General features: G+C 39.4%; 7 protein-coding genes and 1 long non-coding RNA gene across 11 annotated transcripts; 2 read left to right on the forward strand and 6 right to left on the reverse strand.

The window, feature by feature from the left end:
* Nucleotides 1–7792: 7792 nt before the first annotated feature.
* tacr2 (tachykinin receptor 2) lies at nt 7793–18710 on the forward strand. Its single transcript, XM_066678248.1, has 5 exons — nt 7793–8193; nt 14771–14965; nt 15427–15577; nt 16862–17058; nt 17452–18710. Exons 1-5 carry the CDS (start codon nt 7793–7795, stop codon nt 17642–17644), a joined length of 1137 nt encoding a protein of 378 aa, XP_066534345.1. The 3' UTR covers nt 17645–18710.
* A 132-nt stretch (nt 18711–18842) lies between these two features.
* Nucleotides 18843–36356, reverse strand: hk1 (hexokinase 1). Its single transcript, XM_066678244.1, has 18 exons — nt 36073–36356; nt 33003–33165; nt 28260–28408; nt 28013–28132; nt 27674–27769; nt 27412–27511; nt 27055–27238; nt 26628–26783; nt 26227–26460; nt 24157–24461; nt 23426–23574; nt 23168–23287; nt 22974–23069; nt 22602–22701; nt 22217–22400; nt 21543–21698; nt 21169–21402; nt 18843–20525 (listed from the first exon to the last, which is right to left on the reverse strand). Exons 1-18 carry the CDS (start codon nt 36133–36135, stop codon nt 20378–20380), a joined length of 2757 nt encoding a protein of 918 aa, XP_066534341.1. The 5' UTR covers nt 36136–36356; the 3' UTR covers nt 18843–20377.
* Nucleotides 36357–46573: 10217 nt separating this feature from the next.
* hkdc1 (hexokinase domain containing 1) lies at nt 46574–61932 on the reverse strand. Of its 2 annotated transcripts, none has more exons than XM_066678245.1 (18): nt 61690–61932; nt 59169–59331; nt 58794–58942; nt 58022–58141; nt 56594–56689; nt 56363–56462; nt 55185–55368; nt 54477–54632; nt 53928–54161; nt 52675–52979; nt 51881–52029; nt 51117–51236; nt 50754–50849; nt 50280–50379; nt 49719–49902; nt 49118–49273; nt 48156–48389; nt 46574–47915 (listed from the first exon to the last, which is right to left on the reverse strand). In XM_066678245.1, exons 1-18 carry the CDS (start codon nt 61750–61752, stop codon nt 47777–47779), a joined length of 2748 nt encoding a protein of 915 aa, XP_066534342.1. In that variant the 5' UTR covers nt 61753–61932; the 3' UTR covers nt 46574–47776. The 2 variants fall into 2 exon arrangements, with proteins under 2 accessions (XP_066534342.1, XP_066534343.1); XM_066678246.1 differs by lacking the exon at nt 61690–61932 and adding an exon at nt 59629–59660.
* Nucleotides 48315–55691, forward strand: LOC136705030 (uncharacterized). Of its 2 annotated transcripts, XR_010804000.1 has the most exons (5): nt 48315–48452; nt 51892–52010; nt 52664–52938; nt 53913–54700; nt 55198–55691. It is a non-coding gene; the product is annotated as an uncharacterized lncRNA (long non-coding RNA). The 2 variants fall into 2 exon arrangements; XR_010803999.1 differs by having other exon boundaries at nt 53913–55691.
* A 1729-nt stretch (nt 61933–63661) lies between the features above and the next one.
* Nucleotides 63662–71749, reverse strand: supv3l1 (SUV3-like helicase). The gene is made up of 15 exons (XM_066678247.1): nt 71175–71749; nt 69828–69905; nt 69559–69666; nt 69149–69263; nt 68887–69055; nt 67948–68059; nt 67781–67858; nt 67593–67684; nt 67146–67326; nt 66954–67047; nt 66619–66838; nt 65343–65423; nt 65065–65241; nt 64766–64914; nt 63662–64278 (listed from the first exon to the last, which is right to left on the reverse strand). Exons 1-15 carry the CDS (start codon nt 71419–71421, stop codon nt 63879–63881), a joined length of 2301 nt encoding a protein of 766 aa, XP_066534344.1. The 5' UTR covers nt 71422–71749; the 3' UTR covers nt 63662–63878.
* A 4926-nt stretch (nt 71750–76675) lies between these two features.
* Nucleotides 76676–84244, reverse strand: vps26a (VPS26, retromer complex component A). Of its 2 annotated transcripts, none has more exons than XM_066679925.1 (9): nt 84148–84244; nt 82145–82294; nt 81709–81784; nt 81181–81337; nt 80821–80985; nt 80607–80713; nt 80354–80422; nt 78551–78693; nt 76676–78134 (listed from the first exon to the last, which is right to left on the reverse strand). In XM_066679925.1, the coding sequence occupies exons 1-9, from the start codon at nt 84148–84150 to the stop codon at nt 78021–78023; spliced, it is 984 nt and encodes a 327-aa protein (XP_066536022.1). In that variant the 5' UTR covers nt 84151–84244; the 3' UTR covers nt 76676–78020. The 2 variants fall into 2 exon arrangements, with proteins under 2 accessions (XP_066536022.1, XP_066536021.1); XM_066679924.1 differs by lacking the exon at nt 84148–84244 and adding an exon at nt 83931–83954.
* Nucleotides 84245–86883: 2639 nt separating this feature from the next.
* srgn (serglycin) lies at nt 86884–90293 on the reverse strand. Its single transcript, XM_066679387.1, has 3 exons — nt 90137–90293; nt 89349–89487; nt 86884–87850 (listed from the first exon to the last, which is right to left on the reverse strand). Exons 1-3 carry the CDS (start codon nt 90201–90203, stop codon nt 87592–87594), a joined length of 465 nt encoding a protein of 154 aa, XP_066535484.1. The 5' UTR covers nt 90204–90293; the 3' UTR covers nt 86884–87591.
* Nucleotides 90294–104571: 14278 nt separating this feature from the next.
* kifbp (kinesin family binding protein) lies at nt 104572–110336 on the reverse strand. Its single transcript, XM_066679055.1, has 7 exons — nt 109711–110336; nt 109478–109576; nt 108904–108983; nt 108632–108815; nt 107302–107395; nt 107017–107129; nt 104572–106816 (listed from the first exon to the last, which is right to left on the reverse strand). Exons 1-7 carry the CDS (start codon nt 110164–110166, stop codon nt 105932–105934), a joined length of 1911 nt encoding a protein of 636 aa, XP_066535152.1. The 5' UTR covers nt 110167–110336; the 3' UTR covers nt 104572–105931.
* Nucleotides 110337–112857: the final 2521 nt, after the last annotated feature.

The raw sequence follows: 112857 nt of genomic DNA on the forward strand, positions 1-112857 counted from the left end.
AACGTAAATTAAATTGCAAGACAAGCATACCCTAATAAAATGTCTTGTGAAAATCAGGTTTATTAACTATGAAACGTGTCCCTGTAATTTTTTTTTACAGTTCCATGGCTGTGCTGAGCATACACGTTTGCAAGACTTAAGTGAATTCAGACAGCCCTGTCGTCTACAATCTAACAAATCAATCTCAGAAACATGTGGGGCAGGTTTTTCAAGCTGCAGACGAGCGGCAGAGGTGTGGGTATCGAGGCAGGGACTTATTGCATATTCATAAATCTAATATACGGAATGATCCTCAGATTAGGATCTCGGGCAGCCGCGGACAAATGGTTAGAGAAGATCAGTAATATCTCTACTGTAATATCCTTGGAGGTAGATAATTGAAACAAAACCATACTGCACATAGACACCACCAGAGGGGCACAAGTGTAGAAAGGAAATAAGGGAAGATAAGAGACACAATGCCATTTCCGAAAACAACACACACACACACACACACACACACACATTAACACCGTAAAACAACACCCCACCTATATAATACACTACAACAGTGTAACCTAATGCTAAATGCCCTGATCTGCTATTGAAGCTAACAGATGCCCATTTTGGACAGTATTGTGCTAAATGTATTGAAAAGGAGAAAGGTGATAGATCTCTCTTTGACATACAGCCATGGATGCCTAGGTTATTAAACCAGTGCTTTTTTAGATAGCTGCTTTATTTATTCCTACCTAGGGTGACCAGACATCCTATTTTACCCGGACATCCCAGTAAACAAGGAACGTCCCTGGACGTTCAAAATAGGTCTAAAAGTAGTCCTTCCGTCAAGGACATATTTTAAACGTCAATGGACGTCCAAAATCCGTCTTAATAAGTTAAGTGGTGACCAATTGATAACGTCAGTGGACGTCCAAAACGCGTCTAATAGTCGTCTTTTCAATGTCTGTGTTTGGACGTCTTTTCAACTTTCATTTTCAACCTCAAGAGAACGTTGATTAGACGGCAGTCATTACGTTATTTCAACGTTGAATCAACGGCTAATTGTTTACTGGGATGTCCAGTTTTTTTTTAGACATAAAAAATGTCCGGGCGGAATTTCACAAACGTCTGGGATTTTGTTTTTCTAGAGCTTACAAAGAATTTCGAGAAGCGTTTCGTTCACAAACTAGTCCCGCCCTCCTCTACTCCGTTTGGTTCGCTTGAGTGAGAAGGGGGCGTGGTCTGACTGCAGAGCTACCGTTATTGGTCGATAATCTTGTCTGTAAACATTTAATTGTAGGTTCCCAGAGTAGCAATGGCAGAGGCTTCTTTCTATTACAGGTTAGTAAAGCATCACAATGGTAATTTTAAAACATTTTAATTTTAAGGTAAAAAGTACTACATAGCGGTCCTTTAATGTTATCCAGCAAATAAGTAAAACTAAATCAAAACTAAAATATCTTAATGTTAAAAATAAACATGAATTTGTGTGGAAAGCTGTTTACATATACTCGTCTCATGAAATGTTGGTGAACACTAATTTATAGCCTTCTAAGCAAAAAACATTTCGAATATATTATAATGCTAATGGAGCAGATGTTGTTGGGTGCAATTTATTACTTATGAAGCTTCTGTCCCTGTTCTTAACAGCATAAAAGCTTTCAGGTTAATTCAGTCAGAGAAAAGCATTGATCAATCCTTTTAAATGTCCAGCACAGCACAAGTCAAGACAGTTTAAAGCAGAAAATCAAAGGCACATATAGTCCATGCACTTTGTCAGAAAGTGGCAATAATTTGAGGAGTGACACTCAATATTGTATTTGACTTTTCCCATGCTCAGAGGCTTTGAAAATGATTACCTTTGAATTGATTTTTCTTTTTAACCATTTGGCAGTTTCTCTGTAACAGTGCAGGCTAATTCTGTAATGAGTGCCAATCAATTGTCATCAGTTTTCTACATTTTGTCAATAAAGCCCTGAAAATAGTGATGAGATTTTAAAGAAACTTGTGGACATGATTGCGTATAGTACACACACACACACACATAGACAGAAGCAGATGGGCTAACTTTTAGGCCTTATTTTATATTCTTCATTCATTCAGTATATGTAACTGCTTATCCAGTTCAGGGCCGCGGTGGGTCCAGAGCCTACCTGGAATCATTGGGTGCAAGACAGAAATACACCCTGGAGGGGGCGCCAGACCTTCACAGGGCAACACACACTCACACATTCACTCACACTTACAGACACTTTTTTGAGTCGTCAATCCACCTACCAATGTGTGTTTTTGGACTGTGGAGGAAACCAGAGCAGGACACGGGGAGCAACACACCAACTCCCCATAGACAGTCACCCGGAGCAGGACTCGAACCCACAACCTCCAGGTCCCTGGAGCTGTGTGACTGGGACACTACCTGCTGCGCCACCATGCCGCCATTTTATTTTATATTCTGTTTTATTTTATTTTGTGAGCGATTGCTGCCCACCGCTATTTATGTGTTCACAGCCCCTAGTGCACTAGGGTCTGTGTGTTTTTACTGCCACACATGGTTAAATGCAGAAGGCATATTTCATTGTACGCTGTACACTGACATAATTGCACATTTTAAAGTGGTAGTAATTTTGGATCTTAGTTTATTCAGTTTGAATTTTGTTGTCAGTTTGTACTTTTCATTCAGATCAGCTCCATGCAAACATCTGACAGTTTTTTGTACTGTTCTCAGAATCACTGTCATACAATGTGCCTTGAAATCTGTATTGTACATGTAAACTCTGAAATGTGAATGTGAATGTGAAAGTAGAAAGGCAGATTTCAACACTAAACACAATCTTTGTGAAATACTCATTTCAAAGTTCACATGAAAGTTTTGAATGAGTTTTGATTATGTATTTCACCTGTATTTGAATTCGTTATCATGCAGCCCAGAGGAGTGTGTGAAACTGTGAGTTATAGTCACTTCTAGCTCATTATTGCCTGATGCTCTTCACAATAAAAGCCTTTTCCTTGTTCTAGCATCTGACCAAACCAGAACACGTGATCAAGTGGCAGTGTTTCTCAATACAAATTCCCTGATGAAACAAGGAAAAGTCTTTTCACAGTTATCACAATTTATAAATACTTTAAAAAAGAGACAATTTATTGTTATCAACAAGATTTGGAAAGTGATGCAGAGAACAATGCAAAATTTTTGTGTTACTCATAATGGATTAGTTCTTATAGGGATTGGCACAATACTAATAATCGAAATAAGCTGATATCTCCTATATACACACCCTCAAACTGTGATACTTCCTAGAACCACCATAAATTTACCTGCAGGATTAGTCAATTATATTGACACACAAAGACTTACTGAATTAAAAATAATAATAATAATTTTACACTGATTTCAGTTGAAGGAGTTGGTGTGTTCTCCCCGTGGGTTTCCTCTGGGTGCTCTGGTTTCCTCCCACAGTCCAAAAACACACATTGGTAGGTGGATTGGCGACTCAAAAGTGTCCGTAGGTGTGAGTGAATGTGTGTATGTGTCTGTGTTGCCCTGTGAAGCACTGGCGCCCCCTCCAGGGTGTATTCCTGCCTTGCGCCTGATGATTCCAGGTAGGCTCTGGACCCACCGCGACCCTGAACTTGATAAGCGGTTACAGATAATGAATGAATGAATTTCAATTGAGATTTAAGGTTTTTTTTGCCCTCTCCTATGAATTTATTTTTAACATATTGTCAGGATCGTGGGGCGGACTGACAGATGGACGCACTTGCTAAAACACAGTGACTTTTATTAAACAAAAGATAACAAAACAGATAGACAAACTAGGACAACATGACAGGAACCTTAGATAAAGAAAGACCTAGACACAGAGAGAGACTTTGAAAGAATGACCTAGACAGAGAGACAGGAACAGAAAGAGAGAGAACTGGACAGAGAGCTAAACAGACAGAGAGAGCTAAAGAGGCTAAACTAGAACACAGAGAGCTAAACAAACTAAACTAGAACACAGAGCTAAATGGAGTAATACAAATACACAAACCAAATGAGCTCACAAAGCACATGGAAGAAACAGACAGACAGACACGCAGGAAGAAACAGACAAGCAAACGTGGAACGTCCAATAAACACACACAGAGACAAGGGAACTAAAATGCACACCACAGACAAGGAACACCTGGGACAGATAACGAGAGGGCAGGATTACAAATGAGACACTGACGAGGAGGAGGAACAAAGGCGAGACTAGGGTGGAGACATGAACAAGGGACAAGGGCGTGACACATTTTATTATTATAAACATATTTATTGTATGTCTTTGCTATTAATAGAGCTTCCATATTTTTGGGGACATTTTCAGTGTTAGAAGTTGGTCTCATTTCCTACTCAAAGTCAAAGCAATCAATGTCAAAATTGTCCCCTCTTTAGATGTTCTGTTCTGGTGTTTCTATACAAATGACAGTTCCACACCCTATTAGACTCTTACAGTGGGAGGATGGACAGAACCACCTGTCGATTACATCAGATCATAAACTAGGAATAACATGAATTACATTGTTGTTAGGAAACTAATTTTCACTGGATTTCCACTTAAACTTGGCCAGCTTTGCACAAGTAGATTCTCTAATGAACCCTTCAAAAATACCTGCACTTTTTAAGGTGCACATAAGGCTCAATACCAGGACCTCTTCTCTTCCCTCTTTACACTGACTCTTTTAAAAATACAACAGTGGTTTTAGAGTCCAGCTTTGTTCCTTAAAGGAATATTACATTCTCTGAAGATGGAGAGATGAATATCTGGTGGGTGAAATAAAAGAAGAAAATATTAGTCATGGAGACAAAATGGTGTGTATGAAATCAACACAAACAACTTAAAAATCTACAATTATTATAGAAAACTGTACAATTCTGTTCCCTCACTGAAGGTACTGGTGTGACCCATCATGATCCAGAATGCAGCAGTGCTTCCCATTAATCTTCTTAATTCCCCCACGTAATTCCATTTCAAATTTCCCTTCTAACATTAGCACCATATTAAATCTGATCCGAATGAATGAATTCCTTCTCATTGTTGCATCCAAAATGTATGACTATGCTACTTATCCTTAAATGTTTATAATTGGCTTTGTAGGGTTACTATTTACTGCTGCTCTCCCCACCTCCACACACACACACACACACACACACACACACCAACAAACACAAATGCCTTAAGGAATACCTACCTGCAAGCAAAATCATTGCTAATGAACTAATGACTCAAGCTGTGGAAAAAAGCTACCAAACACTCCCATGGAATCTGGTCAGAATATTTCAAGTACTCTCTGTAGAACTGGAGTGGAACAGTATATATAGCATCTATCAGCAGGAGAACTGAAGTGTGGTAGGCTATGTATTTCTTGGTTTGTGTCCTTCAGTGATAAAACTCACAAATGCTAGGGTGAGTGACAGCAGAACAGTCCAGGAGCTGAAATGAACTGCAAAAAGCAGCAAAGGCAGGTTTAGAGCCCTGTGGGTTATATCACTTCTTATTAAAATCACTGTGTAGGGTGTAGATATGTCCTGACCACAATTTAGTATTAGGAATAATATATAAGGTAGATATAGCAAGGATTTATTAAAGTAAAGCAACAAAATTATACCTAAGGTGTGGGAATAACAGTTAAATCATGGCCAATTAATAAAGTGTGGGAATGAGATATTTATGTTAAATTAACCTTAGGCAAGAAGATATGTTGGTTGTGGACATAAGTCATGGCAATGGCTTAGTAAGATTTGATCATAGCTATGAGTTATTTATATCATTAGAATGTCATTCATTCATTGTCTGTAACCGCTTATCCAGCTCAGGGTCGCAGTGGGTCCAGAACCTACCTGGAATCACTGGGTGCATCACTGGGGACACACCCTGGAGGGGGCATGTCATTATAAATAATTACAATATAGTTAAGTCATTCCCACAAATCTGGGGTGTGAAAAAGGTAAGCGGGACTTCAAGCGCCAATGTAAGGGATCATCGTCAAAGTGCACGTCCTTAAGTCCTGTGCTGAGCTTCAAAATCTCAATAGTTACTGTAGTACGAACATTTTAGCATGTTACTGTTTTTACTTTGCTTTTAAAATTTTATGTCCTACATTAAAGATTTGTTAATATTTGAACGGATCATTGAAATTAAACAGTAAAATCTGCTCCCATTTGGCTTACAGGAGGCTGTAGTTACTCGTGATAATAAGGCAGGCTTTAATGCCATTGGTTTTACAGTTTTGGTCCTACAGTGACGATATGATGTTTTGAAATGTAACACTAAGGACGTGCACTTTGACGACGGTCCCTTACATTGGCGCTTTTAGACCCAATTAACTCACCATTCAGTTCGTAAAACTGTGTTCAGACTTTCTTTAAACGAAGAATAAAAATAGAACGAAAGTGTAGTCTTGAACTTGTGTTCTTTGGAGAAGGAATAAAAGTGGAAATCTTGTCATGAGCTCCCTTTTAACAACAATGCTAATGTATGTCCAATATTGAATATAAAAACGAGAGGCTGTGCTGTCAGTGGCATGGAGAGCGGTACTGTTGGATATTCTGAAGCCTTTTTTCTGATGGTGTTTTGTCTGAGGGAGTTTGGTCTGAAGCCTGATGTTTAATTACACGAGTTCTGAGACGTGACGATGGTTTCACCGAGACTTGAAGTCGTTTCGTATGATGCCGTTCTGTTCAATGCCTGAGCACCGATGCTGAGGTTTGAGAATGTCCTAAAATGTACACCGTACTGCGGAGCACTTTGGGGGTTAGGTGTCTTGCTCAAGGGCAGTTCAGTCGTGAATTATTTTTTTCCCTTGTTTTCAAGTTCACTTCTCTAACCTAAAGGCCACGGCTGCCCTCTTTTATAGAAAAGTGCTTTCATATTCTTATAAAATGTGATTGAAATCATAAACACCACCCTTAAATATGAGAAAGTGATGTTACAACGCACAATTTGCATATGTAAATTGTATTTTAATGTGCAGCTGGGAGAATGTAAGTAGGTCCTGCCCAGTTTTTGCACGCAGGCACAGACATACACACACACACCTTTGTTTTTAGGCATTGTGGGGACATTAAATAGATTTCAGTTCAGTTTGTGGAGATACCTCTATAAGTTCTACTAGCCTTATTTTGACCCATACACATACCCTAACTTTAAGCGTACATCTACACTAACATACACCCTATCCATATCACTAACCTTTATCTTACCCTAATCCTAATCCTAAATTTACCCTAACCCAACCCCCAAACCTCACTGCAACCACACAGTCCTTATTTCAGTTTAATTTGTAATGACTTACACTAGGGACCAGCCTGTGTTCTTCACAGCATGAGTGTGTGTAAACAGGTTTTGTGCCCCCTAACGTGATTAAATTCCGTTTCAGTAATTTTGTGGAGATTTACTCTTCCATGACCAAGAAGTACTATTAGTCTAACATTAACCCTATAACTACAAGCCTTGCCATAGCTTAATCCCTTCACTTTAAAACATCTTCACGTTTGAAATCGAATGATTTACTTTGTTGAGACCGAAAGTGTAGTCTTCCCGTTGCAGGTGTGAAAACGGTTTTTGGTCCCCACACCGTGTACTACACAGACCCACACACCTAGCGGCTGGGACACATTCCTGCAGTACTGGGGCGCACAGTTGCGCACCAGCAGCGGACAGACACACAGAGAGAGAGAGAGAGAGAGAGAGAGAGAGAGAGAGAGAGAGAGAGGAACGCTATCTCGACCATGTCAGAGATGAGCTCAAGGCGCTCAGAGCGCGCGGCAGTACTGGGCTTCTCCGTGGATATGGAGGGGACTCCGGAGCCGTTGTGGTCCTCCACCGTGGACCAGTACGAGGACGAGGGCAACGACACGGACATCAGCAACGTGTTCGCACAGCCGGACTGGCAGGTGGCCGTGTGGGCGCTAGCCTACAGCCTGGTGGTGCTGGTGTCAGTGGTGGGCAACGTGACGGTCATCTGGATCATTGCGGCGCACAAGCGCATGAGAACCGTCACCAACTACTTCATCGTCAACCTCGCCTTCTCCGACGCGTCCATGGCCGCCTTCAACACCGTCTTCAACTTTGTTTACGCGCTCCACAACGACTGGTACTTTGGCCTGGGCTACTGCAAGTTCCAGAACTTCTTCCCCATCACCGCCGTTTTCTCCAGCATCTATTCTATGGCCGCCATCGCCGTGGACAGGTGAGGGGTTTCCGTGGGGGAGGGGGGGTCTCCATGAAAAAGGCTCTCAACCCAATGCTCAACTACAGCTGTGAAACTGGGGGGTGTGTAAAAACTCCAGCAGCACTGCTTTGTCTGATCCACTTGACCAGCACATCACACTAACACATTCCACAGTAGTAATTAAAGTGTTAATTTAACACCTATAGAGTTGAATTAAACTCCATTTCAGATAATATTTGGTCCCACTCAAAAATAGGTTAATATAAATCAAAAATATTAAATTGTTATTAAATTGTAAGAGTAAATTCAACTAAAAATTGAGTTAATTTTAACACCAAAGTATGTAAATGTATTTAACACTACAGACGTTGCATTTAGTGTATTTTTTCCTCTCTAAAGTGTAATTCTTAAATATTAATTGCATTATACTGTAGAACTTGAATTACATGTGATGTAATTAATGTCATAGTCAGTCAAACAAAACCAATAACACAACAGTACCATCATTGATTGTAACCAATTTCCTGTAGCCAATCTTGTAGGAAATCTATATTTTAAGCATATGTATATAAACAAATGCTATACACCCTGTAGTTACAGAACTAGAAAGTGCTCCTCTAAGGAAAGTGAAGCTGATAAAATTAACAATGAGTGTTGTAGATACAAGGTATGGGGTACCTAATAATGTGTACGGTGAGTGTAGGTGCACTTTGTAGTTCTACAGTTGCAGACTCTAAACCACCTGTACACTCTGTACACTTTGTTCTTCCACTGTAAGGAGCCCCACTGGACCACCACTGGTGTTATTTGGGAGGTGGATCATTCTCATCACTGGAGTGACACTGACATATTGGTTGTGTGCTGTGAGCAGTGCCCTGTGACCACTGACGAAGGACTGTGCAGCAATAGATGAGCAGCTGTCTCTGACTTTGCATCTAAAAAATGAACCAAAATGGTAGGTATTTTTAATAATGTGGCCAGTGAATGGGCACTCCAGCAGCAATGTGGAGAATGATCCACTATCCGAATCACACCTGCTTTGTAGTGGTGTAGTTTGGGTCCTAACCACTGAAAAAAAGGGTGAAAGGTGCTAATAAAAGTATGCAGAGCAAAAGATGGACTACAGTTCCTAATTGTAGAACTACAAACATGTATCTATATTACAATGGAGCTGAATGAATAAACAGTGTAGAAACAAACAGGTCATTTTAATGCTATGATTGGTGTATACATCATAGAGAACTGTCTGATTAAGTAAAGAAACATTTAAGTCTTCAGCTGATTCTTTCGGGGATTCTGCACTGGGAGCACACAAAGAACCATTTTTAAGAATGTATTCTGCTTCTGTAGGTGGGCACTTGCCATCATGCCTTGGTAATCAGACACCCATTTATTCCATCTCAACTCAAGCTTAAGTTACCAGCAAGTCTTTCTGTATTAGCTAAATGAAATATTATAAATGAGCTACTCAAGCAATTTCGTATTTAATCAAGTTATAAGGGGGTGGCATGGTGGTGCAGCAGGTAGTGTCGCAGTCACACAGCTCCAGGGACCTGGAGGTTCTGGGTTTGATTCCCGCTTCAGGTGACTGTCTGTGAGGAGTTTGGTGTGTTCTCCCTGTGTCCGCGTGGGTTTCCTCCGGGTGCTCCCACAGTCTAAAAACACATTGGCAAGTGGATTGGTGACTCAAAAGTGTGTGTGTGTGAGACCCTGTGAAGGACTGGCACCCACTTCAGGGTGTGTTCTTGCCTTGTGCTCAATGATTCCGGGTAGGCTCCGGACCCACCGCGACCCTGAATTGGATAAGCGGTTACAGACAATGGATGGATGGATCAAGTTATAAGAACCACTTGTTTTTTCCAGTTCCAGCTGTTGTTTACAGGTACAGGGGTTGGACAATGAAACTGAAACACCTGTCATTTTAGTGTGGGAGGTTTCATGGCTAAATTGGAGCAGCCTGGTGGACAATCTTCATTAATTGCACATTGCACCAGTAAGACCATGTGCATCCAATGGTTCAAACATTGTATCCTGAAGACGGTGCCGTGTATCAGGACGACAATGCACCAATACACACATCAAGACTGGTGAAAGATTGGTTTGATGAACATGAAAGTGAAGTTGAACATCTCCCATGGCCTGCACAGTCACCAGATCTAAATATTATTGAGCCACTTTGGGGTGTTTTGGAAAAGCGAGTCAGGAAACGTTTTCCTCCAGCAGCATCACGTAGTGACCTGGCCACTATCCTGCAAGAAGAATGGCTTAAAATCCCTCTGACCACTGTGCAGGACTTGTACATGTCATTCCCAAGACGAATTTGATAAGGTTTATTTGTGTAGAGGTCAATAGACAAATAACACTTTGCTAATGCACATATACCCTCAGTACAAATTAAAACATGAATCAAAGTGCCTATGAAATACAAAGATATTTTGTTAACTACTAAGCCTTTGTCAAGGTCTGGTCCACATGCTTCACTGAGTAAATACACAAACTTCTGAAGAGTAAAGTGTACAATAAACGTCTATCTATAAGTCCAAATTGTATATAGACGACGGAACGAAGCTTGTTGATGCTCTGCTTGTTTTGACATTCAGAGACCCAATGCTCACCAGAGGACATGAGGGGGTAGTGTGGGAGGAGTGTGTGCATGTGGGGTCATTAGTTATCTGTTCAGCTTGTCCCTTCAGGTATAATGACACATCAGGTACTAAATTGCTCATATTTATTCTGTCTAAGCTCATGCAAAGGCTACTACTTTGACTATTTGAGTTCAAAAGCAGTCATCTTCAGAAGTGCTTTTATTATAGGAAATGAAAATACTGTAAATAAGTTCAATGCAGTTCTTTAGGTATTGGCACCTCAGTTATAAACAATTCATGTTTATTCCACATTGTGCTGATGTTTAAAAGGTGTGTTTTTCTTAAACACACATGGATAAATACTGTAAATTTGTTTGTTATATTACTAGTAAAGTCATTTTTGCAAGGGATTGGGTAAAAAAATTCTTTCTTTCATGCATCTTCATATATATATATAGGGAGCTTGAAAAAAGTGCTGTGCTATGTAAATGTAGTGCACTATTATTATTATTATTATTATTATTATTATTGAATTTGTGAGTGCTTGTCTGGACCCACCGCAACCCTGAACTGAACTGGATAAGCAGTTACAAACAATGAACTGGGGAGTGAACTGTAGGTTTTGATACGTTAACAATGCTCACATTTCATCATAATGAACAACATTATTTGAACATAACGAAAATGACATTTTATAAATTGCTTCATAGAGTCAGAGACTAATTTATATATTCATAGATCCACACATACTAAAAGCGCATACTTTATAATGTTTTATGCGGCCATATTTTAGGCAGGTGTAATCATTTCTGCTCTAAGGGCTTGGTTCAGTGTTTTTGCACTGTTCTGTCAGAAATAGCTGACTGCTGAAACTAAAACCCAGTAAGCTGATTGGCTGTTTGTTGGTATCCCAAAGTCAGAGACAAAGATATCTGATCAGAATTTTTTTTTTTTTTTTGCAGGTGATCTTTTTCACAATGAAACAGGCAAATAATTCACCATGTGGAAAATTGTGTTTTGTCTGAAAGGTACCATCAGTTATAAACAAAATTCCAAATGAATGTACTATTGTTCTATCACCCAGTGATTCTTGATAGGTTCTGGACCCACCACGATTCTGAATTATTGCTATTGTCCAAATATAACAAGCACAGACGGCCAGTGGGGGACTTGAATAGTTTGAGTATAACATAGGATAATTTTTGGCCAGCACGGTGGCTCAACAGGTAGTGTTGTAAAATAGCTCTAGAGTTTTGGGGTAGTGTCTGGCAGTTATGGACAATGAATGAATGAATGAATGAATTAATTAATGTTGGAAGGTAGATTGGATGAATGAATATGAGTGATGGATTGGTGCCATTTATTGAGTGTGTTTCTGCCCAACCATTGAATTTAGACGAATGATTGAATGAATAAGTTAATAATATGGTTTGCTCAGTTTGGGCAGTAGGTGAAGTCAGTGCAGGGTGGTAATACTGAGGTGCCATTAAACTAATCTGTTTGTTTTTCTTGCCTAAATTTTTATTTACAAATGCACTTAACAAATCCGTTGAGATACTGCAGAGTGACCTCTAGAGCATTGAAAGTGTAACTGCGTCTGGCTTAAATACCAATTTAATTTGTATTTTTCTTGAATTTTGGTCTTGTGATAAGCTAAATAAACCAGTTATTCAATAATTCATTCATCTTCTGTGTACTTCATCCTGCTCAGGGCTGTGGTGGGTCCGGAGCCTGCCTAGAATTGTTGAGCTCAAGACAGGAACAAACCCAGGACGGGGCACCAGTGCATAGCAGGGCAAATAGGTCACTGATATTCTTTAAATTATTGCTTAAAAAAACCCAACTTGTATTTATGACTTGACCAGCATGACAGGAAATGATATTAATAATGCTAAAGTAACAACTCAAAGATTTAGTTTTAATTCCTGAGGTGAAGGACGCGTCAGCTGGAGCACAGATATATTTCACTACAGTGATCAAGTGAGAACAAACAATAGAAATGGCAGTGGGTAGGAATACAAACGAGTGTACACTTGTGTATTTGTGTGTGTATTTGTGTTTGATTTTGTTGTGTCACGCTTCATTACTCCTGAAAATGAGATGATTATGGAGAGAAGCGGTGACTAATAAAACAATTCTGTGCCTGATCATCACACCATATCATTCCCCTGCAGTGTGTGACTTCCCAGTGAGAGAGTCCAGCTATGATCATGTTTACAATAATGAGGAATGTGTGAGACGAGACTGCTGAGTCTATATGATAATGATTCTGTGATTCTTGTTGGTAATGACAGTGTGGAGTATAATGTACATTTTCACATGGAGCTTTTATGTGTTTTTGTGTTCAGTCATTAATTTAGAGCAGTGTTCTTTCTGCACAAATGTAAATGAAATGCATTTAGCATCATGTCATGAAGCTGTACTGGACTGATGTCAGAGCCATATATAATAGACTCACTTTATTATCAGAAGAGAAATGGCATATTTTTCTGCTGATCTCATTAATACCAATGGCTTTCAAAATGCACGAGAGAGTGCACTTGAAATGATAGTAAATATATGATATGTCACTGATGCAGTTTCATTTCCAAACATTGTAGACTTATTTATAAAGGAAATACACTTAACATTCACTGGATTAGAAGCAACTACCTTGTATCTACACCCATTGCTCCACTGACCATAGAGGAGCACTTTGTAGTTTTTATCTTTGTAGTCAACCTGTTCTTCAATGGTCAGGACCACCACAGAGCAGGTATAGATCATTCTCAGTGCTGCAGTGACACTGACGTGGTGGGGATATGTTAGTGTGTGCTGTGCTGGTATGTGTGGATCAGGCACTGCAGTGCTGCTGGAGTTTTTCAACCCCTTAGTGTCACTGCTACACTAAGAATTGTCCACTGTCCTGTGGAACTGGGCCCAGAGCTACTGTCTGGATGGACACTGTGTTTAAAAATAATAGCAGCACTCGATGTTCCAGAGCAACACACACTAGCACATTACCATCATGTTAGTGTCACTGAAGCACTGAGCATGATCCACCTGCCCTATGATGGTCCTGTGTGGGCCCTGACTATTGAAGAGCAAGGTAAAATGTAGAACCACAAACAGCTCCTGTATGGTCAGGACCACAGATAAAATGAACACTGAGTGTAGATGTTACATTTGGATGCAGGTGACAGGTCATCAAGGAGCCACATCAGGTGAGAGGAGTTAGGACCACCTCAATCCATGCAGCTCAGGATTTGGCACTGAGCTCCGCATCCTTGTTTAGTAAGCATCCCCCCACCCCCCACCCCCAAGCGGCCCCTAGGGGGCTCATGGCAGAAGTGTGCTCTGGAGCAGACATAAAATCCAAATCTCACACCACGAAATGCCAGTTTTTGGCTACAGGGGTTTAAATCCCTCCTGCATTTCAATGTGGCGCAGTGGAATTGGAAATTCTGGAATGATGGACCTTTTTCAGTAACTTAGAAATGAGTTATAATGATCAATATTAGTGCCTGAGCTCACTCATGCTCGTCTGTCTGAATGCCATCACATCCTCCCAGCAAGTTTGCAATATCAAGTTTAAGGATTTTGTTGAAGACTAAAGGCTCTTCCAGAAAGTCCATATTAATAGCCAGGAGAAACAATGAGTGTATATTGTATATATTTTTTGGTCATATTGTGTATCATGTTATGACAAAGATGTTTTGTAATATACAGGGTGAGTCAAATGTCGCAGGACAACCTTTTATCTGAATACTCTAGCAAGTAATGGGTGAGGGGGAGTATCTTTTAGGCTATGCATGGAATATGGCCGCCATCTTGAAAGCCGCCATACTGAATCAATGGCAAGTTTTTCCAATGGGAACATGGACATGTAGCATATCAAAGAAATATAAGGGTGTCCTGTTACTTTTGACTCGCCCTGTATTTTGCAACGAAGCCTTTAATGTAGTGCTGCTGAGCAAATGCAGACTTATTCTTAATGTACATGTCAATGATGCATTCTGTTTCCTCCACAGATACATGGCCATTATCCACCCCCTAAAGATGAGACTGTCTTCCACCACCACTAAATTAGTGATTGCAGTGATTTGGATTGTGGCCTTCTCCCTGGCCTTTCCTCAATGTTTCTACTCCAGCACTAAAGTCTACTCCCACCGTACGGTCTGCATGGTGGAGTGGCCTGACGACTACGGAGGAAAACACCAGCTCTCGTAAGAAAGACAATAACTCTTCTCTTTATTATTAAGGGCTGGACAATATGTATTGTCTCACCATGTGTTAGAATAATACAATAATAAATAAATAGGGGTGGCTTGATGGTGCAGCAGGTAGCGTTGCAGTCACATAGCTTCAGGGACCTGGACCTGGTTTTGGGTTCAAGTGTGTGAGTGTGTGAGACCCTGTGAAGAATTGGCACCCACTCCAGAGTGTGTTCCCGCCTTGTGCCCAGTGATTCCAGGTAGACTCCGGACCCACCGCACCCCTGAACTGGATAAGCAGTTACAGACAATGAATTAATGAATAAATAAATAAATAAATAAAAACTAGTGTAGCTGATACATCAGAAAAAAATAATTTAAATACTATGGGTGATATTTCTATATAAAGGCATGATGGTGAGAAGGACATGTTTCAAACTAATGAATATAATGCAACAATTTCCAACCTACAGGTACCAGATAGCTGTCATAATCCTGATCTACTTGCTCCCTCTGCTGGTGATGCTGGTCACCTACAGCCTGGTGGGTCAGAGACTCTGGGGCAGCAAAATCCCTGGTGAAGCTTCAGACCACTATCAGAACCAGATCCAGGCAAAGCGCAAGGTCTGATTTACCTCCTTCAGTCATTACCCTGTGTAGATTGGCTTTTGCTAATGAGTGCTCGACACACCATAGATGTTTTTACGGAACGCACCAATAATTTTTAATGTACATCAATTTATATCTTGTACATTTATGCATAACAAGTAAAAATATCCCTCCCATGTACAAAAACACATGTTAGTAAGTGGATTATCTATAAAAAAGTGTTCATAGTTGTGAATGTGTATGTGACTGGGTGCATGTGTGATGTCCCGTAATGGACCGGTGCTCTGTCAGGGGTGTGTTCCAGGCTTGTGCACATAGATTCCGGGTAGGCTCTGAACACATCTTGCAATCCTGATCAGGATGAAGTGGGTACAGAACATGAATGAATGAATGATGGTGGTGGTTAATAATTTAGTAATTATGCTTATTTAGTAGAATGAAACAGTACACTATGCGGCCAAGGCCCTTTAGTTAACTCTGCCTTGTGTTCTTATATTGTGTCTATGATTTTGGGCATGTGGTTATAAAAAAATAAATGAATGAACTATCTGTGAGGAGGTGTGTTCTCCCTGTGTCTGCGAGGGTTTCCTCCGGGTGCTCCAGTTTCCTTCCACACTCCAAAAACACATGTTAGAAGGTGGATTGGCGACTCAAAAGTGTGTGTTCAGTGTGTGTTGCCCTGTGAAGGACTGGCACCCACTCCAGGGTGTGTTCCTGCCTTGTGCCCTGTGATTCTGGGTAGGCTCCGGACCCACTGTTACCCTCAAATGGATAAGCGGTTACAGACAATGAATGAATGAATGAATGAATGAATAAACTATATGGCCAGAGGTTTGTGAACACCAGTTCAGTTAGTTCCCTAGTGACAGCTTTATTTTACTTTAGAGGTTGTTTCTGTGAGGTTTTATAGGCATTCATTACTGACTGATTTATTCCTAATGTGAAATTATTAGTTCTGGATCTTAGACACCATTCCAGCTATTCCAACAGAATGCTGTTCCACTTCTCCACAACCCATCAGTGAGGCTAGCTATAGTCAAGCCTGAAATTAGGCAGGGTGGCTTTAAACTCCTGTACAGCTGCAACAGAGCATCCAAATTTGCTCATGTATTTCTATGGGGATAATATTAGCTGTGAATAGCAAGGTGCATAAGTCGTGTGTTGGATAATATAGTGGTTAAAGAAATGATACAATGGCCACAAATGCAGCCAAACGAACATGAATTAAAGTTACTTGCACTGGAGCCACAGTATTTGACGAATGTGACTAAGACCTCAATATTCTTTATTGTGTTGAAGGTTGTGAAGATGATGATAGTTGTGGTGACCACCTTTGCTATTTGCTGGCTCCCCTATCACATCTACTTCATCCTGGGCAGCTTCAAAAGGGACATTTACAACGAGCATTACATCCAGCAGGTCTACTTAGCCATCTTCTGGCTGGCTATGAGCTCCACCATGTACAACCCAATCATATACTGCTGTCTGAACCAAAGGTAAATATTCACTGTCTCAAATGGAGGAAGAAGATGAATGGCATAATCTCAATGTTAAAACAGACTCCATTAGTTTACTTGATGTCCAGATTTTTTTATCTTATTTAGGCATGAGTTTCTGGTATCGTTGAAATTTACACAATGAAGAAGAAATCAGTCATTTTCTCCAATTATTCTTCTACATATTTTGACCCATTCCTTACATTGACACATAGCAGAAGGGACTAAGAAGAGTACAAAATATTACACTTAATTTAAACCTGTCCACACTCTAATTTGAATAATTTTACAATTTTTTAGCATTTTGTGTGTTGTCTTATTAGCTTTACAGGGTACATTATAGGTTGAGCAGAGCTACATTTATTTTCATTTTTGCAATGCTCTCTCTATCAGATTCCGCTCAGGATTTCGTATGGCATTCCGCTGGTGTCCGTTCATCAAGGTTTCGGAGGAGGACAACATGGAGCTGCAAAGGATGAGGATCTTCCGGACCACCCGCAGCTACTGCACTGAAAGCACCAGCGTGATGTCTAGGAACCACGCTAACACACTGGAGGACTCCAACCCCAAGCTCGTCAAGTCCTAGTGCCCCTTCACTAATGACTCTGAATCTCTAAACTATGTTCACCCAGATAATGCACTCAGTAGAGAATAAAAAATTCACAGACATGATACGAAACATTATTTGTTTTAAAGCTGAAAATACTTGCTTTGTGAAAACCACTCTCAAAATAATTAAATTATTCGAATCAATGGTATATTTTTGGGGGAGGTACGGTGGCGCAGCAGGTCACACAGCTCCAGGGACCTGGAGGTTGTGGGTTCCAGTCCCGCTCCAGGTGATTGTCTGCGAAGAGTTCGGTGTTTCCTCCCATGGTCCAAAAACACATGTTGTTAGGTGGATTGGAGACTCAAAAGTGTCTGTAGGTGTGAGGGTGTCGCACTGTGAAGGATTGACACCCCCTCAAGTGCGTGCTCCTGCCTTGTGCCCAGTGATTCCGGGTAGGCTCCGGACCCACCGCAACCCTGAACTAGATAAGCAGTTACTGATAATGAATGAATGAATGAAAGGTATATTTTTAGAGTAAGTAGACAGTCTGCACTGTAGCAAGGTGCATTCTTTAAAGCAGCACCAGAAAATAATCCTGCATCATCCTATCGGTCAAAGCAGATTTTGGATTCAGCACGAATTATCACTTTCATCCAATCATCCACACTGCATTGTGTCCAGTCCCCCAAGTATTGCCTTGAGCTTTCTGTTTTGTCAGTGTTTTCCTTTGTTTACCCGTATATTTTCCTTTTATAACTTTCTAATTGCTTTCATCAATGCACCAAATTTGAAACACTGTCGTCACCTTTGGTGAAGAGGTCATAGAATAAATAGCAAACAATTCAGAAAAACAGATATTCTAACTTCAAAAGTGCAGGTATGGGTCCAGTATATCTGAAACAGTGAGTGTACATACAATGTGTCAGTGTTTGTTAAACAATGGTGGATTTAAAGGCATTTTTATATCAATTCTGTTAGTGATGTGAGGTTTTATTCCTGTATGAAAATAAAATGTGTAGACTGGACTGTAAGTGTAGAAGAGCAACCCCACATCTGACCTGTACTTATTACGTTTGCCTAAATATTACATTCAGTGTATGTGTACATGTACATCCAACTGTGTTCTTTGAAAATAAATTATTTCTAAATGAGTTACAGTGGAATTTATTCCTGAACAAGGACAGAAAGTGTGACTCAGTTCCATGAGATATTTGCACCTACAAATTCATGTTTCAGAGAGTTTATTGAAGTCTTTGTTTATGAAAAAACATTTGGGGTTAACTGTTTAAAAAAAAAAAAAAAAAAAAAAAAAACCTTTTAGACTTTAAGGTGACACCAAGTCAGCTCTAATGAAATGTGCCTGAGGTGAATATACTTTGGTCTAAATGTGTGACCTCACGAATGAAAATGCTGAATAAACTCTATATTTCCCCCTAAAAAGCTTTTATTCATGCATATTCATATGAACTTGCAAAAACATTTATTGTATTGCATTTCTTTTGTTGTTGTTGTTATTTTGGTGCAATGCAAATACAGTATTTGTATTGCACTTACTTCAATCCAAGAAATAAACTGATTTAGTCATAGTCATGTCTTTTTTTTTACTGTCTAAAACTAAAGCACAGAAAACATAAACTTAGTCATAGCTCATCAAAATAGTTTTAATAATAATTTTCTTTTATAGAACATCTAAATATGGTGCACTGAGAGAACTGTACAAAATGAGTGGATACTAAACCTGTTACCAAATAAGGCATGCACCCTTTATACCTCATGTATCTCAGAGCCACTGCACAGGTTCACTCACGGTAACTATACAGGATCACACACACAGCCAGAGTACACACAAGGAGATTTACTGGTGATTTGAACCAATATTTGTGGAGGCCATAGGCCTATCTGCGTATATACACAGCACACAGCAAATGCTGACAATTCTCACCTAATTTCACAAAAGCATTATGTACGTTATAGTCTGCTGCAACTGCTCAATTTCCAGATTACCACACCTAAAGAGCAGCCTGCTATTCAGAGGGGTCGAATAACAAAGGCAAGAAGCCTCCTTTTCTTGTCTGTTGGGGTTTTCAGGAGCTGAGATTACAGGGTTTCTAGAAGCAGTACATTGGGACGCAGCCGTGACTGGAGCATCACTCACATGACATTTCTCTTCAGCCTCAGAAAGAAGTGAACATGGTCAAAAAAGAAAAAAAAGTCCAATCCTTTAACACTCGTATAACAACCCTGTTATTAGAGAAATGCCAGTATTCAACAGATCTGTAATGAGCATGGCCAAAACACACACACAAAAAAACTTTCTTTCATTTAGGTATCATCACCTATCTTACCTCTCACACTAATCTCTCTGCATACCCTTCGAATACAAAAATAAAATAAATAATATATTCCTATATGTATACATAATTGGTCTTGTCGTTTTGCCTTGAAAATTCTTCCCTTTTGCTAATATACATCCATAAAATGTTTACAGTAGAGTTACAACATCTTAGAATAGACTCAATAATAAGGGGACAGCTCATTCGTGATACACGCACACATACACTTAGACATGGACACTAAACTGAGACACAGTGAAAGGCTGACTGTTACAGTAAATTCAAATGGAGTGAAATACAAAGTATGTAGGGCCCCGGGCCCAGGGACTGGGCGTGGGCAAATGGACATTAGGGTGGAGGAGTCAGGGCTGCTAATGGAAAGTTTTCTGCTCCCAGTAAGATTGAGAAGAGGCTAACGAGCAGGTCTGAAGGGCTTTCAGCTTTTTTGTTCTTGCTCACGCAGGCGACATCCCACTGCGGTGATGAGGGCAGCACCTTTCCCACTACCGTCCTCTGAGAGCAGGAAATTCACATTGCACTTGGGGGCGAGTTCCTTCACAGTCTGGTGCATTATTGGAGAGAAACTAAAGCAAGAAAGAAAAAGCAATGCAGAGTTTTGAATATATTGGGTTAGGTAAGTAAACTAACATACAAAACAAAGAAACATTCATGGATGTCCACACATTAAGGTTTATTCCTTGGTAAATAAATTATAGAAATCTGCAGCATCTATTTGATGTTAAAAGTTTGATTTTATATATTTAATCATAAAATAATCCATAAATAAGTAATTTGGTGTAAAACCTAAAAACTGGTCAGTAATTACCCAGCAAACAAGGAACGTCCTTGGACGTTCAAAATAGGTCTAAAAGTAGTCTGTCCGTCAAGAACATATTTTAAACATCAGTGGACGTCGAAATTACATCTTAATAAGTTAGTTAAGTGGTGACCAATCGATAACATCTGTGGACGTCCAAAATGCGTTTTATACAAGTAATTTGTTTCGGGACCAATTAATAACGTCAACGAACGTCCAAAATATCGTCTTTTCAATGTCTGTGTTTGGACGTCTTTTCAACTTTCATTTTCAACCTTAAGAGAACGTTGATTAGACGGCAGTCATTACGTTATTTCAACGTTGAATCAACGGCTAAATGTTTACTGGGTAAGGCTCAATGTAAAATTAATTATTCTTAGGAAAAGAGTAATTTTTAACTGGTCACTCACTGTGGATGGAGTTTGTAGAGTGTGCCGTCCACCCCCACAGTTATGTCCAGATGGTCCAGTCCTCGGTTCTCCCGGATTTTATCAACCACTGCAGCCATTCCTGCTCCACAGATCTGAGCAGCTCGGCGTGACACAGCACCACACACTTTCTTCACAATAATACTGTCATCACATGTGCTGTCCAGACCCAAGTGCTGCAGGATGGACCTCACTTGTAGCAGCGCCAGACGGTCACTAGAGGGAGCAAATGACACACATTTAGAACACAGAAACTGGAACGCTTGGGAAAAGCTTGTTTCCAAAATGATGCGTTAAAATACATAATAGGAGCCTTTGCTTTCATACTGAGCGATAAGAAGCTTAACACAAAATACCTCTCAATCTGGGACAGAAATTTGGTTTCGAAAATGCCCCTAGTCTTCAGCGTCTCGGAAATCTGGCCCCTGAAGAGGAAGCCCCGCTTTGTCAAGTCAATGAGGATGTTTCGCACAATCTCACCCAGGTACATCCCACTGCACATCTTCTCATATCTGAAAACAAAAGGTAGCAGAATTCATGCTGTTAAATGTTTGTTTTTACAGCAATAGCACGGATAAACTTTCACTAAATAACATTACATTCATTTAGAGTCTCCCCAAAGCATGAAAAAAGCCATTTAATGTAATAAGGTGAGAATATTTGAATATTTTCTTTAATTGAGTTTAGTGTAACATATCAATTAAAATACAGGTAATTTAAGTGCTTTAACTTTATTATTGCAATCCAATTAGAGATGACACAGGTGTATTACGCAATACCATGGCAACTCAATCCAATTCTGTAACAAATCTAGCCTGAAACATGAATTATGTTTCATTAGGAACATAATGAAAGTAATGTTGTCCATAATGTAGTTACAACATGTAGCTTAATGTTCACACTAATAATATTTAAGTGACATTCTCACCACTTCCATATTCTATATTTTACTTTATTTGGAAAGTCACTGTGTTGGTTAATATGCAGGTTTCTGTATTGGTATTAGATTAAAAAAAAAAAAAGCAAGCACCTCTGTTTGCCAGGGTTGAGGGAGAGATCGTCCACATTGCAGTCGTACTGGGTCCTGATGTCGTCCAGGCAGCCATTGTCTCCAAACGCACCCCATTCCATGTTCACACACATCCTGCCCTCATCACCGTCCACCGTCTCAATGTTTCTCAACTCCTCCATGTAGCAGGCATTGCTGCCCGTTCCTGCAATAATGAATGGTAAGAACTATGTTCTCGGAAAATGCTAACGTTAATATTTTGACAAGAAATTAGTCAACCTCAGACTTGTTTTTGTGTGTGGATATAATATAGGGACGAATTTTGTGTTGGGAACTAGAAATATGGATCACATGGATCAGAATGTTAACATATATGAGAAGCTTTGGCTGGTACAATGCAAGTTACCTGCAATAAGGCCGACCTCGCACGATGGTTCCTCATACGCACAAGTCATCATGGTCCCCACTGTGTCATTGACCACTGCTACTACATCTAAATCAAATTCCTGCAGGTATACACACACACACACACACACACACACGTTAGAGAGTCTGAATTCACCCAGTAACATTAGATTCAATTAGTTATTTTTCATGAATTATCCAAACATTATTCTAGGAGACATACGAACAGCATGAATGCATCTGATTAATAATAGCCCTGTCTCCTGAGGTATAAATAAGATTTTAAGAACCCGGCTACTATGGTCAGCCTGCACCAAGTCACTAATGCAGTTGTCCTCATTTTTTGTCCCAGTAATTATGCCACTGCCATTACCTCTCTCCTTTTAATTCCCTCCCTCAGAAGGTTGACCACATCTTCTCCTTCACAGTCTGTCGCCTTGAAACCTTTTGTCCAGTTTACAAGGATGCCCTGTATGGTAGGCACAACATCAAAACCAAGGTTATATATATATAAATGGATAGAAGGATAGATGGATGGATAGATAATGCTGGTTAAAGAAAACTCACGGCATCCAAGCTTGTCTGTCTACAGGGGAAAGAGAAAGTAAAACCCAAAGGAAGCCGAGCATTCTTCATGCCCATGTAATCAAGGAAGTCCGATATGCAGGTAACAATGTGGTCAAAGAGCTGCAACACATTAGAGAACAGGTTGTGAATTCATTTACTACATTCATTTGCGTTAAATTCACGTCGAGTTCTGAATTTAAGAAAGCTCTATACAAAATCTAATATACAACTGCATATTTCAGCTCTGAGGGTACCCACCTCTTCACCTGTTCCCTGCATGACTTCAATGGGAATAGCATAGATTTTGTTATGCATCTCCACAGTTCGTCTCTTGCCACTGCGGATCTTCACTAAGAGCACCCTGAAGTTTGTGCCTCCAAGATCCAAAGCCAAGAAGTCGCCATTTTCTGAAGGGGATGAATTCAAATTTAAAATGATTTAACAAATGTCAGATTATTATTAGTTTAATAGGTTTAATTATTATTCAGCAAACTACAGTGATACTAGAATTGCTGTAGATTTCTGAGTATAAATTTTAATGAATAAAATCCTCTGATATCACTGTCATGACTCCTACATGCTGATCTAAACCTCAGTCCATCTGGCTATGACACAGCCAGACAACACCATTAGCTGTGGCGAGCTGTAGCTCTGTTAGCATTAGGCTGCAATTCAGAAACACTTCGACCTCAATCAGCATGAGGAAAGAGGCTTCGGGCTCCTAAAATACTGTACAATGCCACGTCCCTGTATTGAGTAAGCCCAGGATTATAGTGTGCTGCAATGCTTCAGGGATAAAGAGCATTAAAAAGGACTTAACAGGTGTTTCTGTATTACTGGACAAAGTGATCACATACCTGACAAACAGTGAGATTCCCAAATAATTTCAATGCCAAGCTTAACCTTAATTTATGTATAAACTAATAACCAGGTGGCACAAATGCTGGCACAATATGATGGCACAATAATAGGCTATGCATCTCTGGCACCTGTTCCATCTGGGGTGCTGCGGACGTAGGTGGGAAGCATCTTCACAGTAGCTGTGCCTTGACTCTTCTTGCCCAGGCCATTCTGTATCTCTGTAAGCATTCTCCTCTTCACCTCCAAGAGCTGGTCCTGGGTGAGGTGGAAGAGTTCCAGTGTCTCTTCAATCTGACGGGTCTGATCAGCCAATCGGTAAGCCCAGGCTGTCACCATGGCAGCACCTTTGCCACTCCCACTCTCGGAGAGCAGGAAGCGCACATCACATTCTGGCACCAGACGGCGGACAGTCTTATGCAGCCGGCGGGAATACCTGAGAGAGAAAGGGTGAACAGAGCAATTGCATTATGCATGATGAATGGAAAACAATAAGGCAGTTATCACCAGGGCAGTGCCAAATAAACACTTTGTATCAGAGCTATTTGATGTTCTTGCATTGTATGTCCTACAGCATAACGTTCATAAAAAACTATATTGGAAAACATCCCATAAGATGTAGAGTAACCTTTATTACTGGAGTACTTTTATTATGTTATTACATAATAAATTGCAGCTTCCTCTAATCAGTAGTGATGTCTATTAGGGGATGGCACCCAGTTCACGGTAATTCATGCTACGTCACTATGTTTATGTCAATATTTATTGATTTATTTTGGTATTTGATTGGTATCTTATGTAGGTTTGCCACTTATTCTTGTGTCAAAAGTAAACAGAATATAAAACATTTGGATTTCATCAGGTATATAATGAATTTTTGGCAGCACAAAATGACAATATATGAAGGAATCAGTATGAAAGAAACAATTGCACAATTATGCAAATATACCAAATACAGAAAACACACTCATCTACTTGTCTCTACAGATATTGTAGCTATAGCTCCACCCAAAACACCCAACTATTGATCAGTTCCTAATATAAATACTCTGAGACACACTCTGTAGATACATTCAGTCACAATAACATCCTACTGTTTCACTGACTCCACCTCTTATATAAAAATAATCAGACCTATTAATCTACTTCCCTTCATAGATACTGTAGCTAAAGCTACACTTACTACCACACCCTATTGATTTACAGACTCTGCCTCTCATTTAAACACCATCAGAGATATATTAATCTACTTTACTACACAATACACTAGCTGTAACTCCATCCCAAACACAACACACTGATTTTTTAAGTTCACCTCTTACATATACACCATTAAACACAAAGCACAAACATATTAATCCATTAAGGGAATTCTGAGATAGCAATGTTTTCACTGGAATTTACTGCAAAGCGTTAAGTATAGGTGAGTTTTTAGAATTCACAGCAAGATACAGCACTAGCTAAAATAAAAATATGGCTTGGGATGAATATAAGAACAGAATTTTTTTTGGGATTTGGAAGCAATGTTCCCTTTTCTTAGCTACAGACAGCAGTTACTTCTGCAAGACTCCTATTTGCAGTCAGTGTCATAAATTATACTCTTCGATTTCCTGTTTGATGTGGTGTGGTTCTCAAAGACCTCTACTGGAATGTGGACTAAACTGCAGAGGTCATGTGAAAACAAGCAATCGCAAGCACAATGCATCATGAAGCAGCAAAAACACTGCAATCATCTGGTACACTGTGATGATAAACAAAATTATAATCTATAATCTATGTACATTACAATCTAGAGTATGTCTACATGACCTGGCAAAGAGTGGGACAGCTGCAATAGCCTTCCCATGATGTATAAATAAAGTCAACCTTTGTGGTTAAACCATGAGGGCAGCAGAAAGTTATAGCAAGTCTCAGAAGGCTTTGCAGGAATCGTATGGTTCAGTGTCTGTCTCCATACTCCTCTTTCTACAGCTCATTAAGTGGACTTGCCAAGCACGCTAGACACATGATATGATTACATTACCAAGGAGAAACCAGGCTAGGCAACTGAGACTTGAGCCAGCCTCATGACAAGCCCTATAAATGGTGGTTTCCCTGTGTAGCAGTAATTCAACAACAACAGTTATTTACATATATTATTTAGTTATGATGATAGACACATCATATGTGGAGAGACATGAGGTAAAAAAGCAAGTCATTACTGGGGATGCATCTTGTAGAGGGACCCATCAATGCCAACAGTGGTGCGGAGGCGGGGTACATTCTTGTTGTCCTTCAGGCGAGTGAGGATAGCCCCCAGGGTAGCAGCAATAAGGTTCGCAGAGCGGAAGGAGACAATAGCACACACGTGCTGCACAGCGATGCAGTCATCAGTTGATGGCTCCACACCCAGGCGGGTTAGAATTTCCTTGGCTTTTGTCAGGCCCTCTTTTGTCCTGAATAACAAGATGAACAGCGAAGAAAATGAGAACACATACATAATATATTTTACGTAAACAAAAATACATACTGAATCATTTGAATGTATGTTAGGTGAGGTATCTTAGACATGAACAGCATAAATAATCCATTGAAAAATTAGTGCTCAAAATTGAATGCTTACTTCTCAATGGCGGAAATGTGCTTTGTTTCAAATTTGCCTTTAGTCAGTAGTTCAGGAGTGATGCGACCCTCGAACAGCAGCCCCTCTTTGGCCATCTTCACCAGGATAAGCCTCACAAGCTCCCCCATGTACATCCCACTCACCATCTTTTCAAACCTGAGACCAGAAAGAACAGTTTTACTCACATTTTATGTCTCTTTCTCACTCTTTCAGTTACAATCTCCTTCTATTTTTCTCTCTCTCTCCAATTAAAAATATGAAACATGTGTAGAATCATCCATTATGGGTACTGTTGAATATTTGCTTAGCATATGATGAGCAACTGGCAGATTTATACTTCTTTTGGAATATATGGTTATTGTAATTATTACCTGTTTTTCTTCAATACAAGCTCTGGTAAAATTTTTCACATTGGTCTGAGACTTACAGCTGTTTTCCTGGATTGAGGGATCCACGGTCAATCTCTCTGTCAAACTCAGTACGGATGTCCTCCAGCATGCCATCGTCTCCAAAAGCTCCCCACTCTGTGTTGATGCACATCCTGCCCTCATCTCCCTCCACAAGGTCAATGTGTCTCAGCTCCTCCATGTAGCATGCATTAGTGCCAGTACCTGAGTAAGCACAGCAATATAAATAATCAAATGTCAGCTTATCATGCTTCGTAAACCTGCACCAACATACAGGGGTTATGACAATACCACAGGAAAAATAATTGAAAGAGCCATATCAGGTCGATGTTTACATGGGAAAGAATCTCCATGCAGAGAGAAAATGTAGTGCTTACCAATGATGATCCCTACTTCACAGCGCTGGTCATCAAAACCACAGGTCATCATGGTTCCTACAGTGTCATTAACCACTGCCATGATATCTGCATCATAGTCCTGGAGATAACATATTTCCCATTAGATCCACAGCACAGCTTAGTTCAAGACATTTTCTTATTTCCCATGGGATGAGCTCAGCAAATGATAGAATTTGAAATCAAATAAGTAAAGTCATGAACATGCACATGCTGTGATTAGAGAGCCATTAACAAGACTCACTCCTCGTTTTTTGATGGCTTTGTTCAGAAGCTTGACCACATCCATTCCTTCCACTCCACTGGCTTTAAAACGCTTTGTCCAAGTCAGCAAAACACCCTTTAAAAAAAGGAAATTACATTCTGAGGGTTTTTTTTTGTAAGACGTCTTGCATAATCTTTGAGAAAGATGCCTGTATTTTGTGAACAATAATATACCATTCAATCTGTAAATAACAATGGGTAAAAATGCTATAATAAATGACATTTAAAATAATTATTGACAGACATGGCTTAATTTACATCCACACTGGGTGAACTACATAAGAACCACAATCTAATTTAAGTGCTGACCTAACCTTACCTCATCCAGTTTAGTCTGAGCACAGGGGAAAGAGAAAGTGAACCCAACAGGAAGTTTCTTGTCTTTAATATTTTGTTTCTCCATAAAGTCCCCCAGACATTCTGCAACGTGGTCAAACAGCTGAAAGAGGCACAATGTCATTTGTCAAGCAGTGATAATGTGAATTTTAAAAAAATATATATGCCTTAGGATATTCATAACACACTGTAAAGCAAAGTCACATGTTTGGGGAGGAAATGAAGTTTACCCGTGTTCCACTGCCATGGATGACCTCCTCTGGGGTGTCATAGATCTGACTCTCCATCTGCACCGTCTGCTTCTTCTCATGAGAGACTTTTACACGCAGGATTCGGAAATTAGAGCCTCCCAGATCCAGAGCAATGAAATCTCCCTTCTCTGTGATGTTACAGAAATAAAAAAAATGCCAATAACCATGTTTAAAATTATGGTACATTAGCAAAGTAAGTACTATTATATTCCTTTGTCCAGGCTTTTACATGCAAACGTGACATTTACTTTCAGTAGAAACTCCTATCACACTTTGAATACGATGTATGATTAATGCAAATGGAAACATAGTACTGTTCAGTGCTAAACATCTAAACGACAATGCAAATTATGTCTTAGTGCTGGCAGATCAGTTAAGACAATGACACAACGGCAACACCAGAAGAAGGACATCTCCATGGAGGCCTAATTAAAGAATTTTTAATTTCTTCCACTTGACCAGCATGGTGGTAAATAAGCTGTGACAGGTGCTTTTAGGAAACAGTGAGAAACAGTAAATTACAAACCCCTGCAAATGGATGCTTCTATAAAAGCCCCCAGTATAATAGTGATTAATAAGCCTGTCGGAACCCCTAAAGAAGTGCTGACAGAAATATAAGCTCAAGAATGGCTTCGTGTTTCTTATAACCAACACTTCTTGCGGTTTCGGTTTCTTTCCCAAGATGCTTGCCGTGTCCAGATTGACAAAAACAGTTGAGCAGCGCTTGTTGCCAGGCAACAATAAAAATCTAATGCACAATGTCTGGCACCAGCTTGTTCTTGGACTGGATTTCTTAGGGGATGAAGCTGTTTCTGTGTTTACATATTCAACTGCTCTGTCCAAGAACAAATGACCTCAAGCTACAGGACGAAAGGTCATGCTTTTTCCGGTTCAGTGTGCATAATGTTCAAGTGCCTCAGAGGTACAGTGTAGGAGAGGTGGGTTTGGTTAACAAAGTCATTTGTACATTTTTTCCTCTTAAGCAGACCTATAGGACCACCAGTCATCCAGTTTTAGCTGCTCAGAACCTTTTATAGACATATAGGCATATTTAATATACAACGTATGATAAGATTTTTAACACAGCTATAAAACAGAAATCAGCCATTTCAAAATAAAAGCTCCTGAACCAGTTTTGAGTAATTCTCCAGTGGAAAGAAAAACTGTACCAGTTTATAGAGGTGTATAAATGGTAATAAAAACACATGTTTTTTAATTATGCTGTAAATGCTTTAAAAGGTAATTAATAATATTTTTTAAACACAGACCTACAAAGGGCAACAGTGACCTTTTTCAGTCTAATAATGAAAGTGTCAGAAAACTTACTGAAAATGTTAAGGTATGAATAAGCCAAGACCTGAGAATTTTATTTTAGTCATTTCACAACACACACCACATTATCAACTCTAAAAAGACATTTTATTGATGGTTAATTGGGTGGTTAAATGGTTAAACTTGTTAAAAAATATGTGCTAAAGTTGTGATTAATAATGACTTTTAGTATGGATGTAACCTAATTAATAAAAATTAAGAAACATATTATAAAAGATTATAAATGATTTACAAGTGTAGTCTTATTCTAAAGTGGTGTGATATAAGTCTCTTGCTGCTCAAAAATGTCTCCTGAGACTAAGACCTCGGCAGTCTTACAAATGTTTTCTCCAGAGACTTAGTGGAGACATCTGTGAAGTCACAAACTGCCAGATGAACTACACCCTACTCTCCCTTTTTTTTCTTTTCTATAAATCTTATGTCTCGTGTCTCCATTTTGTCTCATTATTTTTCTTCTAAGGAATTTTAGGAGAATCGTCATTATTTCCCCTAAGCCATTACAGAGCGTCCTATGACCAATAACATTTCCTTAGTGACAGTAAACCAAAAAAAATTCAAATAAAAAAGCTATTTTTCCCCAGACCCGCACTTAAATATGTAATGGTATGAACTCCTCTAGTGTCAGACTATAACACAAAGTGGTAAATGTGAATGCTAGTAAAGGAGCCAGTTATTCTCTTCTCACATATATCCTCAGATCAGTGGCTCTTTAGTGTGAATGAGTCCTGCAATCACAAGCCTGGATAATATTTCACACCAGCAGACAGAATCATAATGTCGCGCTGGTAGCTCCTTCTCTAAGTGCACTTCAGAGTTAGCCCTGGCCACTCTCTGATGTCTCTCACTGACCTGACAAGTGCAGGCTGCAACTTGACAATTATTATGTACTCGTTCTATTAGTGCACATGTCAATGGTGCTGTGTGGTTGGTGATTGGTTGTAAGAGTAATTAAAAAGCATTTGATCATTTGCAGACAAACTTGACTCAACCCAGTACAGCAGCAAGAAGCTTCTCTCTCTTCCAGTAATCCCACTCTGATAATGAAGTGTAAAGGAATCAGTGGAATGCAAACCAAGGCCTGTTGAAAATCTCAGACTTCTGCAGCAGCTATACTTGGCTTTTGCGGTGCGCTTTTAAAAGTCAGCCCACCCAACAAAAGACCTTCTTTGTGTCCAGGCTCAGTGTGTTTTTAGCCAGTTGTTATTCGATAGTCCTCTTCGAGCTATAAAAAGAAAGCTAAAGGCCATTACTTTCATACTTTAGGCATCCCTTCCTCATGCTTTACTCGAAGGAACATCCTTTTACAGTACTGGCAGCTGCATTGTCAATACACAGGCATTTTATCAGTGGTACAGCAGTAGGTCAGCATCTAAATATAGAGCTGTTTGTAGTGTGCTGTCCCTCAGGGTCCAGGAGCTGCTAGAATCTTCAGAAGATATTAATAGACTGCTGTGCATTAAGTGTCAACTAATTCTGAATGGCTGTAGTCTAATATACAGCAACATAAGGCCATCACTCATAAGGGTTGAGGGTAAATTTCCACTATAACATGTTTTTTAACTGACACTGAAAGGGAATTTCCAGGTAGTTTTGTTTTTAATACAGTTCTTTTGGATTACATCCAACATTAACCACAGAAACAGAAAAGTTCATAGCTGAAAATTGCCGCAGAGAAATAAGTTGAGCACATGTATGTGAGGCATGACCGACAGCATGTGTGATGGCATCCAGTCACGCAAACGCAGTTTACTCTAATGGACTTTCACATGTCAATCTGCAAGAGGGATTATGTGTAATCTGTGATGTAACCACATGTTTACTGGGTGTATGCAGCACGTCATGTCTGCAGGCATGACCACATGACCAGAGGGATGAGTACTACACACATTTGTTGTTTGTTGAGCATTGATTGCTACTATTAATAGCTGTGGTTGGCATTCATACATCATTCTTAGTATTGAATGGTTTGTTAAATGTATGTCTCTCGGGGGCAAGAGTCAATAATCGGAAGACTATTGGAAATACAAGGAATGTGTACGTAGTAACAATCTTAAAAAGCTGATGTTATCCATAATTTAAAAAGTAGAGGAAACCTCAGAAATGGCAGCCACTATGTCCACTGAAGAAAGGGGTAAATAAACCTATTTTAACAAGCTCAGAACTATTTTTTTCTTCAAGGTTTGAAAACTATATTGTCATTGAGCTAAACTGCTACTTCACAGGCTCTGTGGTACTAGGTTCAAAAATCTTACTTAAAATCTGTAAAGACAATAGTATGTATGGGAAGTATGAGAATATATGGTGTGCAACACATTTGTGTAGAGATAAAACTAATTACAATCAAATAAATCACAGTATATATTTGATTTGCATACTATTACCATTTTGTATGTAAATATGATGAAATATATGTGAGTCTACAAGTTTACGTTAAAAATTACATGAAATTACATAAAAATTTGCACTGAAAGTCTTTCTTTAATGCACTTATTACTTCCTGGCATATTGCACTCAATGTAAGGTAATTTGTATAAATTGTGCTGTAGTTTGAATGTTAGATCCTCTTTTGTAAGTCGCATTTGATAAAAGCGTCTGCCAAATGCATAAATGTAAATGTAAATGAAAGAGCATTTCCTGTAGTACTACATCATCACATGATCAGAAAATGGAAGCAGACTTTTCTGTGAATTTGCTTAGTTCACTCAGTTTCATTTTTCTTAACATGCTTTATTTCAAAACTTTTGGCTGTTACTTCATTAATTATGGCATGAACTATTATTGTTTTGGAGCAATAAAATACTTATACTGTCACCTGGTTAGACATCAAAAGCTAAAAACGTGTTGAAAAAGAGCATGCACACCACCACCAGTAATACAATACAGTCTCCGTGTCAGCCTGATCTGTCTGACGTAAGGTCAGTAGGCTACTTTTGCCAGTCAGTATTTGTCAACCGTGTTGTCTTTCAGCAGAGAAAACAGGTCAGCCATCGGCTCTGTGTTTTGGCAAGTTTACAATTGTAGCAATTCTTGCTCAGCTGGTTTACTCTACAACCTCTAACCTCTAAGAACAGTTTCTGTTTTTACTACAGGTGCAAAGAAGTGCTTCCAACATAGGCTATGTATACAACTGCCTTTTTTTGATCTGACTAATTATTTTAAGCCTGATAATGTAATGAGTAGGATTTGTACTGATATAATGGCTTACTCCACCGACTTGTGGAATGTAATATGAACACATTCATATGCATAGTTTCCCTCATGCTCACGCATAGGAAAAAAGTAACTATAAATGTATTGAGAATTTGAGGCAGTGCTTTAATTTACACCCTAAAGAGGTACTGGGTTGATGCCCTTCATATGACATTAATATACAAACGTCTCTAGTCTCACCTGTTCCATCAGGAATAGATCTGACAAAGGTGGGCAGCATCTTGACGGTTGCTGTGGGGTTGGTGTCACGACTCAGTCCTTTCTCCAGCTCCATACGGAAACGGCACTTGATGTCCCGCAGTGTCTCATCACAGAGGCGCATGGAGTACAGGTACTTATCGATCTAAGAAAGTAACCGAGAATAAAAGTGTATGGTTAATTATGCTTAGAAAAGGATTTGTAAATAGTTGACCCTCTACAGTTAATTTTTCCTCTCTCAGTTGTTGTTTAAATATATTTTTATTTTGGTGGTACTGGTTTAGTGAAAGTACTATAATGAGCCTACCCTTGCAATTTCTACGAATGTGCCCAATTCATCTGATCCTTCTATGAACTGTTTACTAGTGTGCCCCCTTCACAGTGGTGAGGAACTGGCTGAAAGCCTGTTTTGCAAGTACAAGGGCTCAGATATCAAAAACAGGTGACATAAGCAGTGCTATACCCTCCAAAAGCATGGATGAGAACTTGATCAGGGTAACTAAAGACACCAATGCCTTAATACATAGCAAAACAAATAGAAATTCATGCTCAATTACAGTAAAAAAAAGTTTTTATAACATTCTCGATACATTTTAGTGGATCATTTGGAAAGAAGCTGGATGGAAAAGGCCTCCTGCTTTTTGCTGATTCATGTGAACTCTGCCTGTGGTAGTAGCTGGGCTTTCTTAGCCTCGGTTGCTATGGGAGACTATGGCTATGTTCAGTGTGTGATGTCACTTATAGGCAGAATCTGGTTCGCTGAAACAAAGAGACACATTTGCAGGTTTAATACTGCTGACTTCAAATTTGAGCATGGATTTTATATAAGAGTTGTCACTGTCTGAATATGCTGATGCAAACCATGCAGTCTACAACACTTTCTGTGGGTTATGATGTGTCTAATTGCATCATTTGTTGGAACTGTCTCATGTGTAAATGAAAATAACTGATATTTTCTGGAGGTCTTCCATCCAATTTGCTCATCATCTCTATAACACTTTCAACATGACTGTGTGGGTCACAGTAAATTGAGAAACAATCAGGATTTTCAAAGGGATTTGTAAAAATAATTGCTTTTATTTGAGGTAGTTTAACTATAAAACTATATGTTCTGTGAAATGACAGCCTTTTCAGGAAAGTAGTTTTCCAAGATATCCGCACAATCTCTATTAAACTGATAGTTAAACACATAAATCCATTGTCCATATCTCAGAATCTATCACATATGCTTCCCATTAGTATTATAAGGCACACCTTTCTGAAGCATGGCCCGCTCTTTCGGGTCAGCACTGTAATTTCCAGTTTGTTCAAACACATTTCCGAGGGAGGGTGTGTAAAGCATAGTATTGCGCAATGGACTCTAGTGCAGCCTTCTCAAAATAACAGGGAAATAAAGTAACTAAGAAAGAAACGCTGCAGGAGGGTGAAATGAATGTTAGCTAAGGTAATTAACGTGATAAGATTGAGTTTAAAGAATTTAACCTTAGCTCTGTCTTATAATGTAAATATAATAAGGCAAAGTTAAAGTGAAGCTAAAATGAAAATATTTATATATCATTTACAGTTATAGTTGAAGAGCCAATTCCTTGTTCTGACATTTTGTAACAGCAGATGCACACATCATTTAATGGGCTATTTTAATGGGGAAATATTAGTAGACGGTATATTCAGTAATTATTAATTATCTTCTATTAACACCCTCCTATTACCAAGCAAATGTCAAAGACCATGTTGGACTAAAGAAATGTGGATCAAACATGGCAGCACCCCAGTGGTCAGAACCAGCTAAGGTTGGTGCAGCTAGTCACGTTCCTCCTGGCTGTTGTCATGGTAACTGCAGAGACTTTCAAGTGTTACCTCTACCACTGCCTCATGTGGTGCGTAATGACATGCTGCTGGGTATATAAAGCAATGAAACCTATAAAATCTGTGGCATTCCTGGATTTATAACTAACAAATTATATCATATCATAATAGGTAAGGAGTGGAAGGATGTTACTCAGAGGAGGAAGTTAGAGAGTGACACATCAAGTTGTTAGATAATGACTCTTTGTTTGATAAAAATTTACTTGCTAGCCTCATTTGCTTGTATTTTTTATTATGTAAAAATTTTTTTTTGCATTTCCTCCATAAAATGAGAATGGTAATAGCGTCTGAACCTTCTAATAATAATTTAAATAATTTCAGAACAAAGAAACGAAGTAAGAACCGACCAAGGAGGCTTTACTGTATAACTAACAACTGCCTAGTAAGTAGACAGTCTGCTTGTGAAAGTTTCTGCTCGGTTTGTCCAATATATATATATATATAGAACGCAAACAGATGTATCCAAGCTATGTTACAAATGTTTAAACATCCAGTAATTAACATGCCATAACACGAAGAGGGAAACAAAACAGAATATCCGAGTAAAACCCCACTGTGTTATTCATAATTCATTATAACTACGTTAACATTCTGGCTTCGTATTTACATTCTCTTCTTTTCATACATCAGCAGGGTTAAGCAACTATGGCACGATTCTGCCATGCTCAGAGAAGGTAGTGCTGCCACTTTGCTGAAACTCGACACTCCATACACCTCCCCGGGGGTGTGGGGGTGTGTGGTGGGGGTGGGGGAGGTGAGTCTAGATGCTTCAAACCCCCACCCTCCCCCATGCACACCCTGCTAAGCACGCTCATGAAAAGAGATGGAAAAAACCCGGCCCTCTCCTCATGGTAGATCCCTGACATCTACATCCTCCTTTCAAGGACATTGCAGCACTGGCCCACCGCACTGTAGTGATGCCGTATGTGTCGTCACCAACAAACACACACACACACACGCACGTATCCCAGTCGGGTACGCCGTCGCACAGCGTGTGACGTAGTGACTGCGGCCGGGAGGACGTGAGGCAATGTGCATCTCACAGTTCCATGGCTGGCCTTAAGCCCCAAAACGCATTCGGGTGCCACCACCTGTTGTCACGTGGCCCTCAGGGTTCCAAGACAGCAACGCCAGCCTATTTAAGGCAGAAAGATCTGCTCTAGCTTGGCCGGTGATGGACACTCACCTTTTTGACCTGGTCATCCTTCAGCTCAGTGAAGTAGTAAGCTAGAAGCTGTGCAGCTATCATCCTGCTCCACCACTGTGGGAATACTGAAATGGAGGAGGAAGAGAAGGCTTTCGAGCTCTTTCCGGCAAGGTGAAGAAGGCGTTCTTTGGCTCACAGGAGGCGTGAATAAAGAATAATAGGAGAAGCCGGCAGGCAGTGTGTTCCCTTCCAGCACGACAGTTGATTTTCACCTCTCCCTCTCTCTCTGTTCCTCTCTACTCGGCCTAGGAAGTCAGCCTGCCTATAATGCGCTTGCATGAGATGCAGTAGAAACTGGGATGGGGACTGGCTTAAGCCCTGCCCACTTACTCCACTGCTATTGGCCAAACATGAAGTGCAGGCTAGTGAGGTAGAGCCCAGCTGACACCAAGCCTCCTTCCCTCCCCCTTTCCTTACTTTCCTCTCACACTTGCACTCAGCCCCTCCCTTTCTGCTTCATTCTCTCTCCTCCCCCTTCCTCAGTCTCATTCTCTTCCTTCCTCTCTCTCTCATTTCATTGGGGGAAGGCAGAAGGGGAAGAAGGGACTTCCGTGTTGTCTGAGGTCAAAGGGGAGAGGCACGTAGAGCACGTCCCCTGCTGCGTCATCAGCTTGAGGGGGCTCTGTGGAATTATCTTCACCCAGAGCTCTTACATTCTCCTCTACACAGTGAAGGGCAAGCTTGCTGGAGGCCACGGGGATGGGCCATGAACAAGTTTTGTTATCATGTGGCAGCATAAGTCATATCAGGGATGATGTTGCTGGTAGCTTTCTTTCTGAGTTTAATGTAAACTGGATTCATAGTATGTATGGACTGACCCACATTGTGAAGCAGTAAAAAGAAAAGAGGAAACAAAAGAGTCCTTTATAAATGGCATCCTTTCAGTGAGGTGGGCACAGAGGTCAAAAGGTTAATAAGAAAGCAAATAAGAGCTAAGGCTCCAGGAGAAGGGAATGACAAGTGAGTTGAAGCAGATGGTGTTTTTCAAGAAGGTGCTAAGAAACCAAGGCAAGGGTGCAAACAACTGCCAGAAATGGCACTGAAAAAAGGATATAAGCACATGGCTGAAACTGCAATCTTAATCAACCTCCGGGGAAGTTAAAAGGTATAACACAAGAAATTCCCCCTCTATAAAATAAATCTGTTGGGGTTACTGCAGTAAAAAGCTTTCTATCCTTGTTCTCATTTTAAATCTGGACAACAATGAAGTTGGAAAGAGACTTCTGCTGTTCAGATATATTTCTTAAATAAAAAAGCCCAGGAATGTCATGAGGCCTTCCCTTGTGTTTTATTTAAGATCTCAATAAAGTCACACATTGCTCAGAATTGACAAGATACTAATATTATCTAAGCTCCCTTTTTCTTATTTTGTCGTGGTTGTCTAATCATGTCATGGAAAGCACATCGTCTGAATGATAATATTTTCCTGTGGGCAGCTATGACTCTACATAGAAAACTAAACAAGTCCATTAAAAACATTTCCCATTTCTCTGTATTCGGGTAATCAGAGATAGATGCCCTTATATTAACTTAAACTTGGCAAGTTAATGTACTTTTAGTTATTAACCATGAAAAGCAACAGAGATGTGGACAGAAACTGAGTAGAGTTACACCCCAGTTAGCTTTATACTGTAACTAGCATGCTAACAATAGATTTACTGATCCAACTCATACTAGGTTACTCTTTAGGTTCTATGTTGAGAGAGAGAGAGAGAGAGAGAGAGAGAGAGAGAGAGAGAGAGAGATTCAACCAACTAACTAAGACTTGGAGGGAGGCATACCACCCCTCATGCTGCTAAATGTATAATGACACGTCAGTGTGTGAGAGCCAGTGGGTAACCCCCCAATACCGTGATCCCCTATTGACCTATTCTATTGACCCCACTCCCAAACTCTGACCCTACTGACCCCACTGACCCCAACCAACCACACCCCCAATCTACACACCATACCCCCAATCCACTAGAGCTGAAGCCTTTATAAGGAGATACATGAACATGCACTGAGCTCACAGTAACAATGTATTTTTTTAGCCCCCACTCCACCCAAACCCAACAATGGGTTTACCTTATTAAAGAGTACACCTCCGCATTACCATACTGTATAGGACGGTGTGGTAGTGTGGTCTTTGGGATGCAGCCAAAATGACTATTTTCAGCAAGATCCTTTTAATATGAAAGTGGATGGTATGTTTTTAATTTTTTTCCAGAACCAACCTGCACTGAGTTGATAATGTATAATAATAATACAAATAATAAATAAGGAAAATATATTTTATATGTCTGAATTGTAAGTGATGGCGTTATCTAATTATCCTGATTTTGTTGTTTTAATTTTATTCGGACAAAGTTATGGGTTCGACAATGTGAGACCACTCAATCAGAACCATATTACTAAGATTACTAATCTAATCTAGTTACTAATCATAACTGTACTACTGTAAGGAAGCATTATCTAGGACACCAAATTTACTATCAGCATTTGATGTCTACTGATAAATAACACAGTTAAAAAGACTTCATGTGTTTGGTTTTGCATGCTTGTATACTGTTAAATCAGCATGATCATGCAGGGTGACCAGCTAAACCAGCATCAGACGTGCAATAACATGTAAGACTAACATGGAATTCACAGAATGTAGAAGCAGGAAAACAATATTAGGATCAGTTTGATTTAGGTTCAATCGGTCGAATCCTGTTTATATAAATATTATAGGAACAGGCTGTGGCACTTTACTTTGGCTCTATATTTCAGTTTAGGGGGAAGTTATTGTTGTCATACTGATTTTGCAAATAATATTTCTGTCAAAAAATGTAGGCTACAACTGACATCATTACAGGAAGTTAAAAGAACTACAGAGGAGGGAGTTCTTCACTTGGTAAGGGTTCTCAGTATAGGTGTTGACCATATTAAACAGATGTGATTATGTACACACAGAAAACAGCTGACTAACTTAGCTGTGTTTGTGGTGTATAAGCGTGTTGTGCTCCCAGGCTTGTACCCATCCCCCTCCTCATCTCTTTCTCTCTCCAGAGTGAATGAAATGACTTTGGTCCAGAGTGGAGCTGCTGTGGGTCATCACTTTGATACATGCAGGCTAAAAATAGACCTCACTGAAAGGCTGCAACTTCATATATATGCTTCAAATACAAAAGTGTTCATGTTTTACAATTATACCTTTTTTAATACTGTGCAAAAGTCAGAAATCATTCTTTTTTGATTCCTCAGTATCAAGAAATCAAGAAACAATATCCAGAGTTTCATAAATTACTGTTTGAACACTTTACCTTTAATTGTTCCAATATTGTTTTTTATAATAATGTGACTTATTTTTATTTATTTATTTAGTTTTTTGTTTGTTTTTACTTTCTCTTTCTTTAGGCAAACAGATTATTTACAACTATTATTCTTGGAAATATCTTGTCAAAATAAATAACTTGCAAAACAAATGGAAGCTTTGGTTAAAAATAAATGTTTCACAGTAGCCTATATCATCTAACTCACAATATTGTATGTTTTTGTATAGTATTCAATCAAGAGTTTTTATAATCTAAGTTATAGTGAAATAACAAATGAGTTGTATAAATAGTATTTGCCACATTTGCTCAGTTTAACATATTAGCAGCATATTAGCATTGATAATATTAGCACTCGTTTTTACAGTGTACAGTATCATAGTAGGTAATGTCCCTTTCTACCAGTTTAATACATTTTAAAACTTATTTGATACAGTAGAGTTTATTATCTGTAAACTATTTCAAAATGTAGTGGCTTTTTTTTTTTTACCAAATACAACATGAAATTGACCATAAATTTTAGCCTTTTCTGTTTGGAGTAAATATAATCCACTCTACAACTCTGCATTTCTATTAAACAAAATATTTTCCATACTCCAGGCTGAGACAAGAATGAAGCCAGCTAAAAAAGAGCCTTGTCCCAGACTATAGTCTCTCCAGTGGCTTTGGGTCGAGGCAAGAGTGTAGTGCTGTTAATAGGCTAACTAGCATTAGCTGGGCTTCTGTTCTCCAGGGCCTCTTCTACAGTGCCCTCTGGTGGAGCATATACTTCAGATTTGTGTGTTAGTTCAATCAAAATATTTTATGAAAGTGAATACAAGCTCATTTACATATAGACACTGTCCAAAGAAAAAAATTATTATTTTTCTAAATAGTAATTTGGATTGAGGAGAAAACCTGAAACATGTTTTAAGATCATTGCACAGAGCTACAGTGAAACACATGGGTTAATCCATGTGTTTCATTGTACCTCTGAAACACACAAGCACACAGACACACACACGAAAAATACCCTCCCACACTCACTTAGTGGCAGAGAGATGGGTAGCCACCTTGGCTTAGGGGTTAGATGCCTGCATAAGGTCACTCCTGTCATGGCTATTAAAGTGAGAAATTGCTGTGTTCCTTCATTCTCAAAAGTCCCCACTGTTCTTGACAGTGAGTATAAAACTGGCTATATTTAAGAAGCATGCCTGCCTCTTTAAACTTTAGACCATATATTTGTAATAATATTAAGTTTACATTCTTAATTAATTTAAGAAAGTCTAGATCCATGTTATGGATAATGGTCACATTAAGGGATACTCACTGCCATTTTCCTATATTCTACTGTGTTCTCTTTCTCATTGTTTCTCAGCACATGAAGCATGCTTGCAAATGTGAGTCATGATTTCTCATGAAGACTTTACTTCCTACTCATTTCCTCCACACCAATTGAGCACTGACTAGAAAATCGCTTAGTTGTTGACATCATTTCCTGACAGTTACAACTGATTTACAGTGTTTATTGGGTTTGCACAAACCCATCTGAAGCTCACAGCTAATTAGCTCAGTTACATCTCACACATGCAAGGGATTTGTCAGGGTTGATAATGCAACCCACATGGTAGCAGTAGCACTGGTCAAGGGTAAAAGGTTAATTCATGATTACTGACAACATGAGTCTGCAGCTTCTAAAACAAACAACTTCATTTAAAAAGCACACACTGGGTGAGGCGTAACGTGTGCTTGTTTGCTCCGACAGATAGCCAGCCTTTAACAATGAGGCGTTTCCAAGATAGTAAAATCTCAAATTACAGATTTAAACTACACAGTTTGTCTAAAAGTTTATAGACACTTTAACAGAGTCCAGCTACTTGAAGGTCAAATTGTAGACTTTGTAGACACTTGACAACTTATCCAATACTTTTGGGAAAGCTGGAGTGGGGTTTGTGATCCAGAACTTAGCATTCAACATCAGTATCTGACCTCACTAAAGTTCCTGTGGTTGAATGCTATCAAATATCCAAATAAAAAAATGTTCAAACAAATAAAGAATAGGTTGCATTCCTATTATAGCACCCAAGGCCTATAATTAAGCAGTTGCTTTAAAATAATGGAGCTTAAATCAGAAGATAAAATTCTCATTACTGTCAATGGCCAATGACTAAATTCATTTATTCATTATCTGTAATTGCTTATCCAGTTCAGGGTCACGGTGGGTCCAGAGCCTACCTGGAATCATTGGGCGCAAGGCGGGAATACACCCTGAAGGGGGCGCCAGTCCTTCACAGGGCAACACAGACACACTCACACATTCACTCACACACTCACACCTACAGACACTTTGGGTCACCAATCCATCTACCAACGTGTGTTTTTGGACTGTGGGAGGAAACCAGAGCACACGGAGGAAAAACAAAAAATGTAAACTTAAAATCCAGTCAAGAAAAGTAGAATTAAAGGTAAAGTAGTGAAACTGAAGCACATTATTGCAAAGGAATATCCCCTGATTAAGGTGTTATTTCAGGTATGTGGCTGGTATTTAGTATAAATATAACTCTCATAACATATTCAAATTGGTTCTACATTATGGCTCATAACCGCGGCCCTGAAATTGATGATGATGATGATTATTATTATGGTTCATATCTATTCGTACCATCGTTATTTCCTGGATAATCATTAAGTACATATTTATGCGAAATTCATAAAAGGAAATTCTGAAGGATTCCATATCATTACCGGTTGTCAGAAACATCATACTAGGTTTGTCAGAGGAGAGGACAGTTCTGAGGCAAAGTCTAGACAGACCAGGTGAGTAATACTTATTACTAAATGACACAGACAGTTTCTACTCAACATATTCTATTCTGGACATGTCATGTGCACCTAATTCAGACAAGTGCACACTAGGGCCAAATTCCCAACATGCGGTAGACACACCAGACACAAACACATCACTTATATACCTACATATGGCAAAATCTCAGCCTCTTCATCGCTTTCCATTGTTGAGCTGGTAGTCCAACAAGCAGATTAGATAATCGCAAGTCAGACGAACCAATTTGTCCTTCAAGATAGGATTCAGGAGGATTTAAATAATTGTGCTTACATAAGGAAACCATGACAGGACCACTGTTCAGACAGCCATGATTCAACCAAGAATGAAGCCCAGTGATATTTCTGAAAGAATGCTTTCATTGTCAATAGATAACAAAGCATTGTACAATGCAAAGTATTCTCCCGCAACATCTGCCTATGACAACCAATAAAGCTGAATGTGAAGCCATGAATACAGTGTGCACCTCTTGAGAATTGTAATATCCTTATAACTTTAGGCTTAAAAATTATAATCCTATAACAACAGTGTCGGCAGGAGAGACCTTTTCACCTCTGGTCACAAGTCAGCACACCGTGACTTAGTGAATACTGCATCATTTATAGACCTTTTTTTCTCTCTGTTGTGAATGTGCTAATGTAATTATCCACTAGTGAATGAAGAACAGCACAACTCATGCAACTGAAAATTGGCAATGCAATGTGTTATTTAAACAGTTATGTTTTTGAAATACAAAACTAAAAACTGGGTGCTGCAGGTAGTGCTGCCTCCCATGGTCCAAAAACACACGTTGGTAGGTGGATAGGCTACTTAACTGAGTCCCTAGGTCACTGTGTCCCTAGAGTGAGAGTGAATGCGTGAGTGTGTGTCGCTCGGCAACGGAGTGGCACCTCCTCCAGGGTGTGTTCCTGCCTTGCGCCCAGTGATTCAGGGTAGGCTTCAAACCCACCACGACCCTGAACTGTATAAGCAGTTACAGACAATGAATGAATGAACTAAAGACGGTTAAAGTCATAATTGTTTATAGATATGATGATACCACTTTAATCTGTTCTGATACCAGTACTGAAATTGATCTTTTCCTTTAAAACCATCAACCAATAAAATTCTCTTAATACAATTACTCCTCTTAATAGAAAAATTTTATGTACATTTTTAACCTATCTTTAACCTATTGTTTTTATATGAAGCACATCTCTTAAGGTACAGCACTTCACTAAACTGAAACACTACACTTAAGATACTCATTCTACTCAAACAGTGTTATGTGATTTCTAAGCTCTGTATTTCATTCTGTGGGGATGAAATACAGAGCTTAAAATTCACATCACACAGTCGGAGTGTGTGCTATTTCAGCAGCCCAGTGGTATTCATTCATTCATTAATCTTCTATAACTGCATGATCCTGATCAAGAGTGCAGTGGGTCAAGAGCCTACTCTGAATATGAGTGCAAGGCACCATAGGCAAAACAGGGAAGCACATATTTGTCTTACACTCTAATAATAGTTTGTTAATGTTACTCTTAATCTATATTAACTATCTAGTCCCTAGAGAATGAAATGTTGTTTCTCCAGGACACGGTGATAACATTAGTTCTATCTAAAGCAGAGCTGTAGTCCTGTTTTTCAGTACTTGCCTGCTGCTGTCAGCACTGCCACAAAACAACTCCCTGTAGGAGGGACTGGGACTCCATTGGCTGCAGCACTGAATGATGGACAGATAACTCTTGAGTGCTGATTGGCTAAGTAAAGGTGACGACCAACGAAAACTGTGTGACCTCCAAAAATAAATAACAGTGTGACCTCAAAAATACGGAACAAAATGCGTCCCGTATCGGTTAAAAACGGAACGCATCTTTTAGTGTCCAAATATGGGACGATTCTGTATGGGACGGTTGGCAACACTATTCACCATCCATCAACAAGTAGGCTGATGTTCTTTCCTGAACGTTTGACTCTCTTCTACTCCTCTTTATAATGGTGGATTTATATAGACAGTGGGGTAGATTACAACTCTTTGGCATACATAGCGCCAACTAGGAGGGACCTAGCAGTCAAAGGTTATCACTGATTACAAAATGCAACAGGCTCTTTTCAACAAGACGTGCAGTGCCGTGACATGTCAATCATCTGGGGTGGCACCTTGGGGGTCCAGTTAGGTCCAGGACCTAAACTCCAACTGCTTGCCGTGTGTGTGTGTGTGTGTGTGTTCACTGGTATTAATGGGTTAAATGCAGAGGCACTATTTCTTATAAGCTGTGGTGCCACTGTGCTTCCCAGATTACTAATAATCCATTCTTACACATTACATATTTTGTTTTATTATATTTACTAATGTAGCAAGCGCTTTGTCAATAGGTGTGATTGTGTGGGTGAATGTGTAAGTGTCTGATGCCCTGAGAATGACCATATCCAGGATGTGTTTCTGCCGTGTGCCCAGTGGCTACAAACCCACCAACACCCTGAACCAGATAGAGGTTTCAGAAAATAAACGAAAGAAGTCATGTATTAATTGCTGTTTGTATGTAAATCTTTGCTAGCATGTGCATGTAATCTGCTGTTGCCTAGCCTCTGCCTGCAGAGAGAGGATAGTTAGCATTAGGCCAGAGGATTAGCATGAGTAAAATTTTCCCACTGCTGGGTAGATTTATGATGTGTCCTGTAGCTGGCCTGTGTGTAATCCTAAAGAAGCTTAATTTAGTAGATGGAGTGATAAATATAGGTGTTCTGGATTGGAATCCCTCTATATTACCATATTATTTAATCTGTTATAAAAAATGTTTCATATTTAGGCCTGTGAACTTGTCACTGACATTAACTGTCATAAAAATATTTGTGACTTACTATTTGGGTCCAGAGCCTACCTGGAATCATTGGGCGCAAAGTGGGAATACACCCTGGAGGGGCCGCCAGTCCTTCACATGGCAACACACACTCACGGACACTTTTGAGTTGCCAATCCACTTACCAATGTGTGTTTTTGGACTGTGGGAGAAAACCCATACGGACACGGGGAGAACACACCAAACGCTTATCCAGTTCAGGGTTGCGGTGAGTCCAGAGCCTACCTGGAATCATTGGGTGCAAGACGGGAATACCCTGGAGGGGGCGCCAGTCCTTCACAGGGCAACACACACACTCACACATTCACTCACACTTTTTTTTTTTTGAGTCACCAATCCACCTACCAACATGTGTTTTTGGACTGTGAACACACCAACAGACAGTCACCCGGCGCAGGAATCAAATCCACAACCTCCAGGTCCCTGGAGCTGTGTGACCGCAACACTAACCTGCTGCGCCACCGTGCTGCCCAGTGACAGAAAATGCTCTACTCAAATAAGCATTGCATGTTTCCTGCTTTTATTTACTGATATGTATTTTCCTCAATCCAATGAGCCTAGCTTCCATTTTGCTTGTGAAAATGTAAACTTATGACCACAAAGCTAAAACCCAGGACAGATTAGTCAGCTTACATTTTGTGTGAACCTGGGAATATTTGCTAATAAACAGTGCAGTAAAGTTCATACTAAGTTCTTCTCTATATGATTTGAGCAATAACAGTTGTGAGATGATTAGTGGCTGCTTAGAGTGCTCTTTTGCTGCACATATATAGCCTGGTGTATATAAGCAATGTCAGTCTAAATGCGCTCATGACATTCCTCTGCACAAAGGCCCTCCCCTACCATCTCAGCCTGTCCACTCCATTCTCTGTGCCTGACCATGCAGACCTGCTCAATCACAGCGGACAAAGAGGAGGCTTGGGGGCTGCAAAGGGGGCAATTACACTTATAGCCAGTGAGTAACACTCAATTGTGAGTTCAGCTGACACATAACACGATAAAGTTTAAAAATATTTTGTTTACTCAACCTTAGTCTTGCACAGACATGTCTGACTGGACCTGCATACAGAATAGAGCTGCAGTGACTGAAAGTAGAGCGGCACGGTGGTGCAGCAGGTAGTGTCGCAGTCACACAGCTCCAGGGACCTGGATGTTGTGGGTTCGATTCCCGCTCCAGGTGACTGTCTGAGAGGAGTTGGTGTGTTCTCCGCGTATCCGAGTGGGTTTCCTCCGGGTACTCCAGTTTCCTCCCATAGTCCAAAAACACATGTTGGTAGGTGATGTTCACTTGCACCTGTAAAGTTTATAAACATAGCACAAAAAGTAGCATTGGCAGCTAGGGTTTGGCAAATTTTTCATGGGCTCATCCCACAAATGCATGTTCCTTACAAATGTGGCACCATTTAAAAGGGGAATTAACAGGCTTTCCAGTGGTATAATATTTATTGTCAAGAAGCATTGTTACAACAAAGAAATAATCTACCAAACACAAATTTCCTTAATTTTTGTGCTATGTTTATTATCTCAAAAGGAGGGCATTCATTCATTCTCTGTAACCATTTATCCAGTTCAGGGTCACGGTGGGTCCAGAGCCTACCCAGAATCGTTGGGCACAAGGCAGAAACACATCCTAGAGGGGTGCCAGTCCCTCACAGGGTGACACCCACACTTTTTCAGTCATCAATCCACCTGCCAACGTGTGTTTTTGGACTGTGGGAGGACACCGGAGACCCATGTGGAGCCGGGGAGAACACACCAAACTCCTCGCAGACAGTCACCCGGAGCGGTACTTGAACCCACAGCCTCCAGGTCCCTGGAGCAGTGCGACTGCAACACTACCTGCTGCGATTAAGTTAACCATGCTAAGCGTCAACTAGAGGGGTATAAATTCCATCTGGTGTGATAGGCTGAGGGAGGTTGGTTTTGTGATCCAAAAATAACTATCAACATGAGTGCCCGTCCTAGTTAATGTTCAAGTGATCCAATTGAATCAAATCATCGTAGTATATTTATATATATTTCTTTGAATCAATTTTTACTTACTTAAAGGAACACTAAGTAAGATTGGGTTTCCTACCCTCATCCAGAAGTTAAAAAGAGCAGTGCTGAGGCTGCAGTAGCACCAACAGAGGCTATATTTTTGTTAATACAGGTCAGCGGGGCATCACAATGATTCTGTTGATTTTTTTGAAAGAGTATTTTTAAGGTAAAAATGCTACCTAGTGTTTCTTTAAAATGTTAGACTTTTTCCCATATTTTCAATTTAATGTTAAGCTTATTTACCACAAAAATATTTTTCATTACCTTTATTTTTACTCATTTTTTCCAAAGGAAAGGCTGTAGATAGTCATGAAAAACATCCCAGCCCTGTATAATGCCAAAATGAGAGGAAACTGTAGAGGGTATAATGGTTTGATTAGTGGAATAATCAAATAAAACGCATCAAATGTCAATCTAATACCATGAGTTAGGGTATATAACAATATAACATATCCCATCTACATCCAATCTTCAGAGCTCCAAAACAGATTTATGGTAAATTAGATACACACAGTAACTTTAGGGGGCTAAAAAGTTCAAAGACACATTCAAACAATCTTTAAAAAACAATATTAAAAATCAACCAAGCAACAATAACATTTTACATGGAACATATTTTGAATTTTACAAAGTAGGGTCACACAGAAAACAGTCCATTTCAGTATTCCAAATGTCTATCACTCTTATGACTCCCTGAAGTGTTGTCGGGCCACAGCTGTGATAAGTGCTGCTCCTTTTCCACTGCCATCCTCAGATAGGATGAACTCCACATCACATTTAGGGGCGAGCTCCTTTACTGTGTCCTTCAGGATTCCGGAAAAGCTACAGAAAGACAGAGAGGAAATGTTGGCAATTGTTTGATGAGGTTTCTATATAGAAAATCAGTTAGTATAAGTGTACTGACAGGAAGGTACACCTAGGAAGACCTAATGCTATATTTGCCTAATGAAAATAGGAAATATTTACTCCAGTGTTAAAAGCATTGAAAACTAAAATACTCCACTGAACGGGATGCCCAAGGCTGAGACTATGAACCACAGTGCAATAAAATGGTTCACTCACTGTGGATGGAGTTTGTAGAGTGTGCCGTCCACCCCCACAGTTATGTCCAGATGGTCCAGTCCTCGGTTCTCCCGGATTTTATCAACCACTGCAGCCATTCCTGCTCCACAGAGCTGAGCAGCTCGACGTGACACAGCACCACACACTTTCTTCACAATAATACTGTCATCACATGTGCTGTCCAGACCCAAGTGCTGCAGGATGGACCTCACTTGTAGCAGCGCCAGACGGTCACTAGAGAGAACCCAACGATAAATTACTCAGCAGAAAATAAAGTCCAGATGACATCCACTGCAGGTAAATAGGTAACGAGTAGCTCCTTTTTTACACAAGAAAAACAGCGTACTAAAGGTTTATTCATCTTTATTCATATATAATATTTCTCTAAACTGAGTTTATAAATTGCTTTGCAATGGAATTTAAATATTAAATATAAATAAATAAAAGGGTAACTCCCCAGACAGCGAGCATATATTCATTAGGCAGATTTTATATTCAGAGACTTTTATTTTGAAAAACAAACTAATAAAAATATTTTCAACATCTATGGGAGATATAATAATGAGTATAAGCCTGGTATAAAATGATTATTCTAAAAATGTTGACACTGTGCTGGATTAAAATTATTTACTAATATTATTTATAAAGAATAACAAAAGAACCTAATGAAGGAAAAAAATGTAAATTGGACTGTGACTGGAAAAGTGTTAAATGTGGCATTTTGTCTAAAATTCTGTTTAATCACCAGCGCTGTGTAAAACACTAGTGGACCTCTATCTTTGCCCTCAGTGGGCCAACTTGTATACTACAATTTGTAAACCAGGTACATAAAAAAATCTCAGTGGTCTGAAAATACTGTAATTTCTAAGAATTTTGAAAGGAAACTGAAGTGAGCTTGTTCCACTATAAACCTCACTTTTGGGAAACCTGTGACATTAAAGCAGCTCTCTTTGGAGGCTTACCTTTCAATCTGTGAGAGAAACTTGGTCTCAAAGATGCCCCTGGTCTTCAGAGGCTCTGTAATACGGCCACGGAACAGAAGACCTCGTCTAGTGAGGTCTGTGAGAATCTGCCTGACAATCTCGCCCAGATACATTCCACTGGTCATCTTCTCAAACCTGCCAATATATACATATATATGCAAGATGTGAGCAAAGCTGGAGAAGGGTACTGCAATATCAGCCAGAAAAAAACAAGCAAGCCAGAGCAAATTGGTAATAAATATTAAATTGCAATTATTTCAAACAATACTTTCAATCTGACAAAACTGCCTTTTTTAAATCAAAGACTATTTCAATATGAAAATAATATTTTAACACAACTTAGCTTAAAAAACTATTATTAGTCCTACACGTCTCAACATTTCAACAAGTGGAGACAACCCAACCAAAGATTTCTTAAACTGCAGCGCCTCCAAGTGGACAAATAAAAAAAAAACTGGATAGTAGGCCACAATAAAGTTCACAATCAAAAGGCTTATTTTTCAAGTGAATTAATACTGAACAAATTGATTCTGATATAAATATAGAGTAGATGCGTACAGAAAATCATTGCTGCCCCCACCTTTGTTTCCCCACATTCAGGGAGCCTTCATCCACCTCATGGTCAAACCTAGTCCGGATGTCCTCTATGTTGTCATTGTCCCCGAAACCACCCCACTCTGTGTTTATACACATCTGCCCCTCATTTTCTTCAACTACTTCAATGTTCTTCATCTCTTCCATGTAACACACATTGCTGCCCGTTCCTAAGATCAGAGGTCACACAAAGGAAAACAAACAAACCTAACAAATCAGGGCCTTTTTATGCACCCCCTCATATCAGCCAGGCATATTATTCCTCTCAAAATCATGTATCCCAAAACATTACTGTATTTATTTTTTCTGTATGAAAATTATTTTGCTACACATGTAAAGTACCCCCCCAGGATATGATTTTTGGACAACAATGGGTGTATTAAGCTTGTAATTGGGATTTAGTTTACTTCAAGTAAGCATATAAAAACAAATACATTTATGAATTAAATATTGACTAAACCCAAATAAGGTGGGCTAAAGTGACTAACTATAAACTGACTTGAGCTTAGACAGATACCAAAAGTTGTTTTTTGGCTTTAAATCATACCAGCAATTAGTCCAATCTCACATTTAGGGTCTTCGTATGCGCAGGTCATCATTGTGCCAACTGTGTCATTCACCACAGCAACAATATCAAGATCAAATTCCTAAGAGAACAGAATATGACACGCAACATATACCAGGGTCATTAACACATTACAAGTGATATGATAAGACCACGCCTAGTTTAAATAAATGCCATACTGATGACCATGGATGACCCTGATTCTGTATGTTAATGCACACATATACGACTTTTTCCATGAATTCTATTGCACATGTTGTCTCATATCCCTTAGAATTAAACAGCCTTTGCCTTAACGAATGATATACTAAAATGAACTCTTCTCTGATTGGCTTCTATTTACTGTGTGCACATTCTGCCTGAAAAGGAATTTTCACTTAAACAAACAAACAAAAAATATTTTTAATTTCAGCCATTTAAACCATTAGTCACATTTTTCTAGTGCTGTTCCCTTACATTTCGTCTCTTGATGGCCTCCCTGAGCATTTCCACCACGTCATGCCCCTCACAGTGAGTAGCTTTGAATCCTTTTGTCCAACTCACCAAAATTCCCTAAACACGGAAATGACACCGTGGACATTCATTGGAAACACAAACACTGATTAACTGATAAGCTTGCTTGGTTTAAAAATGTGACACATTGCGTCAGTACTGTCCAATAATATCTCACTATATGTCCAAAAGCTTGTATTTAGCCTTATGAAATCAGATATTTTTCAATTTTACAGGCACAGCTTTTATAAACCTTTGGAAAAACACTGGAGCAGCTGCACATGTCCCTTTTTGGAGCAACACCCTGACTGGAAAAGTCTCTTTTACCTTATCTATTCCAGTCTGACTGCATGGAAAAGAGAAGGTGAAGCCTAGAGGCAGACAGGTGTTCTTCATTCCCATGTAGTCGAGGAAATCCGAGATACAATGCACTATGTGATCAAACAGCTGAAACAAACAAATGTTGATTAGATATTTTTCCTTGTTAATATAATAAAATTATTAACTGGTAATACTCAATTATTGATTATAAAAGCCCAATATGAACAACAAGTGTGCAGCTTCTGTGGTGCATTTTGTTCCACGTGAGAGAGAGAGAGCTCATGAATGTGGGAGTGGGTTAAAGTCCTGTTCTTTGAGGTGCCTAACATCTAAAACTTATTTTAGTATAAATATTTTAGATCACTTCAGTAATTCTGCAAGCAATTAAACTCAATATTTAAAATGCAACTTAGAGATGAATGTGGTAAACAATAAGCATGCACAATTACATAGAATGACCCATAAGTAGATAAAATTGAGGTATGGAAGATTATGAAACAAAATAACTTGGTCAGTGCATGTGCAGGTTAATTTGAGATTCTGGAGCCTACAAACCCAAAAACTTCATTTAAAGGAATAGGCGCTGAAACAAGTTGTTCTGAACAGGGTTCTGTGGTGTTTGATCCTTGTGATAATTTAGCCAAAGCATATCAGAGACTGTGTTAACTTGTGCAAAAGGGGTATAATTAAACATATAATTATATCTCATACAGTTTCTCTTGTGAGGTAAATAGATATAATCTAAACTATAATATGAACAATACAAATACCTCTTCTCCAGTGCCCTGCATGATCTCCAGTGGAATGGCATAGATCTTGTTGTACATACGGACAGATTTGCGAATTCCGCTTCGGATCTTAACCACCAGCACCCGGAAATTGGTTCCACCCAGGTCCAAGGCAAGGAACTTTCCTCTCTCTGCAATAGCAGCAACAAAATAATGTACAATTTCACAGCTATTTGGTTTATAACATTTTCCTGGTTTACCATAGTACACAAATCAAACCAATTTTAATATCACACACCCACAAAAGGACTGTCTTAGTTGATGGAAGACACATATTGCTATAATATCATTTTGTAAATATCACAGGTCAACAGACAAGTTGTTTTGGTGGTGGGTGACATATTACTGCAATATTCCATCCATCCATTATCTGTAACCGCTTATCCAATTCAGGGTCGCGGGGGGTCCAGAGCCTACCTGGAATCATCGGGCGCAAGGCGGGATTACACCCTGGAGGGGACGCCAGTCCTTCACAGGGCAACACAGACACACACACATTCACACCTACGGACACTTTCGAGTCGCCAATCCACCTGCAACGTGTGTTTTTGGACTGTGGGAGGAAACCGGAGCACCCGGAGGAAACCCACGCGGACACGGGGAGAACACACCAACTCCTCACAGACAGTCACCCGGAGCTGGAATCGAACCCACAACCTCCAGGCCCCTGGAGCTGTGTGACTGCGACACTACCTGCTGCGCCACCGTGCCGCTATTACTGCAATATTGTTAAAGCTAATCTTTTTATATGCTTATTGCATACAGGCTTTTCTCACCAGTCCCATTTGGGGTCCTGTAAACATAAGAAGGCAGCATTTTGACAGAGGCAGAGTCATGGGAATCTTTCTTGAGGCCCCGTTCCAGCTCCACCCTCATCTTCTCCTTCACCTGCTGGAGCTGAGCTGAGGTGAGCGTGAAGGCTGCGAGCGTGTTGTCGATCTCTTTGCGCTGGGACGCTAGCCGCTGTGCCACTGCTGTTACCATGGCAGCCCCCTTCCCACTGCCACTCTCTGACAGCACGAAACGCACGTGACAATCAGGTACCAGCCGTCTGACCACCTTATGGAGCCTCTTTGAATACCTAGGGGTTGAGAAATACTGGTTTGCTTGCATGTTTACCAAAATGTATTTTGTGGCATTCAGCCATGAGAACCTTAGTGAGGTTAGGGTTAGGATTATTAGATCATTAGTTCTGGATTACAAGCCCAACTCCAACTCATTCCAGAAGGTGCTGGATGGTGATCCATCAGTACAGAGAACACAGTTGCACTGCTCCAAAGCACAGTGCTTGAAGGCTTTGCGCACTTCTGGCCTATGCTTGGCATTGCGCATGACATCCTCTGTTTCCTTTGGTGTCAATGAAGTATTTTTATAATCTTATCTTATGGAAACCTTAGGCTCATGTGCAGCTGCTCCATGGTGTTCCATTTAATACTATGAATTTTTCTGCAATTTTTTTAAACACATAGTGTATGTCACATTGTCTAATAATTCTATCTGATAAAGTATGTGTTAACATCAAATTCTTTGGATATTAACAGACATGGAAAATCAAATTTGGTCACAGTATTGAATTTTTATTGTCTATATCGTCACTTTTTAATGAAAAACATGTATCTCAATGTTGGTCAGTTTTTCATTTACTACATAATTAAACACATCAGCTGTCCTTCAAATTGTGTGAAACTTTCATGATGAATCTTGCTTTATAATTACTTGGAATTAAATATTTTTTACATTGATTTCGATTGAAAGTTAATAAAGATTTCCTTCTCCTGTACAGTTATTTATACTTTTTTTTTATATTTTATTAGTAGACACTCGCTCTACGTTTGTCAGATTGAATCATGGTAAATTTTGGATTCCATGAGTCACTAAACGCTTTACCAAAGAATCATAACCGAATCTAATGGTTCTGTTATGACTTTATTTGATTGTGACAGCAATAGACTGTGTTCGTCTGGACAGTGTCCAGTGTTTAAACACAAGTGTTGTTGGGATGTGTGTATTACAGAGAGAGTTGACATACTGAGGATGAGTCCTGTAGACGGTCCCATCCACTCCAACAGTGGTCCTCAGGGTCTTCAGCTTTTTGTTCTCTCGGATGCGAGTGAGGATGGCAGCCAGGGCAGCAGCACACAGGTTAGCTGACCTGAAGGATACGATGGTGCAAACATGCTGGACAGCAATGCAGTCGTCTTCAGTGGGACTGAGACCAAGTTGAATCAGGATTTCCCTAGTGTTTTTCAGCCCCTCTTTGTACCTGAAAACATAAATCTATAATTGTGGTTTTACTTCTTTGCTGGGCTTACAGCTTCTACCCATCTGCGAAGGCTTCAGGGATGCTGGAACATTTCTGTGAGGATCTGATTGCATTCAGCCACAATACATGAATGAACTGTTAACACTGGAGATTAACTCTGAATCAAAAGCCACTCCAACTCTTCACAAAATGTGGAATGGTGTTCCATGATTGCGGAGATGGAGATTGTTCAGTTAAGAGGCTTTTACAAACTTTTGGAACCAAAAGTCACAAACACTTTTGGATTGTTGAAACATGGTACTGAAAACAACCTACTCTTCTATCAGGCAGACATGCTTAGTCTGAAATTTTCCTTTGGTCCGAAGAGCATCCGACACTTTGCCCTTGAAGAGCAGGCTTTTTTTGGCCATCTTCAGCAGAATGATCCTCACCAGCTCCCCCATATACATTCCACTCACCATCTTCTCAAACCTTGAGGAGATAAGACCAAGCAAAACATCAGCCAAAAAGCACCATCACAGAAAAATCATTGACTGATGGTAAATACTTAGTTATATACAAAGTGATTAAATCTATCATGAGATGATTAGATTTTTCAGGAAAGTTAATCTCTTACTGGTAGTGGTTTAATCCCCTTATCACTGCTGCTAGTAAATGCAGAATATTTCGTACTGTATTTCACCCTTCATTTATATAATGTCCAGTCAAAATAGCTATTCATTTTTAAGGATCATGAAATTTAGCAGAAAACATATTTGACACAAAATTATATATAGATCTAAATAACTAAATATAATATAAAATGCCACACTTTGACTTTATTACAGTGTTTGGGTTTTTAGGAAGATCTTTCATAAAAAAAAAAAAATCTACAATAATTGAAGGAAGATTGAAATTTCTTTACAAAACAAAAGTCTAATTTTAACTCGGTGCTGAATTCACAGTATTTACTGCTTAATAAGTCTGAAGAAAAAGTATTTTTTAAAAATAAGCCTAGTATTCACAAGGTTAAAAGTAACATACAGCTGTTTTCCAGGGTTGATGGAAGCGTCATCAATTTCACGATCAAAACCTGTGATGAAATCATCCAGGGTGCCATCGTCTCCGAAAGCACCCCATTCTGTGTTTATACACATCCTGCCCTCATCTCCCTCCACCAGGTCAATGTGTCTCAGCTCCTCCATGTAGCACGCATTAGTGCCAGTACCTGTGGGGGCACACAGACTAGAGTATTATCAGCATAAAGTGATTTTAAATTGAGTTTATGACTACTGGAATATTTCAAAAGATGCTGAGTATTCAGGAATATGGCTTTACATTTACAGAAACAAGAGGTAGGCTATGTTCTCCAATGATTCTTATTCATGTTATGAAACAGCCATTACACTGACACCTATATATGAGGGTATAGGTAGATAGATGTATTATAAATTTGGCCCGCTCTGTGGAAAATAAACTTACTTCAGGGACTACAAAGCAATGTCTTTCTTAAACTCATGAGAACTTCATTCATTCATTCATTATTCATTTTCTGAAACTACTTATCCAGTTCAGGGTCGCGGTGGGTCCACGGTGGAATCATTGGGCGCAAGGCGGGAATACACCCTGGAGGGGGCGCCAGTCCCTCACAGGGCAACACAGACACACACACATTCACACACACATACACTCACACCTACGGACACTTTTGGGTTGCCAATCCACCTACAAATGTGTGTTTTTGGACCGTGGGCCACACAGGGCCTGGAGGTTGTGGGTTCGATTCCCGCTCCCGGTGACTGTCTGTGAGGAGTTTGGTGTGTCCAAAAACACACGTTGGTAGGTGGATTGCCGACTCAGAAGTGTCCGTAGGTGTGAATGTGTGTGTCTGTGTTGCCCTGTGAAGGACTAGTGCCCCCTCCAGGGTGTATTCCTGCCTTGCGCCCAATGATTCCAGGTAGGCTCTGGACCCACCGCGACCCTGAACTGGACAAGTGCTTACAGATAATGAATGAATGAAAAAATATGTAGTAAAAATGATAGTCACTCTCTTTAATATCGATTGCTACATTTTGGTGGTAAACATGAAATATTACTCATTTAACATAGTTTGTTCAATGGTAGCAATTACTTGTATAAATGTAATTCATGTGAAGGGACTCCTGAAATCACAGCCTGATCATGGATCTATGAGTACTCAGACAAGGTCATTGCGCTCTCACCTATGATGACTCCCACCTCACAATGCTGGTCATCGTATCCACAGGTCATCATGGTTCCTACTGTGTCATTGACCAGTGCCAGAACTTCCACATCAATGCCCTGTTTCCAGACACAGAACTGGCTTCAGCACATTTAGTTACTGTCAATTTACATTTTCTAAATTTTAGTATAATGCATTTTGTCATTGTTTTCATAACATGTAAACATATTGTATTTATACTTTTTCATACCCCAACATTGCTGATGGATTCCCTTAGGGCCTGCACAACATTGGTGCCTTGAACACATCTGACCTTGTAGTTTTTTGACCATGAGAGCAGTACACCCTGGAAGAATACAGAAAAAAAAAAAAAACATTTTTAGACCTGGTTTGAAAGTAAGGATTTCTCACGGTCCATACAAATCCATAATTTCTGTTTATGTTTTCATTAAGTACTCTCTTACTGTTATACTGAGTGCCACATCACTGGTATTTTCTGGTGTCATACAATAGTCTACTAACCTAGACACAGAGCTAGACTAATAAATACAATGCTTAGAAAACAAAACGGCTGTCTTTATTCAGAACAAAACAGAAACCAGACATGAATGTTTAACTATTAAAGGTAGAAAACATTACTTAAACAGAAGCTATCTAGACAGACAACTAGTTTAAGTTTAACCTAGCATTTAGCTTGTTGCACTCATGCCATTCCTGTCATTTCAGTAATGTATCTCCTATGTTGTAAAGATGGCCTCACACATTCATTATCTGTAACCCTTATCCAGTTCAGGGTCGCAGTGGGTCCAGAGCCTACCTGGAATCATTGGGCACAAGGCGGGAATACACCCTGGAGGGGGCGCCAGTCCTTCACAGGACAACACACACTCACACCTATGGACACTTTTAAGTCGCCAATGCACCTACAAATGTATGTTTTTTGGACTGTGGACACCCGGAGGAAACCCACGCGGACATGGTCCCTGGAGCTGTGTGAGTGCGATACTACCTGCTGCGCTACCGTGCCGCCCTGGCCTCATACAATCAATATATATTTGCAATATTATATGCAGCTTCCTAGCAGTAACATTCACCCCCTAGTGAAAAACCTTAATTTAGTAATGTTCCACTCCAACAAAATGTTAGCAATTAATAGCAAATTTAACCCATATTCAAACTGTATCAGAAAGGGTGAATATACTGACAGTATAGGGCAGGGCTCTATTTATTTATTTGTTAAGCTAGAAAAAAATTAATTATATTTAAACATTGACTTGTATATATATATGTATATAATATATTATAATATATATAGATGTGTATATCTATAAATATTCTTTTTCTGTAACCTATTCACACTGATTCTGATCTTACATTGGGCAGCAAGGGAAGAACACCCCATGGGCAGATTGCTAGTGCATCTCAGGGCATCAGAACTCACCCAATCTCACACACAAACTAACATCTACGTTTTGCATACTAATCCACTCAACAACACACAAGACACAGTGAGCAGCTGACGTGGATCTGCAAGACCCAGGAACCCAGGACTTTATAGCTGTGTGACAACAATACTAGCAGCATAATTGTGCTGCACCCTGTATCTTTATAGATGTATGTAATACTGGTATGTATTTTGTAGTATTGTTGGATTCTTAAATTTCTCTGGGCTTTGTACCTCATCAAGTTTAGACTGGAGACAGGGGAAAGAGAAGGTGAAGCCCAGTGGCTTTCTCTTCTGGTTGATGTTATTCTTCAGCATGAAGGTTTTTAAAGACTCTGCCACATGATCAAAAAGCTGCAAGACAAAGAGAGATATGAAAAGAGATTAAACCTGTCTGATGTATTAGCTGTAAGCTACAATATAAAACACAATACAGGAAGCCGTGCGAAAGGGGACAGTTCAATGTTCACTCAGTACTTAGTAAACTGTTAATAGTTCTTTAGTATGCTGAATAATTCTCCAGAAATGTTCTTATCTCTTCCTTTTCTTAGACCTCCACACTAGACAGCAATTATCGTCTCTTTCATGACAGGAGAACTTTGTACTGTTGATGTTATTACTGAATTCTCAGTCCTTTTTATTCAGTTTGGGTAATATAAATTTGGCATACTGTATGTCCAAACATTTGTTGACCCGGGCTCCTCCAGCATTTCTTTTGAAATCAAAGGTGGTATTAGGTAATTAATCTAATGTTTCTGAAGAAGCAACTCTTCTGGGAAGAATTTACACCAGAGATTGGAACATTCATCTACGCATCTTATCGAGGTCAGCTAGTGATGCTAGAGCTTTAGTATTGGATCCAAATTATTCATCACTCTGAAGAACATAGTTCCAGTTTACAACACTTGGGATGCCTTCTTTAATTTCCAGTTACTAACAACAAAATATTTACGCAGATAAAAAAAATCCATTGAATATATTGATTTATTTGGTGTAAAGGACTCACATCTGTTCCTCTCCCATTGAGCACTTCCTCAGGAATGGGGAACGTCTCACTCTCCATGTGGACCTTCCTCTTCCCATCCTCAGAGACCTTTACCTGCAGCACCTTAAACTTAGAGCCACCCAGATCCAGCGCCAGGAACTCACCTTTCTCTGAGAGAGTAACCAACACAAATCAAGGCATTTGTACCCTACTGGTCAATTAAAAATACACTTAGTGCTTTTTGGATTACTGGCATCAAATTGCAGTGACATCATTGGGGATCAAAGTGGAGATCTGCCAATGCTTCAACAGTTTCACCATTCAGGAGCCAGGTTAGGTACTGATGGGATTTTGGCTGAATTTGTGTGGAGAATATAAAGCGATTGAGGAGTGCACCTGATCCATCTGGAGTGGAACACACATGAGTGGGCAGCATCTTCAAAGCAGCAGCAGCGTTACTCTCCCGGGAAAGACCCTTCTCCATCTCCTCTCGGAAACGACATGAAATGTCCAGAAGCTGCTCATCAGAAAGGCGCATGGCGTACAGAAAACGGTCCACCTGTCAGAGAGAGAGAGAATAATATAAAATAAATCACCATTTTAAAAAGCTGTTTATATTCCATGTCTTTGTCATGGAAAACTAAGTTGATTTTTCACAAAAATAACAAAACATGGACTCATCAGGCCACAGAGCATGTTTTGGTCTTTCGTACAATCTGAAATGATAGTGGTGGTAACAGGAAAAACAATAGCTTTTATTTGCTAAAAGAGTTGCATTTAAACATGTTCTAAAGATTGGTGAAAGAGTACCAACAGGGCGTTCCAAGGATAAATAGCACATAGAAAACTCATTCACTCATTTTTAGTAACTGATTCCTCTTGTTCAGGGTCACATTGACACATAATTCATATCTAAAGACTCCCTCCAGTGAAAATGAATATGCCTGTTTTGTTTTAGCTAGAGGATATAACATTAATTAAAAAAGGAGTCAACAACAAGACTATAGTGTTCTAAAACACAGTCTCAAACAGCCAAATTCTGACTGCCAGGGTTTGTTTCCATCATAAAGTGACCAATTATGTCAACTTGCTCACCATTGGGGTTTGGAGCTAAGGCAAGCTGCAGAGGAATATGTGGAGAAGGACTAATTGCATAGGTCACTTTGTACTGAAAAAAAGCAATGTAGAAATATATTTTATTCACAATATAGCTTTTTTCACATTACACATACAAAAAGTCACGGGGGGGTGGGGGGTGATGAGGTCACGACCCTCGCTGCCATTGTATGCTTAGTTAAACCTATGTGTGCTTTTAAGTCTTTTACACCTTTATTTGCTACACAAAACATGGGAATTTCTTTTTTAATTCATCCGAAAACGTACATTTACGTTTCAGCATAGCTGCTCGAGATGAGGGTGGGTACATGAGCTTTGCCTCTGACGTAAACAAGGACTACTGACGTGCAGACTGACCAATTAAATGTTTACAGAGAAGGTTATCGACCAATAACGGTAGCTCTACAGTCAGACCGTCCAATCAGAAGAGTTTAGGCTCCTTCAAGCGAACCAAACGGAGTAGGGGAGGGCGGGACTAGTTTGTGTACGAAACGCTTCTCGAAATTCTATGGAAGTTCTAGAAAAACAAAATCCCGGACGTTTGCAAAATTCAGGCCAGACATTTTTTAGAGGACATGTCCGGGTAAAAGAGGACGTCTGGTCACCATAGGTGTACCATTCACAATGGCGGAAATAAAAATGGAGATCCGTTAGCATTAGGTTGTGTTATCTACCATGCTAACTGGTCTTTCTAGCATTAACTTCAACTCATTATTCTCCACGTCAACATTGTAGGTTAACCTCTGCATTTGTACATTTCATAATACATTTCCGAAAAGCTGTGTGGCTGCGTAGTAGAGTAATGATTTAGAAATCTACTGCAATTATATGACATTCCCAAAGATAACATGGGTGTGCCTGTGTCATAAAAGGCAGGATTGCAGAAGGAATTTGATCTTAAGCAAAGGTATAGCAGAGCAACTGAACTAACTGTAGGCCTCTATTTTTCGGAAATACAGTATATCTGTTCAAATATTTGAGGCAATCTGTCCAAATATTTTCCTATAAGAAAAGGAGGCGGTCAACAAAACAGAGCTTAATTTAGCCCAATGTACACCAAGGGAAAGGGCAAGGTCCTTGGTCTCCTCTTTCTTTCCCCACACCAATGAGATGTGACACAAGAGAGTTAATGATTCTCTGAGCCACTGTGTAACCACATTCATCACCAGCATCAGGCCAGCTCTGCCGAGGAGGGCCTTGCGACCACATCAGAGGGATTACACTAACACACAGTGCCATCTGAACACCAGTACTCATTCAAGCAAGAGAAGACACCAGAATGCGTCACAGCTTGTTGTACAATGTAATTACAGTGGACATGAGCAGGTTCATAAGAGCAAGTGTAGTGTGTGTTCACCAAACTTTTGAAGTCTTAATAACTCATGGAGGCTTAAAAGAACTGAGGAACCATTCACAATTCAGATGGATGTATTCGCTCCAATGTTGAATCAGAAATTTTGATGCATGACTGGGTGAAAATCAGATACACTTTTTTAAATAATTAAATTTACCGAAGTTATTAATTTTTCAGTTTGGAAAAAAATGTAAGAGAAACATTCAACGAATTACTAAATCAGATTTTTAAAGCTTCAGTTCATTTCAAGAGACTTCCTTTCCATCTTTCCAAGTAATCTGCTGGAACTCTTTTCTAGTTCATTCAAAGTTCAGTTTTAAATGTTGGATGAATTTTCTGCTCTAGGCTTAAACTCCATTTGGAATCAGATATTAAATGCATTAACTTCTGCACAGCTTCTTAGTGCATATTCAAGCATGTTATCAATGTAGTAATTAAAACATGTACCTTTTTGATTTGATCCTCCTGCAGCTTGGTGAAGTAGAAAGACAGCAAGTGCACAGCAAACATTTTGACTTCTTGTAGACTCTTGAAATCACACCGGTGCTTTTACTTAAGTCAAATATAAAGAAAGCCTTTGGCACTTCTAGCTTCTAAAGATGTCTTCTTCCCAAGTCTAGCTCTTGTACATGAGTTGAAAGTTTTCTCTAGCTGGAGCTGCTCTTTCTGTGAGAGAGTAAAGCCCTTGTACTCCACCACCCTCCTCCTTTACTCAGGCTAAATCATTAATGGCTGAGCCTCTCTCCTGACCCTCTGCTCTTAGAGCTCTCCTAGCAATGCCTTTGGCTTTGTTCCAGTCCCAGCCTTTTCCTTTGGGCCCTGCACAGAGGCCAGTTCATGAAAACAGAGCACAGACAAACAATACATTAAGAGGAACCGCTCCAGGCTGGTCATTTGTACCTGTAAAAACATCCTCCAAAGTACTTTCAAGTGCTTGTTTCCATTGTCTAGCTGAGACTTGTGATCAGAAATAGGATTATAATCAACATCATTGTCTTCCCTTTAATCAAAGCCATTGATTAATGTCCTAAGCAGTTTTACACTTACACCTATTCTTAATCTGTGATAAACTCAGTGTGCGTTTATCAGCAAAGGGTTTTACTGGTAGTTCCTATGGCGACAGTCATGAATTAAATGGTTAAACGACAAACAAAGCACAAGGAGATGTTTTAAATCACATCAGTGTTAAGCCACAACAGGAGACCTTTCCTGACCTGCCATTCCATGCATTCACATACCACCACTCTTAAAGTACAGCTTTGTGTACACTGGGTAATGCATTTTCACTCATTTCAATTTTTGTTTGTGTACTGCAAAATACTGCATAGCCCCAGACTAATTAAAGATGAAAGAAGCAATTAATCAAGTTTTTCTTTACAAATATGCCAAATATTTACTATGTTAAATTTTATTTACACATTTTGTACTAAAGCTAATCTTATTTCTTTGTAATACCTGAATAAAACCATTTATGTTCCATACATCTGGCCTCACAAAGGGCACGTAACAGACAACTATGATTAGTAAACAATCAGACACATACAGGACACTAGGTGTCACCATAATATCTGCTTCATAACTTGTAGGAGAATCATTGGAGAAAACTGCCGATGGCTCATTTGAACTAATATAGCACGTTATATGTATATCTATTTAATCTCTTACGATTATCAAGAGACCATATATGAAAAATATACCAAAATAAATGTTTTTTTCCCAAATCTGACAACAGTGAATGCAAAATTAGCCCATTTCAAGGCATTGAAACATGTCAAATAAATAAAAATCATTCTATTTATAGAAGCAGAAAAGCCTTCAGCACTAGCCCTCACTCTGTCATTTAATAAAATTAATCCCCAACCAGTTTCAACTAGAGGAATCCATCAGTACTCCCCAGTATTAGAATGGGAGTGATCATGAGAGAACAGAATGGCTTAAGAAGTAAAAACATGAGCAGTAATTATAAAACCAGAACAAGAGTACTTTTAAAATCCTAGCTTTGTCCATTTATAAAGGGTACATTCCTGCAAATTGATGGAGGAATAAAATTAAATAACACGTGCTTCGCATGCAAATATAACTGGGCTTAAAAATTCTTAATAAGCAAATGTGTAACATCTACATGACATCATCTGGCATTAACACCTTTCTCAAGAAAGCCTACATACCCTGGACTATGTCCTACCAATTAATTTAAAAACAAATAAAAGCTTATTTTTAGTTCATTAAAAAATATATAATCTTATATTTACTTAGAGTATGTTAAAAATAGTTATTGTGTGGAATCAGTCTTAAATTAAGTCTTGAAACAGGAAATTCTTCCATTTTTTTGGTGCTTTCTGTTGTTTTAAAAAGTTGATAGATGATAAATAAACAATTGAGGAGAAATAACCCCAGGGAATTCTTAAATTACAAACGTTTAAAAATCAGTGAAAAATATTAGTGTGTTTTATTTTGAACAATGAGCATTGGTGAAGCAACTTTGACACTTGAATAGACTGCTCTTATTTCTATGACACTTTAAAGCTTCAGTTTTTAATTTCAATATCCATGTCTTTGCAACGATATCCCATAATACAAAACTGTCCACAGCATAATAATGATCTTTAAATAAAATTCTATCTGAATGTGTGGGGTTACTTCTTTTTCTTCTTTTTGATTTTGGTAACAGTCCCTGGGGTAAAGTTTCCGTTCTGGCTGTTGTCTCTGGTCCACTCTTTCTGCAGTTGCTGCAGGAGCTCTGGTGTGAGCAGTCCTTCCTGCACCAGACGTGAGCTCAGTGAGTTCTCCATGGTTTTGTTCCCTTCTTTAATGCTGCCCTGTGCTTTTGAAGACCGGGCCCTTCTCAGTGCTTGTAAAGGAGAATGGGGCCTAGGGCCGGGGGTATTTGATTCAGAGCCTGGACTTGAAGCATGTGCCTCTGTGGCACGAATGAGCCGCGTGATGTTACGCACACCGACCTGGATTGTACCATCCAGCTCCTGCTGAATCTCCCGAACAAGGTTAGCATCAGGAAACATGTCCATGAAGCGGTAGCTAGAAGTGGAAAACAAAGGGAAAACAATTAGGCTGGCTAACAAATCAAGTGAGGAACAGATTCCTCACTTGATTAGAGTCTACTGCAACAGTGATATTGTAGTATAGCTATAATAACAAAGGTAATTATAAGTTCCTGATTATGTTCCTTAATAAAGATATGCATGTATTATTTTGAACAGCACTGCAGTTTTACAAATAAAGACTTATAAATCTGAATGATCTTTGTAGGTTATGAAAACGCCATAGTTTAGAAACATTGGTAAAAGCCTTGTTGTATTTTGTATGTTTTTTAACAAGAGTAATGCAAAGATGAATACTGATCAACTGTCCAAAACTAACACAAAAAAGGTGCAGCCATGTTTCTGTGCTAAGCGTTAGCTATTTATCTGAGCTTAATACCAAATACATGCAACACGTTAATTAAATTTAATTTAACTTCATTAAAATTGGAAATTCTCACACAACTCCTGAACAGAAATGGTACCTGAGCCAGAGGTAAAGGTCCAACACATCATGGACAGCTTCCAAATGAACCAAGTCCTTGATGTTTTTGGGGGCTACCAGGGGCCAGCTAATGTGTCGACACACCCAGTCAAAAGTCAATGGCTCGTCTCTGCTGAACTGTCTGGCAAACTACAAAATAGAAAAAAATGAAAATAGCACATCCTTAGGAACATTCCCTTGCCCAAAACCAAGCTTAGGAGACATAAGAACTCTTCTGTCAATAACTTCTGAAGGTAGCACCATCTGGTTTGGATCCCTGGACCACAACTGTATCATTACCTTCAGGAAAGATGTACAAACAAAAGGCTGCTTCTTGTTGATTGGGGCGGTGCAGAAGACATAGCGAGAACGCAGGTTTAGAGGAATGTGCTGAATCATGTCTGCAAGGAACTTAAAATCATCGATGTTGCAGACAAAGTACAGGCCGTCGACTTGTGAAAGACTCACAAAAATATCCTATAAGGCCAAGAAGGGGGGGAAAAAAAGATTAATCATAAACCAGACCTTATTTATATGAGCACTGTGATGCAACAGATGTTTAAAATGGAAATACATACAATGAGGTTGGAGAGCGTGGCCTCGGGAAGGTGATATGCAAACATCTCTATCTGCTCTGCTGTGGGATGAAGACCTGCTGTCTGGAATCAGAGATAGAGGAGAAAATATTGTAGGCCCAACTACTGCTACTACATGTTCATAATAATTATAAATGAAAAAAACACAACCAAAAATAGAGGTCAGTGTGTAATACCTTCCCTCGGATTATAATCTAAAAGAACCCTACCCACATCCCTCTTCCTGTTGCAAGTACAAAAATGTTTTTAACAAGATGCTCACATTAAACACACTCATAGGTGTCAACCAATTATTAGGAAAGGAATTAAATTGGAAGAATGATTAAGAGAGCCACAGTAGATATGGCTCACAGTGGCCCTATCCTATTATATGACTTGCATATGTATAGTGCATATTATTAAGCATTTAATATATATTGTTGTCCTCATATCTATTCTGAAAACACCTAAGAAGGTGAAAGTGACACATTCCAGTGTGTAGCTTATAGTACATCAATTAACAATTGTATTAAGTTACAATAAATGTATTATAACAAAAAACATTTTGACAAATGATTCCACATATCTGAATTGTAATATATGCTGTCTCAATTGCCAACAGCTTTAATTGTACATATATTGAAATTATACCATATAGAAAACTGTACCTAGTGACAAACTACACTTAATTTACAGGTAGATTTATAGAATACATTTATACATTGCAATTATAGTAAAGTGGTGACACGGTGGGGCAGCAGGTAGTTGTCGCAGTCACACAGCTCCAGGGACCTGGAGGTTGTGGGTTTGATTCCCGCTCCGGGTGACTGTCTGTGATGAGTTGGTGTGTTCTCCCCGTGTCCGTGTGGGTTTCCTCCGGGTGCTCCGGTTTCTTCCCAAAGTCCAAAAACACACATTGGTAGGTGGATTGGCGACTCAAAAAAAAGTGTCCGTAGGTGTGAGTGAATGTGTTGCCCTGTGAAGGACTGGCGCCCCCTCCAGGGTGTATTCCCGCCTTGCGCCCAATGATTCCAGGTAGGCTCTGGACCCACCGCCACCCTGAACTGGATAAGCGCTTACAGATAATGAATGAATTATAGTAAAGTATATTTTGCTAATTTTATTAGAAATGTCATTTCCTATTGTGCTATTATTCTGAACCTCCAAAAAGGCTATTCCCATAATTTATGTTTATGACACACAATGGCCATTCAAAAGACAAACCAAATTGTGTGACACAAAATCCAATTCCTTTGCAAGTGTACGGTAAAATACTGACCTCAATAGGGTCCACGGGTTTGCAGAGGATTTCCTTCAGCACAGGTAAATCCTCCCGGTGCATGGTGGTCACCATGCCCTCCTTAAAAACAGAACTGAAGCGTCCAGCTCGTCCTGCAATCTGCAGGGCCTGAGAGGTGGAGATAGTCACAAGCTCTTTCTCTCCCTTCTCGTTCACATTGGGCTTCACCAGAGAATTAAAGATTATTCTCCTGATGCTCCTGTTAAGATAAACCACATTAGTGTCTGTGAGCTACGTGTTTTACGAGTATGTATTAGGTCAGAGGTTTTGAATGTTAATCAATCAAGACATAAAATGGCTCAAAACGTACTAACAAGTTCAAACCCATTCCAATTGCATCTGTAGCAACAAGGATCTTACAGGGGTCGCCCGGGTCATTGAACTTTTTCGCTTGAGCCAGTTTGGTGCCTGAGGACCAGAAGGTTTGTGTTACTAGTTTGTAGTCTACAGCTTCTTAAGGTTTTAGTATGACAATTGTTTGATTGTAGAATTTAAAGGAGTCTTACCAGGAGGCAGGCTGCCGTATATAACAGCACATTCCTGACCTCGAATCTCTATCTGCCTACTCACTGAGTAGATGTCATTCTTGCTGAAACACACAATGCAGTCACCAGGTTCCAGGTTATCCAAATTCTCTAATGCACGGTCCGAGATAGAAAATGGAGTCAGCCTCTTATAGTTATTGACCTTTCAGAAAAGTTCAAAAAAAGTTTACATATAAGTCCAATATATCCATCAATAGCTTTTACAAATGCTATTATCAACATAAACAGTTCACGATGTGTGTATAAATATTTAAACACTTCATATTCAAAGTAACCTAAACAGTGCGTGAATCAAAAACAAGCAGAAAGAGAAACAAACCCAAAAATATTTATTTAAATTAACTATTTAAGACAGAGAACTCCCCGTTTGGATACTAAGCAATCACAAATTATTCTCAGGCCACTGACCTCCACTTCCTCACCAGTGGTGTACATGAGTTCAGTAATAAAATTAATCGCTGCAGCTTCTCCACACACATGGATCTCCTCAGCACACAAACCTACCCATGGAAAAAGTTCAGATCAAAATGACACAGATGTTTTCTAAGTCTTTAAGAGTCCCTTTCAGCATATTGTGTTATCATTATGAGACTCACCCAGAAGAGCTCTAGTCCAGGCCCATCCTCTAGAAGGATCTTTGATCATCTGAATCTCATCTATGACAGCTACTTCATCTGAAAGCAATAGGGGCCTGTCAATGTTATGATCCATTGGACAAAATTTGAAATTTTCTTAGGCATTCTTACCCACTCTCACTACTCACATGGAGTTGTGACACTGCACATTTCTATAGTGCAAGCTACATGACTGGACTGTCTCCCCTCTGGATCCACAAATATCCTCTCCTCACCGGTCACCAGATCACATGGTACACCCTAAAGAATAATAAATTACCATATCTAAGCAAGTAAATCTATGCTTTTTTTAATTTAATGGGAATTCTGTGTAACCACCAATGAATTTACTTCAGCACCTTTGTCCAAATAAGATAAAAAATAATGTTCTTAGTAAAGAATATTAAAAATATGTTATGTCCAAATAAAACAACATCTCAACTGTAAATTAACATATTCATTTTCAATTTGAGTGAAAGTTTTCGTAAGTTATCAATAAGTCTGGACTAATTCCTATCTACAGGGGTTGGACAATCAAACTGAAACACCTGGTTTTAGACCACAATAATTTATTAGTATGGTGTAGGGCCTCCTTTTGCGGCCAATACAGCATCAATTCGTCTTGGGAAAGACATATACAAGTCCTGCACAGTGGTCAGAGGGATTTTAAGCCATTCTTCTTGCAGGATAGTGGCCAGGTCGCTACGTGATGCTGGTGGAGGAAAACGTTTCCTGACTCGCTCCTCCAAAACACCCCAAAGTGGCTCAATAATATTTAGATCTGGACCAATCTTTCACCAGTCTTGCTGTGTATATTGGTGCATTGTCGTCCTGATACACGGCACCGCCTTCAGGACACAATGTTTGAACCATTGGATGCACATGGTCTTACTGGTGCAATATGCAGTTAATGAAGATTGGCCACCAGACTGCTCCAATTTAGCCATGAAACCTCTCACACTACAATGACAGGTGTTTCAGTTTCATTGTCTAACCCCTGTACATTTTTATGTGGACAGTTCTGACTCATCTAAATAATGCACCCCAAAAAAAGGTTAGTGTATTGCAGCAAAGACAGCTTAACTTACTGCAGAATTACTCTTCTCAAATATCTCATGAGCAAGAAGCTTGAGTGGACCACAGTAAACTCCAGATTTGGCTTCCAGGTACCTCTGAATAGCATGGTACGTTTTACCACTATTGGTGGGGCCTGCATGGAAAATTATTTTCCGCTGAATGGCCCTTGCCTCTGGATACCTACAACATATGTAACACATCTCAAAAAAACGTAGGAAAACCAGACAAATTAAATGCATTTTATGAAGCATAATAGTCAACAATTTCCCCTACCAGTTGACTGGTACCCGCAAGTCACTAATTTTGCGCAAGTCATCCATGCAGTCCACCATGGGAAATATCTGTTTGGCGTGTCTCATGAAGTATGGGAAAATATCATCTATGTGTCCTGGAAAAGCATGAGAAAGTAACAGCAATCATGCAACATGTTCATTTTTATAGGAACAAGGACACAGAATTCTTGCTCTCTATTCTCAAGTTTGTTATTCTAAGTAATGTCACTGTTTTTTGTTTTTTTGGAGAATGGTGCACTGATTTCAGTAGCAATCAGAGTTAACAGGATTTTCACAGACAAAAAGTCGAAGAGTCCATTCCTACAAATGGGCCAGGCAAAATAAGGTGAGGATGCATGATTAGGTGTATTCTTCAGTGACCCCATAAAATATTGCAGTCACAATTCTCACCTGCTCCACAACAGATGTCACTAAGAATGATGTGTAGATCAGCACTAAGGGAGTTCATCTCCAGAACATACTTCCTAAAACTGATGAAGGCTTGGTGGAAGAGACGAGCTAGAAGAAAATATAATTACATATCATTGACCACTGTAACTGGGCGACTGATGAATAGTCCACTTTGAAGACATTTAGCCTATGTTCAGTAACTGATTCACACTCTTAAACAGAAGACACGCTGTAAATCTGATGTATTTCTACCCAAATAAGAGACTTACCATCAAGTCCTTGGTCAGCAGCAAGCTTCTGCATCTCTTTCCGTTTGTAAAATTTATTGAGTACCTTCAGAAGTTCACCTGTTACACATATAGACAACATAGTTTTGATTAAGAAAACCTACTTAAATTCTTAGTTTAAGTCCTAGTCAAAGACACAACTCATCATAATTGAACATTCAGTTCCAGTCCCAGTTAAACACTTAATTCCGTAGGTGTGAGTGTGTGAGTGTGTGAGTGAATGTGTGAGTGTGTGAGTTGCCCTGTGAAGGACTGGCGCCCCCTCCAGGGTGTATTCCCGCCTTGCGCCCAATGATTCCAGGTAGGCTTTGAACCCACCACGACCCAGAACTGGATAAGCAGTTACAGATAATAAAAAAAAAATAGTTAAACACTTAGCTTTAGTCCTAGTTGAACACTCAGTTCCAGTTCCAGTTAAACACTTAATTCCAGTCCCAGTTAAACGCTTATTTCCAGTCCTAGTTAAACACTCAGTTCCAGTCCCAGTTAAACACTCAGTTCCAGTCCCAGTTAAACACTCAGTTCCAGTCCCAGTTAAACACTCAGTTCCAGTCCTAGTTAAACACTTAGTTCCAGTCCTAGTTAAACACACAACTCTAGTCCTAGTTGAACACTCAGTTCCAGTCCCAGTTAAACACTCAGTTCCAGTCCTATTTAAACACTTAGTTCCAGTCCTAGTTAAACACACAACTCTAGTCCTAGTTGAACACTCAGTTCCAGTCCCAGTTAAACACTTAATTCCAGTCCTAGTTAAACGCTTATTTCCAGTCCTATTTAAACACTCAGTTCCAGTCCTAGTTAAATACTTATTTCCAGTCCTAGTTAAACACTCAGTTCCAGTCCCAGTTAAACACTCAGTTCCAGTCCCAGTTAAACACTCAGGTCCAGTCCTAGTTAAACACTCAGGTCCAGTCCTAGTTAAACATACAACTCTAGTCTCAGTTAAACACTTAATTCCAGTCCTAGTTAAACACTCAGTTCCAGTCCCAGTTAAACACTCAGGTCCAGTCCTAGTTAAACACTCAGGTCCAGTCCTAGTTAAACATACAACTCTAGTCTCAGTTAAACACTTAATTCCAGTCCTAGTTAAACACTTAGATTTAGTCCTAGATAAACACACAACTCTAGTCCTAGTTGAACATGTAGTTCCAATCTTAGTTAAACACTCAGCTAGAGTCCTGGTTGAACTCTTAGTTCTAGTTCTAGACAAACCCTTAGCTCTAGTCTTAGTTGAACTCATTTCTAGTTAAACGTTATCAACTCTAACGTTGGTGCTAGTTACAGTGTTTTGTCTAATTAGCAGCTTTTAAGCGAAACTCTTCAGTCAACCTTTATCCAGCGGTTGTGTTAGCTCCGCTCCCACAGCACCGTCTGCAGCTGAGTCGGTCCTCAGAGAGACCGGGACGAAGAGCGATGTGTCTGGTGATCTGTGGCGGCTATCCTCGGAGCAGCAACGGCTCGGCGGCGGCCTGGAACCCAGTACAGAGCCGTGGCAGCGCGGCAGAGAAGCAGCAGTGCCGCGGAGCAGAGAACATGACCCACGACGCAAAGACAACACACAGCGGCTCAGAGCCATGATCAGCCTGGGACAGGGCGTTACTTCACCGCCGATGAGACGAGAAAATAAAACAGACACCAGAGTCAGAAAGCCTTCATTGTAAACCTCCAATAACAGAAACACTGAGGTCAGTCATGATCACTACACTACACCAGACACGTGGGCAAAGACCTGCAGATATTGCTGCCTAAGGATTCGCCTGCTCTGCGAGATTAATTATTTTTACAGACTGGACATTCACATAAAAACATTCCACATAAGAGGTAAAAGAAATGCGGGATATATTCTTAAAAGCTGTGCTTCATTATAAAGACAACGTTTTCAGGTTGCCAGTTAATTCAGAGCATTTTCTGAGGGAATAACTCAGAATCTAGAGTCTTGTGACGAGGACCTCGCCAGGGTACATTCACTATTTTCGTGGCTCAGGCGTTGCAAACAGTTTCGAACTGTTCAGTGAATCAAGTGTAGCGGTTCAGTTTTGCAATAAGAGTCGACTCTTTCGGCTCCCAAAAGACTCTGTATTCTCTATGGCAACACGTCCAAAGTTAGTAATATTTTCTTTTCATGTTCTATTACTTGTGCTTATTTAAAAAGGTCAAAATGTTCTACAGGTCAAAAAGGGACAATAATGTAAGTCAGCACTACATCAGTAAACTTAATTGATGGTTTCAAATTGTGTGTGGAGACAATGAAAGCAAGAGACAGGATTTTTAAATGTTAAATCGAATCACCAGACGAGGACTTTAAAAATCCCAAACATCTGTCTTGCAAGTTCACTTAAAAGAGCCGACTCAAAGAACCGACTGCCACGATCCACACACCACCCTGTCAGCGGGTTTACAGTACATGTGCACCTGAGAAACGTTCGTAAACTCTCCCTTCGTTAAAAAATGTTTTGTGTCAGTCTTATTATAGCTTTGTCCAAACACTTATCCTTCTAGACGTGACGCTGTCAGTTCACTATGTGGCATATCCCCGAGGCAGGGGCTAGGGAACGTTCGAGGGGTTGTGAACGCAGTCCGGGTTGCCTGTTTATTAGGAACTCCCCCTACATCTTTACATAAATTGGACATTCCAACAAGTCACACGTCACGGAACAGCAGCGTGTGTCTAAATCCGGCGAAGATTTTTTTTTGCCTTAATTAGTGTTCAATTAAGCGCCGGGAATGGGAAAGAAAAGTGACCTCAGCGATTTTGAACGTGGGATGATAGTGGGCGCCAGGCGCGCGGGGTGCAGCGTCTCGAAAACCGCCGACGTCCTCGGCTTCTCGCGCACAACCGTGTCCAGGGTTTTTCGAGAATGGAACCAGAAACAAAAGACCACCAGTAACCGGCGGTCGTGCGGTAGAAAACCGCTGGTGGACGAGAGGGGGCAGAAGAGAATGGCGAGAATCGTGCAGGCGAACATCCGGGCCACGACCAAGGAGATCACAACTGAGTTTAACAACGGTACCCAGAGAGCGATCTCGGAGCGCACCGCGTATCGGACTCTGTGTCGAATGGGCTTCAACAACCGAAGACCCCTGGCCGCCAAGAGCAAAACAGCGGCTCCGCAATGGCCACGGGATCAACAGGACTGGGTCCAGGAGGACTCTGCGTGGTCAGACGAGTCCGTGTCCGAGGACAGTGCTCCTGCTCGTGTCCCTCAGGACGCGTCTCAAGTGTTTACCACCTCAGAGTAAATCAAGTCAAGAGCGCGCGAGCGTTAGACTGAGAGGACTGCGGCAGTTCACCAACAATGTCCTTTTGCTATTTATCGATATTAACATTAATATTAATAACTTTGACTTAAACAGTGTTCCTTCACTGTACGATGCCTTTATTTCGGCGAAGATGAAAAAGGAGAAGGAGCGCGAGCCTCCCAATAACTGGCGAGGCGAGGTCACTGGCTTTGGATAACCTGGGAGGATTTTTTTTTTTTTTAAACGACACTATGTATTGTTAAATAAACAACCATAAGCAGCCTTGTTCACACCTGCCTGTGTGTGTCTGCATTCATTCAGCCATGTATTGAATCCACTAGATGCACGATGATGGAAATTAAGGACAAGTGCCAATATCAGATATCGCTTAAAGTACATATTTACCAATGCCAAAACAAACCCTGCTAGGAGTGAGTGTGTTTTGGATGTTGCTATGCCAATCACCAACAAAACCAGCCTGTTTTTTTATCTTAAAGGCTGGGGTACGGCTAAAGCAGCATCAGATCACCATTAACAAGATTACAGATCCTCCTTGACTAATGGCGGATGGTTCATGATATTTCCATTAAACCATATTCTGAGTTCATTCATTGTAATCGCTTATCCAGTTCAGGCTCACCGAGGGTCTGGAGACTACCCAGAATCACTGGGCACGAGGCAGGAACATACCCTGGAGGGGGCGCCAGTCCTTCACAGGGTGACACACACTCACACATTCACTCATAAACACACAAACACACACACACCTAGGGACAGTAGTTTCCAAATAACCTACCAATGTGTGTTTTTGGACCATGGGGGGAAACCCACGCAGACAGAAGGAGAAATTCCTCACAGTCACCTGGAGCAGGGCTGTATACTGAATTTGAATTAAAATTTTCCCTGAAGAAACAAAACACAGTACGATACACTCCAGCTGATGCTGGGCATTCAAGCAACAGCTGCGTATTGTAAAATAGGCTTTGTGTTAATGCTTTTGCCTAAGTGCACATTGATGTAAGTGTTTTTACCATGTTTAAGGTGAGCTACTGAAGGCTAGGCTGTGATGTATATACATTTCTCAGTTTGCAATACAATCCACTTATGGAGTTATCATCATAATCTTGATAATGGCCAAAAAAATAATAACCCTACCTCACCCCCTGCTTAGTTCTTGAAAGCTCTGCCCTGCAAATTGACAGGATTGTTTCTAGGTTAATGACATCTCCCTTGTATTTGAAACACTGCTGTTTGAAAGCTAAAATGCTCAGCCATGGTGTTGGCACCAACAGCACATGGACATGTTAACAAGGTAATAAACCTGATTATCACTGGAGGAGCGTTAGAATGATATGTGAAACTTTGTATATTCTAGTGCTGCCAAACAGTTCTGTGGACCCAGTTCATTTGTAGAATTTATCATCACTGTCCAATTAAAAACATTCACCTGTAACCACTGATCCAATTCAGGGTCACGGTGGGTCCAGAGCCTACCTGGAATCATTGGGCGCAAGGCGGGAATACACCCTGGAGGGGGCGCCAGTCCTTCACAAGGCAACACAGACACACATTCAGACACTTTTGAGTCGCCAATCCACATACCAACGTGTTTTTGGACTGTGGGAGGAAACCCACGCAGACACGGGGAGAACACACCAACTCCTCACAGACAGTCATCCAGAGCGGGAATCAAACCCACAACCTCCAGGTCCCTGGAACTGTTTGACTGCGACACTACCTGCTGCGCCACTGTGCCGCCCAATTAAAAACATCCATCTCCAAAAATAGTAACCTTACAAGAGAAGGAAAAACCCTTTACTTTCAAAGGACTTGAATGTAAAATATTATTTCAAGTAATTTTGGAGCGCTTCTGTTGGTTCATTCATCATGAAATATTCACACAATGTGAAGGACAGCCGCTGTGTTCGAATGATGTAGTAGATGTTTTTGGCGCACAGTTCATGTTGCCTGGCCCTTGGGCAGAGTCCTCAAGATGTGGGCTGTATAAGGAAAGTTTAAATATCACGAAAAACAGTGTTGTTTCATGTTAAAAGCCCAATACTTGAGAAAATTAATGAGAATTCTTTACAGCGTTGCTAAACAGAACCAGATGTCTGTAGCACTTAATGCCTCTTAAAGCTCCCTCAGCAAGTTACTACATGGAGTGGTTACAATTATGTTGCCAGATTTAGGCATATTGTATTAGTTTTTCGGAGCAGGCAAAATAGTACTGGAGAAAATTAATCACTATTTTTTCCCTTAACATTCATTAATGCATTTTATGTTTTTTCCTGTACAGACTCACATTGGATCCAGAGCCTATACCCAGAATCACTTGGCAGGAACACACCCTGGAGAGGGCACCAGTCCATCACAGAGCACCTCACACTCACTCACGCCTATGGACACTTTCGAAAATCAGTCCATCTCCCAGCAGGTGTTTTATACCGTTGAAAGAAAATGTACACATTTCCGTTCTTGAGCTTTTACACTGGCCCCATAGCCTACAGTAGCAATTAGTGACCAAATATGCAAGGCCCAAACTGCACTATAAGGTTTAGATAGTAGTTTCTGTTCCAGTGCTTCCTAAAGTGTATACAAAGTCCTTCAATGCTAACAATTGCTTGCTGTGGACGGCATTGTGGACACAGCAAAGGCAGGCAAAGATAAAGCCCATCACCGCAAGCCGTGAGAAGTGGCGGTGTGAAAGTTTGGTGGGAGTTGCTTTCCTCTCCTGTGACGGGCCACTGGAGAAACATGTCCCTGGCTGGCTGTTCCTGCATCTCTTCCTCCTGGAAGAAACCCATGCAGAAAGCATTCCCAAGGAGAACACACCAAATTCCTCAGAGACCCAAGGTGAGGTTCAAACCCAAAACCCCAGGACCCTGGAACTGTTACATTGACACTATGTGATAGTTTCCCAGACAGTGATTAAGCCTAGATCAGAACTACAAACCATTTTGAATTGCGATCTTCCATTGAAAGGAGGATATAGTCCAGGACTGGGTCTGAGAAACCAGCCTTATGTGTTTTGCTGTGCCATCATGCTACATTAAAAAAACTCAGAAGGCATATTCACTGGTAGTTTTGGAGAGTAGTGTGCCGTATTGGTGTTGTTAGCACCAAAAACACATTGAAAGATAAACAAGACTATGCAAAAAGTGTCCACAGATGTAATTGACAGGGTGAGTGTCTTGATGCCTTGTCCACTTGAGACACGGGTAACTGAGTGTACATTTTTGTTTAGAATAGATGGGTTATTATGGGTCCTGACACTGGACTGGACAATCAAAAAATTTGTCACTGTACAACTGCACCTATATGAGAAGACAAAATGGCAATGGGTTTAAATGAGGTAGATGTACCAAATAAAGGGCAGTTCTAATTACATTTAAACGATTAGTTGGGTGATTTTATTCAGAACGACTTATTTCCCAAGGATACTTTGTGCTGTATCATAGTGTGCTTACCAACCCTAGGGTGTATTCCAATGTGAAGTCATTCCCAACAAGACACGAGTTTCACGACCATTAGCACTGCACTGTCCCAGTTGCTCAAGGTTTATAGTTGCATGCAAAAACTCAAATAGTGCTAGCTGTATTTGACAGTATAAACTTGCATTTTTATTTAACAGATTGACAGATAAACATGAGGCTGGATATGTACAATTTTTTCAGAGTCCACAAACAACAAAGTTTACATGGCTGCACATTCATGTTTTATATTTTCCCAATGCATTACAGTGACAGCACTCATGGCTGGACAAAGGCTATTCCTGTAGTAGTGTTGTGGATTTATAAAAGGTTAGTGTTGTTCAAATCATAACCGTAATGAGATATACATCTAACGGAATGTAGCTCCTCACCATCCAAAAGAGAACTTTGTGCACGTTAGCGACATTAAAATGGACAGGAATGCTTTTTTGTGTACCAGAACCATTAACCATGCTGTCATGCAAAGGTTATAACTTGGCGTAATTTCATCATAATTTTTTGGGCACTTGTATTTAAACAAGAAGATGAAATGCCTGCATACAGTATTCAGAAACAGAAAGAACTAATTTAAATGTGAAATTAGTGTAGCCTACATTTTGCTCTGTTGTAAGGTTGAGTACTCTCAATGAGTTAAGAGCAAATCTAAGAATATTTAAATGAACCATTCTATAACTAGCTAAATATATATATAACCAGAAAACAGTGTTGGTTCCTTATATATAACCATAGTAAAACAAAAATAAAGTAATTTTGGAAAGTTTCAAATCCAAAGCCTCATGCAAAAACATTTAATATCCTGATAATTAATTATTTATATATATTTTGTCCAAAAACATACTTACAGTGAGGAGAATTATCTAATGCAATAAAGACCTAAAGATTAGATGCTAAATAAGTTAAATAGAAATCTTTTACATCTTAAAGTGATTCCAAAAACAGTATGGCACTCTGGCCTGGGTACACTCGCAACATATTTTCGTTCTTGAGCTTCAACACTGGCCCCATAGCCAGCAGTAGCAGTTAGTGACCAAATATTCCGTCCAACCAGCCTGCATGCATTAGAACGTTCTCTGAAGTGAGGTGTGCCTTTTTATTTTTTAAATCCCAGATGCCTTTTATATATCTGTAGTTTAAAGAAAACTAGCAAGTGCATTAAATAAAAATCTTTGTCTAGAGAAGGGTGCAAGGCCCAAACTGCACTATAAGGTTTAGATAGTAGCTTCTGTTCCAGTGCTTCCTATAGTGTATACAAAGTCCTTCAATGCTAACAATTGCTTGCTGTGGACGGCATTGTGGACACAGCAAAGGCAGGCAAAGATAAAGCCCATCACCGCAAGCCGTGAGAAGTGGCGGTGTGAAAGTTTGGTGGGAGTTGCTTTCCTCTCCTGTGATAGGCCACTGGAGAAACATGTCCCTGGCTGGCTGTTCCTGCATCCCTTCCTCACATTTCCGGTTGCTCGGCAGAGAGGCTGGGTCGGGATTCTGGTGACTCATAGCGCTGGTGGAAGTTGCGTTTCCGCAGTTTCTCTGGAGCTTTTCGCCACAAAACAATCTCCTGATTTGAGAATATAAAGTTTATAATGCATGTTTCCATTTAGAATGACCACTTCAACTATTACAAAGATAACAAATAACAATAAATATATATATACATTTAATATTTTGATATAAAGGGTTTCAACCCTTTAGATCCCATTACAGTTCTAGACTATCTAATGAAGGGTAAATATATTTTGTTTTCAGATAGCATTTAAATATTTGTTCAAATACACCAACAGGTGCAGATCTTGAATTTGCCCTACAGTTAGCTTTACCTCCATCTTACCCAAGGAACGTAGTTCACGAATACAAGTTATGACATATCAGTACACCCTGAATGTTTGTTGACCATAATATAATGGTGTACATTATGCTCCTTAGATGCCTAGGTCTGCTATAATTCTTGAGATGTTATGTACAGTAGTACTGTACCTGCTGTTTGAAATATCTCCTGTCCTCTTCATCCACCAGCACCAGATTTAAAAAGTACCTCACTGAGAACTTCTTGTTTACATCTCTCATTGTAGCTGTGAGGTCATAGCCAGCAAGGAAGAGGCGTATGGGGATGGACTCACCTGAGCAAGAACACAAAAATTTCACTTGAGCCGTTTTCACGCATGTAGCATACAGCCATAGATTATTCATGTCAGATCTGTTCTCACTACAGGAAATGTTCTGCAGGGTTTAGGGATGGGGTGGTGCCTGTGTAGTGCATGAGGAGGCACTGCATAAATTCACTGTGAATTCTCCAGAACATAACCAGCTCTATTCACACATGGACTCACTCTGACATTACCCAGATTTTTGGCAGGGCAGGGTAAGGACTGGTACCAATGATTTAGACATTTGCGTTCAGAAAATGTCTAGGCTCCTGTGCATGTCTGAAAGGGGCTTTGCAGTTCATTCCAAGTGCTTACTGATTAGATGTTATTGTCTGAACACATGGCACAATGTATAAAACATGACTTACTGAGGAAAACAAATCTGTTATTACCAACTCACCACACATGCAAGTCCATTTCTATCCACTGCTCTGCATATGTATTTGTATAGTTACTGGATATGAAGTCAACTACAGTTATAAGCAACTTCACAACAATCAGTTTGACTGTTCTCAAATGATGGCAGGCCTCAGGCAAGTGCATTCAGGGCATTCATTTGCAGTCACTGTGCATCCCAAAGAGAGCAGCCTATGCAGTTCCTCTTAAAGGTGTATTCCCATCTAAACCTAGAGAGTGATATGTCATTTGTCTTGCTATGCAATATTTAATAGTACAGCATATCCCTCAACATTACTGATTTGTCAGAACACATGATTTATACTGAGTTGTTTATTTGTACTACAGTAGCCAGGATGCACTTGGAATAGATGTGATATGACTGCTAATCAGGACACTAAGAAACAACCTAATAAACACAATCAAACTAGAGCCAAGGTAACCTTTATATCTGTCAAAAAATAGTACAAGAGTTTCTATACTTATTTATCACAAAAAATGAATGTCAGAGTGAAGTTTTAATTATTTATTTAAATAGATTATTAACATTCTCCAACAAAAAGGCTGTTATCCAAGCAATAGTCTACTACTTTACCTATAAACACACGTGATGAAGGAAATGGCTTGCTTATCTTCAAAAGACAATGCAGCTGCTGAAATTAGCAGCAAAAATGAATACTGCACACTACAGTCTTTTTGGACCAACCAACTCCCTCAAAGTCAGCAACTTATTATGTAAAGCCAATGACCTAAAAAGGCACAACTCCAAAATATGAGGAGTTTTTTGTTGTTGTTCTTTACAGCTAATATATTCTTAGTTGTTGACAACACTCACACGCTGGAAACTGATCAGAGCATGCCTTACACATACAGAAACAGAGACTGAAGACTCTGAGTCACTGAGCGCAAAGGACAGTAAATTAGAACTAATACTGACACAGTGGTAATCCATACACACCATAGAAATCATTTTAAAGGGGACATATATTATCCCTTTTTTCACAAAAGGTCCTGTGATTGGAGAGACAAGGAGGTAGAACGTTTTTAAAGTATCTACACTCAGAGTAAGCACAAACCACTTCTTTCTTTGGCAGACCACAAAAATTGTCTGGGTTGGGTTATTTCCATAGTGTGTGTGTGTGAGAGAGAAAACATAGAGAAACATAAGAACACTGCCTTTAAATTATTTGTATACTGTAACACCTGTGCATTTCAAACAGTATAAAGCTAAGCTTACCTTTCACTGGTGCTCCATCCATAATCTCATATTTGGCCACAGTTTCCGTCTCTGTAGTGGTACTAGGCCCTGTCAAAGAAATGTCCCATGATATGTTATGGAATGCCATACTGTTCACAGAAGTACTATCTGAGAGGACCTACAGGTAAAAAGCTACCACCATCCCAAAAGATTACTGTACTTTCAGAAACCTTTTCCTTGACTCAATCTATGTAGGTGTTTAAGAAATCCTTATCCTTTCATTAGATCTTACCAATTCCTGTCATTTCTTTCTTGATCAACTGAAGCTCCATGTGCTGAATTTTGATTCGGACAAGCAGAAAGTAGATTTTTCCAACAATGACATCTTTCAGATGGTATCTGTGGGGAAATGCGCAAGCTTACAATGTTTCTGAAATGGTGCAATCAGGAAATAGTTCAGGAAACAGCAGTAAGTAAGTAATTAATTTTTTTTTTAAAGTACATACTTTGACTTGTTGTACTCAAACTCTATATGGAGACAATCTTCAATTCCCACTTCCATCTTGATAGAATTGTTGACATCAGGGTAGGTGGCAAGCTGATGTACGATGATGTCATATTCTTTTACCAAATCGGACAGTCTCCTCACTATTGTTACTTTGAGGAAATACCTGTCAGATATTAAAAAAAAATAATAAAACACACATTTAAAACTGCTTCCATGCAGATTCTTTACTTGTCCTACTCAAGATCCAAATCGTTGTACAAGTGAATAACGAAAAAGCTTAACATCAATAAAAAACACCAACACAAAAGACAAACAAATTCATGGCTTAAAGATGAAAAATTATAAGACAATAACTAACCTCAGTCGGACATTCGCTCCAACATAGGACTCATATGGCTTCTCCACTTGCATAAATTCAAAATCATAGCTGCGATTCTGGGTAAGCTCTCCAGGAAGAGCCAGCTCTTTCACCAGGTTCACAAACTCATGTGTGTTGCTTTTATCACTGAAGAGTTCTACATGACAAAATATAGATATACATTTATTTATAAACAAACACACACACAAATGACACATATTTGTTTAATCTTTAGGTACCAATGTTAAACGATATTGCTTTTTGCCCCATCATTTAACATGCCATATCTATCTAAGAATCCAACAAAGCAGACAGTCACTGCAGTTATTTTGACTAGGCTGCTGGTGGCTTGTTTTACACTGAATGGGTAGTGCTCTGTCCATGTGACAACCACATGCTTTCCTAAGCCTTTTGCATTTCAAGACTGAAGTGTGGAGCACAATTCATTGGACAGAAGCATTCAGAAGTACAGCAATTGCTGCTCCTTTTCCAGTGTTCACACTTTGATTTTGTGCTGAAATAACTTACCAATCTGTCCAACAAACTCTATCCGAATTCCTTGATGTTCAAGTCGCTTGCCAGTCTGTTTTACATTGATATTTACCTTGGGGAAACATGGAAATGTACTTTGTTATGAAAAGTTTTTTTAAAACTCTAATTCCAGTCATTTCTTTCTTGATCAACTAAATCACAATATGCTGGAGAAGATCACACACACACATACCTTTTTAATTCCATTTGTAACAATATTTCAGTGTACTAGTTATTATACTACAAAATCACTATACGTACACACACATATACATTATACACATATATTGTACAATCTAAGAACGCACAATGAAAGTTTATATCAATTTGGTTGAGGAAAAAACATGGAAATAATAAAAGTAAAAAATGCATTTACTGTGACACATTAAAGAAATTCTGGCTTTAGAAAAGGTAATAAGAGTTGGTAACTAACCTTTCCAGAAACTGACTCTCCATCATAAAATAAGTAATGTTTCTCTACTTTTCCATCTTCCGTCTTCAGCTCTGCTGTTTTTCTGCTCTCCGCATCATTTAGTATTACATCAATCTCACATACAGGACCAAACAAACCGCCAAGAAAACTCTGAAAAAATGAAGTCGGAGGTTATCCTAAGAACAGGACCTAACACACATCTGCACATCAGAAGAGAGAAACCTTGAATAACATGCTTGCATAAAAACAGTAAAAAAAAAAAAAAAGACTCCAGGGGAAAATCAAGTTTTTGCCAATACAGCTAAGTGCATATTCATAAAACGGCATGTACTGAATCAAAATAAAGTTACATCCAAGCTCATTTTAAGCCATTAGGGATTTGTTTCTCAGTTCTAGGAATATAAAGCTTTTTACAGTGTTGGTAATAGGGTGTATAGTGGTGGTAAATGTATAATAACTACAAAAGCCACATCACAGAAAAATGCTACATTGGTCACAAAATGTTTTCTTAAATTTCCCTAGAATACCTGAGACATGGTTTTATAAACATTCTGAGATGAGCTTTTGGTGGAGAGGTGCACAAATTTTATTGTAGTCCAAAATACAATGGATAAAATTAAAAAAGAAAATTTTATGTTGACTATTTTGGATACTACATAAAATAGGAGGAGATGCGGTGGTCCTACTGCTACCACACAGCTTCAGGTACTCAAGGTCCTGGATTTGTGTGAGGAGCATGATGTGTTCTCCCTGTATCTGTAAAGGTCCCTTCCCATATCCAAACACACATGTTGCTAGGAGGGCTGTCTATGCTTAAACTGTCCACAGGTGTGAGTGTGTGATGCCATGTGATGAACTGGTGAGATGCTCAGTGTTATTTCATGTCTTGCGCCCATTTATTTATCTGGATGAACCATGATCCCAATGACGAAGAAGAACTTACAGAATCTTAATGAAGAAATAAACTGGATGTTTGTATTGTACACATGGCAACTATCACAACCACTGTAAAGAAATCTCATTTAATGAGCTATTTTCTGCTAATTGAAATGACCTCTTTACATATCAACTACTTAATTACTGAAAACTGTGATTGAAGACGTGTCAATTCCCCCATGACTGAAAATTCAACAACCCAGTGTACTTATCTTTGTGTTATTTGTGTTTAGTTGTTCGAGCTGTAGTCTGTCACCACTGACAGTAAAATAACTCAGAAATCATGCAGCAACCAAGAGACAGCTGCTATTACTCCAACGGTCACCTCACAGCGGTCACGCTGGGCAAAGCTGCTTTACGGAAAAGCACTCAAACTTTATACACCTTTAAACATACATAAATACATTCGTCAACTGACTACCGAAGAAAGTAACGTGACTCAAGTTAAGAAATATTGTAATATTTACTGCATTGCTTGTAGCAATTAAGCTAAGGTTAAGCTAAATGCCATACAAAAATTCATCTAAAGTGCGGACTCGTTAATTAAAACATAACGCACAATGTCAAATCTGCTCACTAACGTTAAATCTAACATTAACATAGTTCGAACCTGAAGTTAGCTGCTTCTTCGCCAACTTCTTTTGGAATTTTACGTTCCACCTTAAATTTTGGAAGCACCAGAATGTCACTGCTGCATCATTTAAGGTGGAACGGAAATTACCAATAAGCTGTGAAGCGAATGTTTTAATCGTTTTAAGAAAAACAACAGCTCTGTTTTCAAAAAAATGGACAAACATACAGTTTTCAAATAAAATCAATTCCAAAATATAAAAGTGTAACGTTAACTAACGCCAAGCATCGTGATCCACACCCATTCAAATCAGCACATACGTTACTTCCCTGCCCGGCCTTGTTTTTGGCCACTTTCTCTTGCATACTGAGCTTTAACACAGCGATTTCTCCCACCGCTGACTATCTACCGTTTTAATGAAAAACTTAACATTCTCAGCATGAACACGGCGCAGCCAGGACATTCAAACGGCTTTGATTCGTACTTAAAAACGCACCATTTCAGCAGGTTTTCAGTCTCAGGTCCAACAGTCCCAACGAGAGATCCGTACTTAACTCACATAAACACTCTCTCTCTCTCTCTCTCTCTCTCTCTCTCTCTCTCTCTCTCTCTCTCTCTCTCTCTCTCTCTCTCTCTCTCACACACACACACACACACACACACACACTGAACCAATCTCCCTCTCATGTTCACACACACAAACACGAAATATCTCTCTCACACAAGGAAACAATTTACTATCAATTTCAAATTAGTCCTCTCTTGCTTTATCTACTTTCTGACATCTTGATAACATTAGGTATGCCAAAGAGCAAATTTTACTTCAAATGTAATATTTCAAAAGACATATCTTAACCGTTAACCATAAATCTACAATATAAATGTAGCCTAATATTTAGCCTCCATATAATATTCTTGTCTAATTGTCTTAAAGTAAAACAATAATAACCGCTTTATGTTGTTCAGGTTCACAGTGTCAGGAACCCACCTGGAATCACTGGGTACTATGTAGGAACACACCCTGGATAGGGTGCCTGTCCATCACAGGGCATCACACCGTCATGCAATCACTCACACAAATGGACACGTTAAAATAACCAATATACTCACCAGCATCTGACTGTGGGAGGAAACAGGAACATGCAGAGGAAACCCACACAGACACTGGGAAAACCTCACAGACAGTGACCCAAGGCAAGATTTGAAACCTTGACCCCAGAATCCTGAAACTGTGACAACATCACATCTTCAACTCTCTTACCACCAGCATTCTTGCCCACACTCTTTCACCCCACCTCATCTCAAATCTGTCTCATGAGAATTGAAAACATAACACCCACAATTATCTGTGACAAAGCTTTCCAAAAGGAATTGACACTTGTTCTGTGGAAAAATAATGTCAGGTTCTCCTTCCTTACTGAGTGACTACAGACCTCATTAAGGTCCTGGAGATACAGAGATACTAGTGTTCTCCCACCTCAGACCACAGGTCAGCTGGACATTCTTCACTGTGGGTCAGAAATGAGAGCCAAGAGCTCTGCTGAACAACTTTGTTGTGTAGTGTGAGAGGACACATCTGCTTCTCAGTGTGGCCAAAACCAAAGGCATGGAACTGAGGAAAGGCACAGGAGATCATTTGTACCAACAGCATTCACACTGTACAAAGGTTATTCACTGTGACAAGATATTGTCCACTCATTTTTTCCACTTTATCAATTCCACTGCATGTTGTAGCTTTATGTTGCGCTTGTATGAGTGGATCAGACACAGCAGTGCTTTTGGAGTTTTTAAATACCTCAGCGTCCCTGCTGGACTGACAAACGTCCACCATCCAGAAATATTCTACCAACAGCATGCTGTGAGCACTAATATAGGACCAGAAGACAAACAACACAAACCGTGCAGCAGCGAATGAGAGCTATTTACACTGACTTTATATCCATAAAGTAGATTAACAAGGTAGGTGTGTCTATTTACAATATGCAGTGTGGAAGTGGTATATTAAATTATATAAAACAACAGACGGATAACTGTCTGCACTATATGGCACCTATCTATGCATCCATCAATTTAATAAATTGTGATATAGGGGCAGGGCGGCACGGTGGTGCAGCAGGTAGTGTCGCAGTCACACAGCTCCAGGGACCTGGAGGTTGTGGGTTCAAGTACTGCTCCTGGTGACTGTCTGTGAAGAGTTGGTGTGTTCTCCCTGTGTCTGCGTGGGTTTCCTCCCACAGTCCAAAAACACACGTTGGTAGGCAGATTGGAACTCAAAAGTGTCCATAGGTGTGAGTGAATGTGTGTGTGTTGCCCTGTGAAGGACTGGCGCCCCCTCCAGGCTGTATTCCTGCCTTGCACCCAATGATTCCAGGTAGGCTCTGGACCCACCATGATAAGCAGTTACAGATACGGATGGATGGATGGATGGTAATATGGGCAAGCATAATGTAGTGATCATTGTGAGAGAAATTAGGTGTCAGTATGTTGCAGTAAAAAACATTGTAATTTACTTCTCAGCTGTTTTGTAATTTGGGGAGTAGATTATGATAAGGCAGTATTCTAATAAATTTAGCATGATTTGATCTTTGCTTTCCAGTTTTGTCCATGTTAATCATTTAACAATGTCCCAGCAAGTGCTGTACCCTAAATGTGGGGCAAATGAACCATAACAAAGAATCTTTATTTTAAGAGAGATGTAAGAGAGATTAAATATGTAAGAAATTAACAATTGTGTAATGACATTTTATAGAATGTATTTAAAAGTTAATAAACAAAATGTTGTTAATTTGTTTGCCATTAAATGAGAAAGCGAATCATAAAAACTGCACTACTTTATAAATGTGTCAAGAACAAAGTCAAGAGATATTCACGTCAAAGGAAACTTGCTGAAGATACTCACATTGAGTGTGTGATAACACCATCTTGGTGAAAACAGGAAGTCTCAGAGCAGCGAGTTTGTGCTCATATCTTTGTACAGAATGATGTGCTGCCTGATGCTGCACTTTCCTTTCCATACAGGCCAGAGAAGTCATATGACAAATTAAGCGAAAATGACTGAACTACAGCTGCCAAAAGCAAATAAATGCTTTAGAGACTTAATGAGAAATACTGGAATGTTATCACTTTATCTTCTCGCAACACAATCCCCTCATTACTCATCAATAAAGTACTTAGCAGTATAACGGTAACCAATTTATGCTGCATGATCCATGATTATTTGCAAAGTATTCATAAGACATCAGTAAGGACTAAGTCAGATATTCAGGAAGACTTTTAATTGAGAAATAAAATGCAGTTCAAAATGTTACCTCAGGAGAGGTGAATACTTGTATGTCTTGTGTTATATTTTTGTTTTGATAATTTCCAGAGCCCAGCATTTAGACTGCAGGTTATAGTTAAAAAGAATGGATTAAAATAATATCCACAAATTTTAAAATAAGCAATTGCACAGAATCACTTGGACCAAAAACATTAAACACAAGCATTTATAAAAATACAAAACTGGCAAAAAAAAGGGTAAAAATATTTGATCTCCATTTTAAATGAACATTTCGTTGGATAACCACCAGCAACCATAATACTCTTGATCATTTAAATATTAAATATTTGACTGAATATTTCAGTTTAAAAAACACATTTTGGTGAAAATTGTTTTCTCTAAAATTTAGAATTAAATTAGAAAAAAAATACATCTTTTATTTGTGGGTTTTAAATAATTAGCTCTTGATTAAAGCTGTGTAATACTTTCATTCATAATGCATTGCTCAATATGCAGTATAGAGTAGTCCATTTCCAAATCCATATACGCTCATTTGCCATACAAATAGAAATAGAAAAATACAATAAAGCAGTATAGGGACTTTAAGGCCTCTTATCCTGAGAGTCCTTATAAACAAGAGCTCTTGACATCCATATGATATCAGGAACACACTGGAGCCCTTCACTGCATCACGTTGTCCTCTCTCAAATCCTCTTCAGGCAGCTTTTTTTCAACACCCTCTGGAAAGACGAAGTTTGTGTAATCATCCTCACCACTGCCCTGCTCTTCTATGATTGGATCCACCATCTGAAGAGGAGCATCATTCATCCAGTCATTGTTGTCAGGTGAGTTGTTGAAAAGGTCCATGTCACCAGAGCTTTCTCCAGACTGCTCCTCTGTTTCAGTCTCTTGGGTGTCTTCACCGCTCTCCACTGGAACTCTGGAGGAAAAACAGAAGCACAGAGCCAAAGTGAGCCGACATCCTTTCGCCCTTCCTGTCATTTTTTTTCCAAGCGGTTAGGAATGTTCCTTGCCCTGTCCTCCATTTTGTGTGCTTTGTTCAGATAACAAAGTGCTCAAAGTGAACAAACAAGTCTGATCCATCCGAAATGGCCAATATTACTTGAGTGTACTTCTAAACAGTAGGTCAGAAAGGCAGGTTATTGCTTTAAAACATGCTGAACAACCAAGACACGTAAAAATATTTCTCTGCTGATACTTCATACAGTCATGATGAACAACATGTTAAATTAATGTTGTTGCCAAATGTCTGATGAGCTTCATCTATTTTCCTTAAAATATATCCCCACAATTACTGAACAGTATAATTAATTAGAACTATGTCTGCAACACACATACAGGCCTTTTGCACTAAGGAAACGTACCAGCAACATTTTGTTGCAAAACACACATGCACTATAGAGAAACACTATATAGAAAGTTGCATCTAAAATCAGACCGAATATAACTGTCCTTATATTACCAAGGATATATATATATATACACACACACACACACACACACCACACACACCTGGTCTAAAAAGCAAACTTACAAACCCCAAAACTCTAACATGTCTATAAAAATAAACAGATCTCTAGAGATGAGTGCATGACTTAATTTTCATTAATCTTTCAATAATAATTAGAATTTAATTACCCTACTAAATAAATATATAAAAATTCTAAATATATACCTATCAGTTATATTTCAAAAGACAATCTTAGACTATGTCTTCAGCCCATAAAAGGCATTAGGTTGTTTGCTGATGCATAACCGAAGAATAAGATATGAAGCAGATAAGAATCTGTGGTAAATTTCATCATTATAGTGAGTCAAAAACATTGAAAAGCAACTAATTGGCTATGCAAAAAAAGACAATATTTGCAACAAACCATAAAAGAGGACTGTATTACAAGCATCATTTCAGAGATTTAAGCACTCTGTCTGACTGATTGGGAGCAACTGTGTGTGGTACACATTGGAAAGGCAACCATCTTATGGTTTATGTTTGCTTTCCTGCCATTAGACACTTCTTGGTTTGACAGCTTCCCACCCAAGTGATAGCTTATTACCACAAGCCTGTTTACAAAAAAAAAAAAACAGCCTCTGTCAATGGTGAAGATCTAAAATCTCTCTTCCTTTTAGCCGTTTCTTTATGACAGTGACAAATGAAACCTGGAGGTCCCCTTATTTTCACCAACTGGTCATTCACCCAAGAGTGTATGATGTATTGTTTTTCCATTTGCTTGACAAGAAAGTCCAAGTAACATGTTGTTATTACTTTACATAGGAAAAAACTAAATCATACACACCTAATAACAGTCATGTGGGAATGTGATGCAATTCCTCAAAATACTCATGTCAGAGATTGACACGACAGCAATGTATAAGTCATTGGTTTCCAGCAAAAAGGAAATAAATTACACAATACTCACATGTTTTTTGTGGCACCGGGGGGAAGTCGCTGGCTGGGCCCTGGTAGGTTCATCAATGGACCCTTATTTTCGATACAATTTGAATTTAAGCCATTGGGTTTACATTTTAGCCACATATACCTGCCTTGGGTTGGTTTTCCTAAATTCAGACACAAAAAATGTATAAATACGGAGTATATGAGTGTGTTTTGTTCAAGAACAGTTTGATACAGACCCTTTAAGGGTTTCTATTTTCATTAAATATATGTTTTAGTGTAGGCTTTACACACAAAAGAAATATCAGAAATTAGAGGTCAAACTTTTTTAAAAAAAATCCAGAACCGTTACAAATGGATATACAAAATGTTGGGTTAAAACTCATTTCCAGCAATACCTCATATATTTTTATGGGTAAAAATATTAAAATGACCAATAGTATTCTATCTAAATTATGATAAAATTACTTGTACCGATAAATCTATAGAACATACAGCTTTATTAAATAACGTCACTGCTGAGCTCTCTACTCTGGCTACGTATCTATAGGCCACCTAAAAAGTTACTATCAATTCGACCATTTAAGCTCGTACACGGTTTAATATTCTATCTGGAATTTCTCATGTCTACATTTTAACAAGTCAAAGTTTTTTATTACAATCGAACTTTACGCTTAACGCAGTTTGTCAGTTTATTTCCACACATTTTTGGAAAGCTTAGGTGAGAAATCGTCGTAAATAGGATTTTCAAAATTAAAAGTAGAGAAAGAGAAAAGAGATTATACAAATATATAAAAGAATACAAACACTTACCCAATACATTGTCCTCCAAGAGGCATACGAGGACCAGGGCAAGAGCTATTCTGTAGCAAAACCTCATTGCGGTGTTTCTCTCCGAGCAGCTGAGCTGAAATGTATGTGATGAAAAAGAAAACTCTATTTTCTCTTTCTCTCTCCCGCTCTGTCTTTAGGTCTCTCGTTCTCTCTCTCTCTCTCCACCCACGGCGCATGCGTCATGTTCCTGCAGAACATAACCCTCAACCGCACGGTTTAGCTTCTCAGTTTGTTAACCTTGTGGAAAAGCGTGTGGGCCCAAAGTTTCCCCATTTACCATCGACTAACTGACTTTAAACTGAGTGATACGACAGATTGTAATAACAGCTTGGCTTAAAATACCATAGCAGGTGGCCAAATTAACTTGAACAACAACACAAACGGTTTCATGTTAATCCTAACAATTGTCCTATTCTAACCGTAGTCTACACATGACACACCTGTAATTTACCTGAAAATTCCATAGACAGGTATTTATAAACAAAATGTTGAATGAGGTTAGAAAAACATTGCTCATTTTAGGCAGAACACTCTTATTAAACAGGCAGTTCAGAACAGCCATAATAAAGGTTTATAAAAGGCCTCAGATCATTGCTCATAGGACACCAGAACGCAGGGGAAGGGTGTGACACCAATACAAAAGAAGTGCAAAAACCATGTGTCATCAAACCACACTGAAAACCACTGTTTTTGCACATGAAACAACAGCAACAATAGACAATGCAATTACTTTAATATGGACATGGGGCATGTCGGGAGCTACTCTGATGCCTTGGATATCCCCAACCCTCACAGAGTCTGTGGCAGGTCGCACATGCATCACATATCCATGTTTTAAAGTGGGACATTTGACAAAATGTTTAAATTTTATTATAAACAACATGCTTTTAAAACATTCAGCAGATGTGTGTGTATGTGTGTGTGTGTATTATACTCAGTATATATAACACACACATATGAGATGTAAGCAGCAAATATCTTTTTGGCCGTTACTTGCCAAATATTTGAAGGAGGGCCTTAGGCTTGCTATACAAACACTGTGGTAAGAGGTTTACTCTTAAGCAAAAAACATGTTGCAAATCATCTCGTGTAATGTCCTAGAGGCCTCAGTTCCTTTCAATCTGTGTGGAAGCCCATTCTGTTGACATGGACACAGATAGCAGCAGTGTCCACAGTGTCCAACAGTTTTTTTGTAGGCCTATCCATGCCAAGTACAACAAATCATGACACTTAGCTTTGTGGACAAAAAGCTGGAACTTTCCTGGCATCTTACAGCTCCACAGAAAGCACTTTGGCTCAGTGCTATCAAAAGGTTGAAACCATTTCCTCCATCAAAGGGGGGAGAATTCATCATAATGTCTTCTAATAAACATTAAAATTATAATTTTAATATAATTTTATTTATAATGTGTCATAGTGAATGTATTGAAAAAGGCAAGAAAACATAATGATTTTAGAAAGTATGCTTTTTATTGAGCAGATATTCCTACCACAAGTTTAAAAAGACACAGGAATACCCCTAACACACAGTATAACCAACACAAAACACAGGCTGGGGTAACACAAAAGAGAAATTATGGAGACTGTGAAGAGTCGGTTTAGCAGTGGATGCTTGGAGCAGCTTTTCAAGCCATGCCCTTGTGTGATTGCTGCAGATGCATGGAGATTGTGACAGATGACACAATATGACCATAGGCATAGATATCAAGAATTTCACTCATTCAAAGCCCAGTTTATAAAGATGTGCACCACAGTACAATATTACAATAAACTTCCTTTAGCAAAATTCAAATGGAAACTCAACTAAATACAGTTTTACACTTCACCAAAACTATAAAATATTTAAAGTTTACAGCATATTGATAACATATCACATATTCTTCTCAATTTGAAAAGCTGTATTGCTGATGGTATTTCAGATTTTTCTACAGCCCCTGCATTGTGTCAACAGTGGCAGAGTAGTAAGTATAAATAGAATGAGTAAGCCTTCCACAGGACTTGGCTTGTTTAGAAACTGTTCATATTGTTTCTGCTCTGTGTTGTCAGTAATATTATTCAAACCAGAATTCCTTTAAATAACCTCAGATTTTTTTAGAATAGATCATTTAATTTTTAAATGGTGTGGTATAGGGGACAATTTATCATTCTTAAAGGTTCCTTAATTATTCAGCTCTCATTGCAACCAGAAAAATAAGCTATTACTGAATAAAAATTAAGTCATTACATTGAACGAAACCTTTGATTTTCACTTTAAATATTTTTTCTTTTTTTAACGGTAGTAGTTATAAATCACGTGTTTTAAGTCTTGATTTTCTTTACGTGTCAGTATGTCAGCTTTTGCCTTTGTTCCCATTTACTGTAAAACCCCTGCTTTGTCCTGTAAAAAGCACAGATCAGCATGTTTTATGGGAGGAACCAGAGTAAATTGTGTCATGGAGGGTATTTTTGCCATGTTTTGATATTATGACATTACAGCACGGATGTACAGTGCCTTGCGAAAGTATTCAGCCCCCTTGAACTTTTCTACCTTTTGCCACATTTTAGGCTTCAAACATAAAGATATAAAATTTTAATTTTTTGTGAAGAATCAACAACAAGTTGGACACAATCGTGAAGTGGAATGAAATTTATTGAATGTGTCAAACTTTAACAAATTAAAAACTGAAAAGTGGGACGTGCGATATTATTCGCCCCCCTTGCGTTAATACTTTGTAGCGCCACCTTTTGCTGCAATTACAGCTGCAAGTTGCTTGGGGTATGTCTCTATCAGTTTTGCACATTGAGAGACTGAAATTCTTGCCCATTCTTCCTTGCAAAACAGCTCGAGCTCAGTGAGGTTGGATGGAGACCCAACCATTCCATTGTAGATTTGGCTTTATGTTTTGGATCATTGTCTTGTTGAATCCCAGTCTCAGGTCTCTTGCAGACTCCAACAGGTTTTCTTCCAGAATGGTCCCGTATTTGGCCCCATCCATCTTCCCATTAATTTTGACCATCTTCCCTGTCCCTTTTGACGAAAAGCAGGCCCAAACCATGATGCTGCCACCACCATGTTTGACAGTGGGGATGGTGTGTTCAGGGTGATGAGCTGTGTTGCTTTTATGCCAAACATATCGTTTTGCATTGTGGCCAAACAGTTTGATTTTGGTGTCATCTGACCAGAGCACCTTCTTCCACATGTTTGGTGGGTCTCCCAGGTGGCTTGTGGCAAACTTTAAACAAGATTTTTATGGATATCTTTGAGAAATGGCTTTCTTCTTTCCACTTTTCCATAAAGGCCAGATTTGTGCAGTGTACGACTGATTGTTGTCCTATGGACAGACTCTCCCACCTCAGCTGTAGATTCATCCAGAGTGATCATGGGCCTCTTGGCTGCATCTCTGATCAGTCTTCTCCTTGTTCGAGATGAAAGTTTAGAGGGACGGCCGGGTCTTGGTAGATTTGCAGTGGTCTGATACTCCTTCCATTTCAATATGATTCCTTGCACAGTGCTCCTTGGGATGGTAAAAGCTTGGAAAATCTTTTTGCATCCAAATCCGGCTTTAAACTTTTCCACAACAGTATCTCGGACCTGCCTCGTGTGATCCTTGGGCTTCATGATGCTCTCTGCGCTTTGAACAGAACTCTGAGACTATCACACAGCAGGTGCATTTATACGGAGACTTGATCACACACAGGTGGATTCTATTTATCATCATCAGTCATTTGGGACAACACTGGATCATTCAGAGATCCTCACTGAACTTCTGAAGTGAGTTTGCTGCACTGAAAATAAAGGGGCCGAATAATATTGCATACCCCACTTTTCAGTTTTTAATTTGTTAAAAAGGTTTGACACATCCAATAAATTTCATTCCACTTCACGATTGTGTCACACTTGTTGTTGATTCTTTACTAAAAGTTAAAATTTTATATCTTTATGTTTGGAGCCTGAAATGTGGCGAAAGTTTGAAAAGTTCAAGGGGGCCGAATACTTTTGCAAGGCACTGTAAATCAACGTCCAAGACAGGAACAATTCAAATAAATCTCTGATTCTAGAACAGTGTGAATGAAGAGAACATGGGTAGAACATTACTTATAGTGTGAATGGGGAAATTATTTTCAAACTTTGTAAAAATGAGGGATCATATTCTACAACCACACATGTGGAAAGGAATATTTCAGAACATTTTGAATCCAAGAGAACAGTGAATATTGAGGTGAACAGTGGGGCTGGCACCTAGTATTCCGCTGTTTGGATATTCATTCGTTTGGTTGGAATTCTGTTTATAATTTTTTGATATTAACTGTTTCTGATAAATGTGGTGTTCAATAAAGGCAACTCTCCACCACATTCAGGTCCTCCAGCAGTAAAACCAGTGCTCTCCCCACTCTGCCCATATTCAAGCTCATCAACATAAAAGTCTGTGCAAATAAAGCCTAAAACTCAGTCATATAAAACAGCCTAACATGCTAAAACAACACACTTACAACAACAGATTTATGTCTGAAATTAGAGCATCTCCACTCAAACTGGTCATATTGTGGATACTCTATGCCCTTAGTTGGCGAGCTAGTTAGCAAGGAGAGAGGGACATTAAAGCAGGGGTTGGAAGTGGATTTTGTAATGACAACAGTATACACCTCCCCACTCCCCGAATATTCTAATATTCACTGAATATTCCAGCCAAAGCTCGAAAGCTGTAAAAATGGTATTTGGGACAGCCCTAGTGAACAGAACAGTATGTTAGAAATATATCAATCTAAGAGATGTTTTAAGAACAATTGGAAGTCTTTCTGTTAGATTGAAATAATAGATTATTTAACTACATTGGAATACATTATGAATCTGGAAAACACAATAAAATATTTTGAGTGGGTAAAATATTTAACGGCAGGACTGCCAATATTGTGGCTTGTGTGGCAAAGTGGATTCAATTTGGGAAAAAGTTTCCCTATTTTAAATGATGTGTACACTTTCTGTTCCCCTCAGTATGTGACACATATTGGACATTCTCCATTCTCCATTTTATTGGTTCCAGTTAGCATATACGTATATTTTATACGCAATTATCTACAATTTCAGAATGTAATCCATTTGATGCTCTACATACAGTGTTCCACGTTCACTCTATTCTTCAGTTATCAGGACCACTCTGGACAAATAAGACATTACAGTGTCTTATTAATGTATGTTGTGCTAATACAAGTGGATCAGACATAGCAGAGATGCTGGAATTTTTAAACACTCACTCACTTTTACTTACTTTTTATACATAAAGTGTAAGGTTGGCTTTTGGACCACCACAAACATTGCCAGTTGTCCAAATAAGAATCTAGACCCTAAGGTCTCCTAAATCTCAACACCACTGTTCTAGAGCATGTATGCTATAACCTTTAGAATCAATACTCTAACTTCAACAGCATTAGTGATGAAAATGAATGCTTTTCAGAATTAGCTTTAGTTCATTATACAAAGCAATGTAAATTTCTTCATCACATTCAATGTCTCATACATACAAAATAAAATTACATTTTGGGAGATGTATTGATATACTGACATTCGTCATTGGATTGGGCCATTTCAAAGTGGGAATTTCTTGTAGCCATTGAACCATAAACTTCCTCCCCTGAAATTATGCCACGCATCAAGCAAAGAAGAAACTGCTTGGTCAAAAGGTAAAGTCATCAAACATTCAGGATTCTGATGTGCTTCACAAAATGTATCACACCTATAAATTAACACAAAATGTGCGGTTACTAGAGGAAGTGAACCTTACCTTTACTACTCACACTGCTGCCTCTGTAATATAACAGACAAGAGGCTCCTGTTACACTGAGTGCTGACTGAGGATAAAGTGGAAGACAGAATGTAAGGTGGAAGGCATAATCACACAAAGCTATAGTGACCACGTCAGGTTTTTTTTGGCACAAAGGAAATGCACCATGCACTTCTGCTTAAAAGCAGGCCAGGGTGTGCTCTGTCTGCACTGAATGTTTCAGCTGATACTTAGCTGTCATGTTAACAGGAAGTGGTTTTGTTCTAATCTGTTCACAGGAAATGACAAAGACATATTCATATATGCTCATAATGACGAGAGGAGTGACGGATTTTCCTACACAAGAGCCGTGTGAATGTCAAATAAGCAGTTTAGTGGCTCTGAAAACAATTAGGAAATATTAGTTAAGTTCTATATGTGACTTCTGAATATATTTAACAACATATATTTCCGCTCTTAAAAAAACCCCTCCAAAAACTACTGTATAAATCTGATGGTAGACTCTTTGTGTGGAGAACTTCAGCTACATACCAATCAACTGAATAGTCTAGGGTTGCTTTCTTACAGTGGTGTTAGTGATATGTGATCATTAAAGGGATCATAAATTTGGATTGTTCAGATACATTCTAAATGAAACCTGAAGAAACTGACAACAACCATTTTTTTATTTATCATAATTTATTTTGATATAAATTATGACTTTAATTGCAGTTACACAGTTTACTCTTCCATATTTTTGTATGAAAGGTGATAAATATATAAAGATTATTCATTATCTGTAAGGGTTTATCCAGTTCAGGGTCAAAGTGTGTCCAGAGCCTAACTGGAGTCATTGGGCACAAGGCGGGAATACACCCTGGAGGGGGCGCCAGTCCTTCACAGGGCAACACACACTTACACCTACGGACACTTTTGAGTTGCCAATCCACCTACCAGTGTGTTTTTGGACTGTGGAAGGAAACCGGAGCACCCGGAGGAAACCCACACGGACACAGGGAGAACAAACCAACTCCTCACAGAGAGTCACCTGCTGCCCCACGGTGCCGCCCTAAATAAAGATTATTATTATTATATTATCTCTAGTAACCTACTTAAATAATACATTGCCAAACTGACAAATTGAGTATTGGACTGGTGTGTTTAAAATGGTCTGCTATTTAAAACAACGAGTTTCATACAGAATTAGGTACACCAATCAGCCATAACATTAAAATGACCAGCTCCACTGACTATACAGAAGCACTCCATAGTTCTTTAATTACAGATTGTAGTACATTGGTTGTTCTGCACTGTTATGCTCCTTTCACCTTATTCTTCAATGGTCAGGACCCCCACAGCATCATCAGAGAACTGGTATAATTTGGGTGGAATTTTCTTAGTGCTGCAGTGACATTGATGTGGTGGGGGGTGCGAAAGTATATGTTGCAATTGTTTGCGAAGATCAAAGTGTCCCTGCTAGACTGAAAATAATTCACTGGACAAAAAGGTCCACCCACCACTAACTTCTGGGCTGTGTCTTGTGACCACAAGAGGATGACTAACACAAATTCTGCAGCAAGAGATGAGTTAATATCTCTAAATTTACATCCACATGTTAGGTAGACCAACAGCATTAAAAACCAAAAGGTACGTCTAATAAAGTAGGCAGTGAACATGGTGTTTATAAAGTCCAGCAGCACTGCTGTGTCTTATCCACTTGTATACACTAACAGTAAATGTGTAGAAACAATGAGGTTTTAATGTAATAGCTCATCTGTGTATATGACAAATGCCTTAATACTGGTTGAGGCCACTGTACAGTATATTGTTCTGTGTAAAATTTACAGACCAGCAGATTTGTTAAGGTATTACTAATATTGAAAAAAGGTAAAAGGAAAACAAGTGAAAAGCTGTGAGTTCCAGTATCTGATCTTAGCAGAAAGCAGATTGCTCACTGTGGCTTTTTTTTTTTTAATTTAGTACATTAATCATTAATAAATGAACGACGAATTGCTTGATTTTGTCTCACTGTGGCCAACATTTATTAAATCATCTTCTAACAACCATGAAAGGATGAGTAGACCACCAAACCAGTCATGATCAGATACACAGAACTGAAAGCTTTCGTCTTTGAGAGATAAATAAGAAAATGAAACTTTACTTTAACTTTGCTATATCTTTTAACTGTGAGTAAACAACTCTGCGCTGAGGGTCTAAAAGAACAGATAGCAATCGTGAAACTGTTACTGATAAAAGGAAATAGACAAAAAAGCAGAACATTTGCAAATCTATGAAAGAACATGCTTGTGTTCTCTGAACAACAAACGGAGTCCTGAATGTGTTGAAGAACAGCCAAAAGTTAAGAAACTGTACATGCAATAAACGTGTGAGATTAAATGTCTAGGAATCCATGAAGACTTCTTTAGAAAACTAATAGCAAGTCTAATCGGAAGCTGTGATGCAACGACAAAGGGTGGATACATTAAACATTCATCATTCATTAATTCATTATCTGTAAGTGCTTATCCAGTTCAGGGTCACAGTGGGTCCAGAGGCTACTTGGAAAAATTGGGCACAAGGCAGGAATACACTCTGGAGGGTGCGCCAGTCCTTCACAGGGCAACACACACACACACCTACAGACACTTTTGAGCCAATCCACCTTCCAACGTGTGTTTTTTTTTTTGACTGTGGGAGGAAACCGGAGCACCTGGAGGAAACCCACGCAGACACAGGGAGAACACACCAAACTCCTCACAGACAGTCACCCGGAGCTGTGTGACTGCGACATTATACAGTGAACTTTAATTTAATCTGTAACTACATTTATTTTTCCTAGACCCCTGACAAATTAACTTGTACTGGATGTCTCTTTGGGGAATGAAAGAAATAAGGGATCAGTGACTTTATTTCAAATGCACTTTATTTCCCTTTGATGCATGGGCCTTGGAATAACCCCCTGTAAACTGAGATGTCACTGACTTCGATGCTGCAACATAACAGTCTATTTCCCAACTGGGAAGTTTCAACACATGCGTCAAAAACTTAACAAAAGATTCTCTGTGTTCCATAATGGCAAATGGACTGTATAATGTCTATAAAGTAGAAACAGATCTATCTTGTTGTCACTTCTTAACCATTTGCTTTGTACTGATATGAGACTTAGAGTTCAAACAATATTACATTATTAATAACAATTTTACTTAGTTCTGAATTAACTACCACCCTAAGGACCATATTTTATTTTCCATATTTTTACACTATATGTACTTAAATTTGTAGATACCCCTTATAATTAGTTCACTAGCTTTAAGGTTCACCCATTGTAGACACAAGCATTTAGCTGCATGCTGTGTACATAGAAAAGCACAGAATAAAATGGGACAATCTGTAGCAGTTGCACATGATCGTAATGCCAATGCTAAGTACTGGATAGATGGGTGCAACCCACTTAAAATGTGTAGCGGGGGTCTGTAGCATCAGTCAGCCCTCTGGAGAGGCTGTGGAGTACGGTTTGGAGTAAGGACTTTATTAAGGTTCTTGTGCCTAAATACTATCGAATCCTCACAAGAATGTGCCAACATGTGCACTTTGCAAGCTTTTGGCTATATAGTATATTTTTAAATAGTAACAACGCCCAGTAGTTTTTGAAATAAAGGAATTTTTTGAAAATACAAGAATTACACAATGATGTTTCTGCGTTTTCTCTTTCTTCAGTTTAGACTACTGCTGACACGAACACAAGTGAAATGTGACGGGAAATAATTCATATCGTATGCGTCAGCCATCAATTTCAGAGAGGTGATCAGAGGGCTGATAAATGGATAAATTATTTGGTTTGAGATAATTGAGGCTTTTTTTTACGTTGCAGCTTAAAGATAATAAAACAGCAAAGAAGTGTAACATACAAAAGACACTACACTGTAAAAACTGAGAGGAAAGAATTTTGATGTTTTTCCAACTGCAGAAAAATGTGTGATAGCCAGTTGCAGGCAGACGCTGCTGATGGTGAGGTCAGTGGTTAGAGTGGTGGAGCACTCTGTCTAAACGTTGTTTGTCACCAACTCAGAAGATGAAGGAGTCACTGTCTTCTGGAAAAAAAACCCTGGCTTGCTGTCCCAGTGTTACTCAGTCTGTAAATATAATCCTAAACGGCTTTAAGGACACAGTATAGGAGCACATCATTTGCTTTTTCTTGGTATTTGTTTGCATTGGTAACGGGCCATTTTGAATCCATTAGAAACAAAGTGTCAGTTAAGTCATACTCATTTCTGTGCCTGCTTAAACAGCAAAATTCTAGAGACAGGTCTGATTTTAAACTAAAAATTCCTTTCAGTTTCAAGATGAATATTTCTTTCACACCGTAGCTAAAACATACAAGAAGTTGGTTTAATTTTTAAAAGCTATGGAATTTACGGTACTCTCCTTACTAGAAAATCAGGTGTTTACTCAGGGGACATCTAAACAAGCTTTCAGTTCATTTAGGACTGGACTGGACTGGACTTCTGTTTTTATATATTTACATCCAACCATATTTTTGATGGTTCTGAAGGTTTTGCTCCACCCAATTCTTACATAACCCTGATGTGTCATATCTGAACACAATGCTCATTTCCTGTATTTCCTGTAATTTTACATCCATATTTATCAGTTTATTTGTACTAATGACAGTATTCACAGTGGTGTCTTTTCTGAAATATCACTGGACAGTATAATTCTGAAGCCTATTCATAAATGTTGAAGGAAATGTTATACACTTTTCACAACTTAACACTGTTCTGTGTCCTTAAAGAAATGACTGTGATATGTTATGGTCACAATGCCAAAAGGATCGAACACTACAGCAGTCCAAACAACCCTGTTTCTGCACCTGTTCCTTTAAATAAGAATGTGCCACAGCTCAGTTCAGCACAAGAGCGCATGAGTGAGGAGCTAGATGCAGAAACCACAGTTTTTTCAACCTTTTAGCTTTTAACCCCCCCCTTGTCTTTTCACTCTCATATTAACACAGGTCCAGCACCATGATTGGTGTTAATCTGGTGAAGAGGTGGGACAATACGGAAGTGCCTGCCTTTTAATGCTGTTCCACTTAGCTCATAAGTTTGATGCTGATTTCTGGTCAGCATTGTCAGCAATAACAGTGGACAACACATCCAAACACCATAGAAACATGTCCACATAACAGTTGGAAAATAATGTGTGTATGACTGATTTAATGACACACAAATAGGTAGAAACACTAATGAACTGAATGATACAACTGCTTTTACACACTATTAATATGCAGGCAGTCATCTTGGATTCTGAACTTGGGGGTTGGTGAGGCTTGAGTAGGAAATCCGACTTGTGGGAGCGTTCCAGTTGAAATTTCTCACTTGGAAATTCTTATATACGAGTTCAAACTGAAACCAGCATAAGTGAGAAGCAGCACAAAATCTGAATGACTCGTTTTTTCCCCCAAGGTTTCTGACTAACAACTAACAAATACATCAGCTCAGTTGTTTTATTTTACAGTTTATGTGTTGGTGGGAGCTCCAGGCTCCAAATATTTATGTGCATTTATGTGTAACCAGTGCATTCAGCTTCTAGAGCATCTGCAGTCACAAACTTAGATATCCATTCCTAGTCATATTCATTTGGATGTCCTAATATTCATTCATTCAGTGTCTGTAACCGCTTATCCAGTTCAGGGTCGCACTGGGTCCGGAGCCTGCCTGGAATCACTGGGTGCGAGGCAGGAAAACACGCTGGAGGGGGCGCCAGTCCTTCACAGGGCGACACACACTCACACATTCACTCACAAACTCACACCTATGCACACTTTGAGTCACCAATCCACCTTCTTGACGTGCTTTTGGACCATGGGAGGAAACTGGAGCTGTGTGACGCCGACACTACCTGCTGCACCACCGTGTCCTAATATACACTCTTAAAAATAAAGGTGCTACAAAAGGTTCTTTGCGCGATGCCATAGTAGAACCACTTTTGTTTTCATAAAGAACTATTTTTGTTTAAGAAATGCATGTGTGAAGAAATTTTTAAAAGATTTAAAAATCCCATTTAAACATATTAGCAAAACTGGTTCTTTATGGAACCCAGTGTGTTTCTTCTATGGCATCACTCAAAGAACTTTATGCAGTGCCTTTATTTTTAAGAGTGTACTGTTCAGTTATTTTGTTTCATAGTGTCGCTTGATAAATGTGTAATGCATCAGGAATTTGATAAATTAATTTTCATTCATTTACCTTCTGTATCTACTTCATCGTGTTCAGGGTCTTGGAGGGTCTGGAGCCTACCCAGAATCATTGGGCTCACTGGGTGCAAGTCCGTTGCAGAACATCAAATGCTACATCTCTCATACCAGTTTATAAATGTTCACAGCTAATTGACTTTCCAATATGTATTTTTGGACTGTGGGAGGAAACTGGAGCAACCAGAAGAAACCCATGCAGACACAGGGAGAACAAAACTTCTCACAAAGTGACCTGAGGATCAGACCCTGGACTCAGAGGCCTTGGCACTGAATGGGGATAATGTCACCCAAAACAAATATTACAAACACTAATTTATTAATTTATTATATATTTATTAAATCATGATTTGCTTTAGTGTTTCTGCCTTGCGCCCAATGATTCCAGGTAGGCTCCGGACCTACCACGACCCTGAAAACGGATAAGCAGTTATTGCTAATGAATGAATGAATAAATGAATTGCTTTTTTTCTAAGTTAAATCTACAAATATCAAATTACACATAGTCTGTAACCATTCAAGGGCGGCACAGTGGCGCCACAGGTAGTGTCACTGTCACACAGCTTCAGTGTCCTGGGGTTGTGGGTTTGAGCCCTGCTCCGGGTGACTGTCTGTGAGGAGTTCTGCCCGTGTTTGTGTTTGTTTCCTCCACAGTGACCCTTGGATTAAACCCACAATCCCAAGACCCTGAATCTATGTGGCAGAAACACTATATGTAGGGACACACTGCTGCCAAATTAAAACAAAATTACGGAACATACGAACTTTTTTTCCAGTGAGACTGTTTGGCTGATGCATTTTAACAGGTTTGGAAATCTCAGAATTAAAACATGTGTAATGTGAACTCAAATATCAGAATAAATCAGAATACTGGTAAATAAATGCTACTAATCACAAAAAAGATCTGCACTGTGTTTAGAGAAGGAAGGATTAAGCAACTTGTGTGGGTTAACCTCTGTGGGTTAACCGTTCCATGGGCCGTTAATTTTTTTATTTATTTTTTTGTCAATAAGCTTAATGATGAGAAAGTCATTTTTAAAATTATGTATCACAAGTGCAGTATTCCACAAAAAACACAAGTAGGGAGGTATTACCAAGATGATATGAGTTATGTGCATCACTCCAGTAAAACACTGCAGTACACTTTCTCACTGCAGGGTTGTTCTCCATTTACTTATAGGAACGAGTAGGGACATTTATTAAGCAGTGATTGGGGGAGCATTGTGTAGATAAAAATCCAGACTAAATAAGTAATTGGGGCTGCATTTTTGACATCCCTGCCCTAAACACTTAGACCTAGACAAATCTGATTATATTTCCTCACTTTAGAGAAACTGTTAAATTGTATAAAAAACAATCACAGACACTAATCATTGGAATGCTGAAGCTTCTTTACCATTTCAAAAGAAAGGGAGTATCCAAGGTAAATTTACCATGTACATACTGCAGAAGAGTTACCAACAAGGCTGAGTTAGAAAAGGGAAAGCAATAAGAGGATTCAGTTAATGACTTTCATTGAATGTTAAGCAGAAACCTGAAAACACTGGACTTTCTGGGACTTTCCAGTGAGAAAATAAAAATCTGTGTTGAAAATGACTGGGAATATCGTGCCTGAAGAACCTGAAGGAAACCCAAACACAAATAAGAAGCACAAATAACCACATGCTAACGCTATCCCTAAACAAAAAGCAATTAGTTCAATGAAAAAACAGTTAAGTAATAGTAAGCTGAAAGGACACGTCTGTGAACATGAGACCAGTTCTTAAACATTATGTAATAGCCCTCAGTCTACTGCAGGGAAATAAGCAGTTAACAAGAAAACACACACACACACACAGCTCCCCCATTAGTAATCATCCAGTACAGCACCACTTTACCACCACACTGAAGATCCTATTTCAGTTGCAGAATAATAACAATAATTCAGGAAGGAAAGGCCTTTAGCTACTAATCTTTCTTCCATTTATTGTTTCATTTCTGCCCAATTGTCCCCAAAGCTGTAGAGTTCTACGTCTTTTTAGCCACTTTTATGTCATTAAGGAGTTTGCTCTCAGAAATAACTTGATTATAAATATAGCTGTAGCTATGAGTGACACTGATGAGTTCTTAGGTGTTTTACCAATTGCTGAAGGGGTACTTCAAGGCTTTTTATATTCCTGAGCATGCTTACAACTGTGGAGTAAGATCTTAACTAAGAATTCAAACTTAAGTCCTACAGTGCTTTTCAGAAAAGCCCGGTTTATTTTGAGAAAATCAATATCATGTGATGTCAGCATTTATAAACTCAAGTTATTATAATGTTATAAGATAACTATATTGTTGATTACTATATTATAAGCTATAGAAATGATATGCCAAAAAATATGAATATTCATACATACTCAAACTATATATAAAAAAAAACAACTGGACAAACAAATGTCTTTATTGGTGGTTAGATACATGTAAAATTACAGGAACACACTGTATTTACAGTTGAGGCCAAATATTTACTTACACTGAAGACTTATAAAACCCATATTGGCTAATTAGGGTATGTACTTTATTCCTGCAGTAGGCTTTTATTTCAGATTTTACTCATCACATATTCAAAGCGCAGCAGGGAGTGTTGCAGTCACACAGCTCCAGGGACCTGGAGGTGTTGGGTTCAATCTCCCAGTGTCCACGTGGGTTTCCTCCCACGGTCCAAAAAACACACGATGGTTGGCGACACAAAAGTGTCTGTAGGGTTGAGTGTGTGAGTGGAAGTGTGTGTTGCTTTGTGAAGGACTGTCGCCCCCTGCAGGGTGTGTTCCCGCCTTGCACCCAATGATTCCGGGAAGGACCTGGACCCACCGCGACCCTTAACTGGATAAGTGGATGCAGATAATGAATGAATATTCAGAGGATCAAAAGGTTGCATAATTTTTTGCAAGAATTGGCATTGTCCTTTTAATTTCTCAAGTCAGACCCGAGTCAGATGATTATGACAGCCTGGCACAAGCTGTTCACAATTTCATTGCTCTTCATGATACCTACTGCTCCATCAATCAGCTCTGGGGCTTGGGGGTCCTTCCTGAACAATATAATATTCTGTGAATAAAATATATACATTGCACAGTTGAATGTAGTACATTTAAACATTTGATTCCACTCCTCAAAACCCGAGAAGTATAGATGCCCTACATCTTTAGAGTTGGTGTATGGAAACTTTTGGTGTTAACTCTAAAAGACACCTAGTTCTGACATGAAAGACACACAGGTTAAAGCACTGAACCTCAAAATAAATGAGCGATTTCTGAATCATGCTGTTTAGCAAGCAATTAAGACAGTAAGCAAAAGCCATTTGATAGCTAATCTGGTTCCGAGTTTACACAAGGATAAGACTGATGTAGAATTGGATGCTGGGGACGTTTTTCCACATTTCTGTGATTCACATTTCACTGTTCTGTGGTAGTGACAGAGTGAAGTGAGAATATGTATATGTCAGCTGAAAAGAACAATATAATTAAGGCTGCATAAAATGGTGTTTAACTGTCATGCTGGTCTCTGTAATACAATGCAGAATGTAATGTAAATATTATGTAAATGAGCCTCTAATCACAAGGTTTTTAACTGTTTTTTTTTGGAGGGCCTTGACCAAACACACAGCTCAAAATGAGTGCTCTGGTTATTGTGGTCAAATCAATGAGGCTCACTCTTTCACCACATTATTTTTATTATGTGACATCTCAGCAGACATAACTCTAATCGGAGTGCTAGTGTTTTGCCCAAATGGTGCTACCTTAATTATAACCAATGGTCAAACTACTGCATATTAGAGGATGCCATTTTGGATTTTATTCTATTGATTTTCAGGGGTAGAAGAGACACCATCTCTTCACTCAGCTCCAGTTCAGTTTCCACTGCCTTCTTGGCTTCTGGGTTTTTTTCACAATACTGCACGACAAAGTTGTAGGATTCCAGAGAGTTGTTGAGATTCTCCAGTTGAGTTGGGAGGTTGGTGGAGATGATCTTGGACTGAAGCCGAGCTACTCGAAACTTGGCCACTAGGGCTGGCCTCAGTATATCGTCCTCAAGCTTTTCTGGGAACTTGCCTTCTGGCGAACGAGTAGAGTCCAGGAACATCTGGTAGTACTTGATGGAGGCGGCACACAAGTGGTTGAACTTCTTTATGATGTGCATGTCTGGCTGGTCCTGCTTTTCAGCCACTGCCAGTTTCAGGTCCATCATTTCATAGAAGGTTTCGGCGAGCTCGAACTGCAGCTGGCGACAGATCAGCAAGTAATACTGGGCGTTCAGATCCTTACAGATCGGCTCCAGCATGTCGACGCGCCGCTTGTGCATCTTGCAACGGCGCTCCAGGTCTTCCTCAAAAAAGGCCAGGACCTTAAAGAGAGCGCTGTGGTCCTGGAGAATCTCGATGTGATCCGTTACATGCCCATCCATCTCAAAATACTCCTTTGCCTGAGTCACATAGTTCTGGCCCACCAGGAAAATGGCACGGGCTTCATCAAAGTTCAGCGGGAACACACAGCTCACCTTCTCCTCCTGGCTGCAAATAGAGTCAAACGTGTCCCCAGAATCAAAGAGAACTGCATTCTTTCTTCCTTTCTCTTTTTCATCTTCTTCATCCCTGCGAGCACTCTGCAACTCCTCCTGTCGATCCAGATCTAGTTCTCCAATGTTGTCCTAAACAGGTCAGATTAAAAAAAACTCAGATTAATCTATACTAGCATCCACAGGCCACAGGCACATTCACACTTGAGGTGAGCGTGGACATGCCCTTAAAATGTGTGAGGGCTTATAAAAGGTAAAAAAAATTAATTAAATAAATAAAAAAACAGTGTGAGAAAATGTCAAACGACAAGACAGTTACAGGAAAAAATTACCTCCAATAGTTTTTTGGCATCCTGTAACAGATTAAGGCAATATTTGATCCAACATCTGGCAATTTCAGCTCTTTTCTGGCGCAGCTGTTCACGTTTTTCATATTCGGCTTCACCTGTAAACAGATTACACACTGTAATATAGCTATTCCCTTACGAAATATATAATTATAAGCACCCAAAACACGGGAAAGGAAACAAGCTGAAGAAAAACAGGGAAGAAAAATTATTTCAGTGACAAGAGATTAAAAATCTAAGTGTAAGGCTCAGGCACGCATATAAACTTACTTTCTTTGGCAGCAGCTTCAGAAGGTACTTCTCCAGCAAGGCCAGCAATAACATTAGCTGCAGCCAAGCAGTGTCGCGCTTCCATGTATCGTGTCTGGAGGACAGCAAAAAAACAACTTAACTACAGCAATTAAGGATTTAGTGTGGGTGAATAGATAATATCTGTTTGCATATCATGACGTGTCTGATACCAAATATACCTCGACCTGAGGAATGTGTAGAAAACACGTTCCCTAATCAAAGTGGGCTGAGAGTTGAGAGCAACAGAAAACTGAATGGACTCACTGTAAACATAGTTCACTTACTTTTAGGGGCTAGCTCAGAATTCATGTAAATTAGGCTAAGTTCAGACTGCAGGGAAATTCAGTTTATTTACTGGGGTGGGGTTCAGGCCAAAAGGAAGGTGTCAAGCACTATACTGTGTTCATAACAACAACAATAATTAAATGAGCATATAGCACTCTATATTCAGATTCCATATGCTCTTGGCTATAAGTCTTAACTCATTGAATATTATTCTATGTCTTTCTCTGTGTTTCCTGGACAAAATGGGAACGCTGTGTGTAAACAGCCAATTTAAACATGGAGGACGTTAATTTATCCAGTTAAATGTTTACCAAAACAAAGTCGATTAAAACTGTGAATTTCTGTGTGAATACAAAAAAATGATCAATTTCGTTAATTTACCTCCAGTAAAGAAAAAAAAAACTAGTGAAGGACCACAAATACAATGGCTTTGATTTGCATGAAGCTCCTTTGCTATGTATAAGAGCAGTGAAACTGGCTAAGTGCTAACCCCATCGCTAGGAGAGTGTAAAAGCCCAAGAGCACATCATTTGTCAGACATCCTCCTCTCCCCAATCCCATAAATGGGCCATTAGTGCTCTCCACAAAGTGCACTGAGCTACTGCATTAGGGTTGTGTTTTTGGAACGTCAAAAAAGTGAAGTGTAGATTCAAATGTCTCAGTAGTAGCATGTGCTAGCTCTCAGAAATGAAACAATAGTTTACATATTATTTTCAACCATTTTAATCTAGATTTGTTTTGTTAGAAAGTGCCGTAATTATTATTATTTTTTACATTGCCCAAGCTTGTCCCAAAGTTGTGAAACGCAACAATAGTAACAGTTCACTCAGTGATGCCGGGGGTCTGTTTTTGCTGGTGTGAAATTTTGATGATGGAGTAGGATTAGCTTAAAAGTCACATGACCTCAGAATGAATCTGACAGTTCAGACAGAGGTCACATTTTAACAACAGATTTTAGTATCACATTTGAAAGTGGCTCAAATCCAAACATAAACTCTCAGATCTGATGGGCTAAGAGCCATACCTTGGTGATATAGTACTGTGACAGTGTGGCTGCATTGATGGCCCACTCCAGTGGTACAAACTGACTGAACTTCAGCTGGCGCTGCAGTGTGCTGTGACAGTACTGTCCAGCCCGCTCAAACTGATCCAGATTCTTGTACACCTGCGCCAAGTAGTAGAGTGTGTGTGTGTACGCCATTTCAAATCTGTCAGAAGAGAGAGAATCAGTGAAAACTAAACACTGTTAAAGCTTTTATAAGAAAGGAAAGCAAATGCCCAGGTCTGGCACATCACCTCCTCATTTTCTCTTGCTGGGATGGTGCCTCTTCTTCTGGCACAAAGAAATCTACCAAATCCAGCGGTGGCTGACCATCCTAGAACAGCATTAAAATCAAGCCCTATTAGATTTCTAAAAATTAGCATTTAATATTCTAGTGACATTTATGTATATTTAGCATAATGCAGTTCTTCACATACTCAGATTTGGTGGCATTCAGCTGCAAGCGAAGTAATGAAATCGGGTACCGATATTCTAATGGATAGTTGACACTGAGCATGCTGACTTAGGCTGATGTGCAGCTGCCCCAGAGCTCCATTGTATTGACAGTGCTTTCTATGAAGATCATACAAGCTGTGTGTAATCTAAACCTTTGTGTCAGCACATATTAATTCATCCACTAATCAGAAGGAGCGTCTGGATATTTTGGAAATAGAGACCTAGAACTGATACCCAGACCCAAGACTACCTGGGCTGGAAAAATGCCCAATGGTGATTTAGTCCAAGACTAGTGTCAGTCCATTACCAGGAAACCAATTAATGGCATCATTTTAATCGGCGGTGTCTAATAAAAGGCATTATGTTTGGCACCTCTTTCATATATTGAATATAAATGGATTCTGCAGTTTCCAAAAAGCCTTGAGCTTTCTCGGTTTCATCTCGTCCTGCCCATAAAATCCCAAGCTGGTTCTGTCAAACATAAAACAATGAGGATATATTACTTTCAGCACAACATAATAGTACTTGAGAATTATGTGGCGGTATATCAAATGACATAAATGGCTTCTAGTGTATAGTGAAGATTAATATAAACTGTAATCTACCCTGGCCTGGATGGACAGAGACACATTCTCCCTGGTCACTGTACACTTGTCCAGCAGCTTCATGCAATTCATCAGGTACTCCTCTCCGGCCGAAAGCTCCTCTGTCTCGATGTGGTTAACGCCCAGATAGTACTCGATCACCGCGAGTTTGGCGGCTCTGATGCCGGCTCGGGAGTCTCCTTCTTGGACTCTGCGGGTTCCACTGTCCGCTCCTCCCTCGGCTCCGGTCTGTTCACACTGTCTGTCCTCTTCTCCTTCTCCCTCCTCCACGTCGCTGTCATCAGCCTCCACATTCTTCAGACAGCAGTAAATCTCCTTCAGAAGATCCCGAGCTTTGTACTTCGAGCGGAAAGGGTCGTTCTCCGGATCTTTTCTCGACTCCGTCTCGGAGAGATCCTGGGCTCGGCGAAATTTCTCACAAACCGCCCTCCATTCTCGGCTGTTGGTGGAAGCCATGTTGTTTTCTATGGAGGAGAATGCGAAACACTCCTTCACCGGCAGAGGGCAGCAAAGAGTCCTGTTTACCCAAGGGATGATCTCGGGATGTTTTCCAATCCGAAATCTTACAAACCCTATGCCCTTTCCCTAGGTTGAATCAAGAGTCAAGAACACCTTTCTAATTCATTTGTTCATTCATTCGTTTTCTGGAAGTCACAAGAGATCCACAGACACCTGCCGAGGATCGAACCCAGGAACAAGCTGTGTGTCAGCAACACAACATGCATTTCCCCTTTTATATAAAATATTTATATAGAATAATAATTTACTGATATTGAAACCAAGAAAAGTAAGATGAAGTCATAAAATATGTATTTATTTACAAAGTGGTAAATTGAAGGAAGAATTTAGAGTGGGTTCCTACATAAATAATATGAAAAAGCCAAAAAAAAAAAAAGAAGTCAGTATTACTCACATATGGAGCAGGAATAAAGCAATAGGCTCATCATGCTCATATCTATTTCCAACGTTTAGAGGTCTCTCTCAGTTTTCTGCTGTGAGCAGAGACACAAAGCCCATGTCTGACCGAGCCCGTTTGATCACAATTGTAGACTATTTCTTTAATTTGTACTGGTTGAAAAAAAAATACAATCACCCAGTGCACCTTTAAAGGCTAAGCACCACTTAATGGACCTCCATGAATATTTCACATTATTTTAGTTACTGACACATAAGTGTGATGAGGTCAGTGAATTGGCCCCATCACCAAGACTGGAATATACACTAGAGGAATGTATGCCGGTATTTTCACTTTCCTGTTTCTAGGGGAATGGCAGCGAATTTCCTGTCTCTCTTTGTGCTAGCCGAAGGGCCCACGGTGAGGTATAGAGAGGGGGAGGGAAGAGCTGGATCCAGTAACCTGTGAAAGGGAAAAAGCAAATAAGTAAAAATACTAACAAACTATGTACATAGATAAACACTTACCAGTGACGCTGGAATAAGATGTGCTGGGGATATCAGTTACTGGTTATATTGTAGGGAATAAATATCTTCCTGTAAGTAACTTTGTTACCCCTTTGCCAGAATTGGGTTAGTCCAATTAAGAGAGGGGTGGGGCTAAGTTCCTAAAAGAAGGGGGATTTGGCTGCGGTAGCTAGAGAGGGTAGAAGGAACTGCAGTACGGACAAATTAGGTCTGTTTAGTTCTAACGCACTCATTTTATTTTATTTTCATTTCTTTATGGGTACCTCTCTTATTGTGACGTCATCGCGTGTGCTACATTTGAATAAATTCTCACGGAAAGAGTTATTTTGAGTCCTGCCTGCTCCTTGCTGAGTGAACCCACACTTCTTCAGCCGTACCCTCCACACTTCAATTTTAACATCCATTCCACAATAAGTATGAATTAAAATGAAAATAGCTGCTTAATTTGCTTTAAAACTGACAATTTTATTAAATTGACGGAAAAACCCGAGTTCACTACTGAAATTCTTGAACGCAACCGTGACGTCACTGGTGGACAACAGCTGAACAAGGCCGCGGTAAAACACCGTTATGACAGTATCTAGCTAAATAACCAACATTATTAAAGACAATAGCCTGGCAATAAGCTAAACTCGCCACCGAGTTTAGCAAGTCAAGCTAACGTTAACTAACACCAACTAAAACAGGCGAAGTAAGTGTCCTTACCCTGTTTACCTCCATGTTACAGAGGCTCTTGAACACCTTTCGTTGGTGTCCTTACATGCCCATATTGTTGGAAAAGCGCCAGTGAAATGAGCTACAGATAACGGAGTGAGCGGATGGTCCTTTCCAAAGTGCCCGTTTAAAGTTGACAAACTTAGTCCATTTTCTGGATATTTTGGGATCTTTGGTCCATTTGTGCACAGATGTCCCACTGTACATTGAATTATTGCAGCCAAAAACAACACACCTTTTCGACATTTTGCATTAAATTAAGTGCAACTTCTAGAGTTGTTGTCCACCATCTACGTCACAGGCAAGACGCCTATTAGAGTTTCCGAACACCGTTGGAGGGGGGGCAACGGTCTTTTAAACCTTATTCCTTGAATCTCAATAAACACAAGTTAGGAACTCAAATTCCACTGTATTTATTTGCTTGACACTTTCATAGAGCTGGTGCCTAGCCTTTAAGGCAATGCTCTAATGCCATTTTAATTTTCTCTTGGACATAAAAGTAATACATGAAATATTAGTGCTGTATTGTCAAAAAGACATTTTAACATATTTGTATCTTGACCAAATAAGATGTTTTGTGCTATTTCATTTCTTTTTATTTTCGCCTATTTTTAAAATTGCAGTAGTGACTGGTGGTGTGAGAACATTTAGCTGCCTGAAACAAGCCACATTTTCCTGTGTGAAGACTAAGTTCCGATCTGAGTTTCTGTGGCCTGTTCTTTTAGCTGAAAAAATGTATCTTGATCAAGGTACAAACAAAATATTTGACAAAAATAAATACACTTAATTACTCTGTATATTTGTGTATGGTATGCTTTTTCTTTTGCTGTAATCTAGCAATAAACTTATAGTACATTCAAATCGCTGAATTAGGTAAAAAACACAGAAGAGCAGTTCATATTTTTGATGATAATCTGGTACAAAGAGGGCATCTCTAATGTGTAATAACCGACTGTACAATTATCTTAAATGTTTTTAAACCACATCTTGAAGTTTCCAGGCTTTTTAGGA

The sequence above is a fragment of the Hoplias malabaricus genome, chromosome 8, assembly GCF_029633855.1.
Source record: "Hoplias malabaricus isolate fHopMal1 chromosome 8, fHopMal1.hap1, whole genome shotgun sequence".
In the NCBI taxonomy this organism is placed as follows: Eukaryota; Metazoa; Chordata; class Actinopteri; order Characiformes; family Erythrinidae; genus Hoplias; species Hoplias malabaricus.

What these genes read in the sequence shown, in the direction of transcription:
- tacr2 (XM_066678248.1), top strand. Translation starts at nt 7,793, where the DNA reads ATGGAGGGGACTCCGGAGCCGTTGTGGTCCTCCACCGTGGACCAGTAC. An exon ending in GGAGGAAAACACCAGCTCTC is followed by an intron (nt 14,966 to 15,426) that starts GTAAGAAAGACA and finishes TCCAACCTACAG; the next exon opens with GTACCAGATAGCTGTCATAA. An exon ending in AGATCCAGGCAAAGCGCAAG is followed by an intron (nt 15,578 to 16,861) that starts GTCTGATTTACC and finishes ATTGTGTTGAAG; the next exon opens with GTTGTGAAGATGATGATAGT.
- hk1 (XM_066678244.1), bottom strand. Translation starts at nt 36,135, where the DNA reads ATGATAGCTGCACAGCTTCTAGCTTACTACTTCACTGAGCTGAAGGAT. An exon ending in TCCATGGCAGTGGAACACGG is followed by an intron (nt 28,133 to 28,259) that starts GTAAACTTCATT and finishes TGCCTCTTTCAG; the next exon opens with CTGTTTGACCACGTTGCAGA. An exon ending in CTCAACCCTGGCAAACAGAG is followed by an intron (nt 21,699 to 22,216) that starts GTGCTTGCTTTT and finishes TTTTGTTTTCAG; the next exon opens with ATATGAGAAGATGTGCAGTG.
- hkdc1 (XM_066678245.1), bottom strand. Translation starts at nt 61,752, where the DNA reads ATGTTTGCTGTGCACTTGCTGTCTTTCTACTTCACCAAGCTGCAGGAG. An exon ending in TTCCACTCCAGATGGATCAG is followed by an intron (nt 58,943 to 59,168) that starts GTGCACTCCTCA and finishes TTACTCTCTCAG; the next exon opens with AGAAAGGTGAGTTCCTGGCG. An exon ending in GTCTACAGGACTCATCCTCA is followed by an intron (nt 52,980 to 53,927) that starts GTATGTCAACTC and finishes CTCAACCCCTAG; the next exon opens with GTATTCAAAGAGGCTCCATA.
- supv3l1 (XM_066678247.1), bottom strand. Translation starts at nt 71,421, where the DNA reads ATGGCTCTGAGCCGCTGTGTGTTGTCTTTGCGTCGTGGGTCATGTTCT. An exon ending in TGCTGACCAAGGACTTGATG is followed by an intron (nt 69,667 to 69,827) that starts GTAAGTCTCTTA and finishes ATTTTCTTCTAG; the next exon opens with CTCGTCTCTTCCACCAAGCC. An exon ending in GACCTTTACCTCTGGCTCAG is followed by an intron (nt 64,279 to 64,765) that starts GTACCATTTCTG and finishes TTCCACTTCTAG; the next exon opens with CTACCGCTTCATGGACATGT.
- vps26a (XM_066679924.1), bottom strand. An exon ending in AGAGTTTGTTGGACAGATTG is followed by an intron (nt 81,338 to 81,708) that starts GTAAGTTATTTC and finishes TTTGTCATGTAG; the next exon opens with AACTCTTCAGTGATAAAAGC. An exon ending in GAAAGAAATGACAGGAATTG is followed by an intron (nt 80,423 to 80,606) that starts GTAAGATCTAAT and finishes TTTCTTTGACAG; the next exon opens with GGCCTAGTACCACTACAGAG.
- srgn (XM_066679387.1), bottom strand. Translation starts at nt 90,203, where the DNA reads ATGAGGTTTTGCTACAGAATAGCTCTTGCCCTGGTCCTCGTATGCCTC. An exon ending in CTTGGAGGACAATGTATTGG is followed by an intron (nt 89,488 to 90,136) that starts GTAAGTGTTTGT and finishes GTCTGAATTTAG; the next exon opens with GAAAACCAACCCAAGGCAGG. An exon ending in CCCGGTGCCACAAAAAACAT is followed by an intron (nt 87,851 to 89,348) that starts GTGAGTATTGTG and finishes TTTTTCCTCCAG; the next exon opens with AGTTCCAGTGGAGAGCGGTG.
- kifbp (XM_066679055.1), bottom strand. Translation starts at nt 110,166, where the DNA reads ATGGCTTCCACCAACAGCCGAGAATGGAGGGCGGTTTGTGAGAAATTT. An exon ending in ATATTCAATATATGAAAGAG is followed by an intron (nt 108,984 to 109,477) that starts GTGCCAAACATA and finishes ATGCTGTTCTAG; the next exon opens with GATGGTCAGCCACCGCTGGA. An exon ending in TGAAGCTGCTGCCAAAGAAA is followed by an intron (nt 107,130 to 107,301) that starts GTAAGTTTATAT and finishes ATCTGTTTACAG; the next exon opens with GTGAAGCCGAATATGAAAAA.